The following is a 144,179-nucleotide window of genomic DNA, read 5'->3' as shown; positions in this document are numbered from 1 at the left end:
GATGTGTACGAAAATGTTTCAAAACACTGGGCCAGATTCATCAATAGATACGCCGGCGGATCTCCTGATCCGCCGTCGTATCTGTGAGACCCGACGGTCGGATCTGTGAGATCCCACGGTCGGAGCTATGCAACTGATTCATAAGAATCAGTTCCGCATAGATCTCCCTTAAATCCGACTGGTGTAAGTGACTTACACCAGTCGAATCTTAGGCTGTAATCTCCCGCCGGCCGCTAGGTATCGTCGTCTTTTTTTTACCCGTCGCATATGCAAATGAGGAAAACCGCCGATTCACGTCCGTACGCTTGCCCGTCGCTCGTTTTCTACGTCGTTTGCTTTCGGCTTTTTCCGGCGGATAGCTACCCCTGCTTCTATGAGGGGTAGCTAATGTTAAGTATGGCCGACGTTCCCGCGCCGAGTTTTAAATTTTTTATGTCGTTTGCGTAACGCGATCGGGAATACCGATGGCCGCAATCGACGTACCCGCCGCAAACAATGATGTCCTAGCGACGTCATTTGGAGCATGCGCACTGGGCTTTTTCACGGCGGCGCATGCGCAGTTAAATCGGCGCGGGAACGCGTCTGATTTAAATTGTACACTCCCCCTAGCCGCGGAATTTGCATTCCGCCGGGGGGAGTTACGATCCAACGGTGCAGTTTGCGAGGTAAGTGCTTTATGAATCATGCACTTGCCTCGCTAAATTGCACCGGCGGATCGTAAACCAGGTAGATCTAGCGGATCTAATGATCCGCAGAGCTACATGAATCCGGCCCACTATGTTCAACAAAACCTTTTTTGATGTTCCCTAGATGTTCCCCTATTCTTATATTTAATGCTCTTTTTGTTCTACCAACGTACTGTAACCCGCACGGGCAGATAAGAAGATAAATCACTCCTATTGTTCCACAAGTAATAAACTCTTTAATTTTATAAGACCTAGATGTAACATGTGAGCTGAACGAAGATGTTCTCACAGTTTGGGAGCTTTTGCAAACCTTGCACTTTTTACATGAAAAAATACCTTTCAGATTACCAAACATACTGATCTTAGGAGGTATATCAATTGCACTGGGTGCCAATCTATCTTTCAAAGTGGCTGTTCTCCTATAGATATTTTTAGGCTTAGTAGGTAGATGTGCTCCCAGTACCCCATCTCCTTTAAGGACATTCCAATGCTTACTCATGGTTTTATTCACCCACCAGTGGTGTGATGAGAATGTGGTAATAAATGCCCACTCAAAACTTTTTTTGTCGTGTATGTTTTTGACTTTAAGTTTTAGAAGTGTTTCTCTTTCCATGTTGGTAATCCTTGCAAGGTCGCTCTCAAGGGTGTCAGAGTTATATCCTTTATCTAGGAAGTGAGTTTTTTGGATATTTGCTTGTTCTTTAACCACTTCCATACCAGGCACTTACGCACCTTCCCGCCCAAGCCAATTTTCAGCTTTCAGCACTGTCACACTTTGAATGGCAATTGCGCGGTCATGCTACACTGTACCCAAACAAAATTGGCGTCCTTTTTTCCCCACAAATAGAGATTTCTTTTGGTGGTATTTGATCACCTCTGCGATTTTTTTTTTTGCGCAACAACTAAAAAAAGACTGAAAATTTTGAAAAAAAATACGTTTTTATTTTTTTCTGTTAATTTTTTTGTAAATAAGTACGTTTTCTCTTTCAATTACGGGCACTGATATGGCGGCACTGATGGGCACCGATGAGATGGCACTGATGGACATCAATTAGGTAGTACTGACGGGCATAGGTGAGGTGGCACTGATGGGCGGCGCTGGTATGCGGCACTGATGGGCACACATAGCCGGCACTGATGGGCACACATTGGTGGCACTGATGGGCACACATAGGCGGCACTGGTGGGGGCACTCATGGGCGGCACTGATGGGCACTCATGGGCGGCACTGATGGGCACTCATGGGCGGCACTGGGCACTCATAGGCGGCACAGATGGGCACTCATGGGCGGCACTTATGGGTGGCACTGATGGATACTTATGGGTGGCATATATGGGCACTGATAGGTGGGCACTGGGCACTAATGGACACTGTGGGGTGGCACTAATGGACACTGTGGGGTGGCACTGATGGACACTGTGGGGCGGCACTGATTTACCCATGTTGCCAGTCAGTGCCCATTTGTGGGCACTGATTGGCATCTTTTTTATTTTTTAAGGCTTTTTTTCCAGACTTTTTTTTTGTTTGCCCTTCCCTGGTGGTCCAGGGTGGGCTTCCCTGGTGGTCCAGTGTGGCGATCCGAGGGGGGGCTGCGTTGATAAACAATCAGCGCAAACCCCCCCTGTCAGGAGAGCCGCCGATCGGCTCTCCTTGCGTCTTTCAGACGCGAGTGAGGAAGAGCCATCAATGGCTCTTCCTGTTTACATCGTGATCAGCCGTGGTTGGACACGGCTGATCACTTGGTAAAGAGCCTCCGTGAGAGACTCTTTACCTTGATCGGTGTTGCGGGGTGTCAGACTGACACCCTGCAACAACGATCGCCGCGATGCGCGCCCCCGGGGGCGTGCAGCGGCTCAGAATCCTGAGGATGTCACGTCCAGTCAGGATTCTACAACCACTTTGCCGACGTCAATATGTCATTGGCGGGTGGCAAGTGGTTAAAATCTTCTATCCAGGAGCAATTTCTTCTTTCTGTCCTTTAGGAATCGCTTCTAGCCATCTAGGATGGTGACAGCTTCCTATTGGTATGTACCCGTTTCTGTCGGTGGTTTTAAAGATGGTTTTAGTAATCAGCTTTCCCTCCTCTTTTGTAATCACTAGAGCCAGAAAATTGACAGAGACAATATTTGCTTCATAGGTGAACCTAATCCCCCATTGGTTATCATTAACCATATCCATGAAAGTTTTGAGAGACTCCATATCACCTTTCCAGAGGAAAAAAGCGTCATCAAAATATATTCGCCAGTATAGTAGGCGGGGACATCAATATGATAATTTTCCCATAAGGCCATAAAGAGGTTGGCGAGGCTGGGGACGAATTTGGCCCCCATCGCCACTCCCATCTTTTGCAGGAAATATTTTCCATCATAGAGAAAATAATTATGCTCCATAGCGAATTTCAGCAATCTCAGAACGAATTCCATTATAGACTTGTTCATCGACTCCTCTTTGTTCAAAAAATATCTTGCAGCTTGGAAGCCTAAATCATGAGGGATATTTGTGTAGAGCAAGAAAACATCCGCCGTTACCAACAAGACATCTTTCTCAACACTTAAACTGGATATTTCATTGATCAGCTGCATAGAGTCCCTTAGGAAAGCTGGTGTCTTGATAACTGCTGGTTGTAGAAAAAATCTTCATATTTCCAGATTCTAGATGTTAGGGACTCTATACCGCTAATAATGGGCCTGCCAGGTGGTTGGGTCAGGCTCTTATAAATTTTAGGGAGATAGTAGATAATCGGCATTTTCGGTGCCAAAGGAATTAAATATTCCATTTTTTTTTTATTTACAACACCTCTTCTAAAGCCATCTTGTATCAAAACATCCAGTTGTTGTTGGTGTATCCCCAGGTGGGGTCTCGATTGAGGATAGAATATGTGTCCCCATCAGACAACAAACAATACATCTCCTCCAAATAATCCTGTTTCTTGAGAAGTACAATGCCCCCTCCCTTATCCGCCGGACGGATTATCAATTCTTTCTTTTGGCATAGAGTTTCTATCCCTTCATGTATATCCTTCTGATTTTCACTTCTAAAATGAGCCTTCCTTAGGTCCTTTAGGATCAAATCTTTAAAAACAGTAATACTGGGTGCCGGTTTCCCAGGAGGGTTAAAAAGAGATGCATTTCTCAACCCTGTCCCTTTTAGCATCTTAGAACTGGTATCCTTAGTCGTGATGAGGGAAGCAGAATTCCTAATTATAGGATCAGAGAGGAAATGTCGCTTGATGCTCAACTTCCTCATATATTTCTAAAGGTCAATAAATACTTGAAATTTATTTAAGCTTTGTTTAGGTGCAAATTTCAAACCTTTATTAACAATAGTCTGTTTATTTTCTGATAATGCTATTCCACTAAAGTTGAAAATTCCTTCATTATTTCTTTCTTTCTTCTTTTGGGTGTTCCGTTTCCCTCCCCTGCATCCTTTCTTAGTCTTCCTTTTTTGTTCTGTCCTTTCCCTAAAAAACCTTCCGCCTTATTCCTAAGGGGGACCGGATGTGATGGTTCTTCATATGGTCTGGAATAATTATCCCCGTAAGGGTCCATAACCATCTCTTGTGTGTTCTCCTTCATATTCACTTTCATACCCCTATAACGATTATCCACTCTTACATCATATTTCCAGGGGGCTCCAGGTGAATTTTGGGGTCCCTCATAATGGTCATTCCATGGGGGTCTCTTCTGATTTGGATCTTCGTACCTTCCTGTATAGTCCATTTGGGAGGATCTTCCTGGAGGATACATATGTTGATTCCCATAATTTCATCCCATTTTTCGGATGATTATTTGCTGATGGATATTGATATTGGTTCCTAGGGGGGTAGGTATTATAGGGAGCATTTGCTACCCTCTTCTTGAGAGGTGGGGGCCTTCCCCCCTCCCCCTTAGGTGCTCCAACATCACAGTAAACTGGGGTTTGCAAAACTCTTTCCTCTATTTTCCCATTGGGGGATGTATAGTGTTGAGTATCCCCACTAGCTTCCATACTCTCAGCCCCTGCAGTGACTAAACTGTCCACATGGGTTTCTTTAAAGAGTTCCTGCCATTTAAAGACGTTGTTAGTTTTATAATCTTCTACGTCCCTTAAGTATTTTTTTTCTCTTTTTAATACGTTGTTCCTCTTCCTCCTCTATCATAATCTCTCTTAAATCTTTGGTGTAAACTTGATATAAGCCATCCTTGTTAAAGGGTATACGTTTTTCTTTAATTTCATTGATTTCCTGTTGCAATTGTGCGACTTTGCCCTGTTTCCAAGTTATTAAAAAACGTAAAAAGGCTAGACCCACTCCATTGAAGTATAAAAACCATTCCTTAGGATCCTTATCTCCCTTATCTGGGTAAACATGCCATCGCAAACTTCTCGGCATCATCTTTTCTTTCAAGTATCTTTCTAGAAAGATGATGTCCCAGGTGGCATGCAACTCAGCAATCAGGACATTTTTAAGTCTCATAAAGATCCCTCTAATATTATCTGTTTCCAGGGTAGTCTGATCAAAGACTTCCACTGGATTTATCTTCCTGTTTTTATGATATTCAAAGATATCCATACTGCAAACAATTTCCAACCAAAAAATAAATACGTGAAAAAAATATACGTGAAAATATATGTGAAAAAATATATATGTATATCAAACAATAAAAATATATATATATATATATATAGGAAGCAGCAGACTCTGCGCTAAAGATTCAAAAAGGGTGGTGCTGCTGCTCATGAAAGCCTAAATACTTAGGGCCAGATTCACAAAGGAGATACGGCGGAGTATCTCAGATACTCCGTCGTATCTCTCAGAGTATCTATGCGACTGATTCATAGAATCAGTTACGCATAGATAGCCCTAAGATCCGACAGGTGTAATTGTGTATGTGCTGTATAAAGTATGGCCGTCGTTCCCGCGTCGAAATTTAAAAATTCACGTTGTTTGCATAAGACGTCCGGGAATACGGAAGTACGCTACGCACGTCGCCGTTCGAAAAAATGACGTCAGTTCACGCAAAGCACGGCGGGAATTTTGAAACGGAGCATGCGCAGTAGGTCCGGCGCGGGAGCGCGCCTAATTTAAATGGCATACGCCCCTTTAAATTACGCGGGCTTACGCCGGAGGCTGCCAGCGTAGGTTTTCATTGCAAGTGCTTTGTGAATCAGGCACATGCGATGAAAACTTGCGGCGGTGTAACGTATCTACGATACGTTACGCCGCCGCAGTTCTACGTGAATCTGGCCCTTAAAGCCCAAAGAAACATACAAAAAAAATAAGCGCACAACCAATCCAAATATTAAAGTGAAACAGGATCAAAGTGCTAATGCATATAAATACGTGCATGAATACAAATATTATCACAATAGAAAAATATTTCAGTGTATAAATGCACACAAACAATAATATATCAAGCACAGTGTTATCAGAGTAACCAAGTGTTAACTATCCATTATAAAAAAAGGGGGTTGTACAAAACAATGTGAAGTGAAAAAGTCCCAGAAATATATTGAGGACGTTGTTAGCAGCGGGACACTCCCAGGGATCAGTCCACCGATCGCTGCAATACTCAGTACAAAATCTGGAAGAAGCCTGGATTTTATTCTCAGCCAAAATATGTGAAAATATTGACTCTTACCGGAGCAGATGGACCTCAGTTTAGGGAGGTCAATGAAGCGTGTGCATCAGCCTGCCGGCCCCGATAATGGATCACTCAACTCAGGGAGGGATGCTTCCGTCTTACAGGAAGAGGAAAAAACCTTCAGCTGTTTCCTCAAACCGAATCACATAGGAGGCGGTGGTCAGATTCAACTTGGCTATTACCAGACACTAAATCTGAGAGTATTAACTCAGTAGAAAAAAAGGAATAAGATCCTCATAGTGAAGTATGTCCAAAAAGATTATTTATTTAAAAAGTCACTTAAAAAAGTCACAGCCGGTAAGAGTCAGTATTTTCACATCTTTTGGCTGAGAACAACGTCCTCAATATATTTCTGGGACTTTTTTCACTTCACATTGTTTTGTACTACCCCCTTTTTTTATAATGGGTAGTTAACACTTGGTTACTCTGATAACACTGTGCTTGATATATTATTGTTTGTGTGCATTTATACACTGAAATATTTTTCTATTGTGATAATATTTTTATTCATGCACCTATTTATATGCATTAGCTCTTTGATCCTATTTCACTTTAATATTTGGATTGGTTGCGCGCTTATTTTGTTTGTATGTTTCTTTGGGCTTTAAGTATTTAGGCTTTCATGAGCAGCAGCACCACCCTTTTTGAATCATATATTTTTTTTTTTTACATTTTTGATCTACCCCTTAATTTTGTATTTTTCATTTATCTATCTTCACTTGGTATTAGTTTTAGCGCAGAGTCTGCTTTTTCTAGGCCCCATCTCAATCCAGCGATGTTGCATGAGAGCCTTGGCTGTCCAGGACTCTCCCTCCTGATTGACTGAGACACAGTAGCGGGCACCATTGGCTCCCCCTGCTGTCAATCAAAGTCAGTGAGCCAATGAGGAGAGAGAGAGGACCGGGCCAAACCATGGCTCTGTGTCTGAATTGACTGTGTGTCTGTGTGAGCAGCGTTTTGGCTCGGGTGCCCCATAGCAAGCTGCTTGCTGTGGGAGCACTCGGCAGGAAGGAGAGGCCAGGAGTGCTGGTGAGGGACTCGAGAAGCAGAGGATCTGGGCTGCTCTGTGAAAAACCATTACACAGAGTAGGTAAGTATGACATGTTTGTTATTTTTAAGCAAAAAAAAACAAGACTTTAGTATAACTTGAACCACCTAAGGACCGAGCCTCTTTCTGAGATTTGGTGTTTACATTTAAAAACAGTTTTTTTTTTGCTAGAAAATTACTTAGAACCCTTAAACATTATGGGCCAGATCCACAAAAGAATTACGGCGGCGTATCTCCTGATACGCCGCGTAATTTCAAATTTTGCGCGTCGTATCTTTGTTTTGTATCTACAAAACAAGATACGACTGCATCTCGGATCTTAGGTGCAATTTTTCAGCGCCCGCTAGGTGCCGTTTCAGTCGAATTCCGCGTCGAGTATGCAAATTAGCTTGTTACGGCAATCCACAAACGTACGTCCGGCCGGCGCAATTTTTTACGCCGTTTGCGTTCGGCTTTTTCCGGCGTATAATTACCCCTGCTATTATGAGGCGTACTCAATGTTAAGCACGGCCGTCATTCCCGCCACGCATTTTGAATTTTTTACGTCGTTAGTGGGCGTCCTGACACTCCTGCTTGCCCCCTCCCCCCTCAAGAGACTTTCTACACACCAGGGGGAAAGCCTCCCGTTACTGCGTGCAGTTACAGGAAGTGAGGATTTCTCAGAAGAAATAAGGACATTTAAAAGAATAATGGAAGGATAAGGTAAGTGAAGGAGGACTGCACTAAGGTAAAGGAAGCTATTTAGGGATTTTTACCTTTGCAACTCCTTTAAAGTAGAACTAAAGGCAAAACTTTTTATAATTTTGGATAGAGTAGGGGAGGGTTATAACCCCTCTCCTTTGCTTGCCATCTGTGTCCCATTGGAGAGATTTCCCTTCACTTCCTGTCCCATAACAAAACATCCGGTGAGCGGAAATCCCTCCAAAGTAAAGTCTTGTTTGTCACCAGGGTCACCAGAACTTATGTCTCCATTGGAAGAGTTCACCTCTATTCCTGTTCTGCCAACCAGGGCTGCTGTAAGAAATTATGGTACCCCGTACAGCCGTCTGACAGGGCCCCTTCCCCCCAGAAAGTATCAAAACAATATTTTTACAAAAAAATACACTAAAATTACTATTAGCGGACACAACATAACATAACTTACAAAATTCCTGCCAAATCAGTCAAACAGCTCAACAAATCCAGCTTCAAAATCAGAGGAGCTGGGTGGAAAATTCTAAGCCAAACAGTGACTGCATCCAATTAGATGTATCATCCAATCAGATGCAGTCATTGTCTGGGTATTCAGACAGCCTGGCTTTTGTCGGATGTGCATGTTGGAAAACCAACAGCCGACCAACTCCTAATCAGCTCTCTCAGCCAATGGCAGAGAGCACTGATCAGAGTGTTCTGGCAGGGGGGCTGCCCCCCTGTCAGAACACAACAGCTTAGTGGGGGAGATCTCGGAACTAACCTTGCATTGTTAGTACAGAGGCTCATGGGCGGAGCTGTCAGTTTTTTTTTCAGTTTTTAGTGGACAGGATTGGATAGGATGCCGGCGGGTGTCAGCAGCCACATGTCCGCTAACATCCACCACTCCATAGAGAACTATGGATGGTCCGATCGGGTCCCCCTAAAAAACTAACAGACGGGCCAGATTGGTCCATCAGTGTGAAAGGGGTCTAAATGGTGACCCCCTTCACTGTGTACCTCTGCACCCTATCTCTTCACCTTTGCTTCTCAAACAATAACCCACTTTACCCTACTCACCTCTGCTGCTGGACTAAACCACTTTGCAAGTGCAGTATCTGCAGGTGGGCAGCATGCAGAGGAGTGGGTGTGATTTGATTTAATTGAAATAGCGGGAGATTTGCATGTGAATGCTAACCCTGGGAGGTAATTACAGAAAACAATGCCCTGTGTGTCTCTGGCTCTAGCAGCTGAAGGCTGGTGAAAGGGGGAGAAATAGGCTTCAGCTGCTGTAGAGATTTGCACGGGTCATCGTTCTGCGGCAACACCGATCCCCCTCCCTGTCTGGGCCCCCCTGAGTGACGGGCCCGCTACAGAAAGACCGGTGGTCCCCCCTGCCATCAACCAAAACTCTTTGTTCTTCTTTTTAACTTTTACTATTGATGATAACGGTAAAAAGGACAAATGGGGAAGGTGAATAGGGCACAGACATCTACCAAACTATTGTATGCCTTTATGCAAAAAAAGAAAACGCCATTTCAATTTCGATGAGATAAAATAACCTAACATGAGGAGGCGTTATTGAACATTTATGAACATGAAGTTAAGGCTGTGTTTGTAGATCAGCTCTACTGTAATTACTGGCAGTGCCCCAAGAAAGGAGTGGTATTAAAGGCAATTTTTTTTAACCAGTTCCCGACGGCTGTACGACTTTGTACGGCCGCCGGGTGGCTCTGAATCTCTGGGAGGCCGTGTTTTTACGGCCGCCCCTTTCCTCGTTCCCCGCGCGCGCTCCCGAGCGCGCATCGGGGAACTCCTGTACTGGCCGTGTCCCTTGGACACAGCCAATTACAGATCGCGGTAAATAGCCAATCACAGCGGCTATTTACAGCGCGATTCTGTGGCCAATGAGAGATGATCTCAAATGTAAACATATGAGATCATCTCTCATTGCCGGCTCTCCCTCCTCACACACACAGCGCGTGTGAGGAGAGAGAGAGTCTGTGGGTAAAAAAAAAAAGTATCTAATGTATCTAATGTGAAAAAAAAAACGTGCCCAATCAGTGCCCAGTGATACCAGTGTCCATCTGTGCCACCAGTGTCCACCTGTGCCACCAGTGCCCAGTGCCCACCTGTGCCAAGTGCCCACCTGTGCCAAGTGCCCACCTGCCACCTCAGTACCCAATCAGTGCCCAGTGATACCTGTGCCACCAGTGTCCACCTGTGCCACCAGTGTCCACCTGTGCCACCAGTGCCCACCTGTGCCAAGTGCCCACCTGTGCCAAGTGCCCACCTCTGCCAAGTGCCCACCTCTGCCAAGTGCCCACCTGCCACCTCAGTACTTTTCAGTGCCCACCTGTGCCACCTCATCAGTGCCTACCTGTGCCACCTCATCAGTGCCTACCTGTGCCACCTCATCAGTGCCTACCTGTGCCACCTCATCAGTGCCTACCTGTGCCACCTCATCAGTGCCTACCTGTGCCACCTCATCAGTGCACATCTGTGCCGCCTCATCGGTGCACATCAGTACCCATCTCAGTGCCCACCTGTTTCGCCACATTAGTGCCATCTGTGCCGCCTCATCAGTGCCATCTGTGCCGCCTCATCAGTGCACATCTGTGCAATCAATCAGCACACATCTGTGCCGCCTCATCAGTGCACATCTGTGCAATCAATCAGTGCACATCTGTGCCGCCTCATCAGTGCACATCTATTCCACCCCATCTCTGCCACCTCAGTACCCATCTCTGCCACCTCAGTACCCATCTCTGCCACCTCAGTACCCATCTCTGCCCATCTGTGCCGCCTCAGTGCACATCTGTGCCACACATCTGTGTGAAGTCGCCAGCAACAATGTCTAAGCGTCTATTCCACCGAGCAGGCATTTGCAATTATTGCCGCAAGTGACGAGAGCAACGGGGAGCTCTCGTCTTCCGATTCACAGCTGGATTCCGATTCGGATGTAGACTACGAGCCAGTCTACAGCAGTGGAACCGATACAGGCTCAGAGGGGGAAGATAATCAGCCCGCCAAAAGAAGGCGCTCTGGTGAGGCAGTGCCATCCACCAGCACCGTCATGCCATCCACCAGCCCCGTCATGCCATCCACCAGCCCCGTCATGCCATCCACCAGCCCCGTCATGCCATCCACCAGCCCCGTCGTGCCATCCACCAGCACCGAAGTGCCATCCACCAGCACTGCAGTACCTCGGCAGCAAAGGCCAAGGACCCATGCAAGCCTTCCCTATGCCCTTCAGTACCCCTTGTGGCTTCCTCCAAATTCCGGAGAAGCCAACATTCCCCCTTTTATTGCCCAGCCAGGAGTCCAGGTGGACACGGACAATTTTTCACCAATACATTTTTTCAATTTATTTTTTACTGAGGAACTGCTTTCTAGCATTGTGGCCCAGTGCAACCTATATGCCCAACAGTTTATTTCCAACAACCCCACATCGTCTTATGCCCGTCCCTACAATTGGAGAGATCTAACAGTGGAGGAGTTCAGAATTTTTTTAGGCCTCACCTTTTGTATGGGACTCAACCCAAAAAACGAAAAACATTCATTTTGGTCCAAACGCCCCATTTATCATATGCCCGTCTTTTCTGCATCAATGCCCCGAAACCGATATTTCACGATCATGAGGTTCCTCCACTTCAATGATAACACCCAGTGCCTTCCCCGAAATGACCCAAATTTTGACAGGCTTTTCAAAATTCGCCCCTTATTAGATTATTTTTCAGAATTATTCCCCCAAATATATACCCCGGAACAACACATTTGTGTCGACGAGTCCCTAGTAAAATTTTGTGGCCGACTTAAGATCAAACAGTTCATTCCAAGCAAAAGAGCCCGCTATGGGGTGAAGATGTACAAGTTATGTGAAAAAATTACAACTTCAAATAACTCACCATGCCTCTTACTAAATACCTTGGGATGTCTACTTTCCAAAAAGGGGTTATTTGGGGGGCATTTGTACTTTCCTGGCTTGTTAGGGTCTCAAGAAATGAGATAGGCCTTCAAAACATCAGGTGTGATCAGATGTGATAATTTATTATGATTTGCACTATAGCTTGTAGACTCTAAAACTTTCACACAGACCAAATAATTTCCCAAAAATTTGGGTTATTTTTATCAAAGACATGTAGCAGTATAAATTGTGGCCAAAATTTATGAAGAAAAATTAATATTTTGCAAAATTTTATCACAGAAACTAAGAAAAAAACATTTTTTTTCTAAATTTTCGGTCTTTTTTCATTAATAGCGCAAAAAATAAAAAACACAGAGGTGATCAAATACCACCAAAAGAAAGCTCTATTTGTGGGAAAAAAGGACAAAAAAATCATTTGGGTACAGTGTTGCATGACTGAGTAATTGTCATTCAAAGTGTGAGAGCCCTGAAAGCTGAAAATTGGTCTGGTCAGGTGAGTGTTTAAGTGCCCAGTATGGAAGTGGTTAATAACAAATATGTCATACTTACCTGCTCTGTGTGATGGTTTTGTACAGAGAAGACCAGATCCTCCTCTTCTCGGGTCCTCTGCTGAAGCTCCTGGCCCCCTCTTCTGTCAAGTGCCACCAGAACAAGCAGCATGCAATGGGGGAAGCCCCGCCCCAGAATCAGCTGTACCCATCAGGTCCATTTACCAACAAGCCTTCTAAGACTTGGGCAGCGTATGCTTTGCCAAGTCACTGACATCTGATAAGCCTCCTCTTATCGGTGGTGGTTATCTGGTTGTCTCTTTATGTATATATCCAGAGGGTCCTACCTATTTTTGGACTGTGTCCACTATTTTGGATCAGTTTTCCATTGCCTGGATTGTATTAGTCACTTTAATTCACTATATGGACTATTTTTGTGCACTCAATATTGTTATGTTGTTAACATATGTTAATAAAAGCCTCAGATAGGACCTGCCCTTCTCTCTCCTCATTGGCTCACTGGCTTTTCTTGCACTTGATTGCATTTGCACAAGAATATTTGGACTCAATTGGATACCTATTCACTTATTGCCTTTTTTGCACAGGATTTATTGGTAATTTTATATTATTGCATTTATTGGTGGTTTATTTAGCAAGCGCCACCTCTACCCCACTATTTTATATGTGTATTAGACATGTCCACACTGAAATATTTTGTTTCATAATTTTGTTTTCGTGCGAAAAATAAATTTATTTAGTTACTCCCAAAATTCGTTTTTATTTATTTTGTTTTTCGTTAAAAAAATGCATTCGTCTGAAAATCCAAATTAGGGTCAAATCTGTCATTGAAGGCTTATGGGGCCAGATTCAGGTACAATTGCGCCCGTGTAACGTAAGCCGTTTACGTTACACCGCCGCAAGTTTTCAGTTTTAGTGCCCGATCCACAAAGCACTTACCTGGAAACTTGCGGCGGTGTATCGTAAACACGTCCGGCGTAAGGCGGTCCAAATCGAATGGGTGGGTACATTTAAATTAGACGTGCTCCCGCGCCGGACCTACTGCGCGTGCTTTGCGCGAACTGACGTCATTTTTGCATGCTTCAATTTCATGTGTCGTTTTTCAAAACGTCGTTTTTTACTTCACAGAAATTGACCGCGTGTAGCAAAAAACGACGTTTAAAACAAAGTTTTTACACCAGCGCATGCCCAGAAGCTAGTTATGAAGCGAGCTTCAATGGAAAAACGTGGTGAACGTAACCTCGCTTTGCTAGAGCATTGTGAAAAAACGATGGTGTGTAGGCAACTTCGTCTTTGAAAATTGAAGTTTCAAAAACGTCATTTTTTACTTCACATAAAATGTCGTTTTTTTTCATCACAAAGTGATGGTGTGTATGCGGCATAAGGAAAAAAAAAAGAAGATTCGACAGAATCTTTAAAAATATCATAAAAAAAAAAAATTGACTCCTTATGTCTCTCTATGTCGAATCTTCATGTCTCTCTATGTCGAATCTTTTCTCTCTATGTCGAATCTTTTCACTCTATGTCGACTCTTCTTCATGTCTCTATAATGTCGAATCTTTTCTCTCTATGTCGAATTTTTTCTCTTTATGTAGAATAATATTGGACTAATAGAGTTAAGGTTAGGCACATTCGACCGCAACGAAAATGAAAATAAAGCATTTGTTTATGTTGGATCTTTCGGTTTTAGTTTTCTGTGATTTTCAGATGAAAATGCATTCGGACGAAAACGAATGCACATGTCTAATGTGCAATATGATTTTTTATTTGATACCTTTTGCCAGATGAATGTAACATTCCTTAATTTGATCTTAAAGTGATATTAAAGATTTGGATTTTTTTACAATAAAATGAAAAACATATTATACTTGCTTGCTCTGTGCAGTGGTTTTGCAGAGAACAGCCCCAATCCTTCTTTTTTTCGGGGTCCCTTGCCGGTGCACCTGGCCTCTCCCTTCTGCTGAGTGCCCCCAGAGCAAGCAGCTTGCTCTGGGTCACCCAGGCAGGCTCCCTCTCGAGTTGCTTCTCTGGGTGTCCATTCACACACAGAGCGGCAGATAGGCCCTGCCCTTCTCTCTCCTCATTGGCTCACTGGTTGTGATTGACAGCAGAACAGAGCCAATGGCTCCCGCTGCTGTCTCAGCCAATGATTAGGGAGATTCCCAAGGCTCTCATGCACAGCGCTGGAGGAAGATCAGTCTCAGGTATGTATGGGCTGGGGGGGATGGCTGCACAGAGGAGGTTTTTAATTTTATGCATAGAATGCATGAAGGTAAAAAATCTTGAGTCTTTAGAAACACTTTAAGAGAAACTAGCCTTAAGAAGGTATGACCAATAGAGAAAATAGCCAAACACTATAGGCTAATAACCAAAAGTGGAAATATTATGAAAACCCCCACAAAAAAGCAAGAAAAAAGCTTGAGGTTCCCCCAAAATCCATACCAGACCCTTATTCGTGTATGCAGCCTGCCTGGCCAGGAATGGGAAATGGAGGGCAATTGTGCACCCTATCCCCCTCTTGAATCATACCTGGTCACATGCTCTTAACATGGGGGTGTACCTTGCCAGGGTGACTATCCAGCACAGCACTTTGTCCTCATTTTTATGAAGACAAGGGCCTCTTACCCATAACCTTGGCTTCACGTCACACTGCAGCTGTAGGTTCAATCAGGTGAACACCTATTCATTTGGTCGTTCGCACAGGAATTTTTATAGACAGCACACAGTGCTCTTATTATTTCCCCTTCTGGTCAAATGTTAGCAATTGGTGTTGGACTATTTTCTCTATTGGTGAATGTTTTTTTTTTTTAACTCTTATGGTCGAATGTTCTCTTAGGATTGAATGATAAGGGAATGTTACATTCTTCTGACAAAAAGAAACAAATACAAACTGATATTACACTCATATTACAAACATTAGGGTTAGAGGGGGGAGGAAATTACACTCCGATAAGACAAAGGAGGACTTAACCAACACTGGGATTATTAACCTCCTGGGCGGTGTTCCCGAGTCTGACTCGGGGTGAGATTTTTGGGCTAGGATCGGTAACCCCGAGTCAGACTCGGGCTTGCCTCGCTGGATGTACAGGGAGTTTTACTTACCTTGTCCCTGGATCCAGCGATGCCACCGCGCTGTGTGAGCGAGCGGGACCTCGTTCGATTCACACAGTGCCTCCGTGTGACGCCGATCTCCGTTCCCTGCGACGTTACGACGCACGGGGACGGAGAACGGCGCCAAATTCAAAAAAGTAAACAAACACTATACATACAGTATACTGTAATCTTATAGATTACAGTACTGTATGTAAAAAAAACACCCCCCCCCTTGTCCCTAGTGGTCTGTCCTGTGTCATGCATGTCATTTTATATAATAAAAACGTTTCTTTCTCCCTGCAAACTGTAGATTGTCCATAGCAACCAAAAGTGTCCCTTTATGTCAAAAATAGTTTTAGATCAGCTAAAAAACAGCGATAATAAATTATAATCACTTGCAGAATTGTGCGATAGCGATTTGTGGGGAAATTCGTCATAAAAAAAAAAAAATAATGACAGCAACAATTCTGCAACTGAGCAAATTTCAGTGATTTTGATTTGATTACATTATTGAATAATTTTTATTATAATTATATTATTATTTGTTATAATTATTTATAATTATTTATTATATTATAATTTATAATTTTGTTTTTAAAAAAATGTCATACCCGGGATGCCTATTAGAAGCTTGTTTGGTCAGATTTAAGTGAGTTATTTCTAAAAATGACAGACCTACAATATAAAACGCCAAATTTCCTTGCAAATAATGGTACCGCTTTCAGCATGTTTTTTCTGAAAGAATCATACCGCCAGGGAGGTTAATCTTAGTTCGCAGCAACTCTCTACAGATGAGCTGACAACTCTTAATAGAGGTTTGAAGTTTGTTCCATCACGGAATCCGAACAAGTTTCAAACTTTTGTAGATATTCAAAAATTTACACGTAAACTTAATATTAAGGTATATCCTGAGTAATTCAGCTAGACAATCACTTAGAGAAAACCCTGTGGTTAAACAATCAGGGATGGCTAACACCTCCCTTTTTAACCCATCAAGCACTCAGGCTCCTAATCTAAACGTTTTTCGGGATCTGCTGTTGAAAGATCTCGAGAAACTGAGGATTAAACCTATACAACCTCACTCAAGTCTAAAAATTGGAATGGATTCTATATGTGAAAGGAAGGATATTGTAGTACGACCTGCAGATAAAGGGGGAGCTATTGTCATTTTGGACAAAACCTCTTACCTGACAGAGATGACGAGAATTTTGTCAGACTCTGATACCTATGCAATCCTCCCCATGAACCCTACCATACCCTTTAAACAAGATTTGAAAGCTCTTGTGACAAAGGGTTTTGATATGGGTATTCTTAATCAAAAATAAAAAGAACATCTAGTCTCCTTAGCACCTCGGCTACCGGTGATGTATATTTTACTAAAAATACACAAAACCTTGTTAAACCCTCCGGGGAGGCCCATCATCAGTGGCATCGATTCCATAACCTCTAGGATAGGCAAGTACATTGATTTTCACTTGCAACCACTGGTGATGGGCACCCCCTTATTTCTTAAAGACACTAAACATGTCATTAATCTTCTTGGTAATATTGATTGGAAATCCACCTATATGCTGGTTACAGCGGATGTGGCATCCTTGTACACGTCTATCTCGCATCACCTAGGGCATGAAGCGGTACAACATTTTTTGTCACAGAATTCTACTTTGACAAACACACATTGTAGATTTATATTGGAATTGCTCGATTTTGCCATGGAGCATAACCATTTCTGGCATGATGGTACCCACTACAGGCAAATCAGGGGGGTAGTCATGGGGGCAAAATTTGCCCCAAGCATGGCAAACCTGTTTATGTCTAAGTGGGAGGAGGACACTGTACTCATGAACAGATCACCAAATCTTATCTTTTGGAGAAGATTTATTGATGATGTCTTGTGCATTTGGGATGGCGATGAGGACTCGGTCGACTCATTCATCTCCACCCTTAACTCCAATGATAGGGGTATTGTTCTAACTCATGAAAAAAGTTTTAGCAAGATACACTTCTTGGATCTAGACATTTCTATAGCTGAGGGTAGGATTGTCACATCGACATTTTTCAAGCCCACTGATAGAAATGGGTACATACCGCTTGACTCATGCCACCATCCATCCTGGCTGAAAGCGGTCCCGAAGGGCCAATTCTTGCGTCTTAGATGAAATTGTATGGATCTGAATGAGTTCCTTAAAGAGGCAGAACTTTTAAAATCCAGATTTCTGGCTAAAGGTTATGATGAGGTAAAACTTGACCTCACCATCAGAGAAGTGAGCCAGAGAGATCGTTGCACTCTGTTGGCTGATAAACCATCGGAGGCTAATAACAAGGAAGATTTTGGTTTGGCTTTCATAACAACCTTCTCTAGCCAGCATTGGGCCATTAAAAGAATTATCAAAAAACACTGGCCAGTCATAAAAAATGACAGAATTCTGGGTCCACTTCTAACAACTAACCCTAGAGTTCTTTTCAGGGGAGCTCCGAATCTCAGACACTCACTAGCACCTAATGTGCTAGATATTCCGCGCCAACCAGTGTTCTTTGGAGACTTTAAGGGCTTTTATCCCTGTAAAAAGTGTAGGGCCTGTAAATTGAATGCTCTTCAGGGTAGATGCTATACGGACTTTACCTCTACAGGTACAGGTAAAACTTATTCAATTAAAACTTTTATCACCTGCAGCACTAAATGTGCAGTGTACCTTCTAAGATGCCCCTGTGGCTTAGAATATGTTGGACGTACTACCCGCAAATTACAGGTTAGATGGGGGGAACACATCACCAATATCCTGGCTGGATTCGATAAGCATAATGTGTCCAAGCATTATGAATTAAAACATAATATAGACCCAAAGGGGACTGTTTTTTTAGCCCTGGAGAAATATGTTCCCCACTGGAGAGGCAGTAATGATAAAAAGAACAATCTCTAGGGCCGAAACTAATTGGATTTACAAGCTGGGTTGTCATGTCCCTGGGGGACTGAACGTTGAGTGGGACATTAATTGTTTTATTAACAACAGCTGAGAGTTCCACTTATATTCAGTTCAGTTTATACCCCAAGGTTTTTTTTCATTGCTTATTTTCCAATACTGATGTATAGAAGGTTTCATTTTATCGTTCACTCTCTATCACTGACAAGATAAAATGATGCCAAATTTTTGCATTAAATAAATGTTGATTACTAGTTTTAAGGAGTCTCCCCATGATGCCGCTATTTGTATAAGAATTTTGGGATATTAAAATCTCCATGGCATTTTGTGTATATTTACACTTTTTTAATTCTTTATTTTATTTTATTTATTATGTTTTTTCGCAAACATAATTACTAAATATTCATATACCTGCTGAAATTTATTTGTGAGCTAATTGGTACAATCCCATTACTATTTATATAGACAGCTATAAACAATGAGTGTTTTGCATTTCATTTTTTCTTTTGAGTGCTAATACGCTTTTTAACCACAAGATGGCATGGTGATTTCCCCCTATAATAAATTGGGAATTCTAGCCTATTGTTCACTCCGTTTCATCTCCGCCTTATCCAATGAGCTCACCTCGCTCACGCTTTTGGGCTGTATAAATGGTGCGTGCGCAGTGAGGTACGTGTGCCCCTGATGACGTCATTAAGACGAAACGATCGTCGGGCAGATACACACGCACTGCGCATGCGCTAACGGCCCAAGGCGGCTTGATATCACACGGAGCTTTTATCCTTGCAAGGACTTTGTATTGCTCTCTATGTATGAGAGTTTTTTATGGAATTTTTAAAAAAATAAATTCTCATTTTAGACGCCTACACTATGGGATTGTTTCCTCTTTTCTCCCTATGTGGTGTTTGTTGATCTGCACCAACTTATATCTATGAGAATTTCATCTGGGAGTATCACTGATTCACACGAGGAGCTGTGGAGCTGGGGATTCCATTGTTTGATCCGTGAGAGACGCCGACCCGCTTCTGTCACTTCAAGGGAAAATTGTCTCCCATCACGCCTGTTTAGACTAATCCACTCTCACTGGTGTGGGGTCTTTGAGGATCATCTCTCTCCTATCTTCACTTGTGGACTTTTTATATTGGATTGTCACCGTTTTCAATTTTTTATCACTTTAATTGGAGGGGGCTAATAACCCCTAGTTTTCTCTGTGGACTATATACATATACATATCATTTTTGGATTTGCTCTGTATCAGCCATTAATCATATTGTTTAATTGACTCATTCATACTACAGGTTGATTCATATACTAATTTATTGGTTATTTACGGCATAGAGTTCACATATTAATTTAGTGGACACTTGCGGTATAGAGTTATACTGCTTTGCACTGAGTCACTAAATTTTTGTTTCAAAATTCTGCACATTTTATTCATGCTCTAGTTTTATATTTGTTACATTATATCACCCTGTATATTCATTTATAGGGTTTATCTTTGTTCAGCGCTGCACTGTTTTTTCACACAAACATTAGGGTATTATTCGTTATTTTTGCGTGAATGATGAGACATTCGCAAAACATTTTTTTTAATACATACACTTTTTTTCTTTCAACCAGCAGATGGATGGGAAGAGCTATAATTTTCTGACAGCGGGAAACCTTCCCCTCCATCAGAATAAACTGATCAGTGCTGTAGGCTATAGCCTGCAGCACTGATCGAGTGGCTCTAATCCAACAGAGTGATTGTACAGAAGTTTATTGGTAGACCACCAACCAACAATAGTTCCCATATATGGATCAAAATTTGGCCTGTCCCTGCTGAACCAGCCAAATTTCCATCCAAGTATGGCCAGCTTAAGTAATGTGTTTGTTTGAAAGCCTTTAAAATTTCACCCAGACCTGCTATTTAAATAGATTTCCAAATGTATTAACCACTTGCATACTAGGCACTTCTCCCCCCTTCCTGCCCAAGCCAATTTTCAGAGCTGTCACACTTTGAATGACAATTACGCGGTCATGCTATACTGTACCCATATGAAGATTTTTTATAATTTTTCAATCTTTTCTAATCACTACATGGGGTTTTTATTTTTTGCTAAGCAAACAAAAAAAAAGACTATTTTAGATTTTTATAACATTTTACAAACAGGTAATTTCACTGATGTGCCCTGATGAGGCTGCACTGATAGGTTGCACTGATAGGCGGCACTGGTAGGCAGCACTGATAGGCAGAACTGATGGGCACTGGTAGGCGGCACTGATAGGTAACACTGATGGGACAAGGTCATCCAGAGCCCAGGGCAAAGATGACAAACTGTGCCCCTCCTTTTCCTTAGGGTTAGGGTCAGGTGCTCCCCATCCCTGCAATAAACCATTGCGCCAGGGGAAGGCGTCCCTTCTGTCCACCCCTTGTCCTGGCCCTGCTGATGGGAACCGATTTGCAGCACTGGTGGGCACTGTTGGGACTGCACTGATGATCAGGACACTGATCATCAATGTAGATGTCCCTTTCATACAAGCTGGCTATTCGCTCTCTTATTCACGCTGTAAGGGTGAGGAAAGGAATGCCGATAACCGGCTTGTGTTTACATTGTGATCAGCTGTCATTGAACACAGCTGATCACATGGTAAAGGGTCACTTTAATTGGCCCTTTTCCCCAATCTATGATCAGCTGTGTCTGAAGGCAGGGGGCATGCAGGCAGCCCGATCACATGAGGATGTCCATGGATGATCTCACTGTAAAGTAAGCCAATGCTGTAGCTTTAGCTGTCTTTCAGCTATAGCGCTAGCAAGAATTGGTTTAATTCTATGCCTAAAACACGTACATTAGAATATGTAATGATTTTTTTCCCAGTCATGCTTCTTTGAACATTCTCATCACTACGATCAAACCGGCTTGACCCCAATAACCATTAGAAAATTGAACAAACAAGTGTCTACTGTATGGACAGCCTATCACTTGTAGGCATTTATTACCTCTCACACAGATCACAGTACTCCCCCTGACAATGCCATTATCTGATTTTCTTTCCAGAAGGATGCACACATTTTTTATCAGGCATCATTCAGGAACACCATCTACTATTTGGACTGAGATGCTGGTGAAGAGATGACAATCATGTGGAATCTGGTGCCTGCCTTGTTCTTGGCTGTGTTCACAAACACCTACAGAAAAGAAGACCTTGCTGCCTTTCACCTAGGAGACTTGTTACATATTGACAATGTTGTAATCGTATTCCTAGGAAAGAGAAGACTGAGGAAATGCTTCCTCCTGCTTGCAGCAGACTCATGACATCATCTCAGCCTGGGGCAAAGTCACTTGACTGGAGATAAAGATTTTTTGAAAAAAAAGTATACTACTTTCTTATACTGTGTAATGCTAAGCATTTAGCATTGTAATGTTATGTTATGTTTGTAATGTTATTTAACCTCCCTGGTGGTAATCCTGAGTCTGGCTCGGGGTGGAATTCCAGTACCATTAGCGGTATCAACGAGCCAGACTCGGGATCGCAACGCAGTATCCAGGTAGAGTTTACTTACCTTGTCCCCTGGATCCTGCCACGTCTCCCCGCTGTGTGAGCGAGTCCCGCCAAGCTCCGTTCCCTGCGACGTTACGACGCACGGGGCGGAGATCGGCGCCAAATTCAAAAAAGTAAAAACATAGTACACATACAGTATACTGTAATCTTACAGATTACAGTACTGTATAAAATAATTACCCACCCCATTTGTCCCTAGTGGTCTGTCCAGTGTCATGCATGTACTTTTATCATATAAATGCATTTTTTTTTGCCTGGAAACTGTAGATTGTCCATAGCAACCAAAAAGTGTCCCTTTACGTCAAAAGTGGTTTTAGAGCAGCTAGAAACAGCGATAATAAATTAGAATCACTTTCAGAATTGAGCGATAGCGATTTGTGGGGAAATTCGTCATCCAACAATAAAAGTAATGACAGCGACAATTCTGCAACTGAGCAAATTTCAGTGTTTTTGATTTGATTACATTATTGAATTATTTTTATTATTATTATTATATTATTATTTGTTATAATTATTTATAGTTAGTTATTTATTATATTATAATTTATGATTTTGTGTTTCAAACTTTATCATACCCGGGATGTCTACTAGACTCTTGTTTGGACAGATTTAAGTGAGTTATTCCTATAATATAATTATAAGAATTACAGGCCTACAATATAAAATGCCATGCAAAATAATGGTACCGCTTTCAGCACCAAAAATCTGAAAAAATCATACCGCCGGGGAGGTTAAGGGTCTGCTTTAAGCCCAGCCTAGCATTCCAGCCCATATGCTATTCAAAATTAGGGCTCCTTCACCCCTCCTATGCCCTCCAAAGAAATCTAGCAGTTTGAGAGGAGGTGCAAATTTCTTAGCCTCTGGTAATACAGGTAATACAGTTTAGTGAATGAAGGTCCATATCTATAATGGTTACACTGGATTATAAAACAGTTTTATTGCAAATGAAATATACCTCTTAAAAATATAGTTAAAAAATTAAAATCAGAGGTATACAATCCCAGAGGTTGAGCAGGTCAGCGTTAAGTGTGAGGTGGAATACACACAAAACAGCTAACATATAAATGTTTTATTGACATAGAAAACATGACAAGATTGTAGTAATACACTGAAAAGGAATGGGAAGAGGAGTTCAGGGGATTTCCATGTTCACTTTATGATGCGCAGCCATTAAGTTCCAGATTTTCAGACAGTAAAAAGAAGATATCACATATTTCTTCATTCTCCGGTTCCTGGCATTCCCTGTTGTTTGGCCACCACTCGATCCAAGTGTCTTTTCCAATGATGTAGGAATATCTAAAGAGAATTATGAAAACATCTTTAGGACGTTTTGCTAATGGTCAACTCCATCCAAAACTACCAAATATAATCCTATGCTGACTTTGAAATAGTGTGATATCTCCCCCCTGTAATTCGCATTTGCACCCAACTGCAATCACTATTTCAAAGACAAAGGATGATGTTAGGTTCCTCTGACAGAGACCCTAAATTTAAGAATAAATAATTGGGTAATTCAGCTGAAAAGGCAGATGCCATCATTATTTTCTTAAAAGGTGAGACAGAAACCCAATGTAGTATATGGGAACGTTGTTACTGCACTCTATAAGAAATAGAAGAAGTCAGCACACAGTATTTAACCACTTAAGGACCGGGTCACACACTTTTACGTCGGCAGAATGGCACGGACTGGCAAATCGATGTAAATATACGTCACTTTAAATTTGTCGCCGTGTGGGCATGCGGACTCAATGTCCACCGGTGTCCCGCGATCGTTTGTCACAGAGCTGCAGAATGGGGGATGCCGGTGTAAACAAGCATCTCCCCGTTCTGCCTAGTGACAGGAAACTGATCGTCACTCCCTAGGACACACTTAACCCCTTCCTAGCCCCCTAGTGGTTACTCCCTTCACTGCCAGTCACATTTACACAATAATAAGTGCATTTTTATAGAACTGATCGCTGTATAGTTGTGAATGGTCCCAAAATAGCACCAAAATTGTCTGATGTGTCCGCTATAATGTCGCAGTCAAAATCGTTGATCGCCGCCATTACTAGTAAAAAAAAAAATATTAATAAAAATGCCATAAAACTATCCCCTATTTTGTAGACGCTATAAACTTTGCGCAAATCAATCAATATTTTTTTTTTTTTTTACCAAAAATATGTAGAATACGTATTGGCCTAAACTGGGGAATAAATTAGTTTTTTAATATATTTTTGGGGGATATTTATTATAGCAAAAAGTAAGAAATATATTTATTTATTTTCAAAATTGTCGCTCTATTTTTGTTTATAACGCAAAAAAAAACGCAGAGGTGATCAAATACCACAAAAGAAAGCTCTATTTGTGGGGAAGAAAAGGGGGTCAATTTTGTTTGGGAGCCACGTCGCAAGACCACACAATTGTCGGTTAAATTGACGCAGTGCCGAATCGCAAAAAGTGCTCTGGTCTTTAGGCAGCCAAATGGTTCGGGGCTGAAGTGGTTAAATAATGCTCATGACAAGATCACACTAAATAAATGTTACTTTTATGAATAAAATGTATGTAGGGCTGTCTTCATTCACTTCGTGAACCCAATATACCTGTGTAAGTACTCACACACAATGCGTCATGCCATGAGAACATCAAATAACATTGCAATAGGAACTGGGAGTATGCACCTGTACGTGTTCCTAGTTGTCAGACCCTGCTGTTACACTGACAACTTAGTTATAAAGACCATTGATCACAAAGAAGTTAAAAAAGCATGTGAATGTCAATGCCTGGGGAAGTCAAGGGGTAAGCAGAAACAAAATTAAAATTGTTTCAGATTTATGTAAGAATTTTTAAAATAAAACTGCTATCACTGTTATTCAACTGACTTTCAAAGGTCCTTCAGATTCTTAACCAAAACCATGCAAAACTTCAAGACTTCTCTACAGAAGAACCAATTCTCTAGAATCTTCTCTCTTGTTTAAGAATCCCTTTGTTTTCCTTGACCTTCTTACTACCTCAAAACTGCCCACCCATCATGATCTCTATCCAGAATTCAAGTTATAAACATATTTTATCATTATTGTAACTTTTTAGAATGTACAACAGCCCTTTTTTCTTAAAAAATGGAACCTCCGCTTCTCGGAACCCTCCCCCCTTCGGTGTCACATTTGGCACCTTTCATGGGGGAGGGGGGTGCAGATACCTGTATAATACAGGTATTTGCACCCACTTCCGTGGACTGACTCCTGCGGGAGTCACCCCCCTTCCCCCCCGCTATCTTCTGGGAAACACACAGGTCTCAGAAGGCAGCGGGGACTAGTTAGGACACACAGCGCGATTCACCCATGTGCAGTAGGGAACCAGGAAGTGAAGCTGCAACGCTTCACTTCCCTCACCGAGGATGGCGGCGGGGGCAGCCGAGAGCTGAGCGATTGTTTGGCTGCCGACATCGTGGGCACCCTGGACAGGTACTGTAAGTGTCCATTTATTAAAAGTCAGAAGCTGCAGTATTTGTAGCTGCTGGCTTTTAATATTTTTTTTTTAGGTGGACCTCTGTTTTAACGTTTACAAACAAAATAAACAGGATCTAAGGGGGGGTGGGGAGGTGGACCTTTAAACCATCCGCCCATTCTCCATTCATAGATCATGTTTCATTCAGATAAACTATAGTATGGCATCTATGAATGGAAGAGCTGGGCAGAAAGTCGGCATTCTTGATAAGAGCCTGTTACAGTTCCTCAGTTCTATCAACCTCCGCTGAACCAGAAGACTATGGCGGGGGTGGTATAAGAGGGAGGACAGAAGATTTGTACTGATTTAGAAGACAGATGCACAAGGGACACATCACACTGTGGGTGCCTATTTTGTATTTTGTAATTGTAGGTAAACTTGGGCTTCAAACTAGGTGTTTTGCAGAAGGACCTCTCTCACTGCAACCACTTCCTCTGCTGATGTGGACATGTAGGCAGGTACAGTCTACTTTCTCCACCACAGAGGCACTGCAGTTGGGGAGGAAGTCAAGAGGAACATAGTTCCTCTATGGTTTCCTTAGTCACTGGAGAAGCATCCAATTCGATGCTGGCACCCTATGTGACTCTGACAGCCATCTTGGGTAATTTAGGCCCTAACTCCCAGGTTTGGCACGCATTTGCGAGTTGGTAGAGTAGGGACTGGTACTCCATCTGGTAGGGACAGTACTAGTGGCAGGGAAAGGTTCCTTACAAGGAGGGAAAGCATAGGGCTTGAAACTTCTCTGGACACCTGCCTGTTGGACACAAGATGGCCAGGCCAAATTCTTCCCCTCTCTACGGACACTGACAGTTCGGCTGCATTCTGCACTCTACGCGCTGTCAGATAGAACCCACCTTATTTCCTTACTGGATGATGTCCAGTACCATTTAGAACTTTACTCCTCAGCCTCATTGTCCCCGGCCTGCCAAATTCATTCAGTGAATTTTAGTTCTGACAGCAATGGAGGATCAGCATCATATGACGTTACCTAGGGTGGCCTGTATACAAGTGCATCCGCCTTAGAATTGCCCACTCTGCTGAACTGACATCCACCCATCAATGATCAGGATTGAGGGCTTTTGAGAGGAGTATTGAGACAGGGTTCTCTATGCACAGCTAGTCAATAGTCTACCAGTATTGCATAAAGCAGATTAGACTTCAGCAGATTAAACTTCAGCTTTATAGGGGTTGTAAAGGAAAAAAAATCCCTAAATAGCTTCCTTTACCTTAGTGCAGTCCTCCTTCACTTACCTCATCCTTCGATTTTGCTTTTAAATGTCCTTATTTCTTCTGAGAAATGCTCACTTCCTGTTCTTCTGTCTGTAACTACACACCGTAATGCGAGGCTTTCTTCCTGGTGTGGAGAAAGCCTCTTGAGTGGGGAGGGGGCGAGCAGGAGTGTCAGGACGCCCACTAACACACAGCTCCTTTATCTATCTACAAAGTAGAGAGCGTCCTGACTTGCTTGCTCACCCCCTCCCCCCTCAAGAGGCTTTCTCCACACCAGGGAGAAAGCCTCGCATTACGATGTGTAGTTACAGACAGAAGAACAGGAAGTGAGGATTTCTCCGAAGAAATAAGGACATTTAAAAGCAAAATCGAAGGATGAGGTAAGTGAAGGAGGACTGCACTAAGGTAAAGGAAGCTATTTAGGGAAAACAAAACTTTCCTTTACGACCCCTTTAATTGTGCCTAAACAGAATTCAGGAAAATGTTATTAAATTTCTCCAGAAAAATTAGCACTGGACATTCTATTGGGGCCCTAAGTCTCTTAACTGTATTTCTGCTTCATGAGATCCAAGACACTGCTGACATTGACTGCTAGTCTCAGGATATTTGGAGTGAGATTTGGTGTGCTGCTCACTGTTCTCACTGGAACAAAAGCTGTATCTGAGGACCTGCAGTGCAAGAGTTCCCCTATTTTTGCTTTATTGATTCTGTGGATCTGTGTTAATCGATATCTCCTGCTGATTTCATCACATCACTAGTCATCACTCTTCCAAGATGGCCACCTCTATACAGATAAACCCAGCAAAGCAAGCATTGCAAGTAATTGTAAGTCAGTAATGAGTCAGATGCTACTAGTGACTAATCCTTTGCCCTATAGTAGTCTTTGTATACACAGTATCCACAGTACTGATCCTCTTTAGGTTTACAAGAGGGAGAAAAAGTTTAGGTTTTCACGAAAGTGGAACTAAACTTGACTACTAAAAAACTGTGAACAGACGACTCTTTATTCCAAAAGAGATAGGCAATGTCTCTTCTGTAATAACAAACAGTTACCTACCTGCTTAGTCTTCTAATGAATGCATGCTGAGCTGCTCATGCACAGCTCAGTGGGCATTGCCATCATACTCCATGCATATGCATAAGATGACGTCATTCTCCAAATGGCCAATCAAGAGGCCGAAAACCTGGCACCTTGACGTAGCTGGAGAAAAGACAGCAGCCAGTGAAGGATTATCTGGGGCACCGTTGGTTTAAGGAGGGATTTCTGCGAGTTTAGTTCACTTTAACATCCAGGAAAGTCCATATATTATCACCATTTATAACTTCAAAAACTGTTATGTTAATTAAGATGGCCAACCAGTAAGTGAGTTATCATAAAAGTTCTTAGGACTGTTTTATAACACAAAGGGCCAGATTCACATACATTTAGATAGGCGCAGCGTATCAGAGATACGCTACGCTGCTGTATCTTACTTTTTCATTCTTTGAATCCACAAAGAATTTGCGCCGTAAGTTACGGTGGCGTAGTGTGTTTCTGGTGGTGGAATTCAAATCGGCGGGTAGGGGGCGTGATTCATTTAAATGAAGCGCGTCCCCGCGCCGATTGAACTGCGCATGCTCCGTTTTGAAATTTCCCACCGTGCTTTGCGCGAAATGACGTCGCACCGACATCATTTTTTGAACTTAGACGTGACTTACGTCCATCCCTATTCACGGACGACTTACGCAAAAAAAAAAAAAAAAAAATTTCAACGCGGGAACGACGGCCATACTTAGCATGGCAAGTCTATGTATACACTGCAAAATAGCAGCTTTAACTATACGCCGAAAAAAGACGACTAGAGACGACGTAAGAGAATGCGACGGCTGCGCGTACGTTCGTGGATCGTCTGAAAAAGCTCATTTGCATACCCGACGCGGAAAACGACGCGAACTCCACCCAGCGGATGCCGAAGTATTGCATCTACGATCCGAAGGCGTACGCCAGTCGGATCTAACCCAGTTGCCGTCGTATCTTAGTTTGAGGATTCAAACTAAAGATGCGGGTAATTTGAAAGTACACCGGCGTATCACTAGATATGCCGGCATACTCTCTCTCTGGATCTGGCCCATAGTGCCCAAAGACATTGGAAGACAGTCAACAATGCAATGTCCATGGGCAGTGCACCACAGCCCTGATCGAATATTCTCGGGGGAACACATAATTGTACTGTTTAAAAAACATTGTCCTCATCTGACTGTTCTGTCTCACCATTTTCTAATTCCTATGGTCAACTTAAATTGAATAAAAAAAAAAAAAAAAGATTTTTCCTCCACACTGCAAATGAACCCTATTTGGGTCAATTGTCCTTAGCCATTCAATGACCAAAAACAATAATTATTAACATCCAATCAGCGAACATATTTTAGCCAATTTCAGAACACATATATCGATGGAAATATTGAATGTTCAGTGTTAAGATGCTATATCAAAGTTTCATGAATTTTGCTGCAAAAAATCCTTTCTCAAGGCCCCATTGGTAGTTGCTTGCTGAAACTGAATTATTTTTTAACAAGTGTGGGTGGAGATTGAGGATCTTACCCATCTGGTTGGTCCCAAAGGTCCCCCCTGACTCCCCAGATCAGGTACTCCCGTCCTTCCTTCAAATCCAAGGATTTACGGCACTTAATGTGACTGACAAAGTTCCGTTGCTTGCCCTCAGCTTTCTCATCTGTACCTGTTGCCAAAAAATATAAAAACAGGAGAAAATAATGAAAATTAAAAGAATGTATTAAAATAGTAACCATTAGACTCATGTTTAAATGCATGTAACATTTCAAACTACCAGACTCATTTGTTCAAGAGTAGTTTAAGTACTCATTTTTGGTTTCGGTAACCAATCAAAACCAAGTATGTTCTTTTCTGATGTTAGCAGAATAAATTCTGACCATTATGAACTACTACATAGAAATTAGAGATGTTTACAGGCACATGTGATTACTTAGGTCCGTTTTCATCGGTCCAAACCGATCGTGTGTGGGTCCCATCGGTCAGTTATCCTTCGGTCAAATAAATAAGAACTTGCTTTAAAATTGAACCAATGGACGCCTAACCAATAGGTCAAAACTGATTGTTGGTATGCAAAAGCATCGGTTAAAAACCTGTGCATGCTCAGAATCAAGTCGACGCATGCTTGGAAGCATTGAACTTCGTTTTTTTTCAGCACGTCGTTGTGTTTTACGTCACCGCGTTCTGACACGATCGGTTCATTAACCGATGGTGTGTAGGCACATCAGACCATCAGTCTTCGGACCGTTCTCATCGGATGGACTGATCGTGTGTATGCGGCCTCAGTTTTACATCAGGAGAAACACAAACTTAACTATTCTAATGGTCCACGATATAATTGAAGAAGAATACATTTTTGGTGCTTAAATGGGCAAGAGGAGTGACACTGCAGCCTCCAAAGCCAAACCTGCCATCGGTTTCTAAATTAAACATACACAAGAACTCTGATCCCAGCAAACATGCTATCTTGTTTGCTATATGCTCAAGAGTTGTATTCACCATTTCATAAAATTTTGTTTTCTCCTTCACTGACAGGCACTAATGAGGATGCACTAATGGGCACTGATGAGGCGGCACTGATGGACACTGATGAAAAGGCACTAATATGTAGAATTGATGGGCACTGATAGGCGGCACTGATATTATGCAGCACCGATAGGCTACACTGATATGCCGCACTGATGGGCACTGATAGTCGGCACTGATGGGCACTGATGGGTACTGATAGGCGGCACTGATGGGCACTAATAGGTGCCACTGATGGGCACTGATAGATGGCACTAATAGGCAGCACTAATAAGGAGGTACTGACAGGCATTACTGATGGGCATGTGAAAGGCACTGATAGGTGTTACTGATGAGGCACTGATTGGCACTTTTATGGGCACTGACAGGCGCTACTGATAGGACACTGACTGGCAGCTAATGAGCACTGATTGGCATTGTGGTGGCACCTCTGATGGGGGCTTCACTGATAATCAATGTGCTGATTTTCAGCACAAACCCCCCCTCTCTGGCAGGATAGCCGCTGATCGGCTCTCCCTGTCAGCGCGAAACAAGGAAAGCTGATTACTGGTACTTCCTGGTTCATGCTGTGATCATCTGTGTTTGGTCGAAGCTGATCATGTGGTAAGGAGCCTCCGTCGGAGGCTCCTTACCACGTTCAGAAATGCAGTGTGTCAGAGTGACACACAGCACCACCAATCGCCGCGATGCGGCTTGTTATGCTGAAAGACGTCATATGATGACCAGTCACGCTAACGGAACCACCGCCGTCATTCTGCTATAAGGCGGGAAGTGGTAAATTTTCTCCATCAACTTCTACCCCACAACTATTACCTTTTGTATCACTTGACCCTCCCTCTTAGATTGTAAGCTCTAATGAGCAGGGCCCTCTAATCCCTCCTGTATTGAATTTATTGTAACTGTACTGTCTGTCCTAATGTTGTAAAGCGCTGCATAAACTGTTGGCGCTATATAAATCCTGTATAATAATATTAATCATAATAATATCATTTACATGGTGATGAGGGGAAAAGAAGGAACCAGAGAAGTCAAAATCCAAGTTAATGGGCTCCTTAGTTTACAGCTGCAGAGGACAGCAAAGATTTGTACCCAACGATCTGCTGCATTTATCAATATATCCTGTTCTTTATTTCTAATCATCATCACAGTAATTCATTTGTCTAATGTTACATTCTTTACATACCTAGCTTGATGACTTTGACTATGGTCATCACATAATTGTCGTAGTTGTCATTTGGTTCAACCTTATCCATTCGTGCCCTGTATACTGTTGAAGAAATATGTCAGCATCAGTAATTAATAAATCAGTATCCGCAACAAAAAATAATGATTTGGGTTTAAACCTGGTTCTCACCATAGTCCACTCCTTGTCCACAAGCTCGCTCCATCCTTTCCTGTGCATCAAATTGGCCTTCAAGTTGCTGCTGCAAGAAACAGTTTGCTGCAAGACAAAACAAAAAATAGCTGAGGGTAAGCTATCAATTACTTTCTTGACATAAATATGATTAGATGCCTATACAAAATCCATCAATCAGTAATGTCTTGTACACACGATTGGAATTTCCAATGGAAAAAGTCTGACTGACTTTTTCCATTGGATATTCCGGGCGTGTGTAGTCCCATCAGAGTTTTTTCATTGGAAATTCCGATGAATTCCATCGGAGTTTAGATATAGAACATGTTCTATTTTTCTCTTATGGAATTCTGTTGGAATTCCGATGAGATTTGGCCAGGCAAAAGGTGTGTACGCAGCATAAGGATGTTTGAAGAAGCAATGTCTGCTGGAGACCCACAGACATTAGATCACCCCCAGATCCAGTAATAAATGGCTGGATCAGGACACCTAGTCATCTAATGTTTAATGAGAAATGTACAAAAAATACTGCGCTAACCAGTTACCAAAACAAGAAAAAAACAGCAGCGGCCCTGTTTATGTGATAGACATAAATAAGTAATTAAAGAAACAGTGAAGAGCTGCGCTATAACGTGAAGGACCAATATTGGAATCAGTCCATCATATGTGTAGTGCATACAGACCAAAACAAGTCATATACCATAAGTTTTATGCTAAAATCAAATATGACACACTTAGGAGACTAACAATAAAATTTAAAGAAAATCACAAAACAAAAATGTAGTCTCATCCAAGAATAAAGGAAAAATATATATAAATAAAGTCCCAATTCTTCGTACTGACGACATCACCAAGAGACAGGCGTCTGCAGGCAGGCCGGCCGGCTTTTTTATCTAGACGAATGTCATCTTTCCTGTAAGTGTTACTACTTTTTAAATTAAACTTTTTATACGGTAATACACTATCCAGTGTCTTTATTTTTTGGGGCTCTCCGATGGTTGGCTATATACATCGACTTCCACTGAAGCAGTCTCTGCATACCCACTGGAGGAACCAAGGCTTTAATATAGGCTTGTTATCCTCTTGCCTCTGGTAAGAAGTGATTTTGGCTTGTGGTGGAGCATGGGTGTGTAACGGAAGGGCCCGTGGGACCCAGAAGCTCCCCGATGCTTCTTATGTGTAGATCACCCTGTGTCTCTAATAGGGGCACATGGTGAATGAGGACCCCACTATGGTCTGGGCTAGTCAGATTTAATTGTATATATATTGTGTGTTGGCTGTAGTGTACTATAAAGCTTGCTGTGATTGCATTCTATTGTCTGTTGTGATGTAAATGAATCTAGGATGGCTTCCGAGGATCTGTCATTGTGGCTTGTGCTAATTGACACTGTATTGTGTGAAGGAGTCCTGTGATAAATGTGTATTGCAAGTTAACAGACAGTCTAAAGGTCATGCGTCTGAGACATCAGCTGTAGTTAATTACTGTATTTTCTGGCGTATAAGACTACCTTTTACACTTAAAAAAACTGGCCAAAAAACAGGGGTTGTCTTATACGCCGGGTCAACTGCTCAGATGCCTGCTGATGTGCGGTAATGTGCTTCGGCTACATACAGTATATTCCTCTTAGCCAATCCCGGTGAGCGATGTATTCAAATAATACAGAGCCTGCTCGGATTGGAGTAACAACCTCTGCCAATCCGAGCAGGCTACATACAGTAGCCTGCTCGGATTGGCTTTGAGAGTCAGAGAGGCATGGGCTGATGATGTTACAGCCTCTGCCAATCCAAGCAGGCTTTGTATTCATTAATAGAATACATCACTCGCCGTGATTGGCTCCAGCTCCAGCCAGAAGGAAGAAGAATATGGCTCCAGAAGGAAGAAATATGAAGCGTCTGAAGCCTCGGAAGGGGGGTCGTCTTATACGATGAGTACAGGCAAAAAATCTTAAAAAAACAACTGTAAAATTAGGGGGTCGTCTTATACGCCCGGTCGCCTTATACACCGGCAAATACTGTAGCTCATGTAAATTAGATCAGGAGCCGGAGTCATGATGTCTACCAAAAAGATGTGTATTTGGTCATTGTTCATTTTGGTTACTGCAGGATCCTAACTGTATATAAGAGCCTGATTTTCTCAATAAAGGGTCTATTCGTGTGGAACCTCAGACAGAGCTGTGTGACTCGTTATTGGGGTTCGTTTGCCTGACTGTGGACTGTCGGTAGCTGTCTTGGGTTCGAGAATGGAATATCTTAAACGGCTTTAACCCCTGTCCCATTTGGGGTTCCGTTACAGGGTGTTTGCACGATTATTTTGGAGGTTCATTCCTCAATTGTTTCCATCAACATTTATCTTCTGTCATGGATTCACTTTGCATAGATCCTCCTTGCACTTGAGGAATTGGGACTTTATTTATATATATTTTTCCTTTATTCTTGGATGAGGCTACATTTTTGTTCTGCAATTTTAAGTGTGTCATATTTTATTTTAGCATAAAACTTATGGTATATGATTTGTTTTGGTCTGTATGCACTACACATATGATGATGTAATGTCTAATGCCTAGTACAAAATACCGCTTTCGGAGCAATCGTCTCATAATCTGATCATTAGTACACAGCTTTTGAGAGCCTATCACGACAGTTCATGCAAAATTATCCAAAGGGACAAGCACAAAAATGTTTTCCTGTACGATGACAAGACAAGTGATTTTTCTGTATTTGCTTGGTTGGGAACAAAAGAACGCACTGCAATACATTACATTACATCACATCACTTCCAAAGTTGTATTCTGTCGCACAAGAATTTTTGTAACGTTAGTAACCTATTGGTTTTCTATACGAGACTAGCATGCAAAAAAAATTGTACACATGAAATCCTTATCATGTGTACTAGGACCACTTTGAGTCTAACATCATGGTGGATAATCCAACTGCTTTTTTAAGTAAACAAATCACAATGTCTTTGATAAACATGCGTGTTTAAAAAGTGAGCAGAAACCCCTAGGCCTGTCCCTTTCTCATGGAAGCCAATGGTGGTTTAAGCAATCAATCCCTATAGAGATTGGTTGGCCAAGGATTGTCTCAAGCGGTGTCTAACTACATATATATGCCTTTGTTAATGGTTTAATGGTCAGTAATTCTTGTGTTGCTCTTGCACTTACAATTTGATCAATTGGTCTGATTTTTATGTGCCTTACCTTCAGCACAACGACATACATCTGCCTGGCATATCCTTCCCAGTAATTTGCTGCCTTCTTCAAAATGGTAGAATTTTGTGCAACGACTTTCTATAGGAAGAAACAAATAACAGTGAGGAAAAAAAAACCTGAAGAAATGCAGATAAACATTTCTAATTTGTTATTAATGTGTATAATATATAAAGCCTAAACTTTTTTTTTTTTTTTGAAAAAGTGTTGGCCCTCATTGTTAGGTTTTTAATGCTGTCGGTGTCCCTGTTAGGAAGGCTTAGCAACTCTATTTGTTCTAGTGGCCAATGTTAATGGGATTGGAAGTGATGGGAAATCTAAAATATTCAATTGTCACCAGAACAGGAATAGAGGGGAATAGCAGTTCCAATGACAACTGTCTAAGAGCAAATTTCCTCTCACTTTGGAGAGATTTCATCTCAATTTATATTTTTCTAAAGCACATGAATTGAAGGGAAATCTCATCAATGAAACGCAGATGGCCAAACACAATTAACATGGGTTTTAATCCTAAATTATGCTATCCAAAATTAAAATTAAATTGGCTTTAGATATACTGTAACTATCTGGTATTGCTTTGTAAATACCAGTGATGGCAGCTCATATGAAAGGAGAAGTCATGCGGACACACTTATGGTAAGATTGTTGGCCAACCGAGCGTCTGATTGTTGTCAAAGGGACGTGTGCCAGGATCTTGTCTTGCATACTAACGGTACACAAACAGCTCTTGAGCACCACCCTTTGAGCCCCTTCTGCTAATTTCGTATTTGGTAAGCATTGATCCCGAGAATGCGTGTTTGTACTTTGCAACGTTTGTGTGACGGATTTGTGTACTGACCATACAAAAATCTGACGTCAAACCGTTGTCCGCTGAAAATTTACTAGCCTGCCATCCAACATTTGTTGGCCGAAAATTGGACAATTGTTTGTGTCAGAACTGCTTTTTTTTCCTATGTAAACTAATAGGTATGCAAAAACAGCTTGAAGCAACTTAGAGGGTGGTCAAATGTAGGTTAATGGTATCTGCGAAGGAATACAGATGATATTAGAAAAGTGCAAGCCAGCCTTTCTCCACCTTTTTAACATAAAGGAACCCTTGATATAACTTTATGGTCTTAAAGAACCCCTGCTAATAATTACTATATCTACAGATCAAGGTACATTACTGTGAGGATTATTGGGAAGAAATGCCTCCTTACAGATAGCTAAAAAAGACTATTGGTGTCAGTGCTTACTTATCTGAGATGCAGAATTGATAATTTCTTGAAGAACCTTAGTAGCCCTTGGAGGAACCCTGGTTGAGAAAAGTTGGTCTAAACTGATATCAAGTGTAAGGTGAGTGCAAATTAATGCACATTGCTGTTGCCCGTCTACAAAAACTCTTAGGCCCCATACACACGATAGAATCCATCCGCTGAAAAATCCCAGCGAATGGGTTTCAGCGGATAGATCCTATGGTGTGTACACTCCAGCGGATCTGTTTCCGCGGATATATCTCCCCTGGGATGGATTCCAGCAGATCGAATATTCGCTGACATGCTAAAAAAATCCATCTGCTGGAATCCATCCCAACGGATGGATCCGCTGGTCTGTATAGACTCACCGGATCCATCTGTCCGAAGGGATCCCCCGCATGCGTCGTAATGATTCGATGCATGCGTGGAATTCCTTATATGACAGCGTCGCGCACGTTGCCGCGTCATAATCGCAGCGACGGCGCGACACGTCATCGCCAGAGGATTTCGGCGCGGATTTCAATGCGATGGTGAGTACACTCCATCGCAGAGAAATCTGCTGAAATCCTCGAGAGGATTTATCCGCGGAAACGTTCTGCTGGAACGTATTCGCGGATAAATCCTCTCGTGTGTATGGGGCCTTAGAGTGTTACAAGAATTTCTAGCTGGTTTTGGGAATATGCTGTGTTGTAGGTTTCTCATATCCACTTATATCTGCGGAAAAGTAGTGATCAATAAAGTTTTGTCTGATTGATCTGTCATATGAGAGTGATGATCTGGAAGGTGTCTGCTGATATTGTAGGTCAGTGGTCTCCAAACTGCAACCCAAAGGCCAAATATGGTCCTTTGCTTGCTATTATCTGGCCCTTGGGGCACTCTTTGTCCCACTGACACCAACAATGGGGCAATTCTTCCTTCCACTGACACAAACAATTGGTTACAATTTCTCCTACTGATACAAGGCCCTATTCCTCAAGCTGACACCAGCGATTTGGATTATTTATCCCAAAAACTCCATCGATGGAGCCCTATGCCTCCCAGAGGCGATTAAGTTTGCATGTGCTGCGCTATATAAGTTTTCATTCATTCATTCATTCATTCATTGATACCAACGATAGGGTACTATTCCTCCCACAAATACCAATGAAGGGGCACCATTTCTCCCTCTGATACCAATAATGGGGCACTATTACTCCCACTTATATTAATGAAGGGACACTATTCCTCCCACTAATACCAATGACGGGGCACTATTCCTCCCACTAATGCCAATGATGGGGCACTATTCCTCCCACTAATACCAATGTTGGGACTCTATTGCTCCCACTAATACCAATATTGGGACTCTATTCCTCCCACTAATACCAATGATGGGGCGTTGGTTATATCCATTGACACCATGCCATTTTTACTGCCACTTGACAAAGTCCTACCCCCCTAAAGTATGAAGGGCAATAAATTGGACCTTTGTTTGGAAAGATTGGCAAACCCTGCTATAGGAGATACATGACTGTCTTCTGTTTCAAGATTACAAGATAATCTTACTAATTAAAGTCACAAAATAAGACTAATGTCCCGTACACACGATCTGAATTTCTGTCTGATGGACATTTTCTATCGGATTTTCCGATCGTGTGTAGCCCCATAGGAGTTTTTTCATCGGAAATTCCGATTAATTCCATTGGACTTTAGATATAGAACATGTTCTATATATTTCCCATGGAATTCCGTCAGAATTTCGATGTGATTTGGCCGGGCAAAAGCCTGATCGTGTGTACGTGGCATAAAGCTGGCCTTGCACCTAAAGAATTCCATTACCAAAATTACTGTTTGAAGAACATTGATTTGATTATTTAAGGGTTAAAGGGGATGATTTGACAATTGGTTTCAACCAGAGTTAGCAAGAAATTTGAAGGACTAGGATGGAAAATGTTTGTATAATGTTATGAAAACAAATGCATTTCTAAGTACTGAATTCACTTATGTGCATGCACTTGTGAAAGTTAAAGGGGTTGTAAAGGTTTGTTTTTTTATTTTCTCAAATAGGTTCCTTTAAGCTAGTGCATTGTTGGTTCACTTACCTTTTCCTTCGATTTCCCTTCTAAATGTTTTTTTTCTTTGTCTGAATTTCTCACTTTCTGTTTCTCCTCAGTAAGCTTTCCCCCATCATCCGAGCGGTGGAAAGTCAGTCAGAACAGCTTACTGAGGAGGAACAGGAAGTGAGAAATTCAGACAAAGAAAAAACATTTAGAAGGAAAAGGTAAGTGAACCAACACTAGCTTAAAGAAACCTATTTTGAAAATAAAAAACAAACCTTTACACCCCCTTTAATTCGAAACTAGAACGTTCATTAATTTAATTTATGAAAATCAAGACACTGACATGGTACACAAACAAAAATTCATTGATATCAATTAAGTCCATGAAGGCACTATCAAATTTTTGGACGAGTGATTTTTATATTACAAGTTTCTATGGGCCGGATTCACATAGAGCGGCGCATCTTTAGACCGACGTAGCGCATCTCATATGCGCTACGCCAACGTAAATCAGTGAGGCAAGAACAGTATTCACAAAGCACTCGCTCCCAAACTTGTGCCGGCATAATGTAAATTGGCCGGCGTAAGCCCGCCTAATTCAAAGTAGGCAGGTAGTGGGCGTGATGTATTATAATGAAGTGTGACCCCATGTAAATGAAGGGCCTAACGAATGGCGCATGCGCGCATGCTCAGAATCACGTTGCATATACTCCCTAAGATACGCCAGCTCAATGCCTATGACGTGAACGTAACCTACGCCCAGCCCCATTCACGTACGACTTACGTAAACGATGTAAAATACGATGGCTGTTCCGTTGTCCATACCTTTGCATGGGTTGCGCCTCCCTATAGGTGTTTTATCTTTACGCCGGACGTACGTCTTACATAAACGGCGTATACTCATGCGACGGGCGCAAGTACGTTCGTGAATCGGCGTATCTTGCTCATTTGCATATTCGACACGTAAATCAATGGAAGCGCCCCTTGCGGCCAGCGTAAATATGCGCCCAAGATACGACGGCGTAGGAGACTTACGTCGGTCGTATCAAGCCAATGTTTGCTGAATAAGGCGCATAGATACGACGGTGCATCCGTGGTCTTACGCGGCGTATCAGAAGATACATCGGCGTAATTCCTTTCTGAATCCGGCCCTATATGTCTAAGTGCAACATTAGGACCATCAAGTCCGAAAAGTAGAGGTGTTTTGTTCTTAACTATATTGCTGCATTATCCGCACAAATTAGTCAGGAAAACCTTTTTTTAGGTTTTGTGAAAAACAGGTAAAACCAATCAATTTATAGACAGTGGGTAACCCCCCCCCCCCCCCCTTATATTGGTGTCCAGTGAAAGAATGCTCCCTACAGTGATGGTCGGAATGCCACCCTTACAGACAAAAATATAATTTGCGTAATACAGCTGGCTCTGCCAAGTGCCACTGGCCCCAGAACTCTGAAGGTACCATTGAATGAAAGGTCAACCAGTTACAGCTCAAGGAACCCCTTATAGCCTCTGGAGGAACCCCTCATAGCCTCTGGAGGAACCCCTCATAGCCTCTGGAGGAACCCCAAGATTTCACAGATACCTGGTTGAGAATGTCTGAGTTAGAGTAAACAGCTACAATGTGTGTGTCATTTACCTGGGGCATAATAGTCATATACTGTAACAGAAGCTGGCTGGACAAGACCCACTTTAAAGATTTGATGTGCATAGAATTTCACACATTCCTCGCGCTTGTGAGAAATCTGGAATGTCAGAGAAAAAAAAAAGGGAAAGTGACTAAACAGGCTACTATGACACTGCAGGTGTGAATAATAACATATTATAAGCAATACTAGACAAAAAGTGAATGTGCATATAGTGATTTTCTTTGAATGCATGGGCTTGCTAATTGGTTAGTTATGCCTTGATTTGCATTTCTGTAAGTAGTGTTGACACTAAATGCATGTATAACCCGATTGTTCTGTCCTGCCTTTTTGTTTTATTCCTGTTGTTGCTTTGAACTATATCAGGTTATTATTGTTTGTAGCTGGGGCTGTTTCCATCTCAGCCCTCTTTCCCGCCTTCACGTGGGCCACAGGGGCTGTTGCAGGAGCCACGGGGTCCTCAGTCGGTACTTGAACACAACACAAGGGAAGGTTTTCTTCCCCCAGCCGTTAATGGATAAACACACTTATCTATATACTAGTACAACCATTGTAGATGTTTAATTTTGGAGAGTGCTCTTGTTTGTTGAATTATTTTACTCATACAATGTATTTTCTTCTAGAGCATCCCTCTCTCACCGCCTGAAGATGATCGCTATGATAAAGTCGAAACACGTTGGGGTTTCTAGTTTTGCTCCTATACAAGATCATTATGCTATGTCTCTGTATACAGTATGTATCCCCACGGCTGTAACAATATGCACATGTTTTTATTGCAATTTGTATTTACTGTATGTTTTTGAATTCAACAAATGTGTCCCTTGTGGCAAGTCTGTATCAATAAATGATGTTATTGATCTTACAATGAACATCAGTATTCTTTGCTGCAACACAAAGCCCCCTGGGGTAACTTTCCTTTTCATTATTGTTTGATGTATGCTGACATCAAACGGAAGTTTTTAACCACTACAACTTGTTTAGTGATGTGATTTGGTACCTCCCACTGTCCTCGCCTCCTATTTAGTGATAGTTAGTTCAGTCCTATGTATACCCTCACAGTTCCTTTCCATGTTCCCTCAATTAGTGTAAATATTTGCAGAGACAGGGCTTAGGAAAGTCATCCTCTATTGCAATTACTGGAGGTAAAATTGTGTTGGATTCAACTTATGTGTCTTATTGAAGAGTTAAGCAGACTGTGGATAGTGCTAAATCAGCAAATGACCATAATGTCCACACAGTTGGGTCTAAGGTGGTATGACAATGCATAAATCGGCATTTGAATTAGAACACTTATTCACTCTTTGTATTTGCCAGTACTTATATAGAAATATGCTGTATTTTTTGTATTTGTTATTGCAATCTTATACAGTATCCATGCTTTGCTGCTCATTTTATGTCAATACAAGGCTGTGACTTATTTTGGAATTCACTTATCTCAGCACTGCAGTTTAACAATAACATTCACTGCATGACCTGATACTATTATAATGCTAAATAAAGTACTTGCAAATGTTTGTGAAGCACAGTAGACATGTGCGGTTCTTTTGGTTCTGAATTGAAATTCAGATGAATTTTTAGTTATTTAGAAATTCGGATGTATTCGAATTTCCAAATTACAATAGTAACGAATTTGAACAAATCCAAAGTGGAGAAACAACATTTTGGACGAATTTTGAATAGTTTTCAAATTTAATGTTAATCATTTTCAAATCAAATTCAAATTTCCAAAGAGAATGAAATAGAATATAAAACATAGTAACAGAAAAGAATAGAATAGAAAATAATATAATATAATAGAGTAAAATAGAACAGAAGAAAATGATTAGAAAATAAAGGGATAAATAGAAAATAAAACACTAGAGTAAAACAGAACAAAATAAAATAGAAAATAAGAGAGCATAATTAAATAGAGTAGAAAATAAAGGAATAAAAAAATAGAAAAAAATTAAAACATAGAATAGAATGAAATAAAGAAAGAACATAACCATCTTCTGAAATTCAAATTTTCAAATAGAATAAATTGGAATTTGAATACAATAGAAAGGGGTATAATAGAAAATAATAAAATAGAATAGAAAAGCATAGAATAGAAAAGAAAAAAAAGAATATAATAGAATAATATAGGAAGAATATAACCTTCTTACGAAATTTGAATTTCAAATAAATTCAAACTCGTATAGAATAGAATATAAAATAAAATAAAAGAATTCAAGAACCAATAGAATAGAATGGAATAGAATAGAATCAAAACATTTCCCAAGATATGAAAAAAAGAATAGATTTGCATAGAATAAAAAATAAAATAATAGAATTGATTAGAGTAGAAAATAATAGAATAGAATAGAAAAAACAATAGAACGGAAAAATATAACCATCTTTTGAAATTCGAATATCAAATAGAATAAATTTGAAATAGACTAGAATAGAAAATAATAGAATAGAAAATAAAATAATAGAATAGAATAGACAATAGAAAATAATAAAAATTGAATAAGAATATAACCGTTTTCTGAAACTTTAATTTTGAAAAGAATAAATTTCAAATTTGAATAGAATATAAAGGAATATAGTATAATAGAAAAACAAGAATAGAATAGAAAAAAACAATAGAATAAATGGAATAGAAAGAATATAACCATCTTCCAAAATTCAAATTTCAAATAGAATACATTTGATTTAGAATGGAATTCGATTTAAACTGATTCAGAATTTTCAGAGTTCAAAATTCGGATTGATTCGAATTTGAATAAACTAAACAAACTTTGAAAACAAATTAAATGAATTAAACAAATTTAACTAAACAAATTTGTGTAAATAACGAGTCAAAATGAAGCAAATGTTTTTGTTCTGTCTAAATGTCACAGAAACCAAAAAAGTGTCACCACATTTATTTACTTTCAGATACATTTTAAAATGATTGTTCATATTACATACTTGCTGAATATACATATAGTTTTCTATCTAGATAAGCAGATGGACAATTAAGAAATGATACAATAATGTTCTCACCTTATCCAGGTATAACAGAAGTGTACCCTTCTCTGCTGCTCCCTTGTTAATCTCAAATTTGGAGATATACTTGTCTACACCTTTAGAGAGCTGAGATTGAGAATAAAGTGCATAGTTAGTAAAATACAAAAAATAGGTAAACCTTTTATTGTCCTTGCTCCAGGAAACTCACCTTACTAAGGCTTTCAACATCTGGAGCAAACCCAGTCATCATGGAAATGTCAATAATAGACATGGTAGCATCTCTGTCTTTCAAAAACCTACAAAAATGTGAAAGTAGCTGATTATCGTAAGGTAGAAGTACCTCTTTTAAACATTGAGAAAAGGAAGGGAGGTCAAGGAAAAGAAAAGAGATACATTAATGCAAGGGAAAGAGAAATGAAAAGGAAAGAGGAGTTATGCCTTGTACACATGGTCGAACTTTTGCCCGTGCAAAAGTCTGCTGTGAGTCTGTCGAAAGTCCGACGGAAAGAAAGAGAACAGGTTCTCTATCTAAGGTCCGTCGGACTTCCAACAAAAAAAGTCCTAAGAAGGCTACACACGGCCGGACCTTCCGAGAAAAAAAGCCTGTCTGACTTTTTCTCTCGGAAAGTCCGGCCGTGTGTACAAGGCATAAGAAAGAGAAGGAAATCGAAAAAAGGGGAAAAGGATGAGAAAGAAAATCAAACTGAAGGAAAGGGAATGAAAAGCAAGGAAAGAGAATGGAAAGAAAACAGGAATCAAAAGAGGAAGTAAACAGGAAAGAAAAGAGAGATGTTAGAAAAGGAAAGTGATGAGAAAGGAAAGCAAAGGGAAGTTAAAGCGGAGTTTCACTCAAAAATGGAACTTCCGTTTTTTGGAATCCTCCCCCCCTCTCGTATCACATTTGGCACCTTTCAGGGGGAGGAGGGAGCCGATACCTGTGTAATCCAGGTATTGGCTCCCACTTCCAGGCATAGATGACCGCGGTGACCTACACCATGTCCGCCCCCCTCGCTGTCTTCTGGGAGACACACTGGTCCCAGAAGGCAGCAGGGACCAGTGGGATCTTGCAGCGTGACTCACACATGTGCAGTAGGGAACCAGGAAGTGAAGACGCGTTTCACACTTTCAAAAGTGCTTATTCATAGCTAAAGAACCACAAACATTAACTGCAATATATACACTGATGTATATTGAACCTTATATAGATCCGTGTATATATATTGCAGTTAATGTTTGTGGTTCTTTAGCTATGAATAAGCACTTTTGAAAGTGTGAAATGCGTCAGTCCTGTATTCCGTTGTTTGCTGTGGATTGCATTTTTTGGATTATTACCTCTTTTTAATAAAGGCATTGATTTTGAGTGCGGCTGTCCAGAATTTTCTCCTCGCCCAATTGCCTATGCTTAGCCTGCACCTGCTGTTCCTATTCTGAGGAGAGTTACCCTTCCTAGAGCGGCATCCCTCTACCCTGCAGCCTATCTATGTAATCTATTTTATATCATTATTATTGAAAATCCACCGAATACCAGAAATATGGTGGACAGAGGGAGAAACTGAGCTGTAAGTCAGTTTTCTATCTTGCACAATCAGGACATGAAAAAAAAAAACTGTACTCTTCCCACACCAGATAAAAAAATTGTCAGAGGTAGAGAAGCAGTTACATTTGTCATGTCTATGCAAACCAAGATTCCCAAGTAAGTGAAGGCCCTCTAAGGCACCCTTAGACTTTCAATTTGTACCGCCCCCCGGTCTTGCCTCAGGATCCTAAGCTGTTGGTAAAATTATGAATTCTGTAAGTAATTTCAACTATTTGTTATTTTAAAAGAATCCAGCTGGATTTTTAAAAAACATCATGTAATAAGAATATTCATACCTTGCACAGATCTCAAGTGAGATAGTCGAAAAAGCCCCTTCTGGTCTCTTAACTGTAAGAAAATATATATTAATGTACAATGATTTGTGATGGGTTTTGAGAGGTAATATCCTACTGTATGTTAAATAAAGAATTGTATGTTTTTTTTTGCTTCTTTTAGTCATTTTACAAGTATAGGGCCTCCATAAACCTTGTAAGTATCTAAGAGTTAATTCTTGACAGTTCATAATTTATAACAACATGTATACTTCAGTCAAGTGACTATGCCTAGGGCCAAGAAGAACATTTTGGAAGAATTAAAGTGATTGTAAGTCTTCCTTTTTTTTAATAAAAACATATCATACTTTCCTCCACTGTGCAGTTTGTTTTTCACAGAGTGGCCCCGATGCTCAACTTCTGGGGTCCCTCGGCAGCTCTCTCAGCTCCTCCCCACATCAGATAACCCCCTAGGAGAAGCACTCTCCCGGGGGGTTACCTACCGAGGCCAGCATTTGGCGTCTATAGACACAAATGCTGGACTCGTCCACGCCCCCCGGCGCCCGCGTTATTGGATTTGATTGACAGCTGCTGAAGCCAATGGCTGTACTGCTATCAATCTATCCAATTAAGAGTCTGGACCCCCTGCAGAAAGGGACAGCACATCTCTGCCAAGTGAAAAACTGAGCTCAGGTAAGTAAAATGGGGGGGCCGGTCACTGCCAGAACTAGGCATAGGATGCATTTAGGTGAAAAAACGCAAGGGTTTACAACCCCTTTAATATCATCAGTTTGCTGAAGGAAGGAGGAAATATGTTCTCAGTCTTATCCCCTTTGCTGATCACTCACTGGATCTTAAGGTGAGTAACGATTAAGGGTGCTGATATGTGTAATGTGCATACAGCCAAGAGCATAAAAGTTACTGTGCATGCATAGGGTTTTACTCCACTTCATCATTCTCTTGGCCAGTATATTAGTGCAGGAAATATATAAAATTATTTTTAGAGGACCAAGATATTCCACAGGGCTTTACAAATAACATAGAGCCCTTCTAAAACCCGTTCTAGACCCAACTCCAAGCTCTGCTCAGATCTACGATAACACTTACACAGCATATCAAAACCAAGACTGTAAAATGGTCACTTACCATGCTCTTCCTCTTTAACCTTGATGGTCAAATCAAAGTTTTTGCATTGCCGTTCTTTCTCTGTCACAAGAGCATGATATACTGACATGACCTAAAAGAAACATACACGTTTGGTTGATATGGTTTTGGGGCATTATAATAGTCATAGTAACAAACGTAGAGTCAATTCTCCTTTGCACTGTCTAGTCTTGCCAAAAAAATTACAAAAACGGTCAATGTGGAAATTGTGGCTCCAAGAGTCACATGGGGCAGCAGCATCCAATAGGGTAGCTTCTCTAGTGACCCAGGAAATCACAGAGGAACCATATTCTTCTTGACTTCCTCACCACCCGCTGTGGAGAAAATAGACTGCACCTGCCTACACATGATTATTAAAATTCTTCAACTACAGTATTTGTAGCTTTTGACTTTTAATTTTTGTACAAATGCCCAAAGCTCATTTTTAAGTAAGAAAGACTCTTATTGTCAGATAAAGTTTCTTTACTTTTCAAAGTGTTTTAGATATTTTTTGGAAACAAAAGTGATTTTTTTGCCCCATTGTTTGTCTGAGTATAGGTCTGTTGCTAGCTATTGTATGACTGACCCACTATATCTGTTGGAAGTCTATTCAAACCACCAACTACTCGTTCAGCAAAATAACACTTTTTAAGAATAGTTTTGAACTTCCTTCTGCTAGTTTGAGGTCTTGTCCCCATTTTCTTGATCTTAGCTTCATATTGAAAATACTGCCCTCCTGAACCTTATCCTGATCCTTATTTATACCCTTATTTATACCCTTAATACATTTAAAGGTTTCCCCCTTTCCCTTTTGAAAAGTTTATTAAGATAAATCTGCACTCCAGAAACACTTTGGCATTTTCTGAGATTTAATTAATTGTATCTGCAAGAGCCTGCGGGGCTATCTTCTCTAATGGTCTAAAGATAAGCATTGTGTTGTCACCGCCCCCTTAGTAGATTTTTCATAGGAATATAAAGTATGCAGAGTTAAGGAATTAAGGAATTAAGAGTTCAGCCTACTGCCAATCCTTGCCTCTCACATCAAGACGGGAGTTATGGAAAGTGCACTATGGCTATAGACTTCAGAAGATATCTGATGGCGATATTTCCATCTCTTTGTATCTAAAAAATATACATTTGTGGAAGGAGTACTGATTTAACAATGTATTTCCAAAATGATGATGCTTTATAGATATCTCCATATGCATGGCCTCTTCATAATTTAGATTTCAATACTGGAAAATTAAAGTGGTATGACCTTACCGTCAGTGTTCCTTGTCCTTTGCCTTTTGCGGTCACTTCAAACTTTTTGTTCAGTCGGGTCTGCAATCAAATTTAGTTTGTGTGAAAGTTACTGAAAATTTGTCAAATTAAAAGTAAGATTACAGATTTAAACAAAGTAAATCACTTCGACTTAAATTTGTGTTGTCATTGTCAGTAATCAGCTGTGAAGAAATCTACTGCCTGACCCTAGACACTTTCTCCCAGCTCCAGAGAGTTCATAATAGTGTCAAATACACCTTAGTAAAAGTCACTGGCGGCCACTCATTAGGGACGTAGGGGTGCCGCCCCCCTAATCCATGCGCCCGGCCCCTAAACGACATGCAAGGTGCCAGACGCATTGATGTTCTCTGGGACAGGAAGTGAAGGGAAATCTCCGCAATAGCACACAGGGGATATCCTCCATCCTCCTTGTACCATCCTCCTGAATGCCCAAACCTCTCCCTCTCACCTTCACAAGGGTTTAATGGAGTTGTTGCCAATCACAGTGTAAGCATGCTTCTACACGCCTTACGCTTGCCATACATGGTTTGAAATTTGGATGCTTCAGCAGAGACTGGCCAAATTTTGATTCATGTATGGGCACCCTGGTTGTACAGAAGTCGATCTATTGATTGCCTTCCATACCACCACCCTGTCAGGTTTTTCTGAATGATCATTGCTATAACTGGCAACACTGATCATTGTGTTCTGACAGCAGAGAAGGCACACAATAGCACAGCGAGAGTGATTGGCACATTTTTTCTTGTTTAATTTACTGGTTGAATGGTTAAAACATTTGTATAATGTATTGGCTGTCTTAGGGTATAAATAGGTTAGAGACAGGCAAGTGATAGCAGGTGATCAGAGGAACAAGGGGAGGCTCCAGAACCAACAGGGAAGCCACAGAGGAAGCAGAATTAGAGCAAAGGGGGAAGTTTCACTTGTTTGCATCCTCCTCCCCTCCTCTTTAACAATTGGCACCTCTGAGAAAGGGAGGGGGTGGCCCAATTACCTAGTTTTGACCAACCTGGTTTTGATCCAAGCGGAAGTTCGCTCACCCTCTCCTTCCACACAGGCTTCTGAGACACATCACAGGTCCCAGAAGACCAGGACCATTCAAAAACAGCAGTGTGGCTTGTGCATGCACAGCGAGGAACTAGCTCACTGACGTTTTCCCTTAGTTAAGGTACTGGCGCTTAGACCCAAAACTGATTGAAGAATCAGCTTAGGACAGTGCTGGATTCCTGGACAAGTAAGTATCCTTTTCAGCTGGCCATACACTAGTAGAATATACTACTTTTCACGATTGTTTGTTAGATTTTTTAATCGTTATTGGGGTTGAATTGACCGCAGTGATGAGCAGAATGGAAATTTGTTCTGTTTTTTTCTTTGGTAAAGTAGTCCATTCATTTCAAAATCGAATATTACAAACAAACATGAAGTAGTATGGATTGACATGTCTTCAAACGTTTTCTGAATTTTGTACACATTTTCGTACATATGTTAGTACAAATGTTCATTTGAAAATCTATCAGTGCATGGACAGTGTTAGACTCAGATAACCTAGCATAAAGATATGCTGCCAAGATTACTAGACCAACAAGTGAGCTATTGCCAACTGCCTGATGGGCAACTTAGCTTATGGACAACTGGAAGACACACCACTTAAACGTGAGGATGTTCCTAGCAGTATTGCCTTATCCTTTAAGCCGGAAGTTCTGGTCCAGTGTTCTGAACCCTGCAACTTACCTCAGCAGAGCGTGCGAGCACTGCGTTGTCAACATTAATGCGGTAGTTTAAGGGATTTTGTCTTTCAGGAAGCTGGATAGACACATCCATATCTAAAATGACGGCATTTGGCACATCTATTTGGTACTGAGCCAAAGCTTGGAACATAACGATGGTGGCCTATGAGACAATGAAGAAGAAAAAAAGTTTAGAAAACAACATTTGCTATCAACATATACTTGATTTACAGTGATTGACACACAGGCACTGTTGCTACCAGAAAGTGTTGGAGTTTTGTTGGAAAATAAGGTCTGGCATCCAGATATAGAAGGGGTAATAAACGTTTCTGGGCTACATACAGGCCCCATCAGGTAGTTGCACTTTTTAATTGATAGATGCCTTATTTTTTTTGTGTAGTGTACCTGGTCCCCAAACTGTTGTACTCCCCATCAATTTAATTGCATCATGCTTAAAAATACAATGGCGAGGAAGTGGTAGACAGAATACATTAAAGTGCATTTCTTTTTATGAGTAGGGAATGGCTAAAACCTCTTTTATTTTGTTTCCCTTTCTAGGACACAAACAGTAAAAAGAAAGAGGCCAAATGTTTCTTTCATAAGCTAGCATTCTATAAAGGAGGCCCTTTACGCTCTGTGTGGAAGCACTGGTCCCTATGCAGAGATCTGACACTACCAAGCTAGAGATTTCCAATCAGCAGGAAGCATGCGGTTTGTTGTTTGCAGTGCTCTAGTTCTACCTCGGCAGAGTGAGTGCTGGACCTCTGAAAAGAGAACACTGTTTCCACTCAGAGAAGTGTTCTCCTCTACAGCATGCTGGCAGGAGAAAGGGTACTCTACAGACTGTGGCTGCTTTCTAAAGAAAATTAACTGTAATGCCACGTACACACGATCAGTTCGTCCATTGAAAACGGACCGATGGATTTTTTCATCAGATATCCAATGAAGCTGACTTTCATCAGTCGTGCCTACACACCATCAGTTAAAAATCCGATCGTGTCCAACGTGGTGACGTAAAACACACCGACGTGCAGAGAAAAATGAAGTTCAATGCTTCAGAGCATGCGTCGACTTGATTCTGAGCATGCGTGGATTTTTGACCGATCGATTTCCCCACAGACGATCGTTTTTTTCTATCGATTTTTTTAACCATCAGAAAATTTGCAAACAGGTTCTATTTTTTTTCACCGATGGGAAAAAAACGATGGGGCCCCACAAACGATCGGTTCGTCCGATGAAAACGGACCGTTTTCATCAGATGAACCGATCGTGTGTACAGGGCATAAGACTTTGCACTTTTTGGTTTAATGCACCTGGAATGCATTTATTTGATTTAAGCTGAAAGATGAGTTGGGCTCAAATTATTTTGTAAGAGCAGAAGATCCATTCATGCTACTTACTTGTGTAGATCCGTACACTGCTCCAAAGTATCTTTGTTCCGTCAACCAGCGTACAATATCTCCTGTGCCTTCATATTCTTTCAATTGCAATAGAGCGAGCAGAGCATAAGATGTGCCCTCCAAAGTAATGAATCGAGCTCCTGGTTCATTCCAATGTGTCTTGTCTTTCGGGAAAAAACACAGCAGAGCAAATGGTTAGTGCAGAACAATAGCAGTCATTTAGTACAGGCACTAGACACAGTCACATGTTTTAAGAAATTGATAACATTTCACACCTAAGGCCTCATGTAGCTGTCAAAAGTCTGTTTTATGGACGTTTGACATTGTTTTTTCTGCCCCTAAATGCCCCTGTATGTTAGGTGTCCTAGGTGTCCATTCACACATATAAAGGCTGATTTCAGCCTAATTACGTTAGCTTGACAAAGGAGCGTGCACTGCACACATCTCTCTAGTGTGCATGCTTTAAAATGCGTTGACGCCATCTTACCCTGCGCTGTGTTGGCGTACATTTAGATACATTTAGGGCCAGGAATCTGAACGCACCAAAATCAGATTCAGCTTTTGGGCATAAAAAACACCGGACACATTTAAATGTGTGTAAGTGCTTCTAAATGCGCCTAAATGCAAGGCATGTTTCGCGCTTCAGTGTTTATTCATTTCAATGGCCAGAAAAAAATACTATTCTGGCCAATGAAATGAATGAAATGAATGAACGCCCAAACGCTTGACATGCCTAAACGAGTCAAAACACATTTGAAAAATGAGGCTATAGGCACGTTTTTACCGCTCAGGCCTCTTACACACGGACGGACTGTCCGATGAAAACCGCCGGACCGCCGGACATGTCCACTGCCGGATTTTGGTCTGATGGTTGTACACACCATCAAACCAAAATCCCCGCATGCAGAATACGCGGTGACGTGGCCGCGCCGTCGCCGCGACGATGATGCGGCGACGTGCGCGACCCTGGAAGGTCAATGCTTCCACGCATGCGTCGAATCACTTCGACGCATGCAAGGGCTTTAGGCCGAGCGGACATGTCCGGTAAGTCGTACAGACGACCGAACATGTCCGACGGACAGGCTTCCAGCGGACATGTTTCTTAGCATGCTAAGAAACATTTGTCCGCTGGAAACCTGTCCGATCCGCCGTAAAATTGTCCGGTCAGACGTACAGACGACCGGACATGTCCGCTGAAACTGGTTTGCGGACCAGTTTCAGCAGACATGTTCGGTCGTGTGTACGAGGCCTCAGAAGAGCATAGTGTGCACAAGGCCTTAAAATGAACCTTACTTATAGCTGGATTCACGTAGGGCAGCGTATGTTTCAGCCGGTGTAGCGTATCGTATTTACGATACGCCGCTGTAAGTCAGAGAGGCAAGTGCTGTATTCACAAAGCACTTGCCTCCTAAGTTACGGCGGCATAGCGTAAATGGGCCAGCGTAAGCGCGCCTAATTCAAATTGTGAAGAGGTGGGCGTGTTTTATGTAAATAAACCATGACCCCATGTAAATGACGTTTTGAACGAACGGCGCATGCGCTGTCCGTAGACGTATCCCAGTGCGCATGCTCCAAATTACGCCGCAAAGACTTATTGGTTTCGACGTGAACGTAAATTATGTCCAGCCCCATTCACGGACGACTTACGCAAACGACGTAAAAATGTCAAAATTCGACGCGGGACCGACATCCATACTTAACATTGGCTAGGCCAGCTTTTTGTTCGACTAACTTTACGCCTGAAAACGCCTTACGTAAACGGCGTATCTTTACTGCGACGGGCAAGCGTACATTCGTGAATAGGCGTATCTCGCTGATTTACGCATTCTAGGCGTACATCAGCGTTCACGCCCCTAGCGGCTGGCCTAAGTAGAAAGCTAAGATAAGACGGCGCAGGCCGTCGTATCTTAGCTGGATTTAAGTGTATCTCATTTTGAGAATACACTTAAAGATACGACGGCTTAGATTCAGAGTTACGAAGGCGTATCTACTGATACGCCGGCTTAACTCTTTCTGAATCTGGCCCTTAGTCAATATTCCCTATGCACAATTTCCTGTAAAAAAGGCGAGTGCTGAAGCAACAACCAGCTGGAACTGGAGACATCACAGATCATATGCATATACTGTATATTCTCCAGCACACTGTCAAATCACATTCAAAATCATTATTGAAGAACCGTGGATTGTCGAATAACTTCCAAAATCTTTATTGAAGATCCATCACTTCACAGAAGACATAGCCCCGGATTCACAGACACTGGCGCATATTTATGCCGCCGTAGCATATCTCCTTTACGCTATGCCGACGCAGCGCAGAGAGGCAAGCACTGAATTCACAAAGCCAGTGCTTCCAAATCTGCGCTGGGTTTCCAAGGCGTAAGTCGGCATAAGTGGAAGTGGGCGTGAGCCATGCTAATGAGGCGTGACCCCATGCAAATGATGGGCCGAGCACCAGACAGATACGTATCGCCAACTGCGTATGCACCATCCCGTGGACGAATCTCAGTGCGCATGCTCACAATCACATCGGAACAACTGCCTAAGATACGTCGGATCACTGCCTACGGCGTGAACGTAACCTACGCCTAGTCATATTCACGTCCTACGTAAGCGTCGTAAAATACGTTGGCTTGTGTTCCCTGGTGCAGCCCTTTGCATGGATGCTGCTAAGTTACACCTCCTATATGGGGCATAACTTTACGCCGGACGTATGACTCTACGCGCACTGCTTCGGACGGACGAACGTTCGTGAATCTGCGTATCTCCCTCATTTGCATATGTGAATAGAAAATCAATGGGAGCGCCAAATACGTCCAGCGTAAATATGCGCCCACTCTACATCGGCGTAGGCAAGTTACGTCGGCCGGATGAAGCCTATTTTCAGGCGTATCTTAGTTTTGTGGGCACGGCGCACAGATACGACGGCGCATATTTGCACTTACGCGGCGTATCTCGAGATACATCGGCGCAAGTGCTTTGTGAATCCGGGCCATAGTGCAGCATTTCAGAGCTGTGCAGGACCCATTTGTTGGGCATGCCTAATGAAGGGCTCCAAAACATTGCACCATGTCTTCTCTTACTTAGACTGATGCCGCATACACACGACCGTTTTTCATGACGTGGAAAATGTAGGCTCCAGAGCATTTTTCTCGACGTGAAAAATGGGCATTAAAAATTTAGAACATGCTCTAATTTTTCTCGTGTGCAGGCTATAACGACGTTAAAAAAACGTGCATGCTCAGAAGCAACTTATGAGATGGGAGCGCTCGTTCTGGTAAAACTAGCATTTGTAATGGAGATAGCACATTTGCAACGCTGAAACAGACTGAAAAGCACAAAGACTGAAAAGCGCAAATCGTCTCTCACCAAACTTTTACTAACATGAAATCAGCAAAAGCCACCCAAAGGGTGGCACCATCTGAATGGTACGTGTTGTATGTCACCGCGCTTTGCTCGAGCATTTTTTTTTTCACGATCGTGTGTATGCAAGGCAGGCTTGACAAGAATTACGTTGAAAAAAAAAGTTTTTTCTAGGACATTAAAAACGTGTGTACGCGGCTTGACACAAAACAAGCATCTGGCTTTCAACTTCACTCCAACATTCCTGATCTTTGTATTTCCCAATGATTCATACAATTCTGAAGCCTCACTGTCAAAATAACTTAGAAGGTGGGTATTAACTGAACTGGACAGTCGGCAACTTTGATGGTACTGAATTGTCAGCAACACAGACCAACAGCTCCTCCAAGTGAGTCAATCCTCAGGGTGCCCATATGTAAAGTTTCTGGTCTGGTGCCCAACATATGCAAGCCCAGTGATCAGCAGAGACAGGTACCCCATTATCCCCAAGAGCCTGTTGCTAAGCCCAGAAGTGGGATAGGCACTGCCCCTTTAAAAACAATAGGTACAAACAGTCATCCCTCTTCCACATCACTAGTGTACCACCAACATATTTAGAAGAGGAAGAGGGTGGTTACAGTGCCGGCCCAAGACATTGTGCTGCCTGGGACCAAGAATGAAATGCTGCCCCCCCCCCCCAGAAAAAAAATCACGCCAACCAAAAGGCCCCCACATTCATTATTTTATATCATGATAACTAAAGGGGACCCGTCATGGCTCTATACATGTATAAAGGAGTATAAAGAGGACCTGTCATTACTCTTTACATGTAAAGGAATATCAAGGACCTGTCATGGCTCTATACATGTATATAGGACTATAAAGAGTACTTGACATGGCTCTATACATGTATAAAGGAGTATAACGAGGGCCTGTCATGGCTCTATAGATGTATAAAGAGGACCTGTCATGGCTCTATACATGTATATAGAGGACCTGTCGAGACTCTTTACATGTAAAGGAATATAAAGAGGACCTGCCATGGCTCTATAAATGTATATAGGAGTATAAAGAGGACCTGTCATGGCTCTATACATGTATAAAGGAGTATAACGAGGGCCTGTCATGGCTCTATAGATGTATAAAGAGGGCCTGTCATGGCTCTATACATGCATATAGGCGTATAAAAGGACCTGCCATGGCTCTATACATCTATCCAGGAGTATAAAGGGACCTGTGAATTGCCGGCGGCCACAATGTCTTTTGCGCAAACTAATCAATGTACGCTAATTGTTTTTTTTTGGTACCAAAAATATGTAGAAGAATACATATTGGCCTAAACTGAAGAAAATAGTTTATTTTTCTAAATTTTGGGGATATTTATTATAGCAAAAAGTTAAAAAATATATAAATTTATAGCACAAAAAATATGCTGCCCCCCTAAAAGTGCTGCCTGGTACCCATGGTACCACCCGGTCCCATCATAGGGCCGGCCCTGGGTGGTTAGAAGGAACCAGCTGATAGAGATTAGCCAGACCACTAACAAGGTACTGTTTACTTTTACTGTTTAAAAGTGAACCTACGCTTTTCGGAACCCTCCTCCACCGGTGTCACATTTGCACCTTTCAGGGGGGTGCAGATATTTGCACCCACTTCCGGGAATAGACTCCCGCGGGAGTCACGCCCCTTCCCGCCCCCCCTGCTGTCTTCTGGAAAACACACAGGTCCCAGTAGGGGACCAGTAAGGATGCGGTGCGATACTCGAGCATGCGCCGTAGGGAACCGAGCAGTGAGGCCTCAACACCTCACTTCCTGTTTCCCTCACCGAGGATGGCAGTGGGGGCAGCCAAGAGACGAGCGATTGCTCGGCTTCGGCTGCCTTCATCGCGGGCACCCTGGATAGGTAAGACTCCATTTATTAAAAGTCATCAGCTGCAGTATTTGTAGCTGCTGGCTTTTAATTAATTAATTTTTTTAGGTGGACTTCCACTTTAAAAAGAATTTCCTTTTGTATATATATATATATACTGTATACAGTATATGAAAGAAAAATACTACATCAACCACAGACAGAAGCAGGCCACACAGGAAATCCCAAAAGAGAGATAAACAACATCCCCTAAAGTGGTTGTAAACCTCCAAAATGAAACATGAACAAAGCATATCCTTCTATAGTGTGTACTAGCCTCAAGCCAAAGCACATAGTGTGATTTCTGTCTGCTGTCTCTTCCCTCTGCTATTTGAATGAGTCATATCTGACAGGTTATACTGACACCACAGAATCCCAGTGGATGGCCCGGGTTCCCCTCTAGCACACAGAATGCGATTTACAGCCTCAGGTTTGCATGTTTCCCTTTGAGACTGTACTCTTACACTCAGCTCTCTGCTCTAACACTATGCAATGTGTGATGTCAGATCCCCAACCCCTGCCTGCTGTAGCTCAGAAATGCTGTGTAAAACATGTGCTTTAAAAGGCCATAGAGGGGCTGCAGATAAACAGGTACAACTTATGTGGAAGCATTTGTGCCATCTTTGTGTATCACTTGAGGCTAGTTACTTCAGTGGGTAAATGTAAGGGTTAACAACCACTTTGCATATCCATTGCTGGGCAATTCGGATGACTTGCAGTTTGATTGATTTTGTGTAGATGAAAAGTCTCAAAATGTATGAACAAGATTATGTGACATGCTATATGTCTCTGTACCTTTTGCCACAGACATCAATTTTGCTGAATTGTCGATGGATCCCGCCTTTGCAAGGGCGTATGTGGCAATTGCAACAGAATATGGCTTTTCCAGATTTGGATACTGGCCCAGCAGGAAGCTGGCTGCATTGTCAATACTAAGCTTTAGGTTCTATGAATAAAAAAAAGTAAAAAAAAAAAAGTAAAGGGTTAATAAAGTTGACCTCAACCTTTAAAAAATAAAAAATAAAGTTGACCTCAAGATATTGGGCATAGTTGCAGGAAATTAGGGTGCAATGGTTCCTGAGCCCATGAGATTCCTTGCCTCTCATAACTGTTATTACTCCCTTAATTTTCACTGGCCCAGATTCAAGAAGCACTTGCTTCTTGCACTTGCTTACTTGCTCCGGTGTAACGAGTGCTCCTGATTCAGGAACCTCGTTACACCGAATGCAGCCGAGGATGTGACAAACATAAGCCTCCTTATGCCTTCACATCCCAGGCTGCATTCTTGCGTTGGCCGCTAGGGGGCGCGGCCATTGTGATCGGCGTGTAGTATGCAAATTGCATACTACCACCGATTCACAAAAGTTGCGCGGGCCCTTCTCACGCAAGGTACGGAGTTTCCGTACGGCGCCTTTAGCATAAGGTTGCTCCTGCTATAGCAGGCGCAGCCAATGCTAAAGTATAGCTGCGCCTCCCGCTCGCGACGTTCAAATTTAACGTCGTTTACGTAAGTGAACCGTGAATGGCGCTGGACGCCATTCACGTTCACTTACAAGCAAATGACGTCCTTGCGACGTCATTTGCCGCAATGCACGTCGGGAAAGTTTCCCGATGGAGCATGCGCTGTTCGCTCGGCGCGGGAGCGCGCCTAATTTAAATGATTCCCGCCCCCGGCGGGATCATTTACATTAGGCAGCCTTGCGCCCGGCTGCTTAGCATATTGCCCGCGCAATTTACGGAGCAACTGCTCCGTGAATCGCGGGCAAAGCGCAATATTTGCGTGGGCGCAGAGAAAAAAATGTGCTCTTTGCCCACGCAAATATTGCGCGATTCTACTTGAATCTGGGCCACTATGTTTTCACATTCCATTCCATACTAAATAAAGAAGCAGGTGTATTGTTATGCTGTGTGGATTTTAGGAAAGCACCTTATACTATAGATCTTTTTATACCTAATATTTTATTTATTATGGTTAGAATATAAAAATGTTTAAAATATATTTTTTTATAGGTAGATTTGAAATGGGGATTTTGCATTCTCGTTTTTGGCCAGCAGTAGAACCATTAGGGTCACAGGTTTTGTTGTTTATCCTTATCTGCTTTGCTGAAAAATCTATTGTTTACAGAGCTCAATAGCTCAAGTTGACAATTACAAGCACATGTGAATAAGTCACCTCCCACACGCCTCCACAATGGAGGCATGTGCAGATTGTGCCCAGGTAATACAAATATAAGGATGAAAGCTGAAGACTGTGTACCTTAAAAACAGGTCAGCAATAGCAGACCTCTGTGTTTCCTGTCCTGTTTTCCTTGAAGGAACAGGTGTCATTTGATTCTGTCTTTAATACCTAGAGTATAACTGACCAGTAGCAATCACTATATTCTCAAACCCCTTCTCATACACTGAACCCCCCCATATTCCATTCTACTGACTCATTAGATAGTTAAGCCAGAATTATAATGACATCCACAGGGCTTAAACCTTTAAATAAAAAAATCAGTATTGGCAACTTTCATATTGCTGTTTTCACTTTAAGTGCCCTTTGCAACATTAAAAACTGTCTCCATCTAAGACTACATTTACACAGATGCCCAGAAGAGTATAGTTTGTCGCTTCTGGAGGCAGCAACATTCACTGCCATTGCCATATGCAAACTGGGTAATTAGCTGCGGCCAGAACTACACAGAAACGCGACCCTGAGCACACACTGTCTGCGTCAAGGATTAGTTGGAGGCCTAAATCCACCGATTTTTTCTGGTGGGACTAATTCTTAAAAAGTGCAGTATAGGAGAAGGGGAGACAGAACAGAAGCCTTTAGGAATGTGCAATAACATTTGATAATGGGTTGAAAAGGATCTTCAGATTTTACACCTATGGTCCTATTGAGTACTCTGTATAGATAAATAAATTCTAGCTATGTCCTCAAAAGTGTAATATCCTTTCCAGTTGCTGGATTGTCATTCAATGTCAGTTGTGAGCTGAACGGTGTCAGTTGTATGGCTAGTTTACTTACATTCACATGTGCATTGCAGGCCTCCTCACTCTCCAACATTGCAATCAGGACAAAGGCGGTGAGAGCTACATCTGGTTCTTTGGATCCTTTAACTCCACCCTGTGATAGGAAAGAGAAGAAGAATAAATAAAAAGCCATATTGAATTGCATTTTTCTTTGGCAGGTAATGAAGAACACTGGGCCTAATCCACAAAAGGGATACGCCAGCGTATCTACTGATACGCTGTTGTATCCCTGTTTCTATCTATGGAAGTGATCCACAGAATCAGTTTCACATAGATAGGCAGAAGATCCGACATGTGTAAGGGACTTACACTGTCGGATCTTAGGATGCAGTACCGCAGCCGCCGCTGGGGGCATTTCTCGTCGAAATGCCGCTTCGGGTATGCAAATTAGCACTTACGGAGATCCACGAAGCTTTTACGCTTATTTTTTTCTCCGTAAGTATTAGTTTGCCATCGCAAAATTAGGGCTGCTTTTACAAAGTGTAAAGTTAGTACACCATGTAAAAGTAGACCCTTCTTTCCCGCGACGCTGTCAAATTTCTTTTTACATTTTTTTTTTCCCGCCGCATCTTTTTTTTTCCCCGACGCAACTTTTTTTACCCGGCGCGATTCACAAAACTCGGCATAACGTAAAACCACGCAAAGCAAGTCGGGAAAATCGCGTCGGGAGCATGCGCAGTACGTCCGGCGCGGGAGCGCGCCTAATTTAAATGGGACTCGCCCCATTAGATTAGGAACGCCTTGCGCCGGACGGATTTAAGTTACACCGCTCAAAATTTCTAGGTAAGTGCTTTGTGGATCGGGCACTTAGGTAGAGATTTTGCGGCGGTGTAACTTAACCTGCCTGGCGGTCTTCCCGAGTCTGACTCGGGGTTAGATTTTCCTGCTGCGAGCGGAAACCCCGAGTCAGACTCGGGCTTGCCTCGCTAGATCCACAGGCACAAGTTACTTACCTTGTCCCTGGATCCAGCGATGCCACCGCGCTGTGTGAGCGAGTGGGACCTCGCTCGATTCACACAGTGCCTCCGTGTGACGCCGATCTCCGTTCCCTGCGACGTTACGACGCACGGGGACGGAGAACGGCGCCAAATTCAAAAAAGTAAACAAACACCTTACATACAGTATACTGTAATCTTATAGATTACAGTACTGTATGTAAAAAATACACACCCCCCTTGTCCCTAGTGGTCTGTCCTGTGTCATGCATGTCATTTTATATAATAAAAACGTTTCTTTCTCCCTGCAAACTGTAGATTGTCCATAGCAGCCAAAAGTGTCCCTTTATGTCAAAAATAGTTTTAGATCAGCTAAAAAACAGCGATAATAAATTATAATCACTTGCAGAATTGTGCGATAGCGATTTGTGGGGAAATTCGTCATAAAAAAAAAAAAATAATGACAGCAACAATTCTGCAACTGAGCAAATTTCAGTGATTTTGATTTGATTACATTATTGAATAATTTTTATTATAATTATATTATTATTTGTTATAATTATTTATAATTATTTATTATATTATAATTTATAATTTTGTTTTTAAAAAAATGTCATACCTGGGATGCCTATTAGAATCTTGTTTGGTCAGATTTAAGTGAGTTATTTCTAAAAATTACAGACCTACAATATAAAACGCCAAATTTCCTTGCAAATAATGGTACCGCTTTTAGCATGTTTTTTCTGACAGAATCATACCGCCAGGGAGGTTAAATGGGAAAAAGTACGTTGCGCCGGGTTTTTGTGGATTAGGCTCACTGATCTTAGTAGGATCTTCTCCGATAGATAATGTTGAATATTGGATTGGGTAAAACAATTGATAACAGTTCATGATACTTCCTCCAATTAAAGCAATAAATAAAGAAGAAAATCACTTGTGCATAATTAGGCCAGGACTATGTAAGGCTTTAACATTAAAATGTATGTCAATCCAAAATAAAAATACAATTTAACTGGACTCCTTCTTTAATTGGTGAAGTCATTTCACTACTCATCCAATGTGCTTCTTTAATTCAGAGTGTCAGAAACATACCCCTCAATTTTTAGCCAAACTGATAACACAGTCACCTTAATCCAATCACCAAGGAATGTGTCAAAGCAGATATATATATTCTCCAAGAATAAGGCCCCGTACACACGACAGAGTTTCTCGGCAGAATTCACAGAGAAACTCGGTCAAAACCCGGATTCTGCCGAGAAACTCTGTCGTCTGTACACTTTTGGCTCGATGGAGCCGCCGAGGAGCTCGTCGAGAAAATAGAGAACATGTTCTCTATTTTCTCGTTGTTCTATGGGAGAAGGCGGCCCGCCGAGCTCCTCGGCGGCTTCATCCCAGAACTCGACGAGGAACTCGACGTGCTTGGCACGTCGAGTTCCTCGGCCGTGTGTACGGGGCCTAAGACGGAAGGTGTAAGAATTGAGAACCCATCCTATTCTTTACACATAATCCAATCCCCTTGGTGTCACAAAATCTAGGATAGTTTATTCTGTTCTAGTTGCATGCCTAAAGGTGTTATTTGCCATCATATTTCAAGGAAGGTATGTTAAAGCGGTATTATATGTAAGTGTTATGGAAATTTGTAAGTTCTGTATATAATTGTATTCTATTTTGTATGTTTTGCATACTGCCCTCACTGTGCAAACGGTACTAATAATGTTTTCAGTACATGTTTGCATTCTGATTAGAATTAGTCTGCCTATGTTACGCCCCTTGTTACCATTAAAGTACAACTGTAATATTAATGTGATACCTACGTAATCATGTGTATAAAAACCTACAATGGCGTCATAAAAAAGGAGAACGGTTATTTGGAAAGATGCTGGCCCGGATTCAGATAGGAGATACGACGGCGTATCTCCGGATACGCCGTCGTAACGCTGAGTGTGGGCCGTCGTATCTATGCGACTGATTAAGAGAATCAGTTACGCATAGATTTCCCTAAGGTCCGGCCGGCGTTAATGCATATTTACGCTGGCCGCTAGGTGGCGCTTCCATATAGTTACGCAATGAATATGCTAATTAGGTAGATACGCCGATCCAGAAACGTACGTCCGGCCGGCGCATCTTTTTACCTTGTTTACTTTAGGTTTATTCCGGCGTAAAGTTACCCCTGCTATATGAGGGGTATCCTATGTTAAGTATAGTGTATCTTTTGTGTCTGTTCCTTACTGCAGTAGTTATTCTTAAATTTGGAACCACTAATCAATATGAGGATAGGAGTTGCCTATCTATAAAATGTCCAGGTCAGTAAGGCATGGTTGTTTTAGTTTGACATAGATGGCCTCTTTCAAGCCTCTTGCATACCACTTTTATTCTGTCCAAAAATGTACACCCTTGTTTAAATGCTGCATCTTCTCTTCACAAATTATTTATATGATGTATATACTGTCCATAACTACTAGCTATGCTATGACTTGATTTGGCTAAATGAGATCTTTTATATTTTAATATTATTTTATCTTAAAGCGTAGGTCCGCCAATTATTATTTTTGTTTTGTTTTAAAGTCAGCAGCTACAAATCCTGCAGCTGCTGACTTTAAAAATAAAGACACTTATCTGTCCAGAGTGCCTGTGATGTCGGCACCCGAAGCTGACCCGTCCCTCGGCCCTCAGATGCTGCCGCCAACATCTTCGGTAAGGGGATCAGGAAGTGAAGCCTTGCTAGATAATAGCATAAACTCAGCAGTATAACCCAGCATTCGCAGCATCGTCCCACTTTGATTACGTCCAGTAGGGTACATCAAAGCAGGTGAGAGGCCACCCACAAGGGGGTGAAAGGCACTGAGGTGGATTGCTGAAGAATTTAATAGCATGTGGGATTGCACAATCACTAGTAGATGGAATCTTCTGATGGACATTATTAATGGACTATGCACTAATGCACTTTAGGAAGATTAAGTTTACATCTTATATTGAAATGTTAGAATGTTCACTGAATTTTGGGATTGTATTTTCTGTATTTTCTGATTGGTTTATATTTGCTTATTTGCACAAATGAAACTATGAGGTTGATTTAGTAAAAGGCAAATACTGTGCTGTGCACTACAAGTAGAAGTTCACTTGCTCTAGATCTGAGTGGAAGATCTGAAATGAAGGAAAGCTCTATAATTTCTATCATCAAATCATGTGCAAGCAGAAATGCTGTTTTTTATTTTCCTTGCATGTCCCCCTCAGATCTTCAGCGACTGCACTTGTAGTGCTCAGTGGATTTGCCTTTAGTAAATTAACCTCAATCAATGGAAAGGTAGCGCTACACTGGTTAAAAGTATATGATTTTTTGCATTTGCACAGATGGTTATATGCATATAGTGTGAGCTGTGATAAAAATATACTAAAGCGCTGATATGAATATTCAAATAAGATGATTAATAAAAGATCAATAAATGATTAAAGCTGCAACCATTAAAATAGTGTTCTGACACCGTGAATAAGTGATATGTTACCAAGCAATAGTGCACTGCGCACAATTGCTTGGCAACATATAGTGTGAGCTGCTTTCTTGTATTGTATACATTTTGTTATCCGCATATTGATGTGGAGAGAACACATTTATTGAGCACTCTTTATGGTAGAGGTGTAATAGTGAGGTGTGTGATTGTGTGATTAGTGCAGGAAGTCTTTTATTTATTTATATTTTCATTTATTTATATATCGTATATACTCGAGTATAAGCCAACCAAAATATAAGCCGAGGCACCTAATTTTACCACAAAAATATGGGAAAACTTATTGACTCGAGTATAAGCCTAGGGTGTCCATCTGCATGCCTCACTTTGCCTCACTGTGTCCATGTGCATACCTCACTGTGTCCATGCCTCACTGTGTCCATGCCTCACTGTGTCCATGTGCATGCCTCTCTGTGTCCATGCCTCACTGTGCCCATGCCTCACTGTGCCTATGCCTCACTATGCCCATGCCTCACTGTGTCCATGACTAGACTGATGTTTAACATGGGATTCTATGGAAGGGGTGTCCAGTTTGAAAAATCGGTGCTCCCCAGCCGTAGGTCCCCCAGACAAAAAACTTTGCACACTTGTAGAGGAGAAATGGGGCTACATGTGTGCCAAGTCTCGGTTCCAGGAGACCTACGATCGGCTGGTATCAGGTCCCCAAACTCACCGGAGAAATTACCATTTAACATGGGAGCCTATTGAAGGGGTGCCCGGCTTTGAAAAATTGGTGCTCCCTGGGCCATAGGTCGCACGAACAACAAACTTTGCACACTTGTAGAGGAAGAGTGGGGCTACATGTGTGTTTGGGGTCCAGAGGACCTACAGCCGGCCAGTACCGGGTCCCCAAAGTCCGGGAGATCAGGCGCAAAAAGGTGACTCGAGTATAAGCCAAGGGGGGCATTTTCAGCACAAAAAGATATGCTGAAAAACTTGGCTTATACTCGAGTATATACGGTAAGTTTAAAGGGTACTTACTAACATCTCCTGATGAATTACTGGAGCATCTTCCTTGAACAATCCGTCTGGTTTTTGTTTCTCCAGGATTAGCCACTTAATGGCACCGCACAGGACATTAACTTCTATGTCCATCAAGGGACGGGCCGTGGCAAAAACTTTAGCCACATATGCTGTCAGCCTGTATAGAAAAAGTCATTATGAACCCAGAAGACGAAAGGACAAGTAATCATGAATGAAGTAAAGGCATGACGAGTGATCATAAACCAAGCAGAGCCAAGGCAATCATCATGAACAAAGAAGAGACCAAACAAGTCATCAGAGATATAAGAAAAGCTGCTCTACGTGAGAAAGTCTCTGGTTAATCCCTACACACACTAGTCAGGTGCTAGCCCTGCTCGCATGCTGTGTAACATGAAGAAATAATTCCGGGGGGCTGCACTTCCAAAAATCCTTTTATTGAAGCTTCATATGACAAGTGGTTGACAGATGGAGCAGGAGACAAAGAGTAGACGCTTTCGTGCAAATGTTATCGCTTAGTCATTACCATATTAACTAAGCGCTATTTGCACAAAATGCATCAATCTCTTGGTCCCCTGCTCCACCTGTCAACCACTTGTCATATGAAGCTTCAATAAAAGGATTTTTGGAAGTGCAGCCACCCGGAATTCTTTTTTCAAGTCTTCGGAGATAGGACAAGTGATCATAAACCAAGCAGAGGCAGAGCAATCACCAGAAACTGAGCAGAAGCAGGACAAGTGATCAAGAGCCAAGAAAAGGCAGGGCAAATTAATAACCAATCAGAGACAAGACAAATCTTCATGAACCAAGCAAAGACAGAACAAGTCATCATTAACCAAGGAAATAATACGGATAATCATGAACCAAGAAGAAGGACAAGTGGAGGCAGGAAAAAAACAGCATTAACCAAGCAAAGACAAGACAGGTCATCAATTAACCAAGGAGATAAGACAAATAATTATAAACCATGCAGAGGCAGGGCATCATAAACCAAGGAGAGACAGTAATCAACCAAACAGAGGCAGGCCAAGTCAGAAATAGTAGAAGTGATAATAAACCAAGCAGAGGAAAGACAAGTCATTGTGTGCCAACTAGAGGCAGAGCAGTAAAACATACCAGAAATAAGAAGAGCAAGAATATGAAAATAAATTGTAACACAACACCAAGTGAGGTGAAATAGAATGATGCTATGACACATCGGTATTGTATCTTAGTATAGATTTAATTTACCATGTGCTGGCAGGTCTGTTCACGAAAGCCGCATAGGAACTGTCTGCTTTGCGGTAAACAAGTTGCTGAACATAACCTAAAACGAACAAGATATTAGAACGGCCTCCAGAGGTGGTTCTGGCCAGCTCAGTAGATTGCTTTAAGAAAGGCCTGGATTCTTTCCTAAATGTACAGAATATAACTTGAGTATTAAGATTTGTAGGTAAAGTTGATCCAGGGTAAATCCGATTGCCTCTCGGGGGATCAGGAAGGAATTTTTTCCCCTGCTGTAGCAAATTGGATCATGCTCTGCTGGGGTTTTTTGCCTTCCTCTGGATCAACTGTGGGAATGGAGTTGGGTGTATAGGATTTTACTGTGTTTTTTATTTTTGTTTTTTTATTTTTTGTGGTTGAACTGGATGGACTTGTGTCTTTTTTCAACCTGACTAACTATGTAACTATGTAACGGCTATTCTAAATAATATATCTTCCAGATCAAATTTCCTTTCTTTAAAGCAGACCTTCACTAAAGGTAAAATTGTCTTTTTAGATGACTGTAGACATTAGATTACTTTTTTTTTTTGATCAGGTGACAAACAAGTGTCTATGAGGCAGCACACAACAACATTTCCAAGGATCAAAATCAGGAAGGTCAAAAAAAAACTCCCATTTGCTATTATTTTGTCCAGTGGTATAACTGTCTACAGAAAATGTGAACTAACACCGAACAACCTCCCTACCCCTCGGTCCCTGCTATGCCTACCTCAGGGTCAGTGCCCATGCAGCCAGTCCAGCAGTCCACAGACTTAAAATCCCCACTAATTTTCCTCTTCTCTGTGCAATGTTTCCAGGATGAACCAGAGTGATTTTGATTGGTCAGCGCTTGCACAGTGGATTGCTATGGTCTGGAAGTGCTTCCCAGAGAAGAGGGGGATGTCAAATCTATGGACCGGCTGCATGGGCATTGATAGCTCAGAAACCCCATAAGTACAGCAGGGACTTGACGAGTGGGGAGGTTGTACGGTGTTAGTTCACCTTTTTTTTCTGAAAAGGTAAACTAACATTTTAAGGTCGATGCACTGTTCTTTGTTGCCCTAAACGGGAGAAAAATCAGTCCTCTTTTTCTGGGAAGACACTGTGACACAGATAGACTGTGAGGCAGTTGGCTGCTGTTCTACTTCTAGAGTGCCAAAGGACTAAAGGGCCTTTTAGGGACTAATGCCCTGTACACACGATCACTTGTTGTGATGAAATAAAATGACATTTTTAAAAATGTAATTTAAAATGATTGTGTGTGGGCAAAACATAATGTTTTGTCTTCTGAAAAACGACCAAAAAAAATTATGCCCCCCACACACGATCACTTTTTGTGATAAAAAAATGTCATTTTTTATCATGAAAAAAAATGAAATTTTTCCAACTTCATCATTAAAAATTATGTTGCCCACACACCATCGTTTTGAGACGGGAGGTAAAACTACCGTTCATAATGGAGTAAGCATATTCATCACGCTATAACAGACAAAAAAGCACAAATCGTCTTTTACTAACAAGTAACCAGCTAAAAGCAGCCTCAAGGCAAATAGAACTTCCCCTTTAGAGTGCCGTCGCTTTGTTCATCATTTTTCAAAAACGATGGTGTACACACCATCGTTTTTGAAAAATGATGAACAAAGCGACGGCACTCTAAAGGGGAAGTTCTATTTGCCTTGAGGCTGCTTTTAGCTGGTTACTTGTTAGTAAAAGACGATTTGTGCTTTTTTGTCTGTTATAGCGTGAAGTTGGAAAAATGTCATTTTTTTTTCATGATAAAAAATTACATTTTTTTTCATCACAAAAAGTGATCGTGTGTGTACGGGGCATCAGCATGAACATAGTTACACAATCCTTTTGAAAAAGGACAGTAATATCAAGTTGATCGCATGATGGCATGAAATGGCATAGTAGTGAATATAAGGTGTGACAATGCACCTAGTTAAAGATTTGTACTATATGACCACGTTTGTATATACCTGATTATCCCACATTGAGTTTGTTGGAGATCCCATTCCAAAACCATTTGCATTATTAGTCTCTCCTATCCAATGCAGCCATAACAGCCTACATTTTTTTTCGTCTTCCACAACCTTTTTCAGTGTGTTTGTGGGAATGTGTGTCCGTTCAGCCAAACATACATTTATATGGTAAGGTAGTTATGTTATATGAGAAGACTTGGCTTGCCAGTTGCATTTTAATTCATCCCAGAGGAGTTCATTAGGATTGAGATCAAGGTTTTGTGTGGATGGCAGCTGAGTTTCTCTAAATCAAATTGGTCATACCATCTCTTTATGGAGCTGGTTTTGAGCACAGGGATACAGTAATGCTGAAACAGAAAATGGCCTTCCCCAAACTGTTGTTTGGGAATATCCACACACTTTTTTGGTCATATAGTATAACAGCAGTCCCCAGTGAGATCCTTGTGGAGACATTGATCAAGCGGTTTCATGACAAAGTATACTTGTATAATGTACACATGGAGACAAGAAAGGTCTTTCCCATTTCTAGTGTAAAATATTTCACTAATGTAGCTGTTTTGGAAAGAATGTATTGTATTTGTGCAAAGAACAATTATTATAGTTAACTAAAAATTCTATATTTTTCAGTCAATGATAGAATAATTTAAAAAATGTTCCATTGAGATGGCATTAGCTTCACACAAACCTCTATTCTATCTTCCTTGAAATTAGGTTCACAAACTGCCCACATTGGTCACTTACCCGTTCTGATGTTCTTGATGGCTTCCTCTCTTCGGTTAACACCTATTCGCTCCCACTGCTTAGTAGCATCCAGGTAGATTGTGGCAATCACACTAGGTGTCATGGTAATCATGTTCTGCTCTCCACAACCACGTGGTGTAACAATTAATGGAGTCAGATTGGAACCATCTATGGCGTCTTCCACCATTTGAGTGATTGGAGTCCCTAAGTTAAAAATGATAAAGTTCTTGAAATTAGTCCTTTTTTTCACACACAAAATTTCAGTATATTAGTACCAAACATGTTAAAAACCAATTCTACGCAAAACTATCTGTTTCTTACAGTATGTCTTCCAGAATACCCAATTTTGCCCAGCTTTTGCAGCCATTCTTAATTAATTTCAAATTATTATTATTATTATTATTATTATTATTATTATTATTATTATTATTATTATTTTAATCTTTAATTTCTAAAAAGTGTCCAGTGGCTTGTGATTGGAGATTTTGTCTGATTCTGCTCTGTAGTAACACAACAACCTAATAATTCATGACTCATGTATATGCAGTATTTCACATGCACTCAACTTCTTTGATCGACCATCTGAGTGTAACCTGCCCTGTTAAACCGCTGTATGATCTTGGCCACCATGCTGCAGCTCAGTCTCAGGGTCTCAGAGAGTTCTTTGCCATGGGGTGCCATGTTGAACTTCCAGTGACCAGTATGAGAGAGTGAGAGAGATAACGCCAAATTTAACACACCTGCTCCCCATTCACACCTAAGACCTTGTAACACTAACGAGTCACATGACACAGGAAGGGAAAATGGCTAATTGGGCCCAATTTTGACATTAACACTTAGGGGTGTACTCACTTTGTTGCCAGCGGTTTAGACATTAATGACTGTGTGTTGAGTTATTTTGAGGGGACAGCAATTGTACACTGTTATACAAGCTGTACACTCACTACTTTACATTGTAGCAAACTGTCATTTCTTCAGTATTGTCACATGAAAAGATACAATAAAATATTTACAAAATTGTGAGGGGTGTACTCACTTTTGTGAGACACTGTGGGCCATATCCTCAAAAGGGATACGCCGGCGTAAGCCGTCGTATCCCTGGTTCTAACTTTGGAACTGATCCACAGAATCAGTTTTCCAAAGTTAGGCAGAAGATCCGACATCTGTAAGGGACTTACACTGCCGGATCTTAGGATGCAGTACCGCATCCGCCGCTGGGGGCATATCGAGTCGAAATGCCGCTTCTGGTATGCAAATTAGCACTTAGGGCGATCCACAAAGCTTTTCAGCTTCGTTTTTTCGCCGTAAGTTTTAGTTTGCAAGTGTAAAATTAGGGCTGCTTTTACATGGTGTAAAGTTAGTAACACCATGTAAAAGCACATTCAAGCGACGGCATTTGGTATGCATTCCTGAGGGAGAACTCCACGGCAATTTGTAAAATCAAAACCGGCATGGGTTCCCCCCCAGAAGCATACCAGGCCCTTAGGTCTGGTATGGGTTGTAAGGAGACCCCCCTACGCCGAAAAATCGACGTAGGGGGTCCCCCTACAATTCATACCAGACCCGTATCCAAAGCACGCTACCCGGCCGGCCAGGAATGCCTACCCACGTGCACCCACCACGTGGGTACCTACCGGAGCATGATGGGACGGTGATGCCTATATAAATGGGATGCAAGGCGCGCTTCCATCATTGCAGTGAGAAGAGGCGACGTGTCAACATCGGAAGAAGGGAGAAGAAGAACATGACGTCACAGAAGACCGCGCTGGCTGCCTGTTAGTAATTGAGCTAACACACGAAGATAGCAGGCAGCCAGCGCTGAAGAAGAAGGCACCGGACAGCTGCAGAAGAACCGGGGTGCGCCGAGTCAACAGCGGAGAGCGGCGAAGATAGAAGAAGACCCCCGGAGAGCGGAGAAGACCCCCCCGGAGAGCGGAAGAAGAAGCCCCCCCGGAGAGCGGAGAAGACCCCCCCCCCGGAGAGCGGAAGAAGAAACCCCCCCCGGAGAGCGGAGAAGACCCCGGAGAGTGGAAGAAGAAGCCCCCCCTGGTATTAGAGCTAATAAAGAAGACAGGGGGGCCTCCGGAGCAGACTAATAAATTATTTTAAAAACCCTTGTGTTGTGTGTTTAATAACTTTAACTTTTTGCCTCCAGGTGAATGGGTAGGGGTACGATGTACCCCATATCCATTCACTTAGGGTGGGGGGCCGGTATGTGGGGGCCCCCTTATTTGAGGGGACTCCCAGATTCCGATAAGCCCCCCGCCCGCAGACCCCGACAACCAACGGCAAGGGTTGTCGGGAAGAGGTCCTGTCCTTATCAACATGGGGACAGGGTGCTCTGGGGTGGGGGGGCCCGCAGTGCGCCCCCCTGCCCCAGAGCACCCAACCCCCCCATGTTGAGGGCATGCGGCCTGGCACGGCTCAGGAGGGGGGGGCGCTCGCTCGTCCCCACTCCCTTTCCTGACCGGCCGGGTAGCGTGCTTTGGATACGGGTCTGGTATGGATTGTAGGGGGACCCCCTACGTCGATTTTTCGACGTAGGGGGGGTCTCCTTACAACCCATACCAGACCTAAGGGCCTGGTATGCTCCTGGGGGGGGGGAACCCATGCCGGTTTTTTCTTTGAAAATTGGCATGGAGTTCTCCCTCTCAGGAATGCATGCCGAGCGACGCTGTCAATTTTTTTTATAATTATTTGTTTTCCCGGCGCGTATATTTTTTTTCACCCGTCGCAACTTTAGTGTCCCGTCGCAATCCACAAAGCCCGGCGTAAATTACGTTCGCGCGCTGCACGTCGGGAAAATTACGTCACACGCATGCGCAGTACGGCCGGCGCGGGAGCGCGCCTCATTTAAATTTTAAACGCCCCCCGGAGAGGAGGACCGCCTTGCGACGGAGGCACTTAAGTTACACGGCGTGTAATTTCTAGGTAAGTGCTTTGTGGATCAGGCACTTAGGTAGAAATTTTAAGTCAGTGTAACTTAACTGCTGAAAGTTAAGTTAGGCAGCTTTTTTGAGGATTTGGCCCTGTATGTCTATATACTGTACAATGCGCCCTGAAAGTGGAACCTCAGCCATAATCTTTTTTTTTTTATAGCTTTGTCCAGATGGAATGGTTAGAATAGTTATAACCTCTGCCAAGAATGTTGTTACCGTTTGCTTCCCCTTACTTCCTGGTACAGTGACCAACTATGACTGTGACAGGAAGTGAGGGGGGGTTTTCTCAGCAGGCATATGAACAACAGTAAAAACCAACAGAGATTCTAATCCTTTTCCACAATATCCCAGACTAGAAAAAGTTTCAGTTGAAGTTGCCCTTGAAGGGAGCACAAAATGACATTGTATTCCAATTTTCAGCTTAGTGAAGGACTCCAGCTAAGAATGCAAAACTGCCAGTAAAGCTACACGATTTAAGGTTGTGTATTCTTGCTGATATGTGGTATCTTCCCATCAATTGACATTTCTACTTCTATTTACTTTCAGTTAGACGTTACCCCCAGCTAGCAATCTTTCCTCACAAAGTACAATTTCCTCCAATTAAAGGAAGTAGAGGGGAGTGATTCAATGTTGGGATGAAGTGTATTGTTGGCCAATGGTAGTCAATAATCACATAAAAACTGAATATTCTCTCAGATAAACTTGTTGTGATTGCCTAGAGTATTTATTTACGATTTGCCTGAAATTCTTTCATAAATATAATACTTGTAAATTTTGCTGGCAAAAGATTTATGTTTACTTCTTGTTTAGTTTTTTTACTTGACTAGCGTCTGACTCGCCTGAGAGTTCTGAAGTCATCTGAAGCCCTGCAGATGCTGCCTTGATAACTGCCTGACATTACACAGGCTGCAGAGTTTGAGGTAGGTGGGTAAGGTCAGGCAGTTGTTGGGGAAACAACTGTCATACTCTAATGCCCTGTACACACGATCAGTTCGTCTGATGAAAACGGTCTGATGGATTTTTCCATCAATTATCCGATGAAGCTGACTGATGATCAGTCGTGCCTACACACCATCAGTTAAAAAAACGATTGTGTCAGAACGTGGTGACGTAAAACACAACGACGTGCTAAAAAAAAAAACGAAGTTCAATGCTTCCAAGCATGCGTCGACTTGATTCTGAGCATGCGTGAGCGATTTTTAAACGATGGACGTACCCACAGACGATCGTTTTTTTCTACAGGTTTTTTATCCATCAGATAATTTTAAAACAAGTTCCTAGTTTTTTGACTGATGGATAAAAAAACGATGGGGCCCACACACGATAGGTTAGTCTGATGAAAACGGTCCATCAGACCGTTTTCATCAGACGAACTGATCGTGTGTACGCAGCATTAGTGTTCTCCAATCACAGACTCAAGCTGACGGGTAAGACACTTGCCAGGTAAATAGAGCTAAATAATTGGGCAAAGTTACAAGTTAAAAGGAAATATCAATTATAATAATTTAAGATAACTATTCAGATAGATTGCATACTGATTCTCTTAACCACTTTATTACAGGGCCATAGCCAAAAGACAGCTACAGCGTGGCTCTCTTGTTCCATGGATGTCCTCCCAGAGCGCACCTCCTGTGTGTCCATCAGTGCGTACATCAGGCTTGCTGATCACAGATTGAGGTAAAGGCCCAGTCACAGTGGCCCTTTACCATGTGGTCAGCTGTATTCAATCACAAGTATCAAGTGTCAATGTAAACAAACCTGCCTGTGAGGCCTCGTACACACGACCGAGGAACTCGACGGGCGAAACACATAGTTTTCCTCGTCGAGTTCCTTGTTAGGCTGTCGAGGAACTCGACAAGGCAAGTTTCTCCATTCCCGTCGAGGAAAAAGAAGACATGCTCTCTTTTTTGGCTCGATGGGATCCTCGACAGTTTCCTCGTCGAAAAATGTACACACGACCGGTTTCCTCGGCAAAGAAAAAAAAAACAAGCAAGTTTCTTGCTGGTTTTTGCCGAGAAACTCGGTCGTGTGTACGAGGCCTCATTCGCATATCCATCAGTGCAGTCCCAACAGTGCACATCAGTGCAGCCTCATTAGCGCACATCAGTGAAGAAGAAAAATTATGTATTTGCTAAATTTTATAACAGAAACTAAGAAAAACGTTTTGCTTTGTTCTTTCAAAATTGTCTGCCGTTTTTGTTTTTTTAGCAAAAAAAGTGGTGATTAAATACCACCAAAAGAAAGCTCTATCTGTCTCAGAAAAATTATAAAAATTTCATTTGGGTGCCGTGTTGCATGATCACGCAATTGTCATTCAAGGTGTGACAGCGCTGAAAGCTGAAAATTGGCCTGGGCAGGAAGAGGGTGAAAGTGCCCTGTAGTACAGCAGTTAAACAACCAAACCCTTTTTGCGAACAAGAAACCTGATGTACTTGACATTACTTGACATTATCTTTGCATTTTTTCTTTCATCAGTATTGTTTTTTTTTTTTTTTTTTTTTTACCTTGAACTGTTACAATGGTTTCAACTTCTGTACGAGGCACAATATTTTTCTCATTTAATGGATCAATCACCTCCTTCTGGACCCCACCTGTGAACAACAACCACAAAGGGATGAAAAAAGGCAGGTAAAGATAGTGAAGAACACAACACTCAACAAACTACACAAAAATAACAAAATACGTTAAAACAAAGAGAGTTAAATAATATATATAACACCATCATCTTAAAACTTTAAAAGCATAATTTTGTTCCTTAAAGCAGAAATCTGGAATAAACAAGTATTGTATTGGTAAAGTGTAGGGTAGGGCGTGGATTTGATCTTTTGTATTTCCCTTGGTTGGCTACTAGATGCCCCCATAAATGTAGAGTGAGATTCTGCTTGAGAGATGCTTTGGTTAGGTGCCAGCCTTGCCCCTAATGGGAGAGGGGTACCCAGGGTAAGGTTTTATTAGAAAAATGGAGAGCTGGCTGGGAAGTTGGATGCCATGAGGAAAGTGTTTACTTGTTGTCTCTGTGGGTGAACTGGACCAGATCAGCATTAAGGTAGCTGGACTGTATTCATTTAGCTTATCCTTAAGAGGGAAGCCTGAAAATGCATTTTTGGGACTACTTCTATCCCCCTGTCATGGACTGCTGGACTCTAGGACACCCCTTCTTTGATTAAGGAGCCTATCCTCTCTCCTCCTTGCTACACCTCACTGAACTTTGCTGGACTGTTTGTAACTTAAGCTGAGTGTCGCCACCTTCAAGGGTGGCTGAAGTATGTAAATATCTTTGCTTCTATTGATTCAGTAAACTGTTAAAAGGCATTCCTGGAGTGGAATCCTCATTCTCCGAACCTCTATATTGTGATATATCCTTGAAAGAAAACTTGTGTCAAAGGGCCAAGAGCCAAAGTGGGGTCTGTTGGTATAAGGCCTGAAACAGGTATGCAGATGACTGTCACCAGGTACTGGCTAAGCCAGGATGGGCCACCCTGCAGAGATCCCCACATGTAAGGGAGAGTAGGTTAGGTCCCCTATTAAGAGTCCCTTTAGTCTGGTCAGAAATGGATTAAAGAGTGGATATGCTTCCCCACTACACAACATTCCTTCCGTATTTTGTCCCAGATATGTGCAAAAAAATCCAGCAATGAAACCACTCTACTCCACAAAAAAACAAACTATAAAAAAAATTATAAGTACCCCATCATAGTCAAAACTCTATTAGGATGTTGTCCCCATAACAAAAGTACAGTTCCACCTCAAACTACTTTGACCCATAGGATGGTCACACACACAGAGGTTGTTTAATGTGACTTCTGCGGTATAGCTAGCAATAATTTTATTAGTATCAAACAAATACAAAAAGAAAATTGAGTACAGTAAATTGATAAAAAAAAATCTACAATCGTCCACTAAAAAAAATGAACAATGTTGTCATGAAACAACTCCTGCACTTTGCCACTGAAGTTTCCTGTAACACAGACCGGTCACTGCTTTTGTCTTTCCTTGTGCAGGGTGACTGGTCTTGTATCCTCCCCACTTTTTACAGGCAGCCTGTAGTTGGAGTATCTGCTGGGTCCCTTCCAAAGCTCTGCTCTCTGTACAGGCTATGTGCAGCTCAGTGATGAAGTCACCATTACTTTCACATGGTAATATATAGATTTGCTAAGGCATTTGGTGCACATATAGTGGGCTATATTATTTTCTTTGTGTCTACTCTTGTTTCTGCCAGGAGCTTAGTTGTTATATTTATGTAGCGGGGTCATCCTGTCAGAGTCTAATGACAGGCCTGAATTCCCGCTGGAACTTTATTCACGCTTGTAAATATGTAAGATACCTTTAAGGAAGTTATGCATGGGACTGCAAGTAGCGGGAGATATGGACTCCATTGACTCTTAGGCCGGGTACACACGGGCAAACATGTACGATGAAACCGGTCCGTCGGACCGTTTTCACCGTACATGTCTGCCCGGGGACTTCTGTACGATGCAGAAGTCCGCGCGTAAACAATATGCGGGGAGTGTCCGCGCCGTCGCCACGACGATGACGCGGCGATGACGCGGCGACATGGGCGGGCCTGCCTTTTAAATGCTTCCACGCATGCGACGAAGTCATTCGACGCATGCGAGGGACGGCGGGCGCTCGGACATGTACGGTAGGTCTGTACAGACGATCATACATGTCCGAGCGGGCAGGATTCCAGCGGACGGTTTTAAAACAAGTCCAGGAATATTTGCCCGCTGGGAAAAGGCCCGGCGGGCAAATGTTTGCTGGAATTCTACCCGCTCGCGCCTACACACGACCGAACATGTATGCTGAAACTGGTCCGCGGACCAGTTTCAGCATACATGTTTGGTCGTGTGTACGGGGCCTGAGGAGAAACAGACTACTCATCCCACAATGCCCTGAGTTATCGGAACATGTGACACCTCCGAACAGACTTATGGGGAAGCTTACTTAAGGAAAGGGAGGGGCTGATCTCTCTCTCTCTCTGGACCTGCATCTTCTCCTCTGCGGAGCTGTGGAGAACAGCACAGCCGTACTGCTAGGCCTGAAGCCTGGGCCTAACTCCTCCGAGAGACCAGCCATCCAGAAGGAAGCAAGACCACCGTACCCAGCTCGTGTTCCAGGAGACCGGGGAGGCCACCCAGCTGACAACTGAAACAGTGGAGAGCCTGATTCCGGAGACCTCATGCTGTGGAGCAGTGATCTACCAACGCATCCTTTTGAGAAGAACTCAGGCGGATCAGGCCTGTCGGGTGAGAGAGCACATGCTCAACCTCAAATCCTCCCTTTTAGACAGTTAACCTAGTGCCACCCTACAAACCGGAGACACATGTTGGGCCCCTAGCTGAAACTTAGCGGCCCTCTCTACTTCCTAGTTGTTTACGCAGAAGTGACTGATGCTGATGAGCGATCAGTTCACCCACGTTGCTGTTCAAGATACTTTGTTTAATTGACTTTCTTTTATAGTTTACCACTTGTGGATTATAAATCTAATGTGCACTAACCGGCTGCAACGTGGACTTTAGTCTCGAGACGTTCTTCAGCTGTTCTGCAGGATTGACCGCTAGAGGGAGCTTGCGAGCATAGATTGCCTACATTAGTTTAGCTGAATGGTACCATTCTTTAACTTAGATCTTTTCATTATTATTATTTACTGATTCCCACAAGGGCCCTTGTAGGATCATATTGTGTCATTGCATAACAGTTGTTTGCTTGTGATTTAAACCCATGTTTGTTTTCTCTAGTCTACATAAAGTAAACTCATTCTCTTTGGTTTAAACATATTGACTGTGTGAAGTGTATTTTTCTCGTCTGGAGGGACCACCCCTAAAAGCAGGTAATATTGTTGTTACATTGTCATTTGCATATTGCATGCCTGCTATTGTGACCCCGGTCAAGCAGAGGTCACAATACACCCACCAGACTTCTGATGTGTCAATGGAGGGTTCGAGCCAGTTAAATAGGGGTGAGCTAAGTGAAGAGAGTAGATCCCAAATCAATCAGCGGCTCTTGAGGGGGTAGCGCTACATTTACATAGAACATTCTCTGCACATTTTTTTTTTTTTACTTAATTGAACATACCAGAAACACATGGCAGTCACCAGCCCTCTAGCCCCCCGTTTTACTTACCTGAGCCCTGAATTTTCCTCAGCGGGGACGTGCTGTCCCTCTCTCCATGGGGTCACAGCTCTTAATTGGATAGATTGATAACAGCACAGCCATTGGCTCCCGCTGCTGTCAATCAAATCCAATGACGCGGGCACCGGGTTGGCGGGGCCGAGTTCGGCAGTCTATGGATGCAAATGCTGGACTCAGGAGCGCGCCCCCAAAGTTAACCCCTCCGGGAGATCCCTTCTCCTAGGGGGTTATCTGATGCAGGTAGGAGCCGCGAGAGCTGCCGAGGGACCCCAGAAGAAGGGGTTGAGGGCCACTCTGTGGAAAACGAGCTGCACAGTGGAGATACGTATGATATGTTTGTTATTTAAAAAACAAAAAAAACAAGCCTTTACAACCCCTTTATTGATAAGGTTTCTAGCACTAAAACGAACATAGAAAATCAATGACCTCAGAAAGGACTTACCTTTCCCTTTCACTTGTGGTTCCAGAGTCACTGTCTTGACATTTTTTGTAAGACGAACTCCTTCTGGCTGAAAGAAATTTTAACAGCAACAAATGAGTTGAGTTCCTAATCACCAAGGTCAAATCTAAACATTAAAGCATGAGAATTTGTCACCTTTTGCAAGGTGAGTGTGGAGTTTTGAATAAAATGGATGGAATTTCGATTGAGTTGAATTTTTTATGTTAAAGCGGATTTTCACCGCAAAAGCAATGTCTGTGCACATGGCTCCAGTCTTGCCCTCCCCCACCATCCCACCATTGGATATATATTTTTGTAATTGCTCTCGTATTTTGTTGTGCTTCTTCCTTTCTTGCCTAGGCAGGAATGACATTGTGCACACATGCGCAGATGTGCAGAAAGTCTGTGGCCAGTCTTCTGGACATTCACACACATATTTTCCCTTTACATATGTAAGAAGATGGTGCAGTCGAGGACAAAGACCTCTGTTTTGTCTGAGCATGCACGCAAAATTCGGTACATACACAGATGTGGTGCAAGGGTCTGCTAGGTAACAAAGGCAAGGCACTTAAATCATCTGAACCCATACTTACCACAACCTTTAGCTTTTTCTTGATACCATCAGACAAAAATTGTTGAAAGACCGCAGCTTTCACTTCTATGTCATGCAGACCCAGAGAGAGTGGTACAATGATAAAAGGAACAGCAAAGGAAGAATGGGGTTCAATATAAATGTCTTTGCGGTATTTTGCTTTGGATGTAGACAGACTGCAGAATTCTGGGTTGTGAGTAAATTCCACTTTCACCTGAAACAAATCAGCATTGCAATCTAGATGTTAAAGCTGAACTCCAAGTGATCACCTTAATACTTCAATGAAATACAGTTGCACAATCTTGTTTTTTATTTCTATCCATCCAGTTCTCAGCTCTGCCTCACAGTACTGTCAGATGATGACACCACTTTCATTGTTACAGCTATAGACTATTCGGTCCTACTTTATGCATATGTACTGTCAGAAGGAGACAGCGGTCTTCATCAACTGGAAGGCTGGGTTCAGAAGGCGCCACTGACAACTGTGCCAAGTTGTACAACATCTAAGCTGTCCACATACATTTATTTGGCTGTTTGCCTGGAGCTTACGGTAGTATTCCAATATTACGGTATGTATTTGGTAGAGGTTAAACTGCTCCACTAAATTAATTTTTCCTGTCAGACATACCCCTGGTACATGTTCTACTTTATGGTAAGAGTAGTTTAGGTCAAATGCCTTACTATACAACATAAAGAAAAAGCAAGCAGAAATGCATTGGATGATTATTGTTCATATAAAATGGTATACATAGTTCTAGTTGGGTTCCTATGAATGTTAGAGTTTTTTTTTTTTTGTCCATGCTATTGTCATTGCCCTAATCAAATCCTACATGCAAGATTTCGATTGGTGCAGACAAATGCACAAAAATAAATGTGTTATTTAAACCATAATGCCGCGTACACACAATCGTTTTTCGACATGAAAAAAACGTCGTTTTTAAAAAATGTCATTTAAAATGATCATGTGTGGGCTTTACATCATTTTTCGGGTTCTGAAAAACGACAATTTTTTTTAACGAACATGCTGCATTTTTTAACAACGTTTTAAACAATGTCGTTTTTAGGGTTGTAAAAAATGATCGTGTGTGGGCTAAAACAACGCTAAAAAGCAAGTTATGAGACGGGAGCACTCGTTCTGGTAAAACTACCATTCCTAATGGAGTAGGCACATTCATCACGCTGTAACAGACAGAAAAGTGCCAATCGTCTTTTACTAACACAGAATCAGCTAAAGCAGTGCCAAGGGTGGCGCCATCCGCATGGAACTTCCCCTTTGTAGTGCCATCGTATGTGTTGTACGTCACCACGCTTTGCTAGAGCATTTTTAAAAAACGATGGTGTGTGGGCAACGTCGTTTAAAGTTGGAAAAACTTTGTTTTTTCTACATGCCGAAAAACTTTGGTTTTTTTTCATGCCGAAAAATGATCGTGTGTACGCGGTATAAGGCTCAGTACACCCTTCCCTACCAGTTGTCAAGAAGATGTTCGGCAAAATCTGATGTCGCTCCCTTGCTTTAGGCTGGCTAAATACATTTTTGGGCTTTACTATACTTAGCTAAGCAGCATTGTATTTTCAATATCTGGCACATCTATCTCTAAGCCTGGCAGATGAAAAAGCTTCCAGAAATAGAGTAGGATGGTTAGCCACTGGGTTATGAATATTTATCTGACATCAGCCAATCCCTGGGAGGGAGATCTAAAAAGTATGGCTGGGGAGAAGATAAATGCTTGGGAGGGTCTAATCAGAGTATCTCTCTTCTGGGTCCTCTGCCCCTAGGAGGCAGCCGGTGTTGCTGAAGTGATATTGTCATTAGGCTCCAGCATGCATTTGGCAGGGTAGGAACTTGGACTTAAAGAAACTTACTGGAAGACACTGCCTGTGAAAGCTTGGCTGGAAGAAGGATGCCTTTCACTGAAAAGTGTCACCGGGAAGCTGATTGTGAGCTGCCTCTGGACATTGTGAGTAGGACCTTGCCTTGAGCTCCACATGTACTTATGCTTTGAAGGTTGGACACCAGAGCTTGCTACAAGGAATGTGACTGCTTTTACAGAGTCTCAGATTAAATGGCTGTCCCCCTACCTCCAGGAGAACTTAAAGGGGCTATAAAGGTTCATGTTTTTTCACCTTAATGCATCCTATGCATCTGACGATTACCGGCCCCCCAGCCCCCCGTTTTATTTACCTGAGCCCTGGAAAGCCCCCCATCGCGAACATGCTCTTCCTTTGCCCAGGCTTCTCAGCTCTTCATTGGATAGATTGATACCAGTGCTGCCATTGGCTCGGGCTGCTGGGGGGCGGGGCCGAGTCATGTACTCGGCGGGTATGGACGCCGAATGCAGGACTCGGGAGCGCGCCCACAAGGTAACCCCGTTGGGAAAGTGCTTCCCAGAGGGGGTTATCTGAGGCGGGTGGAGCCAAGAGAGCCGCTGGGGGACCCCAGAAAACGCTGTTCGGAGCCCAGTGGAGGTAAGTATGACATGTTTGTTATTTAAAAAAAATGTGAACCTTTACAACCACTTTAAAGCTGCTATTGAAGGATATTGCTTGAGAATATGTCCCTCTTATATAAGGTTGTGTTTTGCATTACACTGTGCATATCATTTTTTCAAATTCTGTAATAAATCTTAAAAATACACCCCAAGACTAAGCCTGAACTTTATCAGTGTGCTTTGGAGATGGTACCTGGGCAGGCAACCTCTGAACAGCTAAGGGAGACTTGGCTTATTTCCAGCTGACCTAGTAGGGGTAAGGGCTACACATGAAACACTTCCCCACATGTCCTGTGCGGTCCCATTTACATGGTCGTATACAGCCAAACACTGCCAAGAATAAGCGTAATTTGCGTGGTGGGTAGCAAAAGTATATGTGATCAACAGTGGCCCGCAGGTCTGTTCAAATCAATGTCAGAGAGTTTCATGCAGTTAGAGAAAGATGAACTGCCCATCTTCCCCCAACCAGATGTAACTCCTCAATGCACGATCACATGCAAACAGTCACTACCCCCTGCCAGCTTGTCATTGATTTGTATGAGCTTGCTGGCCACAGCTGACATCATCTACCTATGCAGCCCACTGCACATATAAATGCTTATGCCACAAAATAACACCACATTAGGCATCATTTTTATAAAAATAGGGAAAATAAAAGTAAAATAGAACACAAATACAAAAAAAACCTCAACGAAATAAACTAAACTTTCCTAAATACATCCACAAAAATTAATTCCTACGTAGCATAATAAACCACATTTTCCAATAATTATTTATTTTATTTGGTGAAATCAGCTTTGCCAAAATCGATTCACACATCTCGTTTGTGAGAGTTTGAACTGGATGGATGCCCAACCTTATGCATTGATGAAAATGGAAAATAGATGATAAAAAATGTGAAAGGCTGGCCTTTACCTTGATTCTGGCATTGCCATAATTGAAGAGAACAGCACGGATCTCCACCTGTTCATTCCTCACCACAGAATAAGGCAGCTTTAGGTCAATGAAGAAGTCTTTCATTACCTGGATCTCGTATGGTTTAGCAATACAAATACCTTAAAAAAAAAAAAAACACAACAGCACTGTAACACAACGCAACAGTAATATATGTTTAATTTAATAAGGATTAATTAGAAATTGGAAAGATACTTTTCTGAATCAGAAGATGCAGTAAAAATTATTCTGAATGGATTCAAGTTTGAGTAGAGGCTTTGGAGATGTTTTAAAATGATTATGATGGCTCAATTGGCTCCTTAATCCACATACTTTGGTACTGCAAGTCCCTAAGGACGTACCGTAATCAAATATTTAGACTCATTTTGGATATTAAGTCAAAATGACAAAAAAAATAACTTATGCATTTCATCACAATGGATGTTGTCAAAGGGCAATAGGAGTGGAGGCGGGAACAAAAACATGTAGGGCGGAGCTTAGCAGTGACGTCATCATGACCTACGACCGGCCAGTACCGGGTCCCCAAAGTTACTGGAGAAATTACTGTTTAACATGGGAGTCTATGGAAAGAGTGCCCGGATTTGAAGAATCGGTGCTCCCCGGCCGTAGGTCTCCCAGACAATAAACTTTGCACACCTGTAGAGGAAGAGTGGGGCTATATGTGCTCCAAGATTGGGGTCCAGGGGACCTACAGCCAGCTGGTACAGGTCCCCAAAGTCCAGGAGATCAGATGCAAAGAGGTGACTCGAGTATAAGCCGAGGAGACATTTTCAGCACAAATGTGCTGAAAAACTCGGCTTATACTCGAGTATATCTGGTAGCTACCACACCTAATAACTTATGGGGGTTGATTTACTAAGGCCAAATAGATAGATAGATAGATATATAGATATATAGATAGATAGATAGATAGATAGATAGATAGATAGATAGATAGATAGATAGATAGATAGTTGCCCCAGAACTTAGAAAATGAGAGGAAGTTCTGCTGACTTCCATCATCCAATCATGTGCAAGTTTTTTTTTTCTTGTATGTTGTTGGGTACTCTTTGCAAAGTAAAGCTTCATCTCATTTACTAAGCTCTGACACAACTGCACTTGCAAAGTCTATTTGCATTTAGTAAATCTTAGTCATATTCTGCAATAATATTCACATACATACAAACAATCAGCGCAGTATACACTATATAAATCAAACAAGTAAGAAAGTAAAAATAAAAGTTGCCAGCTGAACACCAGAGGAATATTTCACATCACCTCTATTTGGCTGGACATACAATGCATTAAAAGTCACCTAAGGCTGTCATCAAGAACATCTGAAGTCTATGGTGTCCAATTATGTAAATGCTGTGAAGAACTCAGAAATTTGGGGTCTAGCTTCCCATCTCAGCCCCACCCCCCCATACATCCTGTTCATCACTACTAGTCTTTAAAGGTGAATGGTGACACACTGACCAATACATGGGAGGAGGAATCGGGTGGGCCAGAGCTTTGCTGTTGAAATTTACATTTTACAGAACCAATATGCAGTGGAAAACCTTACAAAACCAATGGCTGCAGCATTTACTGTATGCATAAATATAAATAAACACAAGTGTTGGATTTTATTAAGCACTCAATACCAAAACTTTTTGTCTGCAGGATTGAATTGAAAACATTTGGCTGGGTATATTACCTTTATTTGGAGAAAGACTAACAGCAAGGACCTCCCAGGTGGTGATGGAATCTTTCAAGAACACATTGAGCGCCTTAGTTGAAATTCTGAAGGAAGAAATTCAAGGAAAAAATGATTAATTTCTGCATTTATATATCTGCATTCCAACAAAGGAAAAGTATACTAATATTAATAGTAACATTTGTAACCCAATTTCATAATGTTTTATCATCTCTGACTTGGTAGGGGGTATGTTTTCATCTTTCCTTAAAATAATAAGATTTAATTTGAACGTATTTATTCTATTTTGGCTTCCTCAAAATTCAGACGGAGAGAGACAATGATCTATTGACTATTGGCATTTTAATTAGGTAAAAAAGAATCAGATTACACAGAAAATTACAAGTTTTAAAGAGGATAAATACAAGTTATGTTTTATTGGAGGTTGTCTAGTAGGGTAGAAGTAGAAAAGCGTTTTTTGGAGAAGAATGTCATTTATACTAAACCAAGTTCATATTATCCTTTTTTAGGAGCAAACTGAAACTACACAAAAACCTCAATTATTTAGCACACCAATTCACTACCAAATTTGGACAAACTCCAAACAAACTTGATGCAGTGCCACCACAAACAACACAACAAGCGGGGTTTAAAATTAAATTGGTATCCCCACTGAATACATTTGCTCTCACTTGACCTGGTGAAAACATAAGAATTGAGGTCCTTACCTATCCAAAATTAAAAAATAAATAAATGTGGAGGTTTCCATTAATTCATATCAATCAATCAATTATTTTACCCTGACAATTTGAGAGAAAAGCAGAAAGTTTTGAGGCAACTTTGGACTTTCGTGGTACTGTATGGGTCCATGGTAGTCAAGGTAATTACAAAAAATACTAATTTATTAACAACAATAAAATTCCCGTAAGGGCAAGAAATTCACATATTGAAAATAGAATCATTCTGATGAAAACTGGAAGGGAAAAGAAGTATCAACCCTAGATATTGGATCAGATATTCATCCTTGCTCGGTTCTCAACTCTACATGTTTTGCGGTTGATGCCCAGTTCTTCATGAGTGTAATTTAGAGAGGTTTATTCTATAAAAGAATCAAACATGTACCGGTATATAAATACACAATAAGAAGAAATGTATGTAGATAAGTCCCCATCTATAATGCGCCACTAAAATTCTGATCAAGCAAACATACCCACAGGAGCAAGACCAGCACACCCGACACCTCAAGGCCACAATAGAAGTCTCCCGGGCAAGTGCGGGAGCCAGATGAAGGTAAAAGCTAATGAAAAACTGTCAAGTTCAAACAAAAAAAAACATGACACACAATGCACCTTTAAGGCGATAACCATTAAGGAGATCAGAGATCTCCTATGATCCTATTAATGTCTTTTTTTGTTTCATCATTTAGAATTTTAGTGGCACAGATGGGGACTAATGCACATATATACTATAGGTACTGGGTTGTTTGCAGTGATGGGGTGTTTCATCAATATGAAAGTTATCTGGTGGTACACTTCATACTCTGTGATTTATATGCATTTCTTCTCATTGTGTATTTAAATACATGTTTGATTATTTTATAGAACAAATCTCTCTGAGTTATACTCCTGAAAAAACAGGTCGACCACGAAACATGTAGAGTTGAAAACTGAGCAAAGAAGAATATCTAATCCAATATCCAGAGTTGATACTTCTATTCCCTTCCAGTTTTCATCAGAGTGATTCTATTTTTAATAGGTGAATTTTTTGCCCTTATGGGAATTTTATTGTTATTTTGTTAATAATTTTGTATTTTTTGTAAAAAATCATACAGTACTGTACCACAAAACTTTCTGCTTTTCTCTCAAATTATTAGGACAAAGGTACACTTCTCATATATTTTGTTCTAAGCCAGTAGTGTCCTTTAAACTTTGCCCTGATAATGTTTAGCAGATCTATTTAAAGCAGGAAGAAGAAAGTCTAGACAGTACCCATCCTTATCCGGTCTTTCATTCATAATCTCTATCTTCCAAAACCAGCTTTCGGGAAATTCACTTCTGGACATAATATCAATGTCTGGAATGTAGTCATCATCATCATCACCTGCAGAGAATATAAAAGTTCAGGATGGACATGCAACTGTTCTAGAGATTAACCCATCTACTTTTTATCTGGTTATATCACCTTTTCTGATGTCAGTTTTCTGTCAGTGAATATTGTAGAGTTTCTATGTTTTCTTGTTTTTTATCTATGAGTTTTTAACTTAATGATAGATTTTACTAACAACATAGAGCTAGATTCAGGTAGCTCGGCGCATCTTTGTTCCGGCGTGGCGCATCTCATATGCGCTACGCCGACGTAACTCTGAGGCCTTGTACTCACGACCGGATCTGTGCGCTGGAAACTGTCTGCCCGACAGTTTCCGGCGTACAAGGCTGATTTGTGTTTTGTTCCGCTGGCGTGTACACACCAGCGGACCAAATTCCCGTCGTACCGGAACGCGTGCACGTAAACTACGTACGACGTCACTATAAAGGGGAAGACCAAAGTTAATGGCGCCGCCCTCTGTTCCTCTTTTGCTAGTTACGTGTTTGCTCGTGTTAGTGAAGGTTTGGTTAGAGCTGATTCGCGCTTCTCGGTCTCCAGGCTTTGACAGCGTGTATTCACGGGTTCAGTGCGTGTGCTTGCGGTAACGTAGTTGTCATTCGGCTATAGGCAAGCAGGTTGTTTCTGCTTTAGCAGTTGCATCCTGTGCGCTCGTATCTGTTTGTCACGCGTTTGTCGCAGGTAGTGCTGGATTTGCGAGTGCTTTCTGTTTCAGTGTGTTCTTGACTGACCAGCCGGCCGGTTTGAAGCCATGATGGAGCAGCAGCGTCAATTTTCGCGAGTTGGTGCTGTTTATGGGATGGCTGCTGGATATGTTCATTTGTCCAGTACTTTGGCCAGAAACAGGGGGCGGAGGCGTTTCTGGACCAAGAATTGGTTGCGCCAGCGTGACCAGTTCTCACATATGCCTCTGCTTAGGGAACTCCAGGAGAATAATCCTAATGACTTTAGGAATTTTCTCCGCATGACGGACCCCGTATTCAACCGTCTGCTGGATCTTCTGTCCCCCTATATCACGAGGCAGGACACTGTGATGCGCCAAGCCATCACGGCCGAGCAGAGGCTTATTGCCACGTTGCGGTACCTGGCGACTGGGAGGAGCCTGCAGGACCTCAAGTTCTCGACAGGCATCTCTCCGCAGGCGCTTGGGGTCATCATACCGGACACGTGTGCTGCCATCATCAAAGTTATGCATGAGGAGTATATTAAGGTAAGTTTCCTGGCTCTAATAATGTGGCCAACTAACTTTCTTTTTATTTTCCCAGATATGCTGTGTGTTTAACTAACGTTACCTTTTCTCCCTATGCATGTTGATATCAGCTTTACATGTTTTATTCTTGGCCTACCTGCATATTTGTCCCTTACCCAATATTAACCTGTCCAGCATGCTATCCTAGGGACAAACCCACCTTGCCATTTTTTCTAACAGGACTTTTTGGTTTTTGTGCCCCCCCCCCCCCCTTCAAACTTTTATTGTCCCCATCAGAGGGCTGTGGAGTCTCTTAATGAAGTGGCCCTATATATTTCATTTCCCAAATTCTCCATGCACATTTTTCTAATGCAATTTTAATACTGTGAACTGTCACAAGGATGCTTGTAGGATGTATTTGTTACAAAGTACTAAATCTCTAATTTTGTTTGTCCCCACAGCTACCCTCCACACCACAGGAATGGCAGTCTGTGGCTTCCCAATTTGCCCAGCGGTGTGATTTTCCAAACTGCGGTGGAGCAATAGATGGGAAACACGTCCGCATTGTGCCCCCACCCCGCTCGGGGTCGTACTATTATAATTACAAGGGTTATCATAGTATTGTGTTGATGGCGGTGGTGTCGGCACAGTATGAGTTTCTATATGTGGACGTGGGGAAGAACGGCCGGATGTCTGATGGGGGAGTGTTCGCACGGACTGATTTCTATGATCGTCTCCAAGCTGGTGGTCTGGCATTGCCACCAGATGAAGATAATGTGGAAGGACTTCCGTTTGTGTTCCTAGCGGACGAGGCTTTTGGGCTTGGTCCTCACCTCATGCGGCCTTTTCCCCAGAGGACCCTCACCTCAGAGAGGAGTGTGTTTAATTTTCGGTTGGCCAGGGCTCGGAGGGTAGTCGAGAATGCCTTTGGGATACTCACCAACCGGTTCCGCCTGTTCAGGACATCGATACATCTGGCGGAATATAAATTGGACACCGTTGTATTTGCCTGCTGCATTTTGCACAACTTTTTACGCAGGCACTCCCAGACGTACCTACCCGACATCGGTTCTGAGGCAAGACTACCCTCAGATCCCCTTCCCGGGCTGGACACTGGTCGCGCTGGCTTGGCCCCCCAATCAGCTCGTGAGGTACGCGACAAATATGTTGAGTACTTCATGGGTCGGGGGGCCATTGCTATGCCAGATCATATTTCTTTCTAATTCGGCCCCCAAAGAAAGGAATATTCTAAAAAATAATAAATAATTAGACCATTGGACTTTATACAGTTGTTTGTCATTAATGCTTTTTCTCTTTTTCTGTCTTCCTGGTTCTCTAACTAACTTCTTCAATTGTAATGCATAATTGATTTCTCCACTTTTAGTAACTAACCACATTTTGCACATTATTCACTCATCTACAAACAGGGTATTGAGTCTAGAAATAAGAAGCAACTCCATTTGTAAATGTTGAGGTCAATTTTTTTTAATTTTTGCTTGTTCATGACCCCAAAAATAATTTTATATTTTTTTCATTACTCCCTGCTTTTGTACTTAGGAGTCTTCAAAATTTTTTTAAAATTTTCTTTTTTTTTTCAGGTAATTCAACCAAAAATATTATGCAGATTATACATTTATTAACAAGTTCACTTTTTTTTTCATCAAATATAGTTAGATTTATTGTTTACATATATATATATATATAGATTATATTTGGTGGGGTGTTTACCGCCTTAATTTTTTTTTTGGCCATATTTTTTAGGCACAAAAAACAATAATTTTTTAACCATTTTTTTTTTTTTTGGTGTGTTTTTCTAAAAGAAAATTTTTAGGTGAGAATTTGAAGTCAAATCTCTACTTCACTAAATTCAGTGATTAGAGAGATTTATAATTCTATATATATATTTAAAAAATTTTTTGGCGTTGTTTATTCTTTATGGTCTAAACTTTATAGTATCCCAAAATGTTCAACATGGTCAAAAAGTAACAAAATCCAATTCAAAAAATATAAAAACTCACAACAGCAGTCAGTCATGGTGTGCTTTCACACTGGAACACGCCAAAATTGGAAGATACACACATTCAGTGCAAACTCGCCAAATGTCATTGGTTCAACAGACAAATGGCCACATGTGCTATCTGACATCATGGGTGATCAATGTCTGTGTTTTGTGGGAGCAAACCCTTCCTCTCAACTACTTGAGGATGGAGGAGGGGGTTGGACCCACAAAGCACAGACATTAGATATTCTGTGATGGCAGATAGCACATGTTGGCACACTGTGTGTGTATATTCAAATTTTGGCGTATTCATTATTCAAACTGTAAAAATGTTTGTGGGGGCGGGGGATGGGCGGGGGGTGTTTCAGTCTTTGACACGGCCCATCATGTCAATAATGTTCTTAAAATTAGATTCGATCACCATCATTCTTTGCCGCATATTGTCCATTTCCGTGCTGCATTCCAAAAGGACATTTGTTACATTCTGTTCCATGAGAAACATCCTTTCACGCATATTGTGCATTTCAGTGCTGCACTCCATTACCTGCTGAATAATTATAGCAGCACTTGCACGTGAAAATATTGGCACACCATCCTCCTCCCCTAAAACAACAAAAAAAAATGGCATTTACAATATTATTTTTCAATGAGGCCTATCTACATATGTTTTTTGGAATCAAGCTAGGGTGACACTGACCTGATGGGCTTCTCCTTTCCACCTCTTCGACATCTTCTATCACTCCTCCTTCTTCCACCACCTCCCCATCATCTTCTATCACTCCTCCTTCTTCCACCACTTCCCCATCATCTTGGACTCCTCCTTCATCCATCAATCCACCTTCTTTCAATTCGCCAAATTGTTCTTCCGCCACTTGCCCTTCATCTGCTATGACTTCTAAGTCCAAAATTACTTCTTCCTCCTCTCTTCCTTCCTCCTCTCCTTCCACATCCTCCTCTCCTTCCACATCCTCCTCTCCTTCCACATCCTCTTCTCCTTCCACATTCTCCTCTCCTTCCACATCCTCTTCTCCTTCCACATCCTCCTCCTCCTCCACATGTTGAGATGGCAGATTTTGGCCTTGTCTGGCCCTCTCTGCCTCCTCCAAATGCTGGCGACTTCTTTCCCCTGAAATAAACCAAAAAAAATGTAGACTCATCAGCACACAGATATTGGAGAGCATAAATCGCACACATTGCTTAGAAGATGCTTTCATTTAGTTACTTTTATCTTTCACCAAACCTACATTTTGCAATTACTTCTATATGGCAAGCTCTGATCCTGCCCCTTTTTAGCAAAGTGACACACATGGATGTCCCCCCTAAACTGTATTTCTGGGAGACCCTACCAAAACCCATTTTTGATTTGGGGAGACACAGGTGCTCTGCATTGCAGATGTGAAAACATCTGCTTTATTACCACTGTTTTTAGAATGAATCCTGTTTGCCTTTCCCATTCTCATACTTTTTTTTTCTAGAACTAGCTTTTACACAATGTTTACAAACAAAGTTTTTGGCCAGTGAGCCATGTCCAGGTGTGTTGTTCCTGTAATAACCGAGCCTTTCTGATAAACTATGTGATGTTACGTTGTTTACTAAGAACACTGTTTGTAAATATGTAGTTATTTATGTTCTAAAAAATAAATAACAACATGTCTTTAAAATTACAAGCTGGCCAAGGAGGCAGATGGTGAAATATACATGGCAACACATTATTGCAGACAATCACCACCCCCCCCCCCCCCCAACCCCAATATATATTTACTTACTTTTACGCAGAATTTTAAGTATTTTCTTCATCTGATGTGGCTCCCTCAATTTTAAGTCTGACCATCGTTTCCTCAGCTGTTCCTTGGACCTGGTGATCCCAAACATCCTCTGCATTCTCCTCGCCACCTTGTCCATAATATGTGCCTTTCGGCGGTTAGGGGTCTTGTATGGCCCTAATTCCCCATCATAGTCCTTCTTTCGCATGATGTAAACTAACTCCACCATTTCCTGGAACCGCATATTAGTGGCTTTATATCTTCTTTTCCTTGATCGGGACGTCCCTGCCTCTGTCCCTTCACTTGTGGCATGAGAGCATCGTGCCCGCTCGTGTGACATCGCCATCTTTCCTTTCCCACAGAGATTATGGGCGTGGAAAAGATGAATTCTTACGCCATGGGCGGAGAAGAGGGCGGCGTTTAATACATACGCGGAGTGTAGAGAATGCAAACAACGTGTTTACGTCCGTTACGCGGAGAATCTTCGAGCGCATCCAGAACATACACAGTTAACGCCATATTTCCTAAACTCATTGATTAGGGGCCTCGCAAAGGTGACGAGGGCGGGGTTTCATAAATACGCGGAGTGTTTAAAAGGTTTACGCCGTGATTACGCATCTTACGCGGTAATTAGGCGAGCGTGAGAAACGAGGAGCGAGAGACAGGAAGGTAAGGAAATTAAAAATGTGATCAGCAGAGGCCTTGAAAATGTAGACACATGGGATGGGGGTTTGGGCTGTTGGTTGCACCCTTTTTAAGCTATTCTGTCTATGGGGTACCACAATGTTATTTTGGTATCCAAATGCTTTTGGACACCTCACAAAATAGAGATGTGAACAATGCTGTACCTCATTGACAAGTTTTTGAATGGTGTATTCAGATCAGGCAAAGTATTGTTCAAGTGTTGGTTGTACAGAGGTCATTAGGAAGTGTCTTTTATGTCATCCATTGTCAGGGGCATGAGATTTACACAGGAAAGAGTGCCTAGATGAATACTGTCATTTGTAAGCATTGTTTATTTTTCAATATTAAAAATATTTACTGCAATGTTAACAATGGCTCTGCATCTAGCAAATCAATGTTTGGTACAACCAATGCGGCCGAGCTGACAATCATTGTTTAAACAAGAGAGACTGTGTTTGTAATTAGATATAGGTAATAAATTTAAAGACACATATTATATCAAGGTCAACGCTGATCCTTTTGAATATTTATTTTTCTTTGGTTTATGTTTTTTGAATCTAGACTCAAAAAAAAATATCATATTTCAAAAAGTAAAATGGACCAACTACAAACCAAGGAAGCTATAGAGGCCTTACTACAAAAATATCAGGACACGCCCATCCTGTGGAATTCAAAACACGCATTATATTGTAATAAAGATGTACGAGCGGCAGCACTAGAAGAGCTAGCAAACTATATGCAAACATGGGTGCCAGGATGCACTGCCAACATGGTGAAGGATAAACTTGCCAACCTCAGAAGCACATACAGGAGAGCATACAAAGCTAATAAAATCAAAAAATCGGGAGCAGCAGCAAGACAAGCAAAGGAACCCAAACTGTGGTATTATAAACAGATGGCTTTTTTGCGGGACGAAATGGAAGGCAGGAAAACGATGTCCAGTCTTTCTTCCAACCTTTCCTCCATGCTACCTTCCAGCGGACCTTCCCCAGATGACCACAGCCCTGCAGAGTCGGAGGAAGAGGGCCTGGCTGACAGAGATGCAGATCTGCCACCCTTCGATGAGGAGGTATAGTAGTTTCCTCTATATTTATGGCGTAAATAATTCTTGGTGGATTAATGATTAGATATTGTAAAAATAAAACCAAGCTGGAAAAAAGCAAACAAAAAGGTGTACAGACAAATAGGTGTCAGGGATGACAACTGCAGGGGTCAGAAGTAGAGTGTATTCAAGTAATAATGAACAGAAAATACTGAACGAAAAACATGAAAATGAGTGTGGTTTTATTTAGCGAAATTGTAAAAAAATTCTTTTTTTTTCCACACAGGAAGAAGAGATCAGCCAGGAGGTGGCAGATCCTCAGGTGTCTGTCAGCCAGGAGGAGGCCGGGGTCAGTGGCAGCCAGGAGGAGGCCGGGGTCAGTGGCAGCCAGGAGGAGGCCGGGGTCAGTGGCAGCCAGGAGGAGGCCGGGGTCAGTGGCAGCCAGGAGGAGGCTGGGCCCAGTGGCCTGCAGCAGGTCCACCCGGCCAGGAGAACCACCACCAGCCAGTCTTCTCCCCCCCAGGTGAGGCCATCAGGCCGAAGGAGGCAGTTGAGGCCTGTGGAGGAGGCAAGCCTCCGCATGATCCAGGAGGCAAGCGCCATCATGAGGGCCCCCCTCAACCCCACAGAGGCCTTCAGTGCCTCATTGGCCCATGATTTAAATGAAGGGGAGGAGGACCAGAGAAGACTGGCAAAGGCCCTGATGAACCAGGTCCTTTGGTGGATGCAGAGGGGCCTGCTGACCCCAGACACTGGGCTATGTGACCCGGCCCGGCTTGCGGAACACCATCCTCCTGCTGCCACATCAACCCCACCTGCAAGACCCCGTGTTCGATCCGCTGGAAGGCTGCCTGGAGGGAAGGCTGGAAAGAGGAGGAAACGTTGATTTTCTGCCTTCCATTTCCTTCCACATAAAGGACATCGTGTTTGTACTACCACAGTTTGGGTTCCTTTGTTTGTGTGCTGCTGCTTCATATTTTTGTGTTTGGCTACTGAGGCTTGGAAGTTTATCCTTCACCATGTTGGAAATGCAAGTTTGCATATAGTTTGCTATCTATTCTAGTGCTGCCGTTCTTTTTATTTTTTTGTGATGACATTTGCCTGAATAAAAGGCCTTTTGCTTTCATTTGAAAACATGTCTATTGTTTGATATACTGTGGGGATTATTAGGCAGCAAACCTTTAATAAATATACAATGGGTAATTTACAAAGGACACACTCCTTGGGGGGGGGGGGGACATTTGGTGTGCCAACATGGTTTAATATTCTCTAATGAAACACCAAAAAAAAAAAAAAATTTTCAAAAAACATGTAAAAAAAAAATAGTTTAAATGGTGACATAACTAGAAACAAAAAAAAAAATTAAAACAAAATGAACATTCCTTTACAAAAATGACTACTCTAAATTATGGAGGACCACCAACCAAAACACACGTCTGGCATAGAAAACATTATTAAAGGATTACATCACAAGCAAGAAATGTGACATTTCAGTATGGGACAACTCTATTGAAATTGCATCAGCAAGAGAACGGGGTTATTCTAGCAAGAGAAGAATTAATAAAACGAGGCTTTAAAATGTGGTTTAGTGCGCCTTTTTAAGACATTGTTCTCTTGCTAGAATAAAAGGTTTCTAATGACGAATGTGCCATATCCCAAAGAAACGCGAGTTTTACCTGAACGAGCGCTCCCGTCTCCTCATTTGGACTGAGCATGCGCGGGGTTTTTGTACGCTGCTTTTGTGTACAGACGACCGAACATGTCTGACGGACACGATTCCAGCAGACTGTTTTAAAGCAAGACCAGGAAACAGTTGTTCGTTGGAAAACGGTCTGGCCGACGATTGTTTGCTGGAATTCTGTACGTTACTGCCTACACACGAACGAACATGTCCGCTGAAACTGGTCCGCGGACCAGTTTCAGCAGACATGTTTGGTCGTGAGTACGAGGCCTGAGAGGCAAGAGCAGTATCCACAAAGCACTTGCCCCGTACGTTGCGCCGGCGTATCGTAATTTGGTTGGACGTAGGCCCGCCTAATTCAAAGTAGGCAGGTAGTGGGCATGCTACATTTAAATTAACCGTGACCCCATGTAAATGAAGGACCGATCGAACGGCGCATGCGCGTGCATGCTCAGAATCACGTTGCATGTACTCCCTATGATACGTCGGCTCAATGCTTTCGACGTGAACGTAACTTACGCCCAGCCCCATTCACGTACGACTTACGTAAACGACGTAAAATCCGGCGGCTGTTCCGACGACCATACCCTAACATGACTTACACCTGCTTTATGAGTCGTAACGTTACGCTGGACGTACGCCTTACGTAAACGGCATAGCTTACTGCGACGGGCGCAAGTACGTTCGTGAATCGGCGTATGTAGCTCATTTACATATTCAATGCGTAAATCTATGGAAGCGCCCCTAGCGGCCAGCGTAAATATGCGCCCAAGATCCAACAGCGTAGGAGACTTACGTCGGTCGGATGAGGCCAGAATTCAGGCGTATCTAGTCTTGAGAATAAGGCGCATAGATACGACGGCGCATCTGTTCACTTACGCTGCGTATCTGTAGATACGCCAGTGTAAGTGTTTTCTGAATCTGGCTCATTCTCTTTGGTTTTCTGGATTCTACCTAAATTGGACCCTGAAGCCCTGTACACATGGCGGGGAATCCCATCAGGAAAAAAAATTTGGTTTTCCTGACAGGATTCCTGGCAAGCTTGCCTTGCAAAGCCCTGTATACAGACGGCCACTCAAAAGAACCGCCGTTCTTTTGAATGGCAAGAACGCGGTGACATCATCGACTACGACGAGCCGGCATCTCGTCACATTTGATGTCATCGCCGGCATCTTGCTACACCCCACACTAACCTTGTATTTTTCACTGCATACAGATGACCGGTTTTTTATCGGCAGGAAACACTCTGCCGGGAAACCCGACGAGAAAATAGAGAGCAGGGATCTCTATTTTCCCGTTGGGATTCCCGTCTGTTTTCCTGACGGGAAAACTGCTAGGGAGCATACACACGGCCGGGATTCCCGGCCAAAGACTCTCCTTGCAGTTTTCCTGCCGGAAAAACTGGTCGTGTGTACGAGGCTTGAGTGTTTTTTGTATTTCTTTATGCCTGTTTTTGGAACATTAGACTGTAAACTACAATAGAGGAGGCACCAATGTGATTGTTATGTGTGAACTGTGAGGTTCTATGGCAGTAGTGGTCAACTTACTCAAAAAAAGGCATCTCAAGTGTGGCCTTCCCTAACAAGCAAAGAACACTCACATGCATGTACATTGTATGCACAGCTCCCAACTGTCACAGAAGAACGCTGTTAAAGGCTTCCTTTAACTGTTTTCCGACCAGCCGGCAGCAGGTCGGCTCTGCTGGGCGAGATCACGTAGCTATACGTCATCTCTTCCAGCAGCCAATAGGGGCGCGCGCGTGCCGCCGGAGGCGCGCTTGCCCAGCACCCGCGATCACTCGTTACACAGCTCCCAGTCCTGTCAGGGGAGAAATGCCTAATCTTCTGTTCATACAATGTATGAACAGCGATCAGTCATTTCCCCCAGTCAGTCCACCCCCTTCCTTCAGTTAGAACACACCCAGTAAACATACTTAACCCCTTCCTCGCCCCCTAATGTTAAAGGGGTTGTAAAGGAAAAAAAATTGTTTTCATAATAAGCATCCTTTACCTGCAGACATTCCTCTTTTCACTTCCTCATTGTTTGTTTTTGCTCAGAAGTTGCTCTATTTCTTCTCTGTTCTGTTCACTTCCTGCTTGTCTGATTATACTGACCACCGTGATGGGAGGCTTTACTGCGGTGGTCAGTAACATGCTCACCCCCTCCTGGGAACTACATCTGTGTGGCAAGACGCTCTCTACGTGTTAGAGGCTTCAAGGAGGTGTGAATTACTGAGCGTGCCGCAATTCATACTGGGAAATGTAGTTCTTACATGAACGAGCACCGCAAACCAGGAAGTGAAAGAGAACAGAAACTAGAATGCTGGAGGTGATATAGATTAGTGGTCATCAACCCTGTCCTCAGGACCCACTAACAGGCCAGGTTTTATGTATTACCTTGGGGAGATGCAGACTAGAATACCGCAATCACTAAGCAGCAAATGATATCACCTGTGATGTATTTCAGTTATCTTGCAAACCTGGCCTGTTAGTGGGTCCTGAGGACAGGGTTGATGACCACTAATATAGATGAAGGAATTTAATAGGTATTTACTCATTTTTTAACAGAATCATTACACTATTCTGTCTGTCTACCTTGCAGACATTAATTTAAGGCAAAAAAAAATTTCCTTTACAACTCCTTTAACCCCTTCCCTGCCAGTGGCATTTTTATAGTAATCAATGCATTTTTATAGCACTGATCGCTATAAAAATGGAAATGGTCCCAAAAATGTGTCAAAAGTGTCCGAAGTGTCTGCCATAATGTCGCAGTACCGAAAAAATTCGCTGATCACCGCCATTACTAGTAAAAAAAAATATTAATAAAAATGCCATAAAACTATCCCCTTTGTAAACGCTATAACTTTTGCACAAACCAATCAATAAACGCTTATTCTGAAAAATATGTAGAAGAATACATATCGGCCTAAACTGAGGAAAAAAAACGTTTTTTTTTATATATTTTTGGGGATATTTATTACAGCAAAAAGTAAAAAAAATTCATTTTTTTTTCAAAATTGTCACTCTATTTTTGTTTATAGCACAAAAAATAAAAACCGCAGAGGTGATCAAATACCACCAAAATAAATCTCTATTTGTGGGAAAAAAAGGACACCAATTTTGTTTGGGAGCCACATCGCACGACCGCGCAATTGTCAGTTAAAGCAATGCAGTGCCGAATCGCAAAAAGTGGCCTGGTCTTTGACCAGCAATATGTTCCGGGGCTGAAGTGGTTAAATTTGCCGATAAATTATACTGATACAGTGGACATTTTTTTTTTTAAGTTTGTAGTGGCCTCCACTTGTTTATGCCCCTAGGTTGCCCCTGTATCGTCATTCTGCCATCCAGTTCCCCTGCAACTCTAATGCCGCGTACACACGATCGGAAATTCCGACAAGAAAACCGTGGATTTTTTTCAGACGGAATTTTGGCTCAAACTTGTCTTGCATACACACGGTCACACAAATGTTGTCTGAAATTCCGAGTGTCAAGAACGCAGTGATATACAACACTACAACAAGCCGAGAAAAATGATTCTGAGCATGTGTCAAATTGATTCAGAGTATGTGTGTTTTTTTGTGCGTCAGAATTGCATACAGACGATCAGAATTTCCCGTCGGAAAAATTGAGAACCAGCTCTCAAATTTTTGCTGTCGGAAATTCCGACAGAAAAAGTCTGATGGGGCCTACATGCGGTCGGAATTTCCGACCAAAAGTCACATCAAACTTTTCCTGTCGGAAATTCCGATTGTGTGTACGTGGCATTAGTAGGTTCCCTCATTATGTTGGGGTGCCAAAAATAATAAATAAAAATAACAACAGATTGCACAGCAATTAGATGATTAGCAATGATGCTCATCTCCCCTGTTTTAATATACAATTCCCAGTGCCACAGTGTGACATTACTCCTTACTTCTTCCCAAAACATCCACATCTTTCTGATATTTTTCTTCTAATTTCTTCTTCTCAATGTAGGTACAGCAGTCCAGAAAGGCATCCACGCATGTCTTTTCCTCTGTAATGTGGGTGGCTCTGATCTCACAGCTGTGACCCATGGGGTTTTCCCTCATGCCATCTTTGCAGCATTGTCTTGTTGGCTCTTCATACTTGGAGGCTAAAAAAGATAGAAAGTGCATGGTGAGAACCATTTTTAAAACTATCTCCAGCCCCAAACATTGTTCTCTCATCACCTTCTAGCTAATCCTCTCACCTTGAAAAATAAAAACGAAATGGCCCACACACCTAAATTTGTGGTCATGTAACCTACTGGGTCCTGAGTTTTCTATTTTCTTAATGTTCACACGCTGTTGTCTATTGGTGGGGTCCACACAAGTCCTGAAGACTCTAGTGGCAGCATAATGACATCAAGATGATAGGAGGAAACAAGAGAGGTGTTGGGTCTGGATTGCAGTTGTGAATCACCGGTCTGTATGTGCTGTGGACTTTACCCAAATGGCAGACTCAAATAAAAATACAGCTTGTTGGAGGGTTTTTTAAACATTGGGATTGGGAGGGGCGGGTTGGGGGGTTGGTGGGAGATATTGGAGGTGGGTACTATTTCACACAGTTATTGTTTTAAAATGAAACTATAATGATTTAGGACCAATTATTTATTCCTTTATTCTATTAGTGTATTATTATAATTTTCAATTGATTCATCTTTTATATTTACTATCTATATATAATATATTTTTTGTATTATTAAAAGGAGATGTTCACCTTTTGGAACATGTTACATCCCAGATAGCAAGCAATTGTGCTTGAAAATGACTTGCTAAGCTATTTCTAGATTTGCCAGGCTTCACAAGTTTGTTTCACATTTGCAGAAAGTCCGCATTGCATGACTTCAGATCAACTTTCTTTGCAAACATTCTATAAGTCTGATGCAAGTTCTGGTTCAGTTATGTTGTGCAATAGTCATCCCACCACAGGGGGCACTGTGACTGAATTTTCACGCTATAGACTTCAAGAGCTCTTGCTGTAGACTCACCGCTGCAACTTTGCTCTTGCTAGAGACTTGCCACGCAAATTTGCTACAAATTGAAAAAGTGTCAACTAGAACTTTCACTTCAAGTGCTCGGCAAGTATACAATTTGCCAGTGAAAATGTGCAACAGGTTAACAGACTATGGCCCCGTACACACGTCCTAGAAACTCGACGGGCAAAACACATCGTTTTGCTCGTCGAGTTCCTTGTGAAGCCGCCGAGGATCTCAGCGAGCCAAGTTTCCTCATTGACTAACGAGGAAATAGAGAACATGTTCTCTATTTGGCTCGACGAGTTCCTCGTCGGTTTCCTCGGCCAAAAGTGTACACACGACCGGGTTTCTCGGCAGAATACGTCTCAGATCGAGTTTCTGGCTGAATTCTGCCGTGAAACTCGGTCGTGTGTACGGGGCCTTACAATTCAACACTGCCACAAATGTGTGGCAAGTTATCCTTGCTATCTGGGATTCTCCACCCGTATTTAGGGTGGAACATATAACATGGAGTCGGTTCACACATCTCTGAAGCGGCACTGGTGCGAATTGCACAGGAGTCCTGTTTCAGGTCCAATTTCAACCCAAAATTCAGGCTGAAATCGGACCTGAAACTGTGAATGGAGACGCGTCGGGCCCCTGCTGTGAGTAGCTTCCTGCTGCGGCGTGAGCCTTAATCTTTAATACTTTAACCCCTTCCAAAACCTTTTATTTTGTTTTGGATAGAGCAGAATGGCTAAAGCATCTGCTGGTTTATCATTGCCGTGTCAGGACAGGAGGTAATGTGGAATCTCTCTAATCTCTTTGCAATCTCTCTACATTTTTAGCAGAGTGAGGAAAGGTTAAAACTTCTGATAATGTTTTTAGTGCTGTCTGTGCCCTCCTGTTAAGAAAACAACTGTCCCCTCTATTTCTTGTCTGGATATCACAGGTACAGGTACAGGAAGTGAGGACAATTTCCCATGAAGGAAACAGTTGAAGCTGTCTGCCTGCTGTCTCTAATTTAAACATTGGATGGAACTAAAAAAACACTAGAAGGGGAGCAGTCACTGCTCATGAACGTACAGTGCCTTGAAAAAGTATTCACACCCCTTGAAATTTTCCACATTTTGTCATGTTACAACTAAAAAAGCAAATGTATTTTATTGGGATTTTATGTGATAGACCAACACAAAGTGGCACATAATTGTGAAGTGGAAGGTTGAATGGTTTTCAATTTTCTTTACAAATAAATATCTGAAAATGTTCCCGCAATCTATTAAGGCTGGCTGCCTACCGCAGGCTCCACTGTTTGACATTTCTTATATAGGTAAGGGGCAGGGCATGTCATCTTTTTTTTTTTTCGGGTAACGCATGGTTGATGATGGATTTAGATTGGGGGGGGACACATTTTTTTTTATCTTTTATTTTTTAATAAAGGAATTGTCAAAAACTGTCTCTGTGTTTTTAATACTTTGACACAGTTTTGGTGAATGTGTAGAAGTACTATGTACCCAATACTCATTCCCATGGGGAAGGGGGTGGGATCTGGGGGCCCTCTTGTTAAAGGGGGCTTCCAGATTCCAATAAGCCTCCTGCCCGTATACCCCCACAACCACAGGCCAGGGTTGTGGGTATGAGGCTGTTGTCCCCATCAACATGGGGACAAGGTGCTTTGGGGTGAGGGGCAGAGCCCCCCATGTTGAGGGCATGTGGCCTGGTATGATTCATACTCCTTTCCTTTCCTCCTTTCCTAACCTGCCAGGCTACATGCCCAGATAAGGGTCTGGTATTTATCTTGGGGGGTGTACACGCCGTTTTTTTTTATTATTCAGCTGTCAGCAGGGAAACCTATTGACAGCTGATGACTCATAGGTTACATAGTTACATAGTTAGTCAGGTTGAAAAAAGACACAAGTCCATCCTGTTCAACCATAAAAAATAAAATAATAATAATAATAATAATAATAATAATAATAATAATAATATCATACAATCCCATATACCCAATTCTATACCTACAGTTGATCCAGAGGAAGGCGAAAAACCCCAGCAGAGCATGATCAAATTTGCTACATCAGGGGAAAAAAAATCCTTAATGATCCCAGAGAGGCAATCAGATATTCCCTGGATCAACTTTACCTATAAATGTTAGTACCCAGTTATATTATGTACATTTAGGAAAGAATCCAGGACTTTTTTTAAAGCAATCTTTGTTAAGGATGCTGCAGCCGGCCTCCCCTCCTTAGCAACCAACTTATTATGTGCCCAATTAGGGCACAAAATGCACTGTGCAGTGCATTGCAGGGTGTTCAGCTGGGCGAACACCCGCCAAGCACCCTGCAAATTTGGGTGTTGGATGAATGGGCCGAACAGCCAATGTTCGTCCGACACTCATGCTCAAGCCAAACTCTTTGCCCAACACTACTGGACAATATAAAATATATCCAGTGGGTGCAGGTGCTTGTTATAGCATAGGAAGATCAGACCCAATTCTTCCCTTGCTAAGAATTAAGGTACTAGACATGTAATACTGTAACCATCTGATTGATTGAATCCAATCAAAGGCTGGGGGAAGAGATGTGACTAAGCCCCATACACATGGGCCAAATATTGTTCAATAGAAACCGGCTGACATTCAGCCCATGTATGTATGGCAGCTGGTCCGACAGAAGCCGAATGTCCAGCTTTTGGCGAAGAGGCATGATCAAAAAAGGTCTGCCAATCAGCATCCAATCAGTGTTGTGTGCTGACTGGTGTGTTCTGGCGGGGGGGCCTCTCCCTGTTACAACACAATCGCTCAACTGGGAGATTGCTGAACTGACATTGTATTGTTAGTACAGGATCTCCTCCCGAGTTCTTCAGTTTTTTTTTCGTTCAGCCTTGTACAGGTATTACTGAATAATTTTCTCACCATATGAGTTCTGCAGTTCGATCAGCTGGGCTGTGGAGCGTCGTTTCCGTGCCGCAGGAGCCGCACATTGAGGTTCTAAATGACAAGAGAATAGAATATTAAACATAACATTGTTAGTTTAAGCAGCATGGAAACGCAGATGTGTCACTGTCCACCGTTCCCATTGAGAGACCTTCCCTTGTGCATCTATCCTAAAGTAGAACTTATAGCAAATCTTGAAAAGAGTAAGGGAGGGTTATAACCCCTGTCCCCAGTTTTTCCCCCATCTGTGTCCCATTGGGGAGATTCACCCTAAAGTGGAATGTTACCCGTAACAGCTTGATAAAAAAAAGTTCTTTAGCAAGGAACATACATTTCACATAAATAATTATGCTACCAAAAATAATGTAATGTACCTCCAGCACTGTTTCTGTTACTTCTTGCCATTTTACTGAAGCCCAAAGCCCCAGCAGTAAATCATAAAGCAGAACTAAATTCATCAATTTATCAGTTTCAAAAAACAGTTACATTCCTGAAATGCTGGAAATGCAAACTGTTATGCGAGTACACACGATTAGATTTTCCGTTGGAAAAACCTTGGATGGTTTTTCCGACTGAATTCTGCTCAAGCTTGGCTTGCATACACACACGGTCAACCTTCTAGAACGCGGCGACGTACAACACTATAATGAGCCGAGAAAATGAAGTTCAATGCTTCTGAGCGTGCATCAAATTGTTTCCAAGGATGCGTCGTAATTTTGTGCGTCGGAATTGCTACAGACGACCGGATTTTCTGATTTGAAAACCAGCTCTCAATCTTTTGCTGGCAGAAATTCCGACAGCAAAAGTGCGATGGAGCATACACACGGCGGAATTTCCGATCGTGTGTAAGGGGCATATCAGTGTGTAAACTATGTATTGCTGGATTCTAAGCACTTAAGGACCACCCCACATATATGTACTGCGACAGGGTGGCCCTTAAGTGCGAAATCACGTACCTGTACATTATTTTTTTCGTTAGCTCTGTGGCACACGCTGCCAGAGTCCCGCTCCCGCTGTGATTGGTCACAGCGGGAGACAATCAGTGGGTCTGGCAGACCCGATGTCACAGTTTGGTTGATAGTCAGAGTGCATGCAGCCAATGATATTATTGGTGTATGCGCTCTGAAGGTCCGGCTTACTGTGCTGTACCTTCATAGCCCATGCCATAAACCACGGTTCCCGCACGCATGCGCTGGAGTGACATCATCACGGCTCCGGCCACTCACAGCCCCACTCACAACTGTGGGGAAGAAGTCAGCTGTCTCAGTGGTGTGCGGGCGCCGCTGGAGGGCTTTGTTTTAATGTGAGTATTTCATAATTTTTTCTCTGGATTTACAACTTCTTTTATTCCGCTTTAAGACTGTCAGCAGATCGGCCTCTACAAACTCAGCAGTGCCTAAAAATGGATAGCAGCTGAGCATGTGCAGAGCAGGGTGGGACAGTGTATTGCTGGATTTTAAACAGTATAGGCAGTCACTTATTTTTAATGTTTTACATAGCTATACCTACAAAAAGGGGCCAGCCTGAAGTCATCTAGGAGGACTTAGTATTCTGACTAAAGTTCCATGTTAATGTCCTGTCTAATAGCCGAACAATAAGTGGGAGAAAATCCCTGCAAGTTCAGGTAATCTCTGGGAACCCCACCCAGGTCACCAGAACTAGTGTCCCCCTGGAAGATTTCCCCTCTATTACTCTTCTTTCCACCCACATCCAATTTGCATGTCAGGAGATTGTGACAGGTGTTCTATCAGAAAGTGACGTTGCCTCGCGACCATCTTGGTACACCCACACTCGTCTGCAGTAAGCCTAGAGTTAGAAGTCGGTAAGCGGACATCTTTATACACCCACCAGAGTTTTGCTTGTCAAGCCCTGTACACACGATCGGTCCATCCGATGAGAACAGACCGATGGACTGTTTTCATCGGTTAACCTGACTGATGGTCCGTCGCGCCTACACACCATTGGTTAAAAAAACAATTATGTCAGAACGCGGTGACGTTAAAAACACAACGACGTGCTGAAAAAAATGAAGTTCAATGCTTCCAAGCATGTGTCGACTTGATTCTGAGCATGCATGGATTTTTAACCGATAGACGTGCCTACAAACGATCGTTTTTTTTTCTATCGGTTAGGTATCCATCGGTTAAATATAAAACAAGATTGCTTTTTTTAACCTATGGATAATTAACCGATGGGGCCCGCACACGATCATTTTGGTCCGATGAAAACGGTCCATCAGACCGTTCTCATCGGTTTGACCGATCGTGTGTACGCGGCATCACAGTTATTGTTAACAGTAAACAGATTATATAGTGAAATGCAGTATTTTGAAGTTTGCAACACTGTATTGATGTTTAATTTTAAATGCAGCGGTGTTCGTTCACATCAGCAAACCTGAGATCAGCAGGCTTCCTGCTGCTTTTAAAATTAAACAGCCAGTGGGTGTATAAAGATGTCCACTTGCCGACTTCTAACTCTAGACTTACTGCAGACGAGTGTTGGTGTATCAAGATGGCGACGAGGCAACGTCACTTCGGTTGCGAATCGCTTATATGTTAAGGTGACCAGATTTTTTAAATAAAATCCGGGACATATTTTTTCTTTACTAGTAATGGCAACAATCAGCGACTCTGTGCCCATCGCCGCCCGCCTCACAGCCTCTCAAGTCTTACTCTTCGTGCCCCGGCTACTACTGGATGGGGAGCGGAGGAAGATCACTCCACCAGGGAAAGCAAGGAGATAGGCAGGTGGCTGGCCAGGATTTGAGCCAAGGCAGAAGAACATGTGAGCGGAGCTGAATGGGAATGCACCCGAAACTGAAGAAATATTCCCTCCACTCCGACCAGTACATGATCATCAGAAAGGGGCACAGATAATGGAAAAATACAATCCCCCTATGCTAGTAGGCACGGCGGAGCGGGGGGTGTAATTCAATTTTTTTTATTTTAATTCTGCACTGACTGTCTTTGAAATTGCCCCTGCCCCCTATTAAATCCAATCTGAGGACAAAACCAGGGACAGACTTGGTCCGAGGACAGTGTCCTCAATCAGGGGACTGTCCCCTGAAACTGGGGATGTCTTGTCACCCTAGTATATGTGCAGTAGGCCGGGTAGTGGCTTTCTGATGGATAGCAGTTATCTGATAGAACACCGGCTCGCCAGTTCACACATCTCCGGAGTGGCTCCAGAGCGAATTGCATGGGAGTCCTGGGCGTCTTCTGGTCCATTTCAGGTCCTAATTCAGCCAAAAATACAAACTGAAATCTGACCTGAAACGGTGAATGGAGATGCACTGGACCCCCTGCTGTGAGCCGCTCCGTGCTTCAGACTGAACACAGCCTTAATGATAATGGTACAGAGGACAAATAGAGAGGAGGAATCTCCCTAATGGGAGCACAGACAGCAATAAAATCCTAATAGGTGTTCTAATCCCTCTATACTCTATCCACAAAAAAATGAAACATGTTTAGTTTACTTTACCACTACAAGAAAAAATAAAAGGGAGCCAACCTGATCTTTGCACAGTGGTAGCCTTTGTACTGGATAGCAAAGCCAAGCCAGCATCAAAAAACACCCCCATGTTGTCAGCACCACTTCCAGGGGTACATCCAAGATCTGACTTCTCCACAGAGTTCCACACCTAAATAGGATAGAAGAAGGGACAGGGTAGTTCTTCAAGCCACAATATTCCTTTTTTTTAATCTAACTCATATTTATTTACATTAAAACCTTGGTTTGAGAGTAAGGCCCCTTCCACACGTGCGGACCGTATGTCCGCTTTTTCATCCATCCGTTTGCGGATGAAAAAGGGACATACATTGGTCCCTATGTGATTGCGGGTGTCAGCGGATGAACATCCACTGACACCCGTAATCGTCCGCCTCCGCAAACATCCGATTTTGCAGACGGAAGAAAATCCTATTTTTTCTTCCGTCTGCAGAGCGGATCGGATGAACACAGACATACGGTCCGTGTTCATCCGCTCCACCCATAGGGGAGAGTGGAGAAAAGACAGGGCGATCCCTGCACAGTGTGCCGAGACCGCCCTGTCATCTGCCGGCTCAGCGGGGATATACAGAGCGATCCCCGCTGAGCTTACGGACATAAGGAGGCGGATCATTACTGATCCGCCCCGTGTGAAAGGGGCCTAACTTGGTTTGAGAGCGTTTTGCAAGACAAGCAACATTTTTTAATACATTTTGACTTGATATATAAGCGATGTCTTGATATACAAGTAGCATCATGTCACAACGTAGTATAAAATAGAAGAGAGGAGCCACTAAGTGTAGCAAAATGGTTACATTTAATGAAAGTACAACATTTAGCAACATATTGCTACACTTATGCCGCGTACACGTGATCATTATTTTGGCATGAATAAAAGTTGTTTTTCAAAAACGTCATTTAAAATGATCGTATGTGGGCTTCACATCATTTTTTCAGGTTCTGAAAAACGACAAAAAAAAAATTTGAGCATGCTGCATTTTTTAACATCGTTTTAAACAATGCCGTTTTTCGGGTTGTAAAAAATGGTCGTGTGTGGGCTAAAACGACGTAAAAAACCTAGAAAACCCATTTTCTAGAAACCCATTTAAAATGATCGTATGTGGGCTTCACATCATTTTTTCAGGTTCTGAAAAACGACAAAAAAAAAATTTGAGCATGCTGCATTTTTTAACATCGTTTTAAACAATGCCGTTTTTCGGGTTGTAAAAAATGGTCGTGTGTGGGCTAAAACGACGTAAAAAACCTGCACATGCTCAGAAGCAAGTTATGAGATGGGAGTGTTCATTCTGGTAAAACTACCATTCATAATGGAGTAAGCACATTCATAACGCTGTAACAGACAAAAAAGCACGAATCGTCTTTTACTAACATGGAATCAGCTAAAGCAGCCCCAAGGCGAATAGAACTTCCCCTTTATAGTGCCGTCGTACGTGTTGTACGTCACCGCGCTTTGCTAGATAATTTTTTTAAAACGATGGTGTGAAGGCAACATCGTTTTAATGATGAAGTTGGGAAAACTTCGTTTTTTCGACATGCTGAAAAACAATTAGGTAGATTTAGGTAGGATGGATTAACTTTAGGGCGGCGTAGCCTGTTTAGGCTACACCGCCGTAAATTAGCTAGGCTAGTAATGATTCTCAATATACTTACCTGCTAATTTACGGCGGTGTAGCCTAAAACGAGCGGGCGTAAGGGCGCCTAATTCAAATGGGTTGGAGGGGGGCGTGTTTAATGTCAATGAGGCTTGACCTCACGTTTTTGACGTTTTTTTAAACTGCGCATGCGCCGGGCGACTACATTTCCCAGTGCGCATTGCGGCTAAGTACGCCATACGGGCCTATTGATTTCGACATGGACGTAAACGACGTAACTCCCGACTCGCGGACGACTTACGCAAACGACGTAAAAAATTAGAACTTCGCGGCGGGAACGGCGGCCATACTTTAACATTGTTATTCCACTTCATAGGTGGAATAACTTTAGGCCGCCTAAGGCCTTACGGAAACTACGTAATTTGACTGCGGCGGCCTGGCGTACGTTCGTGAATCGGCGTACAAGCTCATTTACATAATCTACGCTGGCCGCAATGGAAGTGCCACCTAGCGGCCATCCGAAAAATTGCAATCTAAGATAGGACGGCGCAAGCCGTCCTATCTTAGATATGTTTAAGCGTATCTCTGTTTGAGCATACGCTTAAACATACGGCGGCGTAGATTCGGAGTTAGGTCGGCTTATCTACTGATAAGCCAGCCTAACTCTTTCTAAATCTACCTAAATGTTTTTTTTCAATGCGAAAAATGATTGTGTGTACGCGGCATAAGAGGCGCCTCTCTTCTCTTTTATACTCTGTAGCACCTGCTGGATTTTGCTTCTAATCCCCTTGTGGAGGCTTCCATTTGTGGATGAACATTTTATAGTTACACAACTTATCACATTGCTATAATCTTTTTATATGGACTATAAACTGAAAGGCATATGAATAAATGGTTGTGGAACAAATCATTTGAGTTTCCATTATTTTGTATGGGCAAATTTGCTTTGATATACAAGTGCTTTGGATTACAAGCATGTTTCTGGAACAAATTATACTCGCAACCCAAGGTTTTACTGTATATATTTAGCTGTGAAATAATGTTTTATGTTACAATTTAAATACAGTATTTGTTCATCAGTGCTGAATCAGGGTTGCCATCATCCCTGTAATTAATGTATAATATCAAATTATACAATATAATATCAAAATATCTCTTTAAATCGGAATTTTAAAAGGCAACCAAAAATGACAAAAAATATAATGTAAAAATAATTTTATTAATATCACTTTAAAAACTCCTCACATGATGCACATGTTTCAAAGTGGTAATACCCAAAACCATGAGTAGCTGTATGATCAGAAGTTCAATAACAGCAGTTCATAGAATGGGCTATGAAACGTTGTTTCGAATGTCTTCCTCAGGGATATTAATCACCACTAAACATCTAAAAATATATCAATTTTCTTTTACGCCTAAGCCTATTTCTGACATTTGTTGCTTACAAGATATATATATATATATATATATATATATATATATATATATATATATATATATATATATATATATATATATATATATATATATATATATATATATGCATACATATATATTAGCAGAGACCCTAGAGATAAAAATGGTGATTGTTTAAATTTTTTTGTCACACGGTATTTACGCATAACACTCTTTCAAACACACTTTTTGGGAAAAAATACACTTTTTTTCATGAATTAAAAAAAAAAAAACAGTAAAGCTAGCCCAAATATTTTGTATAATGTGAAATATGATGTTAAGCCAAGTAGCCAAGTAAATAAATGCTAAATATGTCACGCTTTATAATTGCACACACTCTTGGAATGGCGACAAACTAAGGTACATAAAAATCTCCATAGGCAAGGCTTTAAAAAAATGTAACGGTTACCAGGGTAGAGTTACAGAGGAGGTCTTCTGCTAGAATTATTGCTCTCACTCATGTGTGATTTGAACATTGTTTACATATGCGGGCGCGACTTACGAATGCGCTTTCTTTACTGTGCGAGCTTGCAAGGACATGGGCGCTTTCAATTTTTTTTCTTATATACTTTTTTTTTACATTTGTCACTTTAAAATAAAAAAAATTCTGATCACTTTCATTGCTGTCACAAGGGATGTAAACATCCCTTGTGACAGTAATAGGTGGTGACAGGTACTTTTTATGGAGGGATCGGGGGACTAAAAGACTCCAAACCCCTCCTTTGCACTTCAAAGTATTCAGTGATTCTGAATACTGTCATTCTTTTTAAACCGGTGCCATTGTCAGCCGAGTAAACTGGAAGTGACGTTGTGATGTCCGCCGGACCTTGCCGGAATAGAGGACGTCATCGCGGCTCCTGCCACCGGACCTGCAAACGTAGACTACGTATTGGCCTAAACTGAGGAAAAAAATGTTTTTTATATATTTTTTGGGGATATTTATCATAGCAAAAAATAAAAAATATTGTTTTTTTTTTCAAAATTGTCTCTCTATTTTTGTTTATAGCGCAAAAAATAAAAACTGCAGAGGTGATCAAATACCACCAAAAGAAAGTGCTATTTGTGGGGAAAAAAAGGAAGCCAATTTTGTTTGGGAACCATGTCGCACGACAGCGCAATTGTCAGTTAAAGCGACGCAGTGCCGAATCGCAAAAACTGGCCAGGTCCTTTACCTGCAAATGGTCCGGGTCGTAAGTCATTAAGAAACAGCATGCAGCAAGCAGGATAGAAATATATTCAATTCTAGCTTAACATTACCGAACATATTATGTAGTTTAACATTTGGCTCATCAAACCCTATCATTTAAAAATAATAAATATTCCACTGGTAAGTTTGCAATGGTAAATGATGGCCTGAGACAGTCAGAGGAGGGGAAAATTAGAAAATAAGAAATTGCTGTAAATTAAATAAAAAATAAATAAAAAAATAAAAAATAAATATATATATATATATATATATATATATCAGGAGGACTAAAACCTGGACACATTTTTCAGACTGGGCTGTGGCTCCCCAAGTAACCAAGATAGTCACACACAAACCTTGCTCTGGGATATCTTGTGCTTGCTGTTAAGTACATAGACACCTTTGTCTACAGCTACCATTCCCACGTAGGCCTTGTGATCTCCTTTCAGCTTTAACTTCATGGAAGAACCAGGACTTTGAACTTTGTTGTCTCGCTCTGTGTTACCCGTCACCTCCAGCTAAAAAATAACATAAAAATGTCAGTTAGAAAAAACAAAACTATACATTTTTGCAGATCTACATACATAAATTTACAGTAAAGTCTATAACATCTGGATGAAATAGAAAATAGACTCCGGAGGGACAATGTCAGGCTGGTGGGGCTACCGGAGAAATGTGAGGGGGCTAGACCAATAGAATTTTTGGAAAACTGGTTTGTAAAACTATTTGGTAGAGAAAGCTTTTCACAAGCATTTACAATAGAAAGAGCGCATAGAGTCCCCTTTAAGCCTCCCCCCACTGGGGGGCGTCCAAGATCAATGCTACTAAAATTTTTGAATTACCGAGATAAAGAGTCCCTATTGAGAAAGAGTAGAGAAATGGGAGAGGTTTTTTTTGAAGGCTCTAAAGTTTCATTTTACCCTGATTTTTCTCCCCAGTTACAGAAGAGAAGGGCGGGGTTTCTGGAGGTTAAACGGAAAATGCAGAGGGCTAAACTTCCATATGCTTTATTGTACCCAGCGAGGCTACGGGTGGCTGCGCTGGGAATGACATTATTTTTTGATAAACCTGAAGATGCAGCATTATGGATGGAAACGCAATTAAAGGAGGGAGGGGGGAGCTAGGAATAAGGGGTTTAATTTGTAACTCGCACGGATAGGGGGGGGGGAGGTGGGAGGAAGGGTGCACACTTAAACGAGTGAGAGGAATTGGTCAAGAGTTGAATAGAGAAGGGAGGATTGTGAATGAGGAGGGGTGGGAGAAGTGGGGAGGGGGGGGGAAGGGGGGAGTGAATGAAAGTGTGTTAAGAGAGGAAAGGATGATATGGGAAACGGCCATAGGAAACCCCTTTGGGGAACACCTGGGTAGGTGCGGAGGGGGGGGAAGGGGAGGGAGGGGGAGGAGAGGGAGGAAGGGTGGGAGGGGAGGGGAAGATAAGTACATAATACACAGGGAAAAAATGTTCACTGTAATAAGTAAAATATATGTAAAACACGAACCAAAGAAAAGTATAGAAGGTAATGATAATGCACAAAGGAATGGGAAAATGGGAAAATGGCAAAGTATTTCACAAGGGGTAAAATTTTCTATGGGAAAATAAAGTTTGAAAACCTACATGGAAACAACACTAAAATAGCACATACATTTTTTGGGGATGTCAGCTCACAAGTTCTAATAGACACGGTAAAATTTAGTAAGGACTATTTACACACAAAGATAACTAGGGTAATGAATAGCTATATAAATTATGTTTTGGGTTGGATGCCTCTGCTCCCCTTGGTATATCCTTGGTTGCTATATGTAAAGTAAAATGTTAAAATTAAGCTCATGGAATGTTAGAGGCCTGGGAACTGCAGCTAAAAGGGCTGCAGTCTTTGCCACGCTGGAAAAACATGGAATAGGGCTGATGTGTCTGCAGGAAACCCATCTAATGAAAAATACAAGCTACCTATTACAGAGTAAAAAATACCCTACTCAGTACCACTCAGTGCACTCTACATATTCTAGAGGAGTGAGTATTTTGGTGAGAGATGGAGTGGGGTTTTCCTGCAGACAGGTCAGCATAGATGAATACGGTCGATTTATTTTTCTGCATTGTATAATAAACAACAAAATGTATATAATAGCAAATATATATGTTCCCCCGCCCTTTAGGATTGATATTATGCTCAGATTAAATGAATTCATATTGGGGAAGGAAGAGATACCGGTGTTGGTGGTAGGAGACTTCAATGAGGTCTTGGACCGAAGAGTGGATAGGTTTCCCATACCGTTGGTCCCAGACCTCATGAAAAATAGCCGCCTGGGTCAATTCTTGGAAGAGGTTGGTCTGTTAGACTTGTGGAGAGTGAGGAATCCGGGGACTCAACAATATTCTTGTTACTCAAGTACGCACGATACACTCTCCAGGATTGATATGGCCCTGGGGAATTATTTAGCATTACAGTTGGTGGGGAAAGTAATATATTTGCCAAGAGGAGTGTCTGATCACTCTCCTATGGTACTTACCCTAAATCAAGGTGGACAAAAAATTCAGAGAGATTGGAAAATTAATGCACACTGGTGTGAGTTAATAAAGAAGTCGGATGAAGTTCTGCCCAAACTGAAGGAATTTGTAGATATCAATGAAGGCACCACGGGCACTGGGATATTATGGGACACCCTGAAGGCGTACCTACGAGGTGTCCTGATCCAGCAGATAGCAAAATTTAATAAAAAAGCAAGAGAGGCGGAGGAAAAATCCCGTAGAGAGGTGTTGGAGGCAGAAAATAACTATGTGGGGGACCCAACGCCGAAGGGAAAGAAAACATGGCTTGAAAAACAACAAGCGTATAAATCAGTAATTACAAGGGAAGTAGAGACCAGACGAATTTTCTTGCGACAATCCTCATTTGCAGAAGGGGAAAGTGTTGGAAGGATGCTGGCGCAGGTGGTAAAATCTAACTCTTCCTCCTCCGGCGTTCGGTCCATAAGATTAACAAACGGCGCGATAACTTCGGACACCTCAGAGATAGTGCAGATTTTTTGGGCATACTATCAAGAATTGTACACTACACAAAAGAGGGGAATGGAGAAAGAAATGGAGGACTTCCTGGAGAGACTAGAAATCCTGTTTATATCTCAATCAGAAAGGGAAGAATTAGAAAACCCAATAACACTTGGGGAGTTACAGTTGGCAGTAGCAGGTATGGCGAACCAAAAGTCGCCAGGACCAGATGGCCTTCCAGTAGAAATGTACAAATATTATGGAGATATATTGTTACCCGAGCTTATAAAAACATTAAATGGAGCGGCGGTAGAAGGTAAACTCCCTGCCTCAATGCTGGAAGCAACGGTTATAATTATACCAAAAGATGGGAAAGATCCACTGGACCCTGTGGCATATAGACCTATATCCCTTTTGTGCTCTGACGCTAAAATTATAGCAAAGGTCTTGGCAACAAGGCTTAACAGGGTTATTTCAAAATTAATTCACCCAGATCAGACGGGGTTTATAGCTAATAGATCTACTAGTATGAACATCAGGAGGACATTTCTAAACCTACAAACCCCAACACAGAATGAGGGAGCAAGGGCCGTATTGTCACTGGATGTGACCAAAGCCTTTGACAGCGTAGAATGGGGGTATATTTGGAGGGTGCTGGATAAATTTGGGTTCGGTCCGATTTTTTCAGGGTGGATAAAAATGCTCTATGATAATCCTAGTGCTAAGTTAAAAATAAATAATGAATTCTCAAAAAAAATTGTCCTCGAGAGGGGGACGAGACAGGGGTGCCCCCTGTCACCCCTGCTCTTCGCCCTAGCGATGGAACCTCTGGCAATTGCTATTAGGTCAAATATCGAGATATCCGGATTCCAGAGAATGACGGGAGAAGAAAAAATTGCGCTTTATGCCGACGACATCCTGCTCTTCCTGGGAGACACGGAACAATCTCTGACAAAAGCAATGAGCTTGGTGGAGGAGTTTGGGAGTTTTTCGGGATTAGAAATAAACTGGGGGAAGTCCGAGCTACTGCCGATAGATCCACTTGGAGAAACAGCGACATGTGGACTGCCACAGTTAACAGTGGTGGATACAATGAGATATCTGGGGATATTGGTGACGAAAAACCCTAATCAATACATTTATAAAAATCTCATCCCTCTACTTGCTAAGTTCAAACAAAAAATCTACATTTGGAAACGTCTCCATCTGTCAGTGGCGGGCAGGTGTAGCTTAATCAAAATGATTTGGCAACCACAACTTTTATACATAATGCACAATTCCCCAATATGGATTGGTAAAAAATGGTTCAATAAAATTGAATCTCTTTTTAGGGAGTTAATTTGGAAAGGGGGACAGGCTAGGATACGCCTTCGCACATTACAGCTCCCGGTGGGGGAGGGAGGACTTGCAGTGCCCCAACCCGAGATCTATTATTTTTCTGCACAATTGCAACAAATAGGGGGAGGTAATATCCCAGGAGGAGGTACCCCTAATGGGAGGATAATGATGAACGGGGTCTCTCATGACACTATCTTTGAAGCACTAGAGGCTGATTCTTTTAGATATAGGATTCCAACAACAAAAATGATAACTAAAATATGGAAATCGGTTAAAAAACTGATGGGCTATACCGGGTTTTCTGAACTCTCCCCCCTGTGGAATAACAACAAACTGAAGGAAGTTCTCCAGATAGGAAAGGTCAGAGCATGGGAAATAAACGGTATTAAAAGGTTGAAACAGCTGTATAGAGAGGATAAATATAGGAAATTTCAGGATTTAAGAGAGGAATTTAAGATACCTCAATATTCATTTTTCACTTATATACAGGTGGGGCATGCCCTTGAAGCCCAGTTTAGGACACAAACGCTAGTGTGGTGTGAAATGCCCCTTTTCCAAGAACTAGGCAAGGTAGGACCAGCCAAGGGACTCATCTCTGAATTATACAAACAGATGGGTAAAAAGGCTAATATGGGCCGGCATCTTCTAAAAACAAAAGAGAAATGGGAGGAGGACCTGGGGGAAATGACACAGGATCAATGGCGGAGGGTTCTGGAGATGGGGCCGAAAGTTTCGGTCTCACCCCCACAGAAGGTCTCCCATTTGATGCTGGTGAATCGAGCTTATTATACACCTAAACGTCTGTTCAACTTTGGGAAAAGAACAGATGACAAATGCCCTAGATGCCAGGGGACCGGAGACCTAGTACACATGGTGTGGCGATGCCCAAAGTTGTTTCGATATTGGGAGGGGGTAGTAAATGTCTTAGGGGAGACATTTGGTGTACCTCTGGAGGCAGAAGCCACACTATGTGTACTAGGATATAGAAGGGAACGGAACGAGAAGAAAAGCACTACAGTAGTATTACTGAGATGTCTGTTCCAAGCAAGGAAATTAATAATGTTAAGATGGCAGGCGACAACACCTCCAACAATAAGGGAATGGGAGGGAGCAGTAAATGAGACGATATGTAAAGAAAAAGCAGTCTATATAAAAAGAGGTAACCTTAAGGAGTTTGAGGAGATGTGGAGACCTTGGTTGGAACAGAAGGACCTGCCCCTCTAGTGGGTAAGAAATATAACTGGGATGAGGTAGAAATAAAATAACTCTTAAAAATAAAGCTAGACATGTGTCATTTAGGAAAGTTGGGGTCGGCTTCGAAACCCCACCAGGGGAGAGAGAAAAATGGGGGGAGGGTTTAGGTATATAAAGTGAAGAACAAAAATTTTTTGGTATCAACCACACTGTGAACAGATATAAGAACAGCCCCCTGTAATGGGGATGATCTGAGCATTTTATCTTTTTCTCTTTTTCTTTTTTTGTTCTCCTCTTATCTTTTTCTTCCTTCCTATTAGATGTTGTCTCCCTTTTCCTTTATATGAACAAGATAATCAATGTATATTTTTAACTTTTATAACAGATGTATCGCATACTAAGATTAAGTAACAAATAAGAAAGGATGTTGGTTCTTGGAATTTTTTTTTGATATGAAAGATTTGTTTAAATAATCAAATGTGTATAAGGAAAAAAAAGACAAATAAAGAATGAAATTTAAAAAAAAAAGTCTATAACATGGCTTTGCAGGTTTTCCTGGGTTCAAGGGACATCATCTGTAGGTACTGCAAGAAACATTACCAACAGGTACTGGGCCAGGGGTTAAATATGAGGTACCTGCCTTCAAGTTTGTGGAAGTTTGTCATCTAATGCCCTACCTTCCTCAGCAGTATCTACTCACCTTTACCTCTTCCCATGCTCCTCTATGCAGGGCAAAACAACAGGTAAACATTAATTTGAGAACTATGCATATAGTTACCTTCCTAGCACCCCAGTGAAAGCAAAGTCCTCTGAAATCTTCTAGTTGCTGGGTTTATAACTTACACTGGCTTATGGACCACCCATAGGATAGTGCTGATTGGCCAAGTGCCATCATACTACATTGTCAAAAGTATTGGGATGCCTGCTTTTACATGCACATAAACTTTAATGGCAACTCAGTCTTAGTCCGTAGGATTAAATATTGAGTTGGCTCACCCTTTGCAGCTATAACAGCTTCAACTCTTCTGGGAAGGCTGTCCACAAGGTTTAGGAATGCATCTATGGGAATTTTGACCATAGATGCAGCACATATTTTTTCATGGGAGGCCATGGCTTTACTTTAAGAAATCTCTGTTGCTTTAATGAAGTTGAAAATAAAAATAATTATACCTGCTTGCTTAGAAAAATCTTCCAGTCCCGTCTGTGTTGTTAACATGTGTGAGATGGCCTCAGCCTTACACCACTCCACACGCCACACCCACTGACATGTTTCACCCCACCCACCTGGGTTAGTCATAGAGACTCAGTGGGTGGGGCAAAACATGTCAGGGCATGGCTTATTGAGTGATGTAAGGCTGAGGCCATCTCACACATGTGAACAACAATAGACCGGTATACTACCCACACTACTGGATGGTGATATTCTGATATGTAGAAGTGGCCTCATCCCTTTCCTAAAGACCTTAGCCTTTCGGAGATAACCTCCAATCCTTAGGGTGAACTCCTTCCTTAAACCTTCTCACTTCTACTTTCTCCCCACTAACCCACCCTCCTTTCTTCTTTCATCCCTCCTTTTCCCTCTTGCCCTTTATTCCTTAAGTTTCCTCTCTCTTTTTTTATCAACAAATGACTCTCCTTATCCTCTCTTTACATTTTTTAATAGTACTTCTCATGAAAACTTTGGCTCATTTAACTTTGGCTTTACCATTTCAAAAAAATGTACCTCTCCAGCCATATTTTGATGTGACAACTAGGCTAATTCTCAGTCCTAATTCCATTTTACAATGCCTGCATTTACTTGTGGCTTGGAGATGGCTCTGCCAAATACTATATTTGTGTATTTCTTACTGCTTTATTAAATAAAGTTGTAGCACCCTCTACCATAGGTAGGTGCTAGAGGTGAGGATTTTTGTGTGGTAGCTGCCAGTCAGGTAAATTTAGGTTGGACTATGCTTCAGGCTAGGCTTTCTTGTTTTGATCTGGGGGCAGGGTGTGGTTAATGTAGCAGTGGGTGTGACCACCCCTACTTCAAGCAAGAATGTTCTGGAAGAGGGATAGGGCTGGGAGCTGGAGTGAAAGGGAGCTCATGTGAGGAGCCCTGACCAATCCCCAACTGGAATTGGCAGGGGACAGGCCTCCTTCATAAGCTCGGGTCCAGCCCACTGGAGGGGAGTTGTTGGCTGGGAGAAGTGAAGAATGGAGTGTTAGCAGAAGGCTCATCCCCATCTGGGAGGGTGTGCGCACCTCGGTGGAGGAGCCTGGCAGCTGGGAGGGAGCCTCATCCCCACAGTCATGGAGAAGGTATTCTGCGGTGAGTGAGGCACATTGGATATCTGGAAGAGGCATGCCAGGGGAGCTGGGTGCAAGGCCAGAGGAGAGACTGTGGGGTTTTGTATCAAATCGATGTGACTTGCGGGCACAGGATTAAAATAAAAAATTAACCTGTAAAAAAAAAATCCTATGCTGCTGAGCGCCACTTTGATGAAGGCAAACCTCCTCTTGAAGCCTCGGAAATTGACACTTCCAAGAGTGCTGATCTCTTGAAATGCAGTAGTTACACAGGGGTCAGCAGGATCGGAACTACTCAGCACAGTGGGGACACATGAGATAAACACTCTCAGAAATGTTGGTTTCTGAAGATACTTCAAGGGGCCAATTTCAGTTCATCAGAGCAGCCATGGAATTGAATGACTATGACATTATATGACAGAGATGTGGCCAGTGCCCAGGTGGGAACAGGGACGAGTAATGCCCCTACAGGCTGCCAGAGGCATATGCAGAAACACTGTATTGGCATCAAGGCTGAGCTCTCTATAAAGGAGCAGCATTTCTCCGGACAGACAATAATGTAACTCTTTAGGTTCCATGGCACAGGATAATAAAAAATGTTTTATACAGATAACTCCTTTTTACAAACATCTTTCCTAATACGGTTGCTTTCTTGCCCATTGAGGTATGCATACCTTTCGGAGAATAGGAAATCTTTAAAGATTTTATTCAAGTCCATTAGTCCATGTCCTGGAACCAGGGCTTGAGTCCTGCAGTGCATGGGAACGGCGTTCCTGTACTTTTTTCACAGCAGGAATGTCGTTTCATGTTAGCAGCCACGTCCTGCAGGGCCAACAGCGCAACTGCGCTTGCGCCTTTCCGAAGCCTGCAAAGCTTGTACATGATCGCCTATTTTCGGTTGGGCGGACACATTCGCAGTGGTATAATGGCGCCGCCTGGCACCATTCTTGAATAGAAATCAGTAACACTCCTTCTCGGGTCTCAGCGGCCGTGGCACCTCACCACAGTAGAGAGGAGAAGGACAGTAGCAGTGCACTGATGTGAGTGTCTGGTGGTGGCACCTCAACATATCATAGAGGAGGACACTGATGTGAGGGGGACAGAGGAGGAGATTACTAGTGCGGAGTGAAGGGGGCAGAGGAGGACATTACTGTGGGTGGTAAAAGGGGCCGAGGTAGACATAATTTTGGGGGTGAAGGGGGCAGAGGTGGACATTACTGGAGAAGGGGTGAAGGGGCAGAGGTGGACATTAATGTGAGGGGGGGAGGTGAAGGGGGCAAAGGAGGATATTACTGTGGAGGGGGGAGGTGAAGGGGGCAGAGGAGGACATTCCTGGTTGGGTGAAGGGGGCAGAGAAGGACATTACTGTGCGTGCAGGGTTTTAGTCATGTAAGAACTCGTGGGAACATACTTTTTTTATTTTTGAGGTGGGGGGGAATCTTGGGTGACTTCTCACACTTTTTTTCCCAGGACTTGACCCCTGCCTGAAACTCTGGCAGGATTCCTGCCAAGGGGGCAAAAATAAGTAAAGTAGCAATCACATACTCAGCACACTTAGGCCGCGTACACACGATCGGTCCATCCGATGAGAATGGTCTGATGGACCGTTTTCATCGGTCCAAACCGATTGTGTGTGGGCCCTATCGGTTAGTTAACCTTCGGTAAAAAACTTGCTTTAAAATTGAACCGATGGATGCCTAACCAATAGGTCAAAACCGATCGTTAGTATGCAAAAGCATCGGTTAAAAATCCACGCATGCTCAGAATCACGTCGACGCATGCTTGGAAGCATTGAACTTCGTTTTTTTCAGCACGTCGTTGTGTTTTACGTCACCACGTTCTGACACAATCGGTTATTTAACCTATGGTGTGTAGGCACATCAGACCATCAGTCAGCTTCATCCGTTAACCGATGACAACGGTCCTTCGGACCATTCTCATCGGATGGACTGATCGTGTGTACGAGGCCTAAGTATTCCTTTCCCATACATGGAGCGACCTCTCTCTTACCCAGAAGCAGTACTCATTAACTGTTGGCCCCAGCAAAAAGCCTGAGAAAACCTGACCAGCAGAGTTAACCTCTGACTTCCCAGAGGCACCAACTCAGCAAGGCAACATAATTAAACACCACAACATTTAGTACTAAGAAAGAATTAAAAAAAAACACACACACAAGGCATAACAACCTCTTAGTAAGCTGATGATTATATTATTACATATAAAGTAATTTGCATTACTATTACATATACAGTAATCGTATAAACTGAGTTAGAAAAGAGCATAATAAGAGTTTAAGGAAAGTCATGGTGCTCACCGTTCCCATGCAGGTATCTGCCACGTCCACCCAAATGGAGTCAGATACAATGTCGTTTCCTACAAGATAATATGCTATCAGGCGGAACGATGGTATGTAATCCACTGTGATTGGAAGGTTCATTGTCACCAGGGCCTGGCCAGCCAGCCGTTGTTGTCTGTCTACTTTCAACACCCTGCCCTTGTTCATGATCTGTTGGGAGGCAAAAGACATCATAAAAAATCACATACAAAGTACCCTCCTTAACTCCAATGAAAACAAATATATATATTTCATCACTGCTAATAGGTTGTGTTAGAACTGTCCTACACATTAAGCATGTTAGGGCTGCTGTAAAACAAGGATAATTAGATAGTCCTTTTCTGTTTTATTAAACACTCCTGTCTAAACAAAACAGTTTTTTATAGTGTGATTTCTAAGGACAGAGCTGTGATATGTTAACCTAACAACAATCTTGTCTTGAAGTTTGGTTAGCTTAAATCAAAATGAATGTCTTAATCTCAATACCCTCAGTCTAAAAAAAGTAGGGGCAGCACTTACCAGCAACATGGACACACAGGTCATCTGCATGTATGGACCTAATAGTAAACATCATGGTCCTAATAAGGAAACACTTTACTATGACAGTGAGGTAATGACATCATAAGACAATCAATCAAGGTGGGGGTCTTGATCGCACATGGATGAAAGGTTTGTCCTGGGATGGGGGCCTCCCAAATGAACCAACATAGGATTCAACAATCTCAGCATAACTTGCTTTACATTATCAAATTGGTGGGGTGGCATTATATCTTATTCTAGAGGCTAACATCCCATGGAGAATAAGTAAAACAGTAGAATTACCACGTAGGTAAAATGTGTGATTCCGTTTTGAACTGCAGCATTGGTGTTGCGGATGTTGAAGTTCACGTTAAGGTTATCTCCAGGTTTGACCTCGGAAGTGGTGATACCAATATGTAGGTAATTGCCGTTTGAGTTGTAGGCAATGGCTGTCATCGTTGCAGAGGCTTCTCTCTCTGCTGACAAACCCTGAGACGTTTTTACCTATAGAAGAGAAGGTTATATAGTATAGAGTTTCATTTTGAAAACTGAAAAACAATGCAGAATTTATTCCTCCCACATTAAAACAGACTCCATTTGCAGATATAATCGAGCAGTTGTGGTAGACTCATCTGACATTGAAGGCCTCAGTACGACCCTGGAGATGAACAAAGGGTCACATAAAGTACTCAGTGTATGTAATGCTACATGGAATTGTCAGAGACTGCAGACATGCTACAGTAGATGGTCAGAGACTGCAAATATGTTACAGGAGATCGCCATAAACTGCAGACATGCTACAGGAGATGGTCAGGGACTCCACACATGCTACAAGAGATTGTCAGAGACTGCAGACATGTTTCAGGAGATGGTCAGAAAAGACTGTAGACATGCTATGTGAGATGGTCAGGCATTGCAAGCATTCTTCAGGAGATGGTCAGAGACTGCACATGCTACAAGAAAATTCAGAAACTGCAGACATACTACAGGCATGGTTGAATACTGGGGATATGCTGTAGGGAATTATTACAGACGTTTCACAAAAGACCACTAGAGATGCTTTAATAGTCTCTTTACAAATCAACGCTCCAACATTTGTGCATCTTATGTACATCCCCCTTAAAATGACTGTCATCACATATGACATTTATCTCAGAAAGATCCACGATAAAAAGTCAGAGAAAAAAAAAAAGAAAAAGGGAAATAAAGAATGAACAACACAGAAAAAGGTAGATGTTTCAGACTTTGGGCTTTTAACGGGTCACATTTCAGCATTAAACCCCATGAAACATTATGATAGCAGTCATGTCTACTAGATGAATGTTATCAACCAACTACCTTTAAATTTAACAGACTGTGATAGCAATCACATAAAATATAGATGACCAGAAATTGCAACAGACAATAGGAAACCTCCTTTTGAGACCAGGACGGTACAGAGGGTCACTCACAGTTATTGAAAGGCGATTGATATTAGCAGCAGTGTTCAACGTCAGTCGAGATGTTCCCTCAGGTCCTGTCAAACCTTGAACGTTTCCTGGTTGTGCCACCACCATGATCCTGTTAGCTGGAGAACCATCGGGGTTTGTGACAAACACCTGAGGAATATGAAAGAATGCACAGCCAGCCTTAGATTTTATGGTGCAACATTTTATGAAAGGCACTCCTTTCCTAGTGTAAGAAAAAAATATTGTTTTGCTCCTTTTTCTTAAAATCTTGCAAAATTGTCACTTCTTCCACTTAATGAAATTTTCAGCAAGACTTTCACTTCAAGGTTTTGGGGTGGCAACTGACATACCAACAAGAATGGAAAAGGAAAAGAAAAAAGGAAAAGTGAAGGGGAAAAGAAAAGAAAGAACGAAAGAAAGAAAGAAAGAAAGAAAGAAAGAAAGAAAGAAAGAAAGAAAGAAAGAAAGAAAGAAAGAAAGAAAGGGAAAAGGAAAAAAAAGGAAAAAGGAAAAGAAAAGGGGATGGGAAAAAGAAGAAAATTTAAAAGGAAAAGAAAGGGAAAATAAATAAAATTAAAGGTACAAGAAAGAAAAGGTAAACTAAAGGGGAAAGGAAAATAATTGAAAAGGGAAAGGGGAAAGAACGTAAAAGAAAAAAGGAAAGGGGAAAGGATACAAAAGGGGAAGGCAAAGGGAAATAAAAAAAAAAGGGAAAAGGGAAAGGAAAGGAAAAAGAGATTAAAAGGACATAGAAAGAGAATAATTCCTCCTACAGTGAAGCTGTGTTTGGGTCAAACTCAGGAAAGCTATTTATGCCTTCAAGATGTGAGGTTAAATTCCAGACATTTCATTTTCTAAATGTTATCAACATATTTTAGATAAGATGCACAACATCCTTACCGTAAGGTCAAAGGGCATTCCAGGCTTGAAATACTTAGAGGTTTTAGTAAGGAGGATTTTATAGGGAGATTTCACAATATGAATATTTTCTAACTCGGCTTCCACCATTTCACTGCCTGGAAGAGAGAAGGAACAGGGGTTTAAAAGCACACCACTAAAATGGAAGAACAGATAAATGTAAAATGTTTAAAACAGCTACAATGCTTTTTCCTAATTAGAAAATAATCCTTTAATGCAGTCAATGTTTCCAGATATAACATTATTTGTTTTGGGTGTAATAAAGGAAATGTTTTCCATTCTTTCTTTGTTATGGTGCCCAAACAGAAAGTGATGGAACTCTCTTCAGTTGGGTTTTAGACAACAAAGAAAACAATTTTTATTTATTTATGGGTTACAGTTTTGGGGTGCAGCTAGGAGAATACAGATAAATAAAAATATCTCTCTCTCTCTCTCTCTCTCTCTCTCTCTCTCTCTCTCTCTCTCTCTCTCTCTCTCTTTACTGTGTATGTTTTGATAATGCCAAGGTACTTGATAATTTTTTAAGGGATAACTAAAGCTCTTTTTACTTTACTGTTACACTATCTAGTTGGCAGTTAAAGTGATGTCCCTAATATTGTGGTGGTAATTTAAGGCATCAATCTGGGAGGTAGGACAGAACGTATCTGCCTTTATGCTGATGATATTATTTTGTATATGCAGGACTCTTATACCACCTTAACAGTGGCTTTGTAGATGATTGAGACCTTTGGAACTTACAGTATTTGTACAGTACAAGATTACAGTAGTTGGAAGAAATCTGCTTTGATGCCTTTATATCCTGCATCGTGGACTGATGTCTGGTCTCACTCTCCACTAAAGGTAGTTAGTTACCTTTTTAAATATTCAGGATCTTAATCACAGTGTACCTGTCTGAGGCATTAGCGACTAACATAGCTCCCCTAATGAAATTTTGTTTAAATTAAAAATGTTGTTGCCAAAAGCCCATGGCCTATGTTGGGTTTCCATATGTCAGACCTGTTTGTAGTAACATTGCCTTCTCTGCATCTGGGGACTGCTGGTCTGCAGGCACCAAGAACCAATAAGCTGTTTTTTTTTGTTTTTTTTTTAGTAGAGGGCGAACAAAACGCCAGATATTGACAATATGAGGGGGTTATTTATTTAAACTGCATCATGCAAAATCTGGTGCAGCTCTGCATAGAAGCCAATCAGCTTCCAGGTTTTATTGACAAAGCTCAATTGAACAAGTTGAAGTGAGAAGCTGATTGTCTGTCTACCATGCACAGCTGCACCAGTTTTAGTAAATCTCCCCCTATATGAACAGTGCAAGAACGTTTTTAGACAATACATTTGACCACTGTAAGAGCTTTGTCATGGAGTTGCCACCTAAGGGTTAATAGTGCAGACTGATTTCAGTGATTGGCAACAGGCTGCCTTATTTAAACACCTCAGCAGCACTGTGTCTTCACTGCCTGATCTGCAGTTCATACCTGTTCCTGTGACTTCCTGTTCCTGTGATCTGATCTGTTTCCTGTGTTTGACCCGGCTTGTTTGACTACAAATGATCTCTGTTATCCTGATCCTGGCCTGCCTTGTAACCACGCTCAGCTCTACACTGCTTGATATCCTGTTGCCGAACATGCCTGTATCCTGACCATTCTCTGCCTGCCTTTTTTAACATGCGTTTTTACAGCATTTTTATACACATTGGAAGGAGGGTTTTTTTTGTTTGTTTTTTACCCTTTTTTCTTTTGGACTTTTTGCCTGTCCTTGTATTGCCCCTGGAATGGGCAACAAAACCCAGAACTGGTGGTGTGAATGAGCCCTAAAACTGGCCATTCCGAAGTTTGAAATAGGTGGCTTGTTACCCTGATGCCGCTTACACACAACCGTTATTCATGTCATACACAACGTGATTTGTCGTGATTCCTCTCAAGCCTGCCTTGCATACTTATGATCTATACTTATGATCTATATACAGTTTGTATTTTTTATAGTTGCTACGCAGCATCAACGCATCCACCCGCATTTTTCCCCCAAGTCTGCTGTAAGGGAGCATTGACGGTGCCACAGTCTTGACTTTGTCTAGTGGGTTGGTTTATGCTGATAAACCCCCGTGTTTTCCCTTCCCCATCCACCAATTCTACTTATACATATATATTTTTTGTTTTGCTTAGTTTTTTTGTATATTATGTGTATTTTGTTATTTTTGTTTCAGATACTATCCAGTCTGTTTCTCCTGAAGAAGGTGTAGAATTCTGTGAAACATGTAGAGGAATACTTATCTATTGAGGACCCGCTAAATCTCTTGCCTCCATTTTGGAGTTCACTAAGTATTAGTGAAACAAATGTATAGACAGACTGTATTTCAACACACCTTTTTGAAATTGAAATCGATGCCCGCTTCTCTGTATCTGGATATTCAGTTTTTATCTTTATGTATAAGTAAAAAACCCTTAAAGTGGAGGTTCACCCAAAAAGTAAATTTTTAACATTAGATTGAGGCTCGTTTTGTCAAGGGGAATCGGGTGTTTTTTTTTTAAATCAAAACAGTACTTACCGTTTTAGAGATAGATCTTCTCTGCCGCTTCCGGGTATGGGCTGCGGGACTGGGCGTTCCTATTTGATTGACAGGCTTCCGACGGTCGAATACATCACGTCACGATTTTCCGAAAGTAGCCGAACGTCGGTGCGCAGGCGCCGTATAGAGCCGCACCGACGTTCGGCATCTTTCGGCTACTCATGACGCGATGTATGCGACCGTCGGAAGACTGTCAATCAAATAGGAACGCCCAGTCCCGAAGACCATACCCGGAAGCGGCGGAGAAGATCTATCTCTAAAACGGTAAGTATTGCTTCGATTTTTAAAAAAACACCCGATTCCTCTTGACAAAATGAGCATCAATCTAATGTTAAAAATAGTTTTTCGGGTGAACTCCCGCTTTAATTTTACTCTACATGTATTGTACCCAATAATCCATTTTTTGGAGACTGCTAGGGGAATTGTCTCCTTTTCAATTACCCAGTGTCTCTGTTCCTACATAGTACTGAAATAGCATCATTAACATGTAATTAATTCCCTGTGAAGGTTCCTTTACTCACCTGAGTCAGTAACCACTGTGACAGACATATAAAGGGAGAACTGGAGCATGTCATCTTCATCCTTAAAGTTCTTCACAAATTCTTTTCTCAGTAAGGTAACTGTACCATCTCCATTTTCGATCTAAGAAATAAAATGTGAGGAAAAAGAATAATGTGAAGTTAACTACTTCACCACGGAAGGTTTCACCCCCTTAATGACCAGGCCATTTTTTACGATACAGCACTGCATTATTTTAACTGACAATTGCACGATCATGCAATGCTGTACCCAAATAAAATTCATGTCCTTTTTATCCCACAAATAGAGCTTTCTTTTGGTGGTATTTGATCACCTCTGTGGTTTTTATTTTTTGCGCTATAAGCAAAAAAATTGTGACAATTTTGAAAAAAAAAAAAACAATATTTTTTACTTTCTACTATAAAGCATACACAATAAAAAAATAAAAAATAAAAAGAAATCACATTTCTTCATAAATTTAGGCCAATATGTATTATGCTACATATTTTTGTTAACAAATCCCAATAACTGTATATTGATTAGTTTGCACAAAATGTATTGCATCTACAACCTATGGGGTATTTTTATGGCATTTTTCTTATTTTTTACTAGTACTGGTGGCGATCAACGTTTTCTAGCGGGACTGCATCATTGCAGCAGACAAATCGGATACCTAACGGACACTTTTGACACTTTTGACACTTTTTTGTGAACCAGTGACATTATTACAGTGATCAGTGATCAGTGATCAGTGCTAAAAATATGCACTGTTATGCCCCGTACACACGTTCGGAATTTCCGATGGAAAAAGTTAGACAGACTTTTTCCATCGGAAATTCCAACCGTGTGTGTGCCCCATTGGAGTAATTCCATCGGAAATTCAGATGAATTCCATCAGAGTTTAGATAGAGAACAAGTTCTAATTTACTCCGATGGAATTCCTTCGGAATTCCGATGTGAGTTTGGCCGGGCAAAAACCAGATTGTGTGTACATGGCATAACTGTACTAAGGACACTGGCAGGGAAGGGGTTAACTTCATGAGCAATCAAAGGGTTAAAGTGGTTGTAAACCCTTTAAAAAAAACCCTGCAAGACAAAGGCATAATGAGCTAGTATGTATAGCATATTAGCTAATTATGAATTACTTAGCTTAGATCGAAGCCCCCTCAGCCGTCCTCGTCCCCCCCTCTGGCGACATCTCTCTTCCGCACGCGCGCAGGAGCTGCTGGTAACGGAACACGGATCGAAGCAACGACACATAAGTGCGCATGTGCCGATGACATTGGAACATGTAGGGGACAGGGGATATCTCCTTAAACGTGCAGTTTTAGGACTTATCCTGGGTAGCTACAGGTAAGCCTTAATATAGGCTTACCTGTAGCATAAAGTGGTTGTAAAGGGTTTACAGCCACTTTAAGTGTGTCCCTCGAGTGTGCTTGCTAACTGTGTTGGGAATGGACTGACTCAGGGAACACAGAGATCCGTGTTCCTGCTTAGCAGGAACACAAGATCACTGTGTTTTTCTCTGTCAGCTCAAAGTTCTGCTTCTCAGGAGAACGATTGGCAGATGTTGGCAGAGGCAATGTGAGCTGCCCTGCCACAGAATATCTGCGGTAGGTGGCCTTTAAGTGGTTAAAACTAGAAGGCTGTGGTGCATGTGTGTGTAAAGGCGTGAACAAATTCTGTAAATTAAGAAAGCTTTCAGAAATAGAAATGTTAATAGTCTATATTTATCAATTAACAAAATGGGTAAAAAAAAGTAAATGAACAGAAGAGAGATCCAAATCAAATCAATATTTGGTGTGCCTGCCTTTTGGCTTCAAACCAGAATCAATTCTTCTAGGTACACTTGCACACAGTTTTGAAGGAACTAGGCAGGTAGGTTGTTCCAAACATCTTGGAGAACTAACCACAGATGTTTGCCTTTTGCCTCTTCATTTAATTCCAGACAGACTACATGATGTTTAGATCGGGGCTCTGTGGAGGACAAACCATCACTTACAGGACTTGTTTTCCAACTCCATTTGCAGTAATGCAACCCCATATTTGCAAGGACCCTTCACCATACTTCACTGTTGAAACCCATTATTGTACCACTCTCCTGCCCTTCAGAAAACTAACAGCCTCCTGCTACAGCCAAATGTTTCAGATTTTGACTATTCAGTCCAGAGCACCTGGTGACATATTTCTGCAACCCAGTTCCTATGTTTTTGCGCAAAAGACATGGAAACAAGGGTCAACTATGCACTCATATTTAAAAAGGCATAAAAGTACAAATAGTAAAAGAAAAAGGAAAAAGGTCTAATTTTGAAAAGTTTTGAGAGTTTTGAAAATAAAAGTTGAACTGAAATATACTCTTCTAACCTGAATCCTCCTAAGGGTATTCGGAAAGCTTGTCTTTACCCCATCCTTCGCTACTCCAAACAATACAAATGCTGAACCGTGCACCTCTTTCCCATAGAGGTATCTGAGAAAAAAAATAGAACAACACGGTAAATAAACCAACCAATGAAACATTTGTCAATGAACAACGCATACTTCCTGTACAGATATTACCAATCACTAGAATAGACATCACCCATTCCTCCAAAAAATCTGCATATTTTAATATAACTGTTTTTACATCACATATTTACGCTGAACTCACCTTACTCTTAAATCTACGACAAACTCTTGATCATCAAAATAAAAGAATCTTTGGTCTGGAATCAGTTGGATCTCAAATGTTGGCAATACTAAAGAACGAGAAAGAGGTCATTAGGAAGTTACACATTTATTTTTACCTTGACAGTGCAGAACAAAATACTTATAGCCCAACTGAACTTTTAGTTTAACCACTTGCTGGCTGTGTTATAGTCGAATGACAGCTACAGCACAGCCAGCTAGTTCTGGAATGCATCATATGAGGGCATGCCATGATCACGCCCGCCACGTGCCCTGTGATCGCAGTGTCTGGAGGACACTGATGGTTACAGATTGAGGTAACAAGCCAATCAGTGGCTCTTTACCACAAGATCAGCTGTGTCCAATCACAGCTGATCATATATCTAAACAGAAGCCAGTTATCGGCACTCCTTTCCTCACCTTAACAGCATGAGGAGAGGAGAAGAGAGATGATAACCGGCTTGTGTAAAAGGGACATGTACACTGATAATCAGGGCACTGATTACCAGTGTCCCTATTATCAGTGTAGTCCCAACAGTACCCACCAGTGCTGCCAGTCTGTGCCCACCACTGCTGCCAATGTGTGCCCACCAGTGCTGCTAATCAGTGCACATCATTGCCTCCTCATCAGTGTCACCTATCAGTTCTGCCTACCAGTGCCCATCAGTGCCATCTATCAGTGCCCATCAGTGCCGCCTCTCAGTGCCACCTATCAGTGTCCATAAGTGCCAGCTATGAGTTCAGCCTCATCAGTGCCTCCTACCAGTGCCCATCTGTGCCACCAATCAGTGTCCATTAGTGCTGCCATTTAGTGCACATCATTGCCTTCTCAGTGTCACCTATCAGTGCTGCCTACCAGTGCCCATCAGTGCCATCTATCAGTGCCCATCAGCAGTGCCCATCAGTCCTGCCTCTCAGTGCCCAACTTAAAATGCACACATTTTTATACTTATATTCAATTGAAAAAGTATGGATATTGTGTGAATTTGTATGAAAACATTTGATAATAAATTTATTATTGTTTTGTATTTATTTTACTAAAGTAGAGCACAGTGCAAAGATCTATAACTAAAATGTAGCAACCTACAACAAATCAGATTTACTTTGGGATGGTTTGCTCCAAATGGATTGATGTATTCTACTGTGAACAGTCTGTTATTGGTGTCCCTACATTTCTTTTTTTAAAGGTAAAAACCTTACCATATTCCCTCACTTCGAAATTTGCGGTATAGTTCTGAAGAGGAGAGTCTTCGAATCTTGCTGCTATGGTCCATGTCCCCACACTGCATAAGAAAAATGTGCGTCATTTTTATCCCCATGCATATGGAACAGCTCATTCATTTACAGTAGATATACACTGATCAGTAATAAAATTATGACCGCCCACAATAACCAATCAAGGCATGGCCTCCACTAAACCTCTGAGGGTATGCTGTGGTTACTGGCACCAAGCCATCAGTAGCAGATCCTTTAAATTACTGTAAGTTGTGAGGTGGGACTTACATGGATCAGACTTGTTTTTCCAGCATATCTTACAGATGCTTGATTGGATTGAGATCTGGAGAATTTAACACCTCAAACTCGTTGTTGTGTTTCTCAAACCATTCTTGAATTCATCAGACCGGGTCGCCTTCTTCCATTGCTCTGTGGTATATTTCTGATGCTCATATGCCCATTCTAAGTATTTTTGGCTGTGGACACGGGTCAGCATGGGCACCCTGACCGGTCTGCGGCTACACAGCCTCATATACAACAAATTGTGATACACTGTGTTCTGACGCCTTTCTATTCGAACTAGCATTAATTTTTTCAGCAATTAGACCTTTAGTAGCTCTTCTATTGGCTCGGACTACACAGGTCAGCCTTCACTCATCATGTGCATGAGTGAGCTTTGGCCACCCATGACCCTTTCATCGGTTTGACAATTTTTCTTCCTTGGACCAATTTTGGTAGGTCCTAACCACTGCAGACCCAGAACATACCACAAGAGCTGCAGTGACCCAGTCATCTAGCCATAACAATTTGCCCTTGTCAATGTTGCTTAAATCCTTACACTTGCCCATTTTTTTCTGCTTTCAACGCATCAACTTCAGGGACAACATGTCCTTAAGTGTTTCCTTGATGGAAACACTCTACTCTCACTCTGCTCAACTCTTAAGACCAAAGTAGCTACACCGAACATCCATAACATTCTGACCAATGACTAAATGAATAACATTGATTATCTTGTTACAAGGGCACCTGAAAGTGGGTGGAATATATATATCCCACCCACTTTCAGGTGCCCTTGTAACAAGATAATCAATGTTATTCACTTTACCTGTCAGTGGTCAGAATGTTATGGGTGATCGGTGTAGCTACTTTGGTCTTAAGAGTTGAGCAGAGTGACAGTAGAGTGTTTTTATCAAGGAAACGCTGCCTAAAGGCCAGACCCTTTTTACAATAGTAATTTTCTTTTTCGGACTCTTTTCTTTTTGTTCTTCTGTGTTTACTTCTCCTTAAAAATAAAATTTTGGTTGCACCTTGGGTTGTGAAGTAATCCATCCCATATGAGAAGAGGCTGTCTGTTTGAATGAGTTTCCACACATGTGGATTATCTACTGTATACATCTATATTTGGCTCAAAACAATGAAAATGGTACCATTCAAATGCCCCCAAACCTGTATCATTTAGATCAGCATGTAGATAGACTGGTGCAAGGCAGACCGGATCAGATTGTAAGACTCCAGTAAACTTCAACAAAATGGTGGCTGTCTGCACAAAGACACCAACTTTCTGTTGCATAAATGTAAATGAAATGGGTAAAAGATGGCTTAAGCTCCTGTTCTCCACCTGTAGAGAACTCAGACGCATTGATCCTTTTTGAGGGCCTAGAAGAGAAGTATGGGTTTTATTTTTAATTTTTTTAAACATACTTACCTCAGTGGATGGAGCATCAGACTGATGTTTCATCTGTCCCCCGCCATCTCTGCACTGAGAACCGAGCCACCGAACATCACAGATGGCTCGGTTCTCACAGATCCCCAAGCAGAGAGCTGCTAACTGTCAGTCAGCGTCTTTCCTCATTGCTTGCTGAGACGCTGAGACTGCCATCAATCAAGGCAGCTGGTGGATCCCAACCCGATCTTCCTCTTCTTGTGTCCCCCACTGGTGCTCTGGGCTCCTCCCCCCTGCCGAGTGCCCCCTTAGTAAGGCATGCTATGGGTGTCTATAAGACACACAAAACTGGGGTCAACCCCGCTCCCGCGCTCCCTCCTTACTGGCCTGTGATTCACAATGGCTCCTGCTGCAGGTCTCTCAGCCAATGAGGAGGCAAAGAGCTGGGATAGTAGCCGCTCATGTGAACATCGCTAGAGGGGCTGTAGGGGGAGCTGCATACTGAAGGTTTTTAATTTCATGCATTGAAAGCATGAAGGTAAAAAACATAGGGCTTTACAAAAACTTTAATCATAAAGGCCCTGAATAAAGGACGAAACGCATCTGGAGGGTTTTCTACAATTGGAGAACAGGAGCTGAAGCCACCTTTTACCCATTTCATTTGCATCTATAAATATAGTTGGACCTGATTAACTGTAAAAAAAAAAAAAAAAAAAACTAGCATATATCCTCACCTTACAAGTTCAGGCAGTTTATACGACAGGGAGAGGATGCCCGAGGCTGAATCCTGTTTTACGGTATCCCTCTTAACAATAATGTTTTCAGGAGTCTGGAAAAAGAGGAGAAAGCATTCCAAGAAATTAAGCACATCTTAAGAGGGCAGCCAGTGGCAGATTTAAAAAGCCTGTTACAAATCTTAGCAATTTATACTGAGTACACAATTAAAGCAGAATTAAGCCCAAAACCAAAAATGTAATATATAGCAGCTTACCAATCATTAGATGTGGTGGCTGCATTTGTTTTTTAATCTTTTTTCCTTTGTTTTTACCTGGTGATTTGGTCAGTAACACACCTCCTGTATTAGAGCGCCTCCACTCTGAAGGAAGAAGCCCAGGGGGCACCTTTGGACAACATCATTGTCAGTCAGAGGGGAGGGGAGTGTTGGACCCCTTTCACACTGAGGCAGTTTTCAGGTGTTTTAGTGATAAAAATGGCACCAGTAAATCACCTGAAAACTACCTCCCATGCCGCCCGAGTGTGAAAGCCCAAGTGATTTCACACTGGGGCGGTGTGCTTGCGGGACGTTAGAAAAGTCCTGCAAGCAGCATCTTTGGGGCGGTTTGGGAGCGCTGTATACAGCACTCTCAAAACTCCCCTGCCCATTGTGCCTGAAAAGCGTTTCGGAAGCGCCGCAACACAGGAGGTTTTAACCCCCTCCTTTGGGGTTAAAAGCACCCCGCTAGCAGCTGAAAAAGTGCTGCTAAAACCACAAACACAGCCACGGCACCAGCGTGAAAGGCAGATTTAGATACACTAAAAAAATTGAGGCCAAAGTCCAACTCAAACTTTCTAAGCAGTTACAGTAATAGTTTTTACATACAGTAAATACATAAAAGCTGATCATTGTAGGCACCCTTGTCAGCCTTTTAATGGTTTCTCTCAACCCTCTAAATGTTTGTCTGCCGGAGAGCTTGTTCTGTTGAAAAACAACAGACTTACTGACAGGATCACCAGGTGGAAAAAAAAGTAATCCTAAAAATAGGAAACAAATGCAGCCATCAGATGTAAGAATTGATAAGCTGCAATATAATAAATAATTGCTTTTGGGTTTAATATTGCTTTAACACATGCTTAATCAAGGATTACCTTCAGTAAAAATCGGCATTTCATAATGATTAGAGGATAAAGGCATCTTAAGTTCCATGAAACTTTTACTTTTCCTGTAAAAATTGAGGTTGACCACTCCAACCGCTCCAACCTTCCAAGCCTCCATGCTGGTCCTTTTTAGAAGGAAGCAGGTGATGGCAGGCTTTATATTTAATTGAAGGTCATATGTTTTCCCCCTCTGCAGCTGCACATACAGTATTTTTTCCCTCGCTACCTCTTCCACTTTATACAGCCACTTGGGCCAAGAGAAATGCCCCATTCTTTGTGGTAAAAAAAGCACATGCCCATCCATGACCACCCACCCTTCCTCCTATGTGACAGCCCTGGTTCTTGGCCCAAAAAAAACATTGTAGGTGATTTATTTTTTTAATTTTTTACACTGTACAGGACTTTTGATTGCAAAAGAAATCTAACACTTACCATAAATTCCAAAATGACAGCTTTGTTTATGGGGGACATTTTATAATTCATCGAAAAGATGCGGTAGAGAACTATGGAAAGAAGGACACAAAAATGATTAGTAAGAAACTAACCTTTGTACTAAGCCTAAAGTGCATGTAAAAAGGCCACATAATTCATTAGACATGTGCAATTTGTTTCATTCCGAATTTGTTTTTTAAAACATTTCGACAAATTCCTTCGAATTCTTTCAGAAATATTCAAATTAACGAAAACCTGTTTAATGAATTTTTCCAAATATTTGTGAACTCGAATAGTTAAATAAATAAATAAATTTGTCAAATTGAAAATTCATAACTTCTAATTTTCGAAAATCCGAAAACCCAAATATTCAGAAATCTGAAATAATAACTAACTAATAATAACTTAAATATTACCAACTATTAAATTATAGGTATTGGAATTTCCTTTCAAATTTGTCTGTTAGTGAACGCAACGAATACAAATTTATTATTTAGTTATAAATGATCCGAATTAATGAATGCCGTATCTGAACAGATGGAACGTAACAAATTAATAATAATAAATAACAAAAATAATAAAAACATTTTATTATTATTATTTCATATTAATTTGTTCCGTTCCATTTGTTTAGATGTTGCATTCATTATTTCGGATAATTCATAACTTTGGATACATTTGTATTCGTTACGTTCCCTAACAGCTAGATTGTAATGGAAATTCCAATACCTATAATTTAATAGTTAGTTATTATTAGTTAATTAGTTAGTTATTCTTTCAAATTTCTTATTATGGAATTTACGAATTTATGAATTTAATAATTTACGAATTGCGATCATAACGAATGACCCCAAAAAACAAAAGAGAAAAGAATGAAACGAAAATGAAAACAAATGAATTTTTCGGCAGTGTCTATAATTCATCTCAATATAAGCAAAACTTTAAAGTGGAAGTAAACCCTTTTTTTGAATTTGTACCTACAGGTAAACCTGTAGGTTTAGTGAATGTACGGTTTAAGAGATATTCACAGTGTATGCAGCCGGTGACATCGCTGGCACATGCACTCTGAAGGGACAGCATACCCATGCCATCCCTTCAGAGTGCTGTGCCACAGTCCGTGACTCCCAGACCTATGTGCAATAGTGACATCATCACGGCACAGCCAATCAGATGGCCAGAGGATGCAAACCTGGAAGGAAGACCGGGTGAAGATGGAAGTGCCTTCAGCAGTGACAGCACGCTGCTGAAGGGCTTCGCTCTAATGCAAGTATTTGCGATGCATACTAGCACATTATGCCTTTGTCTTACAGGGTTAAAAAAATAAGGACAGGCACCTGTACACTCTTAGCATCTATAAGTCATTTAATGTTCTGGGGAAAAAAACATACCGGATGACCCAGAGTTTTTCATTTTGCATGTTAATCAAATGCCAGAGAAAGTTTATCGGGAATCAAGTATTTATCATCTCTTAGATGCTGCAAAGGCCTGTATTCCCATGGAATGGAAATCACCATCTCCACCAACAATAGAGATGTGGATAGGGAAGGTAAAATAGATCAGTAGATTAGAAGATCTGGTCCTTTCAGCACAGCATCAACAAGAAAGATACTCCAAGACATGGTTCTCTTGGAGGGTCTTTTTGGCTTCTGAAGAGGAGGGAAACCCCCCATGGAAATGAAACGAATAAGGGAGAAGTTTAATGAGACTTATGCCGTGTACACACAATCGGTTCATCTGATGAAAACGGTCCAATGGACCGTTTTCATCGGACAAACCGATCGTGTGTGCACCCAATGTTTTTTTTTCCCATCGGTGAAAAAACTTAGAGCCTGTTTTAAAATTATCTGATGGTTAAAAAAAACACTAGAAAAAAACGATCGTCTGGGGGCAAATCCATCGGTTAAAAATCCACGCATGCTCAGAATCAAGTCGACGCATGCTCGGAAGCATTTTTCTCAGCACGTCGTAGTGTTTTACGTCACCGCGTTCTGACACGAACGGATTTTTAACTGATGGTGTGTAGGCAAGACTGATGAAAGTCAGCTTCATCGGATATCTGATGAAAAAATCCATCAGTCAGTTTTCATCGGATGAACTGATCGTGTGTACGTGGCATAATGGGACTAATTTTTACAGATGCATGGGGAGTCTCTATTTTTTCTTGACAGCCATAGAGGTATTTTTTATTTATTTTTTGTTTCGTTTTGTTTTGTTATTGCTGTTCGTTTGTGTTGTGGTGTGCGTTAGTGGGCAGGTCATGGAAATAGCGGCATGAATTGGTAAGAGAAGTTAGAGACTAAAAGGGGTATTAAGTATAAAGAATTGGATCTTAATGGATAAATTAAGGAAATAAGGTACCAGGAAGTAGAAGCCAATTATGATTTTTTTTTCTCTTTTTTTGGGAATAGTAAATAGAGGGGATTGAGATACTATAATATGTGATGTAATAAGTGGATGAATAAGTTAATTGGTCTCAACCTAAGAGGTTTAAGGCTGAAGGGGGGAGTTATTTCTCTCCGTAGTTTTTTCCATTCCCCCCCCCCCCTGCATTTTTTCGTTATTTCTATGAGAATATGTCCTATGTATAGTTTTTCAAATATGGAATGTCAAGTGTATGTACGATTATTTCCGTTATATCCTTTGTGTCTTAAATAAATACAATTATTAATAAAAAAAAAAAAAAGATTTAATAAGGACAGGCACCTGTACACTCTTAGCATCTATAAGCCATTTAATGGCCTGGAAAAAAAAACAGGGGAAGATGGTGGCAAACCAAGCAACGAAGGGCAGTATGGGAGAGTTGTGATCTGTCTAGCTGAAGGAGTGCAAACAGCCTGTCTGTTATAATGTGCAAGTGTGGTATGTATGTATGGCTGCACATAATTAAATAGTATGGCAAGAGCGGTGGGACTACAGTTTCACTTTAACTAACCCACTTTTCAGTAAAAAGAAAAAAAATAACTTCCCTTGCAACCTCAGCTGAAACTTTGTCAGTCTTTTGTCTGAGATCTGACAAATATATAACCTGCATGGGAATCATTCCCATTTGAATAGTGTGCAGAAACAGCCCTGAAGCAGGGAGAGCCACCCTCCAGAAATGTGTTGGTTTGATGTACTTGTTGCTACTCTCCAAAAACGCCTCAGACTTATATTATTTTGGACATTGGACACTCCTTTCACTATTCCATGTATTAATCAGGGTATCCCTTGCTTTGCCACAACAATGTAGTGGAAAGAGCAGCACAAACAGTCCTTGCGAGCATTTGATGGCAGACTACTAGGCTATATAATGGGATATAATATAATATTTTTTTTTCTAGTTTTTGATTGAGCGGGGAAGGCTTAAGACCTCAGATTTTTATTGTATAGTCTTCCCTTGGTTTTGACCTACCAACAACATGGTTTGTTTGTGTATCCAACTGTCACATGTCTCTAAGCAATCTTAGGGATGATCCAACCCATCATTGCTGACTCAGAACTGAAATTTTAGCTTTTTCAGTGGTCCTCTATCACTGACTTCATTCCACTTTTGGATGACACAAAAATACCTAAACAACCATACATGTATTATATATAGACAATCAAAAGTACAGTTGTATAGAGTTCAAAGGTCTGTTGGTCTATGGGCTACCTGTAGATCCTGGAGTGTAGATGGTCTTGTCCGTCTGTATAAAGACATAACCGCTCTGGTGTCCAAGCATGATAACCTTCTCTAGACTACACACTGGAGACCTTACTGTAACGTACACAAATTGTTTTTCACTGCGGTCCTTCAGTAGGTCCTTAGAGGGAATCTGTGGAGATTAAAATTCAACAAGAAAATTACAATTCAAAGTTTGTTATGATGATGCCTCTTCTGGATTGGTATGAACTAATATTTACCGTCAGTACTGCCGTGCCAAGAAATTTGTTGCCGCTGTTAATGGAGATTTTTTGCTTGGCCAAACTTAACCTTCTCTGGGGAAAGTCCGTAATTTCCACATCAGCATCAAATGTCCGGGTCTGCCCATCCACCACTATGGTCTCCTCACTTTCCAAGTGCAGAACATTGGGAGTAATGAGCATACATCTGTCAAAGGACATAGATAAAGGTATAACATCAAAACTTTACTTATGGAATAACATAAAGAGGACCTTGTTGTAAAAGTCATGGTCCACTTACACTGCCTGGGCTCCATCCCAATGTAAAATCTACCTATCAAGAAAAAAAGTTTACATTTATACTTATCTTGCCCTGTCTTCTGCCCATGGTACCAAGGCGAGGATGACATCACACTCCTTCCTGCTAGATCCTGGAAAATACAGATCAGTCAAGTCTCATGAGAAGATGTCCTTGCAATGGGCTAGAGTTTCTTCTTGCAAGACTTGATCTGCTCTGCATTTTCAATGAATCTTCCTCAAAGGAGAGTGAAGTCACGCCCAGGAATGCTAAAGAAGGGAGTAATGTAGGTATTAATGTAACTTACATTTTTTTGGGGGTACATTTTATACTAACTAACAATAGGTGGTTTGTAAAAGTAGGAAGGGGCCCAGGCAATTGGAGCAGACAGCGAGGTCCCATTTAAAGTGTACCTATTCCTGTTCTGTGACATTGCATTTCTAATTATTTTAATACCCAAATCCCTCTGCATTTTCTCATCTTTTTTCATATAAAACAAATGACTCCTCTCTGTCCATTAAGAACAAATTATTTCAACAAATATTTTAACTCATAAAAAAAAAACACAATGGTGATGCATATTACTGTTTCTCTAATATGAATTTGCTACTGCATAGATTACTTTTTTAATCAAACCAATAAATTTGTTATATTGCTCATTTAGTATAGGTAGGGACGAGTGAATGTGTTAGGGTTTGGTTCCTGGGGGTTTCTTCGAACGTTGTATGAAGTCCAACAATTCCAAACTTAAAATCAAAACCCAGTAAAATCTATGAAGGGGTGGATCTTGATGATCAATTTTGACCATTTTCAAGGCTATTGGGCAGAGAACTGTTAAAGGGCATCACCAAGGGGGATATGTTCCTATGCAAAATACATTTTAAAAAAATTGAGGGTCTTTCAATGCAACTTCAAGAGTGATATGAAAAATAAAAAACACCATTGCTTTAAATTACAACTAAAGTGATACTTAAAGTACTTTTTTGTGTTTAAAAATAACAAACATGCTAGGGTTAGGCTGAATGGCTCGCTATCTCCGACCTTCTCTATATCTAACGGGACTAGACAGGGGTGCCCACTGTCCCCCCTCCTCTACGTTCTTACAATGGAACATCTAGCCATTGCTATACGCAATAATCCCTCGATACAGGGTATTACAGTCGGGCCCACCCATACCAAACTCGCCCTTTTCGCGGATGATCTGCTCCTGTTCGTGACGCACCCACGTGCATCCTTGCCCTCAGTGCTTCAGGAGTTTCAGAAATTCGGAGCAGTTAGTAATTTTAAGGTAAACTACACTAAATCGGAAATCCTCAACATATCTTTGTCCAAGTCAGACCTACGGAGACTATCAAATGACTTTTCATTCAAAACTGGCTCTACCTCCATCAAGTACCTCGGAATTCAAATTCCGACGGACCCATCCCAACTCTTTTCTCTGAATTTTACCCCCCTGCTTCTTAGGACCCAAGCAGATTTAACCACCTATGCGTCCAAACGGCTCTCATGGCTAGGTAGAGTGAATGCCCTGAAAATGGATGTTCTCCCCAGGTTCCTGTATTTGTTCCAAACCATCCCTATTCATATCCCTAATTCGTACTTCAAGAAGTTGCGCCGGATGTTCTCCAAATTCATTTGGAATGCTGCCCGTCCCAGGATACGATATGAAACATTATCTCTTCCGAAGGTTAGGGGGGGAGCTGGAGCCCCAGATGCCTCCTTGTACCATAAGGCTGCGGTGCTCACTCGTATACTGGACTGGTTCCATCACTCATCAACCAAGCTCTGGGTTCAGTTGGAAAGCCACATGAACCCTGTTGAACTCTCCGCTCTCCCGTGGACCTCTCCCACGGTTCGGGGGAGTTCGGGCCCTTTCGGCGACCTTACCCTTCAAACACTCCGGATTTGGGATCGCCTACGATCCAGGAGGGCCTTGTCGAACCACATGGGGCCCATGACTCCCTTCTTCGGGACCCCGGCCTTTCCGCCGGCCATGTCCGTAACAAGACTCGGACCGTGGCGAAAGGAGGACCATGGGAGACTTGCCCAGGTCCTTCGTGCAGACCCCACCTTGAGGACTGATACCTCGACTGACCCGACCTCCCGACACCCCATGCAATGGCTTCTGAGGCAACAAGTTATTTCTTACATTCGGACTTTCCCATCCATTCCGGGCATCCTTGCTGAACCAACGGAGTTTGAGGCACTGCTTCTGCAGGCAGATCCACCAACACATGTGGTATCCCAGCTCTACTCCCTGTTGCTTAATATCTTCTCCCCTGACCCCCCGCCGTTTACAGCGGCCTGGGAAACGGACCTTCGCCACTCTATCTCCCTTATTGACTGGAAGAAGTGTTTTGTCCTGACACACAAACTATCCTTGGCCACTAAGAACCAAGAGAAGGGGTTCAAGTTGCTAACGAGATGGTACAGATGCCCGACAATTATCCATCATTTCAATTCGGCAGCGCCGGATACCTGCTGGCGGTGTCTTAAATCTCAGGGCACCATGCTCCACATCTGGTGGGACTGCCCTCCTGTGCAGGGATTCTGGCAGCGGATTTTCGAACTATACTGCAAACTGATGGCGACCTCGATCCACCCTTCCCCTGAGATGGCCCTCTTATCTATACTTCCTGGCACGTTCAAGTCCATAAAAAATGATGTACTACGTCACTTCCTGGCGGCGGCCAGAGTGGTGATCCCCCGTCATTGGAGATCGGTAGTCATGCCTTCCCTGGGGGACTGGGCTGTGGAAGTGGACCGCATAAGGGACCTTGAGCGTCTGTTGGCGGAGGAGGGTGGTAAGAGTGAGCAGTTTTCTCTCACCTGGACCTCGTGGTCCATGTTCCGATACTCTTCTGAGTTTATATCTTGGGCCGAGCGTGGCATGGACGATGTGACCCTGGAGCCATGATGGAGTGACCCTTGTCTCTTGATTCCTGTCCCCGATTTCTTTGCCCCTCCTTTTTATCTGCCCCTGCCTCTTGTCCTTTTCTTGATCTCCAAATACTTCCCCAAGACCTCATAGAGCTAACGTATCGTGGCCCCGACCCGCCCATGGCTATCTACCCGTTGTAAGATCCCATGGGTCTTATTTTACTTCCAGATCCGTGTATAATCTCTCCCAACATACCGCGTGTGATGCAACGTTGAACCCCTCACTAAAGTGAAGTTGGTAGACACAACTACCTATTACTCCATATACCGGGTGAATGCTCAATCATGCGGTCATATAATAGTCTACACACACATGCTCCTATTCCCCTTTCTTTCTTTTTTTTTTTTTTTTCCCTCTTTCCCCTTTTATCACATAACTTAGACATGTTTCCACTACGTCAAACACGATGCTTATGGTTGATGTATTTCTTTTTACTGTATGTAACGTTTGAGACGATATTTGTCTTTCTCTGTTTCCTTTTTCTGAATAAAATAAGATTGAATTAAAAATAACAAACATGTTATACTGTACTTACCTGCTCAGTGTAGTGGTTCTACATAGAGCAGCCCCAAACCTCTTCTTCTCTGGTCCCTCTTTGGCTCTCCACCCTGACAAGTGCCCCCACAGCAAGCAGCTTGCTATGGGGACACCCGAGCCAAAGCTCTATCTGTCCATTCAGACACGGAGCCACGTCTAGGCCCCACCCCCTCCCTATCCTCATTGATTCACTGACTTTGATTAACAGCAGTGGGAGCCAATGGTGCTCCGCTGCTGTCTCAGCCAATGAGAAGGGAGAGTCTGGGGCAGCCAAGTCTCTCTTGCAACATCCTTGGATAGAGATGGGCTCAGGTAAGTATTAGGGGGCTGAGAGGGGCTGCTGCAAACAGAAGTTTTTTTTAGAATGCATTAAGATAAAAAACCTTCTACTATTACAATCACTTTAAGGCCCCTTTCACACATGCAGAACATTTGGTGTGTTTCATCCCCCCGTTGACGGATGAAAAATGGATATCAATGCATCTCTATGGAAAAATAATGTAAATGTTTGATCCCCCATTTACATTCGTTTACATCTGCTTCCGTCATCATCGTTTTTTTCAGAGCCCTATTTTTTTTAAAAGACAGATCAGTCGAAGAACAGATGTAAAATTGACAAACGGTCCATTTTTCATAATAAAAATGCCTCTGGAACTCATGTGGTTAAAGACTTTAGATGGAGGATGTAAAAAACTGAAGTAAATTTTTTTCTTTGAAAAAACATGACTGAACTGGTGAAAGAAAAGGTATGCATGTGTTAAAGGGACCTTAAAGTAAAATAGGCAAAACTTATTTTTTAATTTTGGTTAGAGCAAGGGAGGGATATATCCCCTGTCAGATTTGTTTTCACCATCTGTGTCTCATTGCAGAGATTTCCCTTCACTTCCCTGCCCCATAGCTAAACAGGAAGTGAGAGGAAATCCCTGCAAATTAAGGGAATTCCTTGGGGACCAGAACCTCCCCATGTGAACCCATTGCAACCCATTTTGTGCCTGGGGTCCAGTGCGAATTAGGACCCTTTTTGAATGCGGACCTTGACCGCTCTGGACATGTGTGAACTCCCTCCATTGAGAGACGGTCACACTCGCCTGACAGGGAAATTGGATGCGAGGAAACGCACATCAAATTTGCATATATGTGAACCCAGACTTAGAGGTAATTTCCCTTCACTTTGGAGGGATTTTTCTTTGCATTTTTGTGTCTCCAAGTCAAAAAGTAAAAGCAAATCTCTCCAAATGGGACACAAACCACAAAAACGTCTAACAAGAGTCTTGACCCTTAAAAAAAAATAAAGTCTTGACTATATATACACTTTAACCACTTCACACCGGCCTATAGCAAAATGGCATCCTAACAGTGGTTTAGTTACCGGACTGCATGTCATTTGTTGTCCTGTCAAGATGCGCCAATTGTGGGACCACGGGTCTGCACAGCAGCACGATCTGTCTCCGGCCATGGACACGGGACATATCCAATGACTGATCAGTGTACCGGTACACTGCTGGTACCATGTGACCGACATGACGAATCACATTATAGTTGTACACAATGGATGGCTTACTTTCAAGCTAACTGTGATTGCTCAATTTAATCACATTGGGCAGACAGGGCCAACTACAGGGCTAACTATAGCCCATCTGTACCATGTTTGATTAGCTTTGACCAATCACAGATAACCACAACAAAACAGACTAAATAATTCAGTTTCATTCAGTAAAATGCTTACTTATAGCAATTTAATGCAATGCTCATAGCGTCTCCCCGCAGGCATGTCAGGCACACTGACTAACCCCCAGCCAGAATGTCTCAGATAATGGTGGCAAGCTTACTGAGGAGGAACAGGAAGTGAGAAATTCAGACAAAGAAAAAAAAAACATTTAGAAGGGAAATTGAAGGGAAAGGTAAGTGAACCAACAATGCACTAGCTTAAAGGAACCTTATATATTATATACCATAATTTGTGGACTATTTAACTACTTTCCTAAAGACTAAATAATATACACTGATTTGGGCTATTTTCATCAAAGAAATGCAGCAGAATACATTTTGGGGCTACATTTTTGAAGAACAATTATTTATTTGCAAAATTTTATAACAGAAAAAAAAGTTATTTTTTTTACAAAGTCTTTTTATGTTTATTTAGCAAAAAAAAAAAAAAAACAGTAGTGATTAAATACCACCAAAATTAGCTTGGGTACAGTGTTGCATGACCGTGCAATTGTCATTCAAAGCCGAAAATTGGCCTGGGTGGGGAGGGGGGGTAAAAGTGACCAATATTGAAGTGGTTAACTTCAAATGTTATTTATACTATCATAGAAGAAGTAGATGCATTATTGCAATCTTGTCAGCGTTATTTAGCATGGTTCACAAAAAAAAACAAAAAAAAAAAACTATATAAATTGATGTCTATATTCACGCTGGAATAAGAGAATTTATATGATTCAATTTCAGATTGCAAATGTAACAGAAGACAAAGGCTGCCAAACAACAAACTGATCTCTTACAGCCACAGAGAATATTTGCACCTGAATTGTATTTGTTAATAAGCTCACTAATAGTATTAGAGGCGTTGTAATCCTGTTGTTGAGTACTTACGGTTGTGCGTAGGTTCCAGCCAGAAGGGCCAGCAGGAGGACGCACACAGCTCTGCACCCCATCATCACCAGCTGTGTACTGCCTGCTGGACAGCTGCTTTTATACTGGCCCGGGGGGTGAACAGAGCCCAGGGCAGAGATGCAGACAGCAGGAGGAGTCCCAGGCATTTCCAAACTCTGTAATTTCCAGTAAATGCTGAACTCATTACACAATAGGTACACAGGAATTGTGTGTCCTTCAGAACTAACTGATAGGCATGGACACATTTAGGATTCCACCTTTGTCCTGAACCATTACAGAAACAAACAATGAGCTTCTCAAAAACCCCAAAGTGGCAAAGGTTACCACTGTCTTTTTGTTGAGGTCGCAAACAAAGATAATCAGGCTCAAAGCTGAAGTTGAGGTATGACAATTTTCACATAGTTATATCGATCGAGCTTGCAGCAATAAATGTGTGTATTTTCCTTAGCTTAGCTTACCTCCTTGAAAGCTGGAAATCAATGAAGTTGGCACCACTACCAAAGTGATTGCCACTAGCTTCCTGGTCCCATGTCAAGAGGGTGCCCTGCTGCTTACTCAACACAGGCGGTCACCTCATTGGCATAGGCCCCATTTAGAGAATGCTTAGTATTTTCTCAGTAGGTGCAAAGTGTTTTCTAATTGGAGGAGAAGAAGATAATAACATCACCGCCCCAACTCTTCATTTCGTCTGAAAAAAAATATTAAAAGCCAGCAGCTACAAATACTGCAGCTGCTGACTTTTAATATTAGGACACTTACCTGTCCTGGAGTCCAGCGCCATCCACAGCAGAGGACGAGCGATCGCTCGTCACTCTGCTGCCCCCCCGCCATCCTTGGTGAGGGAACCAGGAAGTGAAGTGCTCCGGCTTCAC

The 144,179-nt window shown here is 41.9% G+C and overlaps 1 protein-coding gene across 1 annotated transcript; it reads right to left on the bottom strand.

The window, feature by feature from the left end:
* Positions 1–22,928: 22,928 nt before the first annotated feature.
* LOC120933436 (venom factor-like) lies at positions 22,929–143,468 on the bottom strand. The gene is made up of 41 exons (XM_040346653.1): positions 143,287–143,468; positions 136,937–137,123; positions 136,686–136,848; positions 133,055–133,125; positions 131,482–131,576; positions 129,070–129,152; positions 127,853–127,940; positions 127,570–127,672; positions 125,208–125,328; positions 122,109–122,224; positions 121,212–121,358; positions 120,064–120,264; positions 119,221–119,412; positions 109,456–109,617; positions 104,870–104,999; positions 101,339–101,413; positions 97,381–97,581; positions 84,996–85,107; positions 83,029–83,114; positions 81,315–81,454; positions 77,912–78,124; positions 77,322–77,388; positions 73,252–73,338; positions 67,809–68,012; positions 65,074–65,149; positions 63,844–64,003; positions 58,417–58,515; positions 56,199–56,349; positions 50,156–50,319; positions 48,760–48,918; positions 47,011–47,070; positions 45,751–45,841; positions 44,629–44,680; positions 42,965–43,052; positions 42,793–42,882; positions 39,777–39,882; positions 34,858–34,947; positions 31,661–31,747; positions 31,490–31,573; positions 29,314–29,449; positions 22,929–23,312 (listed from the first exon to the last, which is right to left on the bottom strand). The coding sequence occupies exons 1-41, from the start codon at positions 143,451–143,453 to the stop codon at positions 23,171–23,173; spliced, it is 5,046 nt and encodes a 1,681-aa protein (XP_040202587.1). The 5' UTR covers positions 143,454–143,468; the 3' UTR covers positions 22,929–23,170.
* Positions 143,469–144,179: the final 711 nt, after the last annotated feature.

This window comes from Rana temporaria, chromosome 3, assembly GCF_905171775.1.
Source record: "Rana temporaria chromosome 3, aRanTem1.1, whole genome shotgun sequence".
Taxonomy (NCBI): Eukaryota; Metazoa; Chordata; class Amphibia; order Anura; family Ranidae; genus Rana; species Rana temporaria.
This window is presented reverse-complemented; position numbering and strand designations above follow the sequence as displayed.

Bases quoted from the DNA above. Each gene is read 5' to 3' on its own strand.
- LOC120933436 (XM_040346653.1), bottom strand. From the start codon at position 143,453: ATGCCTGGGACTCCTCCTGCTGTCTGCATCTCTGCCCTGGGCTCTGTT. The intron at 120,265-121,211 runs GTGAGTGACCCT...TCTCTTCTATAG, and splicing joins TCAATCGCCTTTCAATAACT to GTAAAAACGTCTCAGGGTTT. The intron at 65,150-67,808 runs GTAAGTGACCAA...TGTTCGTTTTAG, and splicing joins CATCAAGAACATCAGAACGG to GTTATGTTCAGCAACTTGTT.